Below are 144,179 nucleotides of genomic sequence, written 5' to 3' on the forward strand. Positions count from 1 at the left end.
TTTGAACTTTTGCTAAAATACATGGGGCTTGATTTATCACAATGTAAATGCTTTATTGGTAAGTTCCCCCCCTAGAATGTAAGCTTCTTGTGGGTAGGGATTGTTTCATTCTTTATATACTATAACTCAATGCACAGGGCCTGGAATATGAGGAATATAATAAATGCTTGTAGATTGATTAACTTTTAAATATCAGGTATACTCCACTACCTATCTACTCTACTCCACTCCCAAATCCTGAATGTGTAAAACCTGAGTGGGAACTCTAAGCAGCGTTACTTTTCAGGATATACTTATAGTCCCAGACCTTTACAAGTGTCTGGGGATTTAGATGGAGTTTCACAACAGAATCAGGCCAGTAATGCATAGGTTTCTACTCACACAAAAAGAAGCTCAAAGCCCCAGATAGAATACCCAGGAGCAAGACAAAGCAGAAAGAATACAACCTGAGTGGTCTGAAGAACTCCCAGGCAGCTTGATTTTGGGGAGAGTTACTCTTTCAGAGAAACAGTCCCTCAGACTCATCATATCTATCTCCACCAATCTCCAACTGACTCCTAGCCAGTTCAGGATGTCAGAATGTCAGTCATCACTGAAGTCAGAGTCAGAAAGACTGGTCTTCAAATCCTAGCTTAAATATTTACTGGGTGACTGAGTAAACTATGGAGTTTTTTTGAGCCTTGGTTTCCTGAGCTACATAGTGGAGATTATACTAGCATCTGCCTTACTGGGTTGTTGTAACAGCTGTTGGACCAATTTTTTTTTTTATTTTTTTTATTTTTTATTTTTTATTTTTTTTAATGTTTAACAATCACTGCCATACAATTGCGATTTTATCCCTCCCCACCCACCCCCCACTACCTCCCTCCCTCCCCACGACTGCATACAATTCTGTATAGATTCTACATATACTTTCCTATTGAGTATATTTTCACTATAGTCATGCTATGTAGTCAGACTAAGATAAATGAAAGAATCCGTATAACAAATCAGAACATGATACACAAACAGATACACATACACAAACATGATCTGCTACATTAAGTGAGTGACTTCCATATTTCTCTCTCTGAGTGTGGAAGGTATTTTGCCTTGAGGTCCACCATTGGGATTTTTTTTTTTTTCAGAAGTTCTTGTGTTATTACAAAAATCTAAGTCTACCAGAAAAAACTCTCACACACTGTGGCTGTTGCTGTGCATAAAGTTCTCCTGGTTCTGCTCCTTTCACTCAGCATCAGGTCATATAAGTCCTTCCAGGCCTCTCTGAAGTCTTCTTGTTCATCATTTCTTATGGCACAATAGTACTCCATTACATTCATATACCATAATTTATTCAGCCATTCCCCAATTGATGGACATCCCCCTGACTTCCAGTTTTTGGCAACTACATAGAGTGCTGCTATAAATATTTTTGTACATGTGGGACCCTTTCCCATTTTTATGATCTCTTGGGGATATAGTCCTAGTAGCGATATTGCTGGGTCAAAGGGTATGCACATTTTTGTAGCCCTTTGGGCATAGTTCCAAATTGCTCTCCAGAATGGTTGGATGCGCTCACAGCTCCACCAACAATGAATTAGTGTTCCAACTCTCCCACATCCTCTCCAGCATTTATCATTTTCTTGTTCTGTCATGTTTGCCAATCTTATAGGTTTGATGTGGTACCTCAGAGTTGTTTTGATTTGCATCTCTCTAACCAATAGTGATTTAGAGCATTTTTTCATATGATTATAGATAGCTTTAATTTCTTCCTCTGAAAATTGCCTGTTCATATCCTTTGACCATTTATCAATTGGGGAATGACTTGTATGATTATACATTTGGGTCAGTTCTCTATATATTCTAGAAATGAGGCCTTTATCCCCGAGCTTAGCTGTAAAAATTTTTTCCCAATTTACTACATCCCTCCGGATTTTGGTTGCATTAGGTTTGGTTGTGCAAAAACTTCTCAGTTTAATGTAATCAAAGTTATCCATTTTGCATTTCATAATGCATTCTATCTCTCCTTTAGTAAAGAATTCTTCCCTTCTCCATAGATCTGATAAATACACTATTCCTTGCTTCTCCAGTTTATTCATGGTATCAATCTTTATACCTAAATCATGTACCCATTTGGACTTTATTCTTGTGTACGGTGTCAGGTATGGGTCTATGCCTAATTTCCGCCACACTGTTATCCAGTTTTCCCAGCAATTTTTATCAAACAATGAGTTCTTATCCCAGAAGCTGGGGTCCTTGGGTTTATCAAACAGAAGGTTGCTATATTCCTTGCCTACTGCATCTTGAGTGCCAAGTCTATTCCACTTGTCTACCTCTCTGTTTCTTAGCCAATACCAAGTGGTTTTGATAATTGCTGCTTTATAGTACAGTTTAAGGTCTGGTAGCGCTAGGCCACCTTCCCAGGCATTTCTTTTCATTAGTCCCTTTGATATTCTGGACCTTTTGTTTTTCCAAATGAATTTTGATATTATTTTATCCAGCTCTAGAAAGTAATTGTCTGATAGTTTAATTGGTATGGCACTAAATAAGTATATTAATTTGGGTAGAATTGTCATTTTTATTATATTAGCCCGGCCTACCCATGAGCAACTAATGTTTTTCCACTTACTTAAATCTGACTTTATTTGTGCAAAAAGTGTCTTGTAATTGTGTTCATATAGTCCCTGGGTTTGTTTTGGCAGGTAGACTCCTAAGTATTTTATACTGTCTACCCTAACTTTAAATGGGATTTCTCTTTCTATCTCTTGCTGTTGAACTTTGTTGCTAATATATAGGAATGCAGAAGATTTGTGTGGGTTTATTTTGTACCCTGCAACTTTGCCAAAGTTGTTTATTAATTCAAGTAATTTTTTACTTGAATCTCTGGGATTCTCTAGGTAAATCATCATATCATCTGCAAAGAGTGATAACTTAGTTTCTTCTTTGGCTATTCTAATTCCTTGAATATCTTTATCTTGTCTAATTGCTACAGCTAACATTTCTAGTACCATATTGAATAATAGTGGTGATAATGGACAACCTTGTTTCACCCCTGATCTTATTGGGAATGCATCTAGCTTATCCCCATTGCATATAATGCTTGCTGAAGGTTTTAGATAGATACTGCTTATTATTTTATGGAAAGTTCCCTTTATTCCTACGTTCTCCAATGTTTTTAGTAGGAATGGATGTTGTATTTTGTCAAAAGCTTTTTCTGCATCTATTGAGATAATCATGTGGTTTTTGTTAGCTTTGTTGTTGATGTGATCGATAATGCTAATAGTTTTCCTAATATTGAACCAGCCCTGTAGTCCTGGTATGAATCCTACCTGATCATAATGTATTAATCTCGTGATAAGATGCTGTATTCGTTTTGCTAAAATCTTATTTAAAATTTTTGCATCTATATTCATTAGGGAAATTGGTCTATAATTTTCTTTCTCTGTTTTGTCTCTTCCTGGTTTGGGTATCAAAACCATATTTGTATCATAGAAAGAATTTGGGAGGACTCCTTCTTCCCCAATTTTCAAGAATAGTGTATGTAGTATTGGAATTAACTGTTCTTTAAATGTTTGATAGAATTCACTTGTGAATCCATCTGGCCCTGGAGATTTTTTCCTAGGGAGTTCATTGATAGCTTGTTCAATTTCTTTTTCTGAGATGGGGTTGTTTAAGTATTCAACTTCCTCTTCTGTTAATCTGGGCAATTTGTATTTTTTAAAATATTTATCCATCTCATTTAGATTGTCGAATTTGTGGGCATAAAGTTGGGCAAAGTAGTTTCTAATTATTGTTTTAATTTCCTCCTCATTGGAGGTGAGTTCACCCCTTTCATTTTTAATGTTAGTAATTTGGTTTTCTTCTTTCTTTTTTTTAATCAGATTAACCAAAGGTTTATCAATTTTATTAGTTTTTTCATAAAACCAACTATTGGTTTTATTTATTAATTCAATAGTTTTCTTTATTTCAATTTTATTAATCTCTCCTTTGGTTTTCAGTATTTCTAATTTGGTATTTACTTGGGGATTTTCAATTTGTTCTTTTTCTAGCTTTTTCAACTGCAAGCCTAAGTCATTGATCTCCTCTTTCTCTATTTTATTTATGTAAGCATTCAGAGATATAAAACTTCCCCTAAAACTGCTTTTGCAGTGTCCCATAAGTTTTGGTATGTTGTCTCACTATTGTCATTCTCTTGAATGAAGTTGTTGATTGTTTCTATGATTTCTTCTTTAACCCAATCCTTCTTTAGAATTAGATTATTTAGTTTCCAATTGATTTTTGGTTTCTCTTTCCATGGCCTTTTATTACATGTAATTTTTAATGCATTATGATCTGAAAAGGATGCATTGATTATCTCTACCTTTCTGCACTGGATTGTGAGATTTTTATGTCCTAGTACATGGTCAATTTTTGTAAATGTTCCATGTACCGCTGAGAAAAAGGTATATTCCTTTCTATTCCCATTTAATTTTCTCCAAAGATCTATCATATCTACCTTATCCAGAGTTTTATTTACCTCCTTAACCTCTTTCTTGTTTATTTTGAGGTTGGATTTATCTAGTTCAGAGAAGGGGAGGTTGAGGTCCCCCACTAGTATAGTTTTGCTATCAATTTCTTCCTTCAACTCCCCCAACCTCTCCTCTAAGAATCTGGATGCTATACCACTTGGAGCATACATGTTTAGTAATGATATTGCTTCATTGTCTATGGTGCCTTTTAGTAGGATATAGTTTCCATCCTTATCCCTTTTGATTAGATCTATTTCTGCTTTTGCTTTGTCTGAGATTAGGATTTCTACTCCTGCCTTTCTTACATGAGCTGAGGCACAATATATTCTGCTCCATCCTTTGACCTTTATCCTATGTGTATCCCCCCGTTTCAAATGTGTTTCTTGTAAGCAGCATATTGTTGGATTATGTCTTTTAATCCATTCTGCTATCCGTCTCCGTTTTATGGGAGAGTTCATCCCATTCACATTCACAGTTATGATTACAATCTGTGTATTTCCCTCCACCCTCTTTCCCACCATTTGTGCTTTTAACTCTCCCGTCTCCCTTCCCCTCCTCAATAGTATTCACTTTTCTCCCCCTCCTCCTGCAGCCTTCCCCTCCTTCTTTTAGCCCCCCTCCCTTTTAGTCCCCTTTACTCTTATTGCTTCTTTCCTCCCTTTTAGCCACCCTCCCCTTTCTTCCCCCTTCCCCTCCTACTACCTATAGAGCTAGTTAGGATTATCTGCTTAAGGTTATTGTTCCCTCCTTTGAACAAATCAGATGAGAGTACCTCTCAAACAATGCTCATCTCCCTCCCCTCCTTCCCTCTACTATAGTTTTGTACTTCTTCCTGTGATATAATTTGCCATTTTCTGCTTCCCCCTTTCCACACCTCTTATTACATTCCCTTCTCATACTTAAATCATATTTTTGACATGACATCATTTACTTTATGCCCATTCCCTCTACATATATCCCTTTTATCATAATAGCTGCACAGTTCTCAAGATTAACAGGTATCATCTTCCCTTATAGGGAGGTAAACAGATTGCCCTAATTGAGTTGCAAGTTTTTGTTTTTGTTTTTTCCCCTCTGTTTACCTTTTTATGATTCTCTGGAGACCTGCATTTGAAGATCAAATTGTCTATTGAGTTCTGGTGTTTTGGTCAGGAAGCTCTGGAAATCCCTTATTTTGTTGAATGACTTTCTCCTTGCCTGAAATGTTATGCTGAACTTTGCTGGGTAGTTGATCCTTGGTTGGAGTCCCAACTCCTTTGCCTTACGGAATATTGGGTTCCAATTCTTTCGATCTTTTAATGTAGAAGCTGCAAGGTCCTGTGTGATCCTGACTGTGTGACCTTGATATTTAAATTGTTTCTTTCTGGCTGCTTGTAGTATTTTCTCCTTCACTTGATAGCTCTGGAATTTGGCAACTATATTTCTTGGGGTTTTGAGTTTGGGATCCCTTTCCGGTGGGGAACGGTGGATTCTTTCGATGACTATTTTGCCCTCTGAGTCTAGTACTTCTGGGCAGTTTTCCTTGATGATTTCCTGGAAGATATTGTCCAGACTCTTTTCTTCATCATGGGTTTCTGGCAGGCCAATAATTCTTAGATTTTCTCTCCTGGATCTATTTTCCAGGTCAGTTGTTTTTCCAATTAAATATTTTAGATTTTCTTCTATCTTTTCATTCTTTAGATTTTGTTTGACTGATTCTTGTTGCCTCATTGAGTCATTAGTTTCTACTTGCCCAATTCTAATCTTGATCGTATTGTTTTCTTCAGTTAGCTTTCGCATCTCCTTTTCCATCTGGCCAATTTTTCCCTTTAAGGAGCTATTTTCTCCATTTAATTTTTGGACTTCTTTTTCCATTCGACCAATTTTCCCAGTTAGGTTTTGGGTTTCCTTTTCCATCTGATCAATTTTCCCTATTAGGTTTTGAGTTTCCTTTTCCGTTTGATTAACTCTTCCTTTTAGGGAATTATTCTCTCCAGTTAATTTTTGAACTTCCTTTTCCATTTCTTCAATTTTCTTTTTCAGATTGATGTTCTCATCAGTGAATTCTTTTTTTGTAGTTTTAAAATCATTGGCCAGTTTTTCTTTTATATCCTTCTTCAGACGTTCCAGGTAATCTAGTTGTGCTTGCGAGAAATTCATAGTCCCATCTGAGGTTTCAGATGGAAGTACAGTCTCAGCTCTGACCTCTTTGGTGTTTGTGTTTTGGTCCTTATCCCCATAGAAAGATTCTATGGTTTTTTCACTTTTCGTCTGCTTTTTCCTATTCATGATGTTGGCTGAGTGTTGTAGCTTTTGGTTCTTTCAGTCAGCTGGGGGCTGATTTTCATATAAGCTGGATGGGCAGGGCCGCCATTCAGTGTGAGACAAAGATCAGCTCAGCCAGAGCCTCCACACAGGGCTGAGGGTAGACTCAGCTCTTCAGTGCCCCCAGAAGTTTTTATGCTCCAACAATGGAGGGTCTGTAGGGCTGCTGTGCAGCTTCTGTGGCCACTGCCTGCTGCTGACTGCCTGCGTGACTGACAGAGATTGAGGAATCTGAGGACTCCCTGCTGTGACTGGAGATTCCATCCCGAAGGACTGCTCATGAGCTGTGCCCTGGGCCAAGGCTCGGCTGGGCTCCATGCTAGGCTCTGCGACCAGTGCAACCTACCTTTCCCTTGGGCATTTCAGGTCACCTTGGGCTGGAAATCTCCTCCACTCTGTTGTTCTCCACTTCTGCTGTTCAAGAATTTGTTGAGAGTCCCTCTCTACAGTTATTTTATGGGCTGTGTGGGGAGACCCTGCTTATGTGTGTCTTTCTTCTCTGCCATCTTGGCTCCGCCCCCTTATCATTTCTTATATCACAATAGTTTTCCATTCCATTCTTATACCACAACTGTTCAGCCATTCCCCAATTGATACACCTCTCCCCAGTTTCTGCTTCTTTGATACCACAAAGAGAGGTTCTATAAATATTTTTTATACCTTGGGTTGTGTTTTTCCTTTTTTTAATTCTTTTTTTTTTTTTTTTTTTGAAATACAGACCTACTAGTATTATTGAATCAAACAGTCTGCACAGTTTGACAGCACTTTGGGAGTTCCAAAACGGTTCCCCTGAATGTTTGGATAAGTTTACAACTCCACCAACAATGCATTAGTGTTCCAATTTTCCCACATCTTCTGTAACATTTAACATTTTCTTTTTCTGTCATATTAGCCAATGTGATAGGTATGAGATGGTACCTCAGCATTGCTTTAATTTGCATTTCTCTAATCAATAGTGATTTAGAGGATTCTTTTCATATGATTGTAGACAGCTTCAATTTCTTCATCTGAAAACTACCTGCTCATATCCTTTGACCATTTATCAATTGGAGATTAAAAAGATCTCTAAAACCAAAATCAGGTTTTCTTAATCCTAGATCCATGAAGTGGAAACAATAGGTAGATAATATCAAAATCATTGGTTTCCTCTGAAATTCCACATATTATTTTATGAATTTAAAACATGATTGTAAGGAGGTGTCCATAGTTTTCACCAAACTGTCAAAGGGGAACATCACAGGAAAAAAGTTTAGAACTGTTCTAGACTTTCTCTTTAAAAATGCAATCTGATTTTTCTGATAAATTCAAGATTTTCTTCACTTCTCTTTCCTCCCATGTCCTATCCCCAAACCTGTATTCCCTTCTTCTTTTCTTCTCTTTCCTCTCTTCCTTTTTCCTTACCCTTGTTTTTCCCCATCTCTTCTCATTTGTACCAATTCTCATAATTTCTTGGAGACAGTATAGCTTATCTCCCTCATCATTGCCCCCACTACATGTGATGGGAAGTATTTCAAAGAAATTTGAAGAACTAAACCTTAGAGAGACTTAATAAGCCTTTGAGGAACAACTATCAAGAGATATGAATGTTATATATTTTCTGCAGCGGATGTCACTGAGATGGATTCTACAAATCCAGGAGCCTGGGAGAAAAATATCATCAGTATTTTTCAAGTTAAATAAAATCAATAGATATTCATTACATGCTTACTATATGCCAGATCTCGAAAGAAAATACATAAAAGTTCAGTAAAAAACAAAGCAAATGAGAAAGTAAGGTCACTTGAGTCAAGAGTAGAGTTGGAAAAGGAATGTAGGATGACTAGTTTAGGCCATGATTCAACATGAAGGTTCTAGGAGGAACTTAATGGTAGAATGAGGGGACCATAAGGCTTAAGGGATCTTTGGGGGTGAAAAGACCCCAGACACATGGTGCCTAATGCCATCAAGTAAGCCCTGGAGCTAGGACAATTATTACATTTCAACTTGGTGGTAATGACAAAGATCTGCTTGGAGTTGAGAGGAGCAGGGCTTGTTCTTGCATGTTAAACATGTCTCTGTGATATATTGACCAGAATTAGCTCTTTGGAGATGGTACAGAGTGAAACTTCCCACATCTGATTCTAGTAGATCTATGGTTCATAGAGAAAGGAAACTCAGCTATTTCTTTCTGCTCCACTGAACTGTTGATCATGAGAGAGAGGTATTTTTCTTTGACAAAAGTCTAACAATATCTGAGGCACTACACTGTACAGAGGACAGCCAAAAGAATTGCAACAAGGAATGACAATGATGCTATTTGCTTGAAAATGGGAGACTTACAAGACAAATAACCCAATGAAGAGTATTGATAGGAAACTTTTTGGAACTTTGTCTTAGTTTACACATAAAAATTATTGATATTATGGGAGGTGATGAACAAGTCTCTGCCATGGTCAAGTGTTTTTATTTCCATGAACTCTATTTTGGAAATCTATCTCTTTTATTTGATCTATAAATAAAACTTGTGTTTCTTGAACTCTATGAACTATGTGCTTCTTAGGGGAGTGGGTAACACTAATTCCTGCATTCATACAGTGATTATCCTTAGTTTTCTGGGTGAGTGATTTTCTTGTCTTTCTAGGTCAAAGAGTTAAGAAATTCTACAAAGTATACCCACAACCTTTAGGTCCTAGTAGATAATGAAAATAATAACTATTATTATGTACATACGAGATGCCAGGCACTGTGATAAGCACTTTACAAATATAGTCTCATTTTATTTTCATAATAAGTCTGACAGGTGGATGTTAATGTTACCCTCCCATTTTACAAATGAGAAAACTGTGACAAAAGTTAAGTGTCTTTCCCAGGGTTACACAACTACTATGTATCTGAGGCCAAAGTTAAACCTATATCCTCCTGACTCTAGGCCCCATGTCCTAGTGACTTTTCCACCTAGCTCTCCCCAGCTATGTCAGGAATCTTCTGAAAAAAATGGTGCCATGCATTAATTCATGAATTGTATTTTTCACAGTTTTTATTTTTATTTTTTGAAAATCATGGTATTTCCTTATAAGGAGCTCTTACCCAACTAAAGATAATTTGTATATGATTTGTGCATATGACCTTTCCTATCCCACACTTGTACAACTAATTTTTTGAAAGTAAATCCAGGTCATTTCATCTATATTTGTTAATTTTTACATTGCCAATCTGCTTATTGTTCAAGTCTGTCCAAATTATTCTGAATCTCACTCTGTCAGTCACAGGACTTGATGTATCTCCCATTCTTGTGTTATTTAATAAAATGTAGTTTGTGTTTTCATTCTTATCTTTGAGTAATATGTTGAATAAGACTGGATTGAGGAGAGGGGTATGCAATCCTCTAATGAAGACATTTACCCTTGACTTACTGTCTCCTAGAATTTTGCCATAATGAAGTTATTAGAGTCTGTCAAATGACAGATATATTTTTGCTATTCCTTTCATATACCAGTCAAATAAATCTGTCAGTAAAGGAAATTATATCAGTCTATCATCACTTGTATTTAGAGAATCCATGCTAGTTCATAATGCCTTATTTCCTAAGTGCTTAAAAGCAACTATTTTAACAACGAATTTCCAAATCCGTGTGCAATAGAAATAAACCTCACAAGTATGTAGTTTTTAGAATATAATTTTTCTTCTTTTTGAAAACTGAAATAACTTTTGCTAATTCCTGGTTTTCTGGCATAAGTACTACTGACAATCATTCTGTGATTCTGTCTGATGGATCTCTAAATACATTAGAAATCCAATTAACTCAGTTAAAGAAACTAGATGATCCCTTACTCTCATTTGACCTACCATTAGCTTTCATTAATTTTCATCACTGGAGAAGATGGAAGCAAAATAAGAGTTGAGTAAGCTTACCATATCTCCAAAATCATTATTGGCTCCCAGACTCCAATAAAAAGTAATCACATTTTTTCTTTTTGTTTTCAATTCCATAAGCACAGTTATCTTCTTATCATCCTAAACATTTTACATAAACTTTATTATTTTCAAGACGTTGGACTTTCTAAGAATCATTTTACAGGTTCATTCCCTTTTGCATTTATCCTTAGTTTTATACCTTACTTTTTAATCTTTATAGATTATCTATTCATCCATTTATTCATTTGATAACTTATCTATTTATCATTTATAATATACCTTACTTAAGCCTTTTGCCTCCACATCATAATCATTTCTGTGATCATCTTCCCTCTCTAAATAGGATTCTCCTGGTTTGCGGGTTCAACTAATTTATTGTGAAAAGAAGAAAATTCATGTACAGAGAAGACATTGTGTTCCAGGGATTTGGGGGGACACACAAGCTTAGCAGTGGGAAACTGATAATGACCTAGCAAAAGAAACAAAAAAAAGTTAGATATGAAAGAGAATATCCTATATCATAGGAGTCAAGAGATAACAGAGTATAATGAAAGGACATAAATGGCTTCAGAAGATGCAGATAGATTTTAAATATAACAAGGACTGAGAAAAGACAGAGGATTTATTGTCAATATCACTAGAGTGATAGTTTCAGAAACCATATTGTAAAAGTTTGAAAAGTGAGTGGGTTTGGAGGAAAAAAGGTTAGACATTATAGATGATTCCTTCTAGAAACATGACTATGAAAGAAAGGAGAGCTCTATAATTATAGCTCTAAGGATCTACAAGATACTAGAAAACTTAATTTGTGGAATTTTTTAGTATTTCATGTACACAAATATGCCACTCCAGCTCTCAATCCATTATTCTTTACTTTTACTAAATTGCTAAGTTCACATTGTAAAGGTGATGACTAAAATCGCAAAAGGGTTTGCAATGAAAACAAAGATTATAGCTGGAAATAGGTTGTAGAATATGCTGGATAATGACTTATGTGTAAGGAGTTGCAAAAAATACAAAAAGCATATAATCAATAACATCATTGTGGACTAATCATATAGCAAGAGTAAGGAAAAATGAACAGAGAATTGGAGTACCTGTAATGTAAAGATCTTCACAGTCCATTAACAGGCCTCAGATTAGGTTAAGTTTGTTTTGTAGGAAGGTCCACATCTTTTGTTAATTGCTAATGAGGCACTGAGTCGCCGGTATTGTGTACTTTGTGTCTGAAAAGTGTGTGTGTGTGTGTGTGTGTGTGTGTGTGTGTGTATGTATATATATATATACACACACTCTGAGGTGAAGTATTTCTTTGGGGGCTACACTTTGGAAAAAGATTCATGTGCCAGATGAGAGTCTGGGTAGCCATTAAGGAGTCCCCTCCACCCCTGGCTTTGAAAATACATATGTTAGTTCTTTTATCTCTGGTAACTATTTGTGTATGTAATGGTCAGACAGACAGTTGAATCTATCTGTTAATCTGTGATGTATGTATTGCTTATGATCAGATCTATTTGTTGTTCTTTATTTCTCTGCTTGTATTTTCTCTGTTGGAATATGTGACTAAAGAAGATTGTTGACCCTTCAAAAGTTGCTTTCCTTTTAGAAAAGCATATGTCTAATAATCTAGGCTAGCAGGTCATCCTGGATGTGTCAGGGGGCTTACTGGTAGAGTGCCATACATGCGTACATGCAATACTAAAAGAGACAAAGAAAGCCTTCTAGTATCTTGGAGGTTCTCTATAAAGAACTTGGGAATATGAGTCACATAGAATTAGAATGTATGTATACTGATTTTGCAAAGGGGGATTCCACATTGATGAAAGAGCAGAATCACATAAGTGCTTATGAATAAATGAATAGAAAACATGTATGCATACACACACATACAACACTCTCTTTAGGGACTCCTCTGGTGAATCATTCTTTATAGAGCTAAAAAAAATCATACACAAAATTATTTTAAATATGGATCTTCAGGTATCAGGTAGCAGTGTCAATGCAAATATTCACAGTGCCTATGGCAGCCATGACTGTGACGATATAATTCTGAATCATGAAATACACCAGACTCTCCATGTGGAAGACAGAACCAAAACATTTATTAAAACAGCAGAAAGCTAAATCCCAGCATCAGAAAATCAAGTCCATCATAGTACCAAAGAAATTCATACACAATAACAATGCAAAGGGCACTACTGTCCCCAAGAGTTCCCTATGTTAGGCTTCCCACAAACCAGCTCCCTTAAACAAAATCACAAACAAGCTCTCCTCCTTTCACTTGTTGCTGCCTGTTTTTTTTCAGTGCTGACTGCTCTGACCAACCTCTCATCTCTGCTCTCAACCTTCCTGCTCCACACATTCGGAAAGCTCCTCTCACCAGAAGCTCCATGTGAGTCAGACTTCCACATGAGCCAAGCAGGTCACATAAGCCTATCAATGAATGGGAAAGATTGTCCCATTACATTCTTTAAATTACCATTACATTCGACCACAAGATCTTTTGAATTCACTACATAGCTCTGTGTGGCAACTGGTATTAACAGAAATTTTACAGGGATAACAGAAAATAAGCATATAAAACAATTTCTCTGGGTGGGACTTGAGAACAATCACTCCATCACTTCCTCCTCGAATGAATGGGGTCCAAAATCTTCTGGGGTAAAGGGTGAAGGTCTCTCCTCTTATAGTTACTTCTGGTTGAGATTGGATGTAGAGCTGTCTCTTCCCCAAGAGATCCCATTTGAGAGGTCAGTTCTTCAGCTGGAATGCAGAGGTTGGTTGATGCCAGCTCCAGCAATGACACATCACACAGTCATGGACAACAAGTGACATCTGGCTTAAGCAATCAGGCTTCTGCAGTTGGAGGATACTAAGCCTGCAGAACACAAATATAACAAACAAGTTTAACAGAAAAAAAGTGTTTAACAGACAAAAAGCCAAAAAGAAATAAGAAGACAATAACCAGAAGTCAGTCATGCTTCTGGAGTCCAAGAACCCACTAACATAGCTTCATTCACTGTTGTTTACTATTTTCTAATTTGCAATTTTAGGGTCGTCATTCTGGCTAGAGGTATATTTCTTTAATCTGAGCCAGGGCCTGGCCAATTTCCTAATCTCCCTTCAGTTATGATGAACTTGGAAACAATATTTCAGGAGGATCTGTAAGAGCAGTTCTTATTTCCCTGCTCAGTCTGATGTCAAGCCCCTTTTCTCAGTAAATTTTCTATAGTTCATTACTTGGAATGTCATCTATTCTTCCAAAATCTATGCTTGCTATCAATTGAACAATAAACATTTTTTTCCTTGTCAATATATTCTGACTTTGAATCCACTGGCTGTTTACTCATCTCTTGAGGAAATTTATATTTTTCATGGATTTTCACCATCCAAGATACCAACAATTCTCCCATCTTTTGGGGTAACTGACTCAAAATATTTGTGACTTCCTGATGAGTAAAATCCTCAATTGCCTCCGCAAACACTATGTGGCTCCCCTGTTTCTCCTTTTTGCACCTTAAAATTGGGCGTGCTTCTGCCTGAAGTCTCTCCTTCTAACGCTGCTTCATTTTCCAACTCTGACTTTGTTTCATTTTCCTCCCATGTACTCTCCTGGTGGTTGCTGCTGTGGCAACTAGGCTACGTCTGTACTAAGATTGTATGCACACTTCTTTTGCCAGTCCTTTGCTTCTCCTTAGCTAAATGAACAGCCTTTTCTTCCACCTGAGACCCTTCAGTTTGCTCTTTTAAAGGAGTGCCTGAAAGTTGAGAATTCTCATGCCAATTACCTAACACTTGAATTTTTTCCTTCAGCAGTTCATCTCTGCTTTTACAAATAATAAAATAAACTGTTAATTAAATCCAGCCTCTCCCATACAGCCCTGCCAGCTTTTTCCCCATTTTTATTGGTACTCTGTAAACATATTTCTAAATCTCTGGTTTCTCCCTTTTGTAAACTTGGCTCCCAGCTTTTACAGAGGTCTGTTCCTTTAGACCATTTTCTCGCCTGGGAGCAATAAGGTAAATCCTCCCATCCTGGGATTTAGATTTCTCTCTTAAGCCTTCCTGCTTCCAAACAGAAGTCTGATATTTCAAGATCTCATCCTTGTTGTCCTTTGTAGTACCAAGATGGGTATACACAGTGCCTACAGCAACCATGAATATGCCAGTGCAATTTTGAATCATGAAACACAACAGACTCTTCAAATGAAAGACAGAACCAAAACATTTAATCAAGCACCAAAAAGCTGAATGCCAAATCAGAAAGCCAAATCCATCACAACAACAAAGAAATCCAGACACAATAACAATGCAAAGAGCACTTCTATCCCCCAGTCTTCCCTCTTTTAGGTTTCCCACAAACCATTTCCCTTAAACAAATCACAAACAGGCTCCTTCAAACAAAATCACAAACATATTCTCCGACTTACTCTAATTGCTGCCTGCTCTTTCCGAACTCTCACCAATTTCCTCTGATTGCTGCTCTATCCTTCCTGTTCCACATGTTCAGAAAACTCCTCTCACCACAAACTCCATGTGACTCATACTTCCATGTGACCCAGGTAAGTTACATGGGTCTATTAATGAATGGGAAAGATCTTCCCATTTAAATTACCATTATAAAGATTGGTTTACTTTTATAGGTAGTATCAGTTGCATTAACATCCATTATGATTATCTCCAGTGTCATTAAAATAACTTCCTTTATCTGCACAAGTATTTCTGTCTCTCTGTTTTTCATTCTCATTCTCTGTTTAGCACTGTCTATCTGTCTCTCTTTGATCTGAAAGCACTTTATGGTTTCATGTCAAAGTAATCCCAAATCATCTCAGAAAAGGTAATTCTTTGAAATACTCATCACTGAAAATAATTGTGTGCCTTAAACTTTTAGGATTATTGTTATGATCATGTAGCATGTATTTTTGATGTATATTCATGTTTCTGCTGATCTAGGAATTTTTCTTGATAAGCAATGAACCGAATATTACTCTCTCTTTCTCTCTGTCTGTCTCTTCCTTTTTATCTCTTTTCCATTCTTCAAGAAGCTCTATTATCATGATTAAGAGATATCCATAGGTGGAAAGATTCCTTGCCCTCTATATATTTTTACAGTTGTTTTCTGTTTAATAATTTCTGAGGGAAGTACACTGTCATAGAATTGAATAAGTATGGAAATTTGTCTTTCTTGTCTAGTCTCAATAAGGGTCTTTGTGAAGGGTCATTCACCAGGTTTCCTGTAAGCAATATGTTCTCTAGTTTCCATATCGGATTAATTGGTAGAGAAAATTAAGAAGTCTCATTAACACTTTACCAATGAAGGTTTTTTTTTTTTTTTTATTTATGGTGGTACAATGAGGTGTTCTGTGTTTCACGTTTTTCTCACCCTTGATTGAATCTAAAGTCACTATAAAAAAGGCCAAACTAACTTGACCCAATTGTTCCTTTAAAAACATTCTCATTATTTTTCTCTTCTTAAATTTCTAGGTTTTGTACCTGACTAGTCAATTATTATATTTGAGTTGCCTTCTGAGAAATAGTTCAAAAAATTTTTCCCAGTTGCCATCAGTAAGTAAAATTCATTAATTTTTTCCTCTTATAACAAGAGGCCTTTTCTTAAATAACACCTCTGCTATTTTTCCTGTTTTGTTGGCAATGATCACTAGTTAATGTTCATTTTTAGTTCTGTTTTCTTGATAACTATACAGAAATAATATTAGTTATCAAAATATTTTTTCAAAATATGATCTTACAGAATTTTTATTGCTGAATGATACCTTAGAGGTCATCCCTTCCAATCCTTTCCTTTTATAGATGAAATTACTGAGGCATAGATGAGAAAGTAACTTGGTGAGTATTACTCAGATAGTAAACATCAGAACACTGATCTGAATCCTTGTCTTTTAACTTCAAATCCATTGCTTTCCTCTTTTTTTAAGCCAAGTTCTTTCTTCAGCTATCTCAAGAATAACCTGGGTTATGAAACTAAGCTACTGAGCACTGACAGCTTCCTTGGCATTTTTTTTTTTTTGAGATCTTAACTGTTAGGAGGGATAAAGCCTAAAAGCAGGATCCAAGGAGATTGGAACAAGTCATGCAGCAAAAACAGAAAATAGCTAAAGGCAAGAATAACGTGCTGCTATAAAATTCTAAATTACATATGATTTCCACAAAGCCTGTTTATAGGAAAAGCAGAAGTGACCAGCACAGATATCAGTGTGGGTATGGAGTATGGTAGGTTGGGACAGAATTATTTGAATTGCTTAGGTTTACTAGGACAGAGAGTTGTATTTTTAAAGCTATGCATAGAAACTCTTTCCCAGGGTTCGGATATTGAGCTTTAGCTATAGTTCTGATGAGGTGACAGATTTGTCAGGAAGCCAAGAGTAGCAGAAGATGCAGAAGGAGATTTTAAAGATCAGTCTATAAATGGCTGGCCAAATAACATAGATGGGAGTCTGGGAGTCTTTCCAAGTTATAATTTTTTAGAATAATAAAGAAAATTTTGGAGTATTTTTGAAATCTATTAAGTCTAAGGGTAGTATATATTAAGGAAGCATAATTTGGGAGGCAGTATGATACAGAAAAAAAAAGTGCTGAAAATAGGGAATAGAATTTCAAATTGCCTACCCTGGGTTCAAATCCTACAAGGGTGGCTTACTACTGTTGTGACCTTATGGACAGGTCAATCAATCTTTCTAGATCTCTTTATCTTCATCTTTATAAGGAGGAATTTGGAGTAGATTACTTGTTAGGTTGCTTTCAGCTCTAGATGTATGGCTCTTCAAATTATCTACCTAATTTCAGTTTCTTTTTCATAATATTTTCAAATATAACCTTTACTACATATAAATAAAAATATATGCACTTTGACATATAATGACTTATGTATATACATATATGCATTATATATATCATAAGATTAACTCATTTCTCCATTATAAACACTACAAGTAACATAAATGGATTTTAAGAATAATGCACCATGGGAAGCTCTATATTACTTAGAAGAAAACATTTTTCTCAACTTAATCAATTCTACCATATATGTATGTGTGTGAATATGTATACATATATATGTATGTATGTATGTATATATGTGTGTGTGTATCCAAAAATTAAACCCTTTACATAAATTTTTCCCTTTCAGATGAAAGTGAATCACAGACTTGCGACTTTACAGACCTCTAAAGAGGGGCCATCCAAAACCAGGGTGTCTCAAAAAGAAAAAACAAGTTAAATAACATACTATTTTGTATGTATGAAAGCAGAAAGATATATATACTTACTTACATTATTTATGTATTATTTATCACATCATATTTATTATATATAACATATTTATTATAAACTTATACTTATCATGCATATATACTTACATTTTTATGCATGCACATTTACATGTAGTTGCATATATATGTGAAAATATTGTTTTTTAATTCTGTAAATTGCTAGTGAGTTATATTTGTTTGACAATGCTCTTCTATCCTGGTTGGGTTTATGCCCACAGTTTGCTGGAAATTGGCAATAGTTAACTACCAATTAGAAGGCAATGGAAGGAAAAGTGAGAGAAAAAGTTTTTAGTCATATTGAAGTTTCCAGTTGTGAAGATAGCAGATTATAAGGTGAGGACAACAAATGTTTGAATTGGGAATGTCCAGATGTGGGGGAGTGGCTTGCAGCGACTTGTTGTATTCGTGGTTCTAAAGTCTATTACCAGAAACCTTTTGTACTTGGGAATTGACAGGAACCAGATTGTGGTCATCTTAGGAAAGTTGTAGAATTGTTAATGAGCCTTTAAAGGTGAGGACAATAAGCAATTGGAGGTAAGGAGTGACGTTACTTAACTCAGAGATATTGATTATTGCTTTGTTTGATGCACTTGAAAATATGCCTCCATTCAAGTGCAGAATAAGTTCACTCTTTTATTGGGACTCTAAAAAGGCAGGTGGCTGATCCCTTGCAAATATTTTTTGTTTGATTACTAGTAAATTTCACCTGTATATAACTAGTCTTGGCTACCTATAAAATACATTAAAATCTGATAGTAACAACAACAAAATTCTTGATACATGGTTGCAGAAATTCTAATAACTGGCTTACATGTGTGATATAAAATATAATCTTCAGAATAAGTTTTCTTATGCTCCATCAACAAAGCTTGTATCATTTGATTAAATTACCTAAAATACCTAAAATTTTGACTCGCCATTTATCAGATGAAAATATAGCCATAGATGAAAATATAGCCATAGAAGCCTGATAAAGGATCAATGTTCAATTTGCCAAAATGACAGATTGCATATTTTGGAGGCAGTCCAACTTTTGTGGCAGTGACGTAGTATCATACTGTGCTAAATATTTGTTCAAAGAATACAATTATCGGCAAATGACGATGATGTTCAAAGGTTAAATTGCTAAGGTCTGATGTTGTTCTTGTCCATTTTACTGAAGTAATTCTATTGACATAAATTTCAGGCAGTTGTAGATGAATTCATTAATGTCTGCTTGGATGCATCTCTTAACACGTAGGAATTTGATATTAGAAATGTCTTCAAGTATTGATGTTTGTACTTGTTAAATATAGTCTATGAACTGCCTGTCAAATATGTACATTTGTCTGTTGCAATCATAGTGTCAGGCATGCTTTTCAAATATATTGGCTCTCATGCTTCCTAGGAAACATGAAAGAACATTAAATTAAACATATTTATAATAGCATATATCATGTTTCCCATCTTTGATTTTCTCTACCCCCTCATGGTTTTATATGTTTCCTGTTTTTACCTTCAAATGACAACCATTATTTACATTGTCGGAGTCAATTTCTGAGGCAGCATATTTTGAAAGAATAGTGTACAGATGCTATCTGGGTGGTTGTCAAGATTGTTGGCAGCTGAAACATAATTTCCTCTTTCTGTCATGGATAAGGCAAAGCTGTGGGCATCTCCCCTTGCTGCTGGAAAAGCCACATTTCTAAATGCACATTTCTCCCAAGTCTCACTGCTTGTTATGGGAAGGGAAGCATTGGGTTAATTGGGAGCCAAGAAAATATTTTTGATGTATTCAGGAGCCAGATTTAATTTTCACTTAGTTTAATTCCAACAAATCAACACCATATTTTAATAATAGATTTTAATATCACAGTTTTAGTACGAACAAGATCTAAGAGGTCACTGAGTACAACACCTTCATTTTGTAGCTGAGAAAAAAAGAAAAAAGAGATGCTAAGTAGTTTGCCTAGGGCCACATAATAATTTCTGAAGAAGATTTGGAACCCAGGTCTTCCTGTCTATAAGTCTAATTCCCTAGTGTTTTTACCATAGGCATTACATCATTTTGATCACTTGGCCAGGGACCTTAAAGGCCCCTGCCAGGCCCTAAGAAAAGAAAATTAGAAATGTTGAGAAGTGATAGAATAAGTTTGTAGATATGGCTAATTCTAGCTGCATGGTTTTCCTTTTCAGAAACATAAAAAAGCCTTCTTAATAAGAAAATGATAATAATTTAAATGACATAACAATATCTGTCACATTGAATTGAAATGGGGTAAACTTTGCCTGAAGGAAATATATTCCATTCAAGTTTCAATGGAAATCATGTGGTCCAATGGATTGGAATTCCAAAGGTAAGTGTCTAAATTTTGGTACTACCACTATCTAGCTATATCACTTTTGGCCAGTAATTTTTCCTCTCTGAGTTTCAGTTTCTGCAGCTGTAATTTGAGGGATTTAAGAGATGGGCTCAGTGTTCTTTTCCAGCTACATGCATAAATAAATGCATACACACATCTATATATTTAGATACATATACACATACTTATATGTTTGTGGGTATATGTATATGTAATAGCAATTTAAATGGAAAGATCTTTCTCAATAGGCCCATGTGACCTGCTTAAATCACCTGGAAGCTTAAGTCACATGTAGTAGGAAGAGGTTATTAAAGGGGTGCAACAGGAAGGGTAGGGCAGAGCCTGGAGGGAGGGAGTGAACATGGTCAGGGCAGAAGAGAGAGGATGCAGGCAGGCAGCAACAACAATGCTCAGGCTTTTGAGTGCTTATGAGAAGGCCCTGGCAGCAGGGTGGGGGATGGAGAATTGGGAATGGCTTTGTCCCCTGCAGTGATAATGTTCATCGACTTCTTAGCCACTATGATGATTAGCTTTCTAGTTCTGGAATTTGGCTTTCTGATGTCTAAATAAATGTTTTTCTTCTGCATTCTATATGGAGAGTCTTTTTATACTTTTGTGATTGAGAACTACACTGGCATATTCATAGTTACCACCAGTGCTGTGAATATTGCCTTGGTGATACAGTATACACACACACACACACACACATACGCACACACACATATATATACACGTATGTGTTTTTATATACACACTATATATGTATATGTGTGTATGTATATGGATGTGTCTTTGTATATATATGCATATGTATACATATATACATACAAGCATATACATACATGCACACAGATACACACATGCACACATGCAAAATTAGAAAGAATACACCTTCATTTAGAAAGGACTTGTTAGAGGAATACAGCCAAAGCTCAAAATGTTTTAAAGCCAGTAAAGAATTCAGTTTAATTAAATTAATATCTATTGTCTCGTCACACAATACAGGCAAAGTTCTAACACATAGGACAAATCTCCTTAATTAGCAGACTGGGAGCATGATGGTTAGATTCAGAAATGCTTGAAAAATATTTTTTGAATTTGTCAGGTCAGTATCCTATACGTCATAACCAGTGATCAAAAACTTTTTTTAAAATTATAAATAAGGTTAAAATGATTAAAAGTGACCTAACCTTTTGCAGATCTTCCTGCCACTTTTAAAGAACAAAGTCACATAAAACAGCATGCAATATCACAGTGGAAAGAGCAATGATGGATCTGTGTACATTCGCTGCTCTGATACTGGAGAATTTCCTAAATGACCGTGGGCAAATCACTTCCCCGCACTCAGACTCAGCATCCTCTCCTGCAAAATGAGACAGACTTCACAGTTTCTGAGGTGCCCTCCAGCTCTAGATTTGTGATCCTATGAACCTTTTGCATTTCCACTTTAATTATAGCTGAAACCAAAACATTAATGAAATATTGAAGTCTAACGTACTTATTTATAAAATATATTTGCTCCTAAATTCTCTTTAATGACTGATATTTGCATAATGCTTTCAAAGTGTTTGCAAAGCACTTTACATATGTTACCTTATCAGACCTCACAACAACTCTGTATCATAATCCTCATCTTCATTCTCATCTTGTTCATTGTCATATGGTTGCTAGTGATAATATGAACAATATTGAAAATTAATATCATTAAATTTGTTTTGCAGTGTATTTATAATTAAGTAAACTAAATTCACTCCATAAAATGCCACAACAAACAACTTATTCACAAAATACGTTTCCATCAAAATTATTTCTCATTTTTCCTCTTGGATTGTCACAGTTATGATGCTTTTTGCCTTTACAAATATACTACATATACTTAACAGTTGCATATAATCAAATCAAATCAATATCAATATCACATATTTTCAATAGCCTCAAACATGTGCCTCAATGGTGATATGGGGTTCAGACTTTCATTTAAAAAACAATTCCACTGGCAATAGCTATTATAATTGCCTCAAGATTCTTTCCAAAATGGTAAGAAAGATGGATAAATTAAATCTCCATGAAATGAGGTATATAATAGTATTCAGTATTGTATGATCCTCAACGTTCCTTCTAGCTCTAAAATTCTGTCTTTTTCAGTATTGCTTCCAAGTATTTGCTTCCCTGTATTTGCTTCCCTGTTGGTCCTAGCTCCTCATTTTTTTGATCCATTGCATCCTATTATATATTTCTACATAGTTAATTCAGCATATTGAGATACTGTGTTCTATCCTGTTATGTTTTTTTTAACTTGAATGTGAAGAGAAAATAATGTTGATAATGTACCTTGCTGTTTTCCACAAGTCATTTCAATACTTTTGTTTTTTTCCCAGTAATGATTAATGCCACTTGATAGTAATTTGCATACACACGCATATAAAATGCCAATGTAATATTTTTTCCTTTGTCATGGTTAATAAACCAAATGATCCATTAAAAATAGTAAAAAGGATTTCAAAACTTTCACATGTTATTTATTTTTAAAACATTAGAGTTGTAAAGGGTCACTTAAGGTATATTTAGATGTATAATACCAAGACTCCAAAAGCAATCATATAAAGTAGAACCTTGATTTACGAATTTAATTTGTTTGGAGATTCTGTTTGTTGATATGATTTGTTCATATTGAAAAGAAAATTTTCCCATGGGAAACAATGTAAAGTTGGATGATCAGTACCACATTCCCCAAAAATATTCATATAAAATAATTATTTATAATTTATCTGACAAAAAGTATTTTTATTTTGACATCTGAATAAGTGTTGACTCCTCAGGACACGGCCTTTGGCATCTTTTCCAACTTATTCATCAGTGTGTTACACTGTGCCATTCTCAGAAACATAAATACCACCCAAAAATTTTCTGATATCTTTGTTTTTGACTGTAGTGGCCTGCTAGATTAGGGCAGCTGAGTTTTAAAGAAGTTCAATATCATTTACTTCAAGAGTTAACTCATCCTTTTGTATTTGATAAACAGCAAAAGCAACATCCAGTCTCATGCACACTCTTCGGATATATTTTTCACCCAAGAAATTTCTGATTTCAGCAAGTGAGTCATTTCCTTGACCAACAACATTGGTGGAGAAGTGAGCATACGCAGACCTCATCCTGTAATGAAAACCCAGGGTAATGCCTTTGACCATGTTTTGTACATGACTACAGATTGTGCACATGGTTTTAATTTGTTTTGATTTTCCCACCACTTGTCCACCTGGAGTCTTTTTTTCTTCTTTCCAAGCAGACTGAGCTCAACATTGATATGGTTGACTCTCTGGTCCTTCAGAGAGATGTCAACATTTTCGGGGATGTCAATTGTCTGGTTGCTCAGAATGGTCTTCATTCTGGTAGCAAATATGCCAAAAAGAGCAAGAATGTATAACTGCAAGTAAATTTTTTGTCCATAATGCACCTGAAATACAATAGCAATGATTAGTACAAAATATAAATTGAAAATAAAATAAATCAAACTTTCACTTTGCCTTTGAGAAGAGTCATGGGTGGTGTGAGGGAGATGAGAGGGAGTAGGGGTAAGGGTTATTGTTTGGAAGGAGAATCTCTTTTTATGAGAACACTGGGAATTTCAACATCAATGCTGGGAGTTTTCTTTCTTTCACTAAAAGTAAGACTAACAGTACTGCCTTCACTTATTTTTCATTTTTTAGAATCACTTTAATGTTTTGACTCACTAATGTTTTTTTTTCTTTACATTCACTTCTTACTAGGAATCTATCTAATGACATCTGTTTTTGACATTTGTTAATTACTATATTTGTTTTCAGTTGCAAACAATCAATTCCATAAATTTTAAATTTCCTTCCCCTCCCTTCCTGAGACAATATACAATTTTATATGAGTTCAAAAAAAATTGCCCTGGTTGAGCAACATCCCTTCGTGAGCCATTCACATCCAAACATGATGTTTCTACTGTGAAATTTTGTCCTAGAAGACAAATTTTGTGAAAAATTTTTCCTCATCCAGCAAAGCATATGTAAATCAGATTACTTGGAAACTGAGGTTCTACTGTACACATTGGTGTCAGTTTAAATTAATATTAATAATGGATTACCATAGGTAATTTTCTTCAACTCTCTATCATTTGACATTTTTTTAATGTCCTGGGACAGTGATGAGACTCCTGTTAGGGATTCATAACCACTCTGAAATGTTTGGTCTAAAGATCAATGCAGGATAAAAAAAAAATAAAACAACAAAGCCACAACAAAAACAAAAAAGTGGATGAAAAATGCCTGTTGTAAGGACAATGATATTCAGATTCTGTGTCCCTGAAGCAAATGTCCAATTTTCTGTTACAATTTTTTTCTAGTGTGTTTTTTTAATGTTCATGAGTTCTACAATAATCCCTAAGGGACTGAAAATGAATAATACCCAAGGGATAATAAAAAGACAATGGTTGCTCAGTTTGATACAGTAAAAAAATAAAGTTGAGAAGAATCAGAATAAAGCATGTCATGCAAAATGAATGATTTAAAAAAATAGTTATTGATAATGAGAAAAACATGAACATGTTCTTACACAAAGAAAAATTAAAACGTCGATTACATATGAAGCTACCAATCTCTGATACAACTTATTTTTGTTATAAGATGCATATTAAATATATCACTGTCTCTCATCAGTGTTTCCTTTTGCATTTCTTTCTGTTCTTTTCTGTGCATATTAAATAAATTTATTTGATGTTTCTTTTGCCATCACTATTATATAGCCATTTTCTCCCTCCTTCCCAATAAGCCCCTCCCAAATCCTTCCTTGTAACAAGTTATGATCAGTCAGAACAAATCAATATATCAGCTATACGTGAAATTGTATGTCTCATCTCATACTCCAGTCCATCAACTCTCTCTGTTAAGAAATGGCAGCATGGTCCATAATTGGTCCACTGGTATCCTGGTTAGTTATTTCATTGATCAGAGTTCTTAACAATACAAATATATATATATACATATATATACATATATATGTATATATATATGTATATATATATATAAATTTTATTTACATTGTTTCAGTGATCATCCAGTTTATTAATCATAACAGAAGAAAAAAGAAAATATGATTACATTGGCATAATACATATTTCCACAAATTACTTTCAGATGACAATAATCATTGCTAAAAACACAATAATCATTGGGATAACTTGTAGAAAAGTATATGTGTATGTGTGTGTGTGTGTGTGTGTGCGTGTGTGTGTGTGTGTGTGTGTGTGTGTGTAATTTTTAGTAATTTTATGAAGTATTCTGCTTCAACTGCCTTTGCCTTAGTTCATACAAGTAAATCCTGACAAGTTCATCTGAATCTGTCTCTTTTATCATTTGTTATGGTGTGTAGGGAACCATTGAGGACCACAACAGTTCCATGAGTTCATGATGGCCAGATAAGCCCACTCTATTGTGCTAAGGGAGGAAAAGTTGTTGGTTTGGCCCTCCAGGATCTTATACAATAGCCCCAAGGCTTTCTGATCTTAGGTAAACATCTTAGTATTTGACAAACATCCTGAGGCAGTCAGTGGGACATGCGTTTGTTCATGAAAGAGGATTGGTGAAAGTAATCATAGCATGAGCTTGACATGAGTATGGAACTTACGACTGCACAGCACATAAGGCTGTATTTGCTAGTAATAAATGGAGGTTGTAACACCTCTATCTCTGGCCTCATCACTGTGTGCCTAAGATCAAGATGTCCCACAGGTTGGGGGTCTCTGCACTGAGCCGGCCTTATCAGATTGATGCCCAACATGGGGCCTCTTTGAATAGAGAAGAAGGGAAGACAAGAACTCAGGATCAGAGTTCGGGCTCAGCAGGAGCCTCACCCACAGTTCTGGATGGAGATGCAGAGTGGTCACTGTAAACAGCTTCCCAGAAGAGGGAAGTCTCCAGGTAGCATTCCCGGAGGAGCAAGAAGACTTCAGAGAGGTAAGTATAAATTTTGTTATCATGGGGCAAAAACTGGGAACAGAGGAAAAGGAATCTTATTCAAGACTTATCTATGAAATGTTAAAGAATCAGGGTTGCTCAGTAGGCCCTTCTCAAATTAAAACATTCCTAGAGACATCATACAAGGTATCTCCTTGACTTGCTGAAAATCCTTCTTGTGATATTGATTCTTGGAAAGTGGTTGGAGAACAGCTTACTGAATTTCATAGACAGAACCCTGAGAAAATCCCCATAGATAGTTTTGTTACATATAATCTTATAAAGACAGGGTTGTCTGACCCACTCTGTTTAGCAGAGAGGAGGTGCTTTGAGGCACAAACACAGACGTCCTTTAGAAATTCCTCGGGTACACAAATCCCAAAGAACAATGCTGAGGAAGAGGGGATACGAGAAGAGAAGGTCAGGGTATATAATTCGATTTATCCTGATTTGTCTGTACTCCAGGAAGGTAGAAAAATTGAGATAGAGAAATGTAATAAAATTCAGGAATTAGAGACTCAAATTAGACAGCTTGAAAAGAAACTTGATAAACTGAAATTTTCCTGTAATAAAGAGGAAATATCAAGACTTGACACCGGAGAATTGCCATCCCACAGAAAAAAGGAGACGTACATTGGGTTCCAAAAATTGAACATGCAGTATTACCTGGGGGTGAAATAAGTTATAATAGCCAAACAGGAAAGGCTTGTACAAGAGGGACATCTTGGGGCTTGTCACCATTACAACAGATGACTACAAATGCAAAAGCCCAAGTGATCTCAGTGAGTTGGGGTTGCATATGACTATGCCTGTATTAGAGGATTATGAGGACAATCCTCAGAATCCTGGGCAGAGACATGCTGTAAGAAGACATGGGGCGTTAGAAGTAAATCTAATAAAAGAATTGAAAAAGTCCATAGTAGCGTATGGGCCAAAATCACCATATGTATTATTGCAATTGAAGTCTGTGGCTGCTTATGTACTCACTCCAAATGATTGGAAGGCAGTGGCTAGGGCAGTGCTAGAACCAAGGCAAGCCATTTCCTGGGTTACTGCCTACATGGAAAAATGCAGACAAATGACTCTTCAACATAATCCTGGAAATCCCTTTAATGCCACATTATATTTCAAACAACTTTCTGGTACAGGGAGGCACGCTACAGATAATACACAAATTGAATTCCCTGTAGAGACATATGACAGAATTGCTAGTTGTGTTCAAATGGCTTGAGGAACCATCCAACATTCTTCTCTGCATTGGCTTTTTGGACCTCTTTTGCCATTTGGATGGATCTATTTATAAGGTGTTATTTTCTTCAGCTTTTTTGGGGGGTTCCCTGTAGCAAGCTATTGACTTGTTTTTCATGATGTTCTTGAATCACTCTCATTTCTCTGCCCAATTTCTCCTCTGTTTCTCTTACTTGATTTTCAAAATCCTTTCTCAGCTGTCTCATGGCCTGAAACAACTTCATATTTTTCTTGAAATCTTTGGATGGAAGAGAGTTGACCTTGTTATCTTCTTCTCATTGTTTCCTTTGATCTTCCTCTGGTTGTATTCTTTGATCTTCCCCATCATAAGAAAATACCTTTTCAACAAGAAAGTATCCTTCTATAGTCTTATTTTTCCCCCTATGGTCATCTTCCGAGGCAATTATTTGACCTCTGAGCTATTTTTTTTAAGTGGAGGGTTTACTGCCCCAAGTATCAGCAGCTTTGTGCATCTGTTTTCAGAGATATGTCCAGGAGCCTACGAATTCTTAGCTCCTCCAAACTAGTATGATCAAAGGAGAGGTGTTTACTCCTCTCCTGACCTGCACTCTGCTCTGTGAACAACCACAAGCAGTCTTTTGTACCATGGAAATGTGAGTAGGATTCCATATCCACAACCACCACCGGTTCCATCATGCCAGCACTCCTCCTTTCCCCAGAACCAATACCAAGTACTGCAACCTAGATCAGCCATTTGAATTGCCCTGTGTCGGTAGGCAGAGAGCTCCAGATACAGCTTCTGCTGCAGCAGTGGCTACCACTGCCCTGGGGTTGGAGCTGGGGCTGGGGCTAAACCAAGTTCCTCTCTCACACAGGTGAGAGAGCTTTCTAACTGACCTTTTATAATAGTAGTTTAAATGGAAAGGTCTTTCTCATTAATTAATAGGCCCATATGATCTACTTAAATCACCTGGACATATAAGTCACATGTGGAAGGAGAAACTTGCTGAAGAAGCAGAACAGGAAGGGTGGAGTGGAACTGGAAGAAAGTGAGTGAGAAGGGTCAAGTGAGAGGGGATAGAATGCAGGCAAACTCCCACAGACCAAATGACAAAGCATGACAGTTGATAGTAAGAAGGCCCTGGCTGAGGGAGGGGAGATTTGAAAATGGCTTTACCCCTACTGTGGTCAAGTCTATTAACTTCTTGGTCACCATGATGGATTTTGATTTCTAGTTCTGATATTTGGCTTTCTGGGGTTTGAATAGAAGAACAGACTCTTAGCCTATAAGGTTAGGAAGATCACTAAGGAGGGTCCCTCTTGCTGTGGCTGAAAGGGACCAGCGCAGGATCAGAGATGACCTTGACAGCCCTAACTCAACAAACCAGGAGAAGATCCTGAGACCCACGGGAAGGGAAGCCAGAAACTGCAAACACCAGGACCCCAGGTGTGCCTCAACACTCCAGAGGAATCAGGAAGACAATAGCACAGATGGGATCATCAACTGCTGAACTTTCCTATGCTCTAGTTCAGCAGAGGAGAGGTCCTGTGGCCAAACCACCCCTAGCCCACACTTAACAGGCTAGCTCCAGAGTAACTGCAGGGAATCTCAAAAAGACGTCAACTGTCCTGTGTTTACCAACACCAGCCAGCTCAGCACCAGGTAAAACTGCAGCATTTCAGTTTCTAACTGAAAGAATCACAGGTTACAACACACAAAGCCTCAAGTTTCATGTCCACTGTGCCTCAGACACAGAGAGCTTCTTAAAAAGCCAGGAAAAGGGTGATTATAATGAGTAAGAAGCTAAGCAGAAAAGACCATACAATCTTTCTATGGGACCAAGGAGTAAAACACAAATAACAAAAAAGTCAGCATTGAGATTATACTACCATCTGAAACTTCAGAAGAGAATATGAACTGGTTTGAAGCACAAAAAGCCTTCTTGAAAGAGCTCACAAACAATTTTAAAAGCCAAATTAGAGAAATAGAAGAAAAACTGGCCAATGACTTTAAAAATATGAAAAAAAGACATCACAGAATAATTTAAAAGGGCAATTGGACAAGTGGAAAAGGAAGTACAAAACCTAACTGAAGAAAATAACTCCTTAAAAGGAACAAATGGACAGATGGAAAAGAAGATGGAAAAGTTAAATGAAGAAAACAATTTCATAAAAATCAGAATCAGGCAAGTGGAAGCTAATGAATCTATGAGACATCAAGAATCAATCAAATAGAATCTAAAGAATGAAAAGGCTGAAGTAAATGTAAAATATATAATTGTAAAAGCAAGTGACCTGGAAAATAGATCCAGGGGAGAAAATTTAAGTATTATTGATCTACCAGAAAGCCATGATGAAAACAAGACCTTGGACAACATCATCCAAGAAATCATCAAGGGAAATTGACTAAAATTCCCAGACCCAGAGGGCAAAATAGTCATCAAAAGAATCCATCATTCACCTACTGAAAGGGATGCCAAAGTAAAGACACCAAGGAATATCGTTGACTGTGCATAATTATGAAGTGAAGATCAAAATACTGCAGGCAGCCAGAAAGAAATCATTCAAATATTGAGGAGCTACAGACAGGATCACACAGGACCTTGCAGCTTCTACATTCAAAGATGGAAGAAACTGTAGTATGATATTCCATAAGACAAAGGAGCTGGGACTACAACCAAGGATTAATTACCAGCAAAGTTGAGCATAATATTTCAGGCAAGGAGATGAAAATTCAGTGAAATAAGGGATTTCCAGACCTTCTTGATTAAAATTTTCATTAGAAAATTTGGTCTTCAAACGCAGGTCTCAAGAGAGTCAGAAAAAGGTAAACAAAGGGAAAAGAGAAATAACTTGTTATTCAATATCAGGAAACTGTTTACATCCCTATAATGGAAGATAATACTTGTTAATCTTCAAAATTGTATATTTATTATGAAATACAAAAGAGGTATACTGAGATAGAGGGAGTGAATATAAATTAAATGATGTGATGATAACAAATTCAATTTAAGGGCACTAATGCTATTGTAATGGGCAGAAAAATGCAAATTCCATCACAGGAAGAGGCACACACACACACACACACACATATGTAAGTAGAGGGAAAGAGGGGAGGGAGATGAGCATTGTTTGAGAGGTACTCTCATATGATTGGATTCAAATATGGTACAACAAACTCTGTTAAGTATAGAAACACAATTAGCTCTTATAAGCATTAAGAGGGGAAGGGGGAAAGAAATGGGTGGGGAGGTTAAAAGGGAGGGAAGAAGCAGTAAGAAAAAGGGAATTATAAGGAGGTCAGCTGAAAGAAGGGAGGCAGTGGTCAAAAAGTGAAACTTTACTGTGGAGGGGATGGGAAACGGCGGGGGGGGAGAACTAAAATCACAAAAGGTGGAAAAGAAGATGGAGAGAAAGACACAGTAATCATAACTTTGAATGTGAATAGGATGAACTCCTCCATAAAACAGAGATGGATAGTCAAATAGATTAAAAACCATAATCCAACAAGGTGTTATTTATAAGAAACACATTTGAAATGGGGGCATACACAAAGGATAAAGGTAAAAGTTTGGAGTAGAATACGTTGTGCTTCAGCTGATGTAAAAATGCAGGGGTAGCAATCCTAATCTCAAACAAAGCAAAAGCAGAAATAGATCTAATCAAAAGAGATAAAGAAGTAAACTACATCCTGCTAAAAGACACCAGGGACAGCAAAACAATTTCATTACTAAACTTATATGCTCCAAGTGGCGTAGCGTCCAAATTCTTAGAGAAGTTAAGAGAATTACAGGAAGAAATAGACAGCAAAATTATATTATTGGGGAATTTCAACCTCCCCCTCTCTGAACTTGATAAATCTGACCTCAAAATAAAAAAGAAAGAATTTAAGGATTTGAATAAAACTCTGGGTAAGGTAGATATGATAGATGTCTGGAAAAAATTCAACTGGGATAGAAAGGAATATACCTTTTTCTCAGTGGTACATGGCACATATACAAAAGTTGACTATATATTAGGCCATAAAAATCTCACAATCCAGTACAGAAAGGCAGAAACAGTCAATGCATCCTTCTCAGATCATAATGCAATAAAAATTACATGGAATCAAAGGCCATGGAAATATAAGCAAATAACTAATTGAAAACTAGACTATCTAATCTTAAAGAAAGAGTGAGTTAAACAACAAATTATAGAAACAATCAACAACTTCATGCAAGAGAAAGACAATAATGAGACAACCAACCAAATCGTATGGGATACTGCAAAAGCAGTCATTAGGGGAAATCTTATATCTTTGAAGGCCTACATGAGTAAAATAGAGAAAGAGGAGAACAAGGAATTAGGCATGCAGCTGAAAAACCTAGAAAAAGAACAAATGGAAAATCTCCAAGTAAATAAAAATTAGAAATACTGAAAAGCAAAGAAGACATTTATAAAACTGATATTATGAAAACTATTGAACTAATAAATAAACCTGAGTTGATTTTATGAAAAAAAAACCAACAAAATTGATATACCTTGGGTCAATTTGAATAAAAAAAAGAAAAAAGAAAACTAAATTATAAGTAAACTTATTATAACTAAAACTAAATATAACAAATGAAAAGAGTAAACTAACGTATAATGAGGAGGAAATTAAAGCAATTAGAAATTAATTTGCACAACTGTATGCCCATAAACTAAACAACCTAAATGAGATGAATGATAATTTTAAAAAATATATAAATTGCCCAGAATAATGGGAAAGGAAGTTCAGTACTTAAATGACCCCATCTCATGAAAGGAAATTAAATAAGTCATCAATGAATTCCCTAGGAAAAATTCTCCAGGTTCAGATGAATTTACAAGTGAATTCTATCGAATATTTAAAGAACCATTAAAACCAATACTATATAGACTATTTTGGAAAATTGGGGAAGAAAGGGGAGTCTTACCAAATTTTTTTATATTTTTTGTTTTTTTTTCATTAATTTATTTAACATTTAACATTAATTTTCACAAAATTTTGGGTTCCAAATTTTCTCCCCATTTGTCCCCTCCTCCTTCCCCAAAACACCAAGCATTCTAATTGTTCCTATCACCAATCTGCCCTCTCTTTTATCATTCCTCCCTTCCCTTGTCCCCGTCTTCTCTTTTGTCCTGTAGGGCCAGATAACTTTCTATACCCCTTTACCTGTATTTCTTATTTCCTAGTAGCAAGAACAGTACTCGACAGTTGATCCTAAAATTTTGAGTTCCAACTTCTCTTCATCCCTCCCTCCCCACCCATTCCCTTTGGAAGGCAAGCAATTCAATATAGGCCATATCTGTGTAGTTTTGCAAATGACTTCCATAATAGTTGTGTTGTGTAAGACGAACTATATTTCCCTCCATCCTATCCTGCCCCCCATTGCTTCTATTCTCTCTTTTGATCCTGTCCCTCCCTATGAGTGTCGACCTCAAATTGCACCCTCCTCCCCATGCCCTCCCTTCTATCATCCCCCCCCACTCTGCTTATCCCTTTCTCCCCCACTTTCCTGTATTGTAAGATAGGTTTTCATACCAAAATGAGTGTGCATTTTATTCCTTCCTGTGAAGAGAATAAACTTCATGTTTTTCTCTCACCTCCCTTCTTTTTCCCTCCACTAAAAAGTCTTTTGCTTGCCTCTTTTATGAGAGATAATTTGCCCCATTCCATTTCTCCCTTTCTCCTCCAAATATATTTCTCTCTCAGTGCTTAATTTCATTATTTTAAGATATGATCCCATCCTATTCAATTCACTCTGTGCTCTGTGTGTGTGTGTGTGTGTGTGTGTGTGTGTGTGTGTGTGTGTGTAATCCCACCCAGTACCCAGATACTGAAAAGTTTCAAGAATTACCAATATTGTCTTTCCATGTAGGAATGTAAACAGTTAAACTTTAGTAAGTCCCTTGTGACTTCTCTTTGGTGTTTACCTTTTCATACTTCTCTTCATTCTTGTGTTTGAAAGTCAAATTTTCTTTTCAGCTCTGGTCTTTTCATTAAGAATGCTTGAAAGTCCCCAATTTCATTGAAAGACTATTTTTTCCCCTGAAATTTTACACTCAATTTTGCTGGGTAGGTGATTCTTGGTTTTAGTCCTAGTTCCTTTGACTTCTGGAATATCCTATTCCACACCCTTCAATCCCTTAATGTAGAAGCTGCTAGATCTTGTGTTATCCTGATTGTATTTCCACAATACTTGAGTTGTTTCTTTCTAGCTGCTTGAAATATTTTCTCCTTAACCAGGGAACTCTGGAATTTGGCCACGATGTTCCTAGGAGGTTCTCTTTTTGGATCTCTTTCAGGCAGTGATTGGTGAATTCCTTGAATACTTATTTTGCCCTCTGGTTCTAGAATCTCAGGGCAGTTTTCCTTGATAATTTCATGAAAGATGATGTCTAGGCTCTTCTTTTGATCATAGCTTTCAGGTAGTCCCATAATTTTTAAATTATCTCTCCTGGATCTATTTTCCAGGTCAGTTGTTTTTCCAATGAGATATTTCACATTATCTTCTGTTTTGTGATTCTTTTGGTTTTGTTTTGTGATTTCTTGGTTTCTCACAATGTCATTAGCCTCCATCTGTTCCATTCTAATTTTGAGAGAACTGTTTTCTTCAGTGAGCTTTTGAACCTCCTTTTCCATTTGGCTAATTCTGCTTTTGAAAACATACTTCTCCTCATTGGCTTTTTGAACCTCTTTTGCCAATTGAGTTAGCCTATTTTTCAAAGTGTTACTTTCTTCAGCATTTTTTTGGGTCTCCTTTAGCAAGGTGTTGACCTGCTCCTTCTACTTTTCTTTCATCTCTCTCATTTCTCTTCCTAGTTTTTCCTCCACCTCTGTTATTTGATTTTCAAAATCCTTTTTGAGCTCTTCCATGGCCTGAGCCCATGGTATATTTAATTTGGTTGTGTGGGATACAGAAGCCTTGACTTCTGTGTCTTTCCCTGATGGTAAGCATTGTTCTTCCTCTTCAGAAAGGAAGGGAGGAATTATCTGTTCACCAAGAAAGTAACCTTCTATAGTCTTATTTTTTTTTCCCTTTTCTGGGCATTTTCCCAGCCAGTAGCTTGTCTTCTGAGTTTTCTTTCCACACCCACCATGCCTCCAGATCTGCCCAGCCATTGCTTGGGGTCTGAGATTCAAATGCTGCTTCCCAGCCTCAGGGCTTTGGGTGGGGGCAGGGCTGCTCTTCAGTGTGAGATTAAGTTCAAGTGCTCAGGTGGGGGCAGGGCCACCACAGGGAACTCAGTTCCCTCAGGGGGTTTATGCAGAGACCTGAAAAATGGATCCGAGCTCCTCCCTGCTTTGGGAACTCCTGTATGCCCCCACCCCCGCTGCTGACTCCAGAGGGGGCCTGAGTCATGGGGACTCCCCACTCCCCTCTCGGCCACCTAAAAAGACTCACTCGCCCCCAGCCCCTGTGGGTGGAGGGACCTGCGCAGCCGCTGGAGATTCTGTCCCTGAAGCCTGCTCGGATCTGGTCCTCTGGGTGCCGCGTGGCCAAGGCAGAGCTTGGCTCCGCTCCGGGTCAGGTGAGCAATGGACTTTTCGCGTCAGGTTTTCAGGGCTCTCTGGAACAGAAATCTCCTCATCTCTGTTGTTCTGTGGCTTCTGTTGCTCCACAATTTTTTGGAGTTCTTCTTTACAGATATTTTATGGGCTGTGGGTTTGGAGCTAGCATATGTGTGTCTTTCTACTCTGCCGTCTTGGCTCCTCCCCCACCCAACTCTTAAAAAATGCAATTGTGTTATACTTTTAAGTTAAATCTGCATTAGTAATTTTTTTCTTTTCATTTTCTTAAATCTAGACAATCAACAAAATAATAAATCATGTACTAATTGGTAGGGTGTATTGATTTCTGAGATTACACTGAAAATTTAACAATTCACTCTCCAGCTCAGAGCTAGCTTCAACACATGCATCACTTACCTGTATCTATACACAAATGAATCACCAAATTTTTTAATGATATAAATACAGTTCTGATACCTAAACCAGGGAGAACCAAAAAAGAGAAAGAAACTTATAGATCAATTTCTCTAATGACTATAGATGTAAGAATTTTAAATAAGATATTAGAAAAACAATATGACAACTTACCATGAGAATAATATATTATCATCAGGTAGGATTCAAACCAGAAATGCACAGCTGGTTCAATATTAGGAAAACTATTAGCATTATTGATCATATATGATCTGAACAAACAGAAATCACATGCTTATCTCAATATATGTAGAAAAAAAAACTTTTGACAAAATACAACATGCATTCCTATTGCAAACACGGGAAAGCATAGGAATTAAATAATAAGCAGTATCTACCTAAAACCATCAGCAAGTATTATATGCAATGCAGACAAGCTAGATTCATTTGCAATAAAATCAGGGGTGACACCAGGATGCGCATTGTCACCACTTATTAAATATGGTGTTAGAAATGCTAGCTGTAGCAATAAGAGAAGAAAAAGAAATTGAAGGAATTAGAACAGGAAAAGAAAAAACTAAAGTTATCACTCTTTACAGATGATATGATATATATTTATGTGTGTGTGTGTGTGTGTGTGTGTGTGTGTGTGTGTGTGGAGAGAGAGAGAGAGAGAGAGAGAGAGAGAGAGAGAGAGAGAGAGAGAGAGAATCCCAGACAACCAAGTAAAAAAACTACTTGAAATAATAAACAATTTTGGCAAAGCTGCAGGCTACAAAATAAACCCACATACATCATCTGCATTTCTATATATTTCTAACATAGGCCAACACCAAGGCATAGAAAGAGAAACTCCATTTAAAGTTATGGTAGACACTATAAAATATCTGAGAATCTGCCTGTCAAAACAAACCCAAGGACTATATTGGCACAATTACAAAACACTTTTCACACAAATAAAGCCAGATCTAAGTAAGTGGAAAAATATCAGTTGATCATGGATAGTCTGAGCTAATATAATAGAAATGACAATTCTACCTAAATTAATCCACTTATTCAGTGCCATCCCACTCAAACTACCAGATAATTATTTTTTAGAGCTAGAAAAAATAATAATAAAATTCATCTGGAAGAAAAGAAGGTCCAGAACATCAAGGGAAGTAATGAAAAGAAATACTAAGACAGGTGGCCTACCCCTTCCAGATAAAATTCTATTACAAAGCAGCAATCATCAAAACTACTTGATACTGGCTAAGAAACATAGAGGAATATGTTAGGTGCTCAAGACACAGTAGTTATTGAATATACAAATATACAATTATTGAATATACAAATCTACTATTTGATAAGTACAAGGATCCCAGATTCTGGGATAAAAACTCACTGTTTGACAAAAATTACTGAGAAAACTGGATAACAGTGTGGTAGAACCTGGGCATAGACCAATTCTTGTAATGGTACAGAAAAATAAAGTCCAAATGGATACATGATCTAGGTATAAAGACTGATGCTATAAACAAATTAGGGGAGCAAGGAATAATGAATTTGTCACATTTCTGGTGAATGGAGAAATTTATGACCCAGCAAGAGATAGAGAACATTATGAAGGGCAAAATGGGTAATTTTGATTACATTAAATTGAAAAGTTTTTGCACAAACAAACCCAAAACCAAGTTTAGGAGGGAAGCAGAAGACTGAGAAAAAATTTTTGCAACTAGTATCTGTGATAAAGGCCTCATTTCTAAAATTTATAGAGAACTGAGTCAAATGCACAAAATAATAGAAATCATTCACCAATTGATAAATGGCTAAAGGAACAGGAAATTTTCAGAGGGAAAAATTAAAGCTTTCTATAATCATATGAAAAAATTCTCTAAATCATTATTGATTAGAGAGATGCAAATCAAAACAACTCTGAGTTACCATATCACACCTATCAGAATGGCTAACATGACAAAACAGGAAGATGATAAATGCTGGAGAAGATGTGGGAGAGTTGGAACACTAATAAATTATTGGTTGAGCTGTGAGCTGATGCAACCATTCTAGAGAGCAATTTGGAACTATGCCCAAAGGGCTACAAAAATGTGCATATCCTTTGACCCAGCAATATTGCTTCTGGGACTCTATCCTAAAGACATCGTAGAAATGGGAAAGTGTCCCACATGTACAAAAATATTTATATCAGCTCTTTTTGTGGTGGCCAAAAACTGGAAATCAAGGGAATGCCCACCAATTGGAGAATGGCTGAACAAGTTGTGGTATATGAATGTAATAAAATACTATTGTACTGTGTGAAACATTGAACAGAAAGGCTTCAGAGAAGCCTGGAAAGACTTATATGAACTGATGCTGAGTGAAAGGAGCAGAACCAGGAGAAATTTGTACACAGCAACAACCATAGTGTGTGAGGAATTTTCCGGGTGGACTTAGTAATTCATTGAAATTCATGGATTTAAAAATTTTTCAATGGACTCTTGAGGCAAAATGCCTTCCACATCCAGAGAAAGATCTATGGATTACAGATAGCAACAGACCATTTTCTTTTGTACTTTGTTTTGTTTTATTTTATGGTTTCTGCCATTCGTTTTAATTCTTCTGTGCAACATGCATTTAATAGGAATGTATGTTTAGAATGCATATAATATTGTATGCCCTCTCGAGGAGGAGGTATGGATGGAGAGGGAAATGAGGGGTAGGAAGTGGAATAAAAATCTAAGATAAATGGAATATACATAATATATTTCAATTAAAAACAAAAGAAAACTGGGAAGTGAGGTTACAGGAGGGGGAACCTGGAGATTTGAAACAGTTTTTACAAGTAATAACAATAAGACTAAGGAAAAGGTTGGCAGGGGTAAGTAGGAGAGGCTATATTTTACTAACAGCTTATCATATAATATGTAGAAACAGATGAGCTGCTTAAGGAAAAATTTCAAATGGAAAAATAGTTAGTTTGCATGGAGATTTTGTTCCTTCTGGCTCTCCATCAAAAGAGCAGTCTAGCAGTTCATTTAGCTCAGAAGAAGCTGAAGGTTAACAAAAGAAATGCACATCTGACATTGGTGCAGACCCAGCCTAGTTGCCACAATGTTAAAGGAAGTGAAATAATTTTAGAAGAACAAGTTTCTTGGTCAGAAGCATGCCCAGTAGTGAGGCAGAAGCAGGAGAACCAAGGAGGTAACTTAGTGTTTAAGGAAATAATTGAGGATTTTATTCAGTAGGAGGTCACAGAAATTTTGAATCACTTCAGCCAAAGGATGGAAAAAACATTAATATCTTGTATAGTGAGAAACAGTGATGACAGAATTGAAGGAATAGCTATAGATCCCATTGACTGTCTGGAATTTATAGGTATTAGAATGCTTTTGTACAGCAAACTTGTAGAGATTACAATACTCAAGGAGGTAACAATATAACTAATCTGTTAACTCTGGCTGCAGAAGGCGGCAGTAGGTAGCATCCTAATGACTCTATGTGGCCTAGTGGAGACACAGCCTGGTGTTCACTTAGGGACTGTATAAGAAAGTCATAGGAGGAGATAATGAAGACTACCGTACTGATTGGAAATTCAGATGCATACTATGATACTCCATTTGCAGTTTGCCATAGGAATATAATAGTGAAGATAGCTCTTTCTACTTACAAGCACATATTTTTCACTCTAATAATTGGGGAAAATAGGACACTCTCTTTCAGAGGTGCTGGACAAAATTTCACAGTTAGATAAATGAAGAGACTGGGGAAAAGACTACATGGCTAGAGAGACAAGAGTAAATAGCCAGTGGATTCAAAATCAGAAAAATAAATTGATAAGGAGAGAACTGTTTAATGCTTTATTGAGATCCGGGTAGATTTTAGAAGCATAGATGGTATTCCAACTAATGAACTATACAGAATGGACTGAGAAAGAGGGCTTTATATTAGATTAAACAGAGAAGTAAGAACTGATCCTACAGATCCTGTTGAACCCTTGTTACACCTTCAGGAAGAATAGGAAGTTGGCTGAGCCCCAGCTCAGATTAAAGAAATACACAGATGAGATTTCAGACCCTCTGTCCATTTGACCATGTATTAGAAAAATGCATCAAATACTGTAACCAGGGCATTAATAGATACTGGGGCAGAGGTCTCCTTTACATATGGAAACCCTGATAAGTTTAAACATGGAACTCCTATCACCATCACAGGATGAGGGACTGAATCACCCAGACAAGTTAATCTAGCAATTAAGATTGGACATTTGCCTAAAAAAGAATATGTCATGGTAATTGTACCCATTCCTGAATACATCATTGGAATAAATATATTGAGAGGTGTGACTTTAAATTTACCTGAGGGGAGATACCAGTTTGCAGTAAGGAAGACAGGAATTAATATAGTTTTAGTGGGTTGAATAAAAATGGACCCAATCACTTTATCTGAACCTTCTGAAGTGATTACATTAAAGCAGTATTGTGAGTCAGGTGGACAAGATGAGATTACAAAAAGTATAAAGGAGTACACTGAGGCATGAGTGTTAGTCCCTATAGCTACATGATGGAATAATTCTGTCTGGCCAGTACAAAAGTCAAATGGGACAAGGAGGATGACAGTGAACTATAGACAACTGAATAAAGTCACTCCTCCCTTGTATGCCACTGTTCCAGATACCATTACCTTAAAAGAAAAGGTACAGAAATATGATGAGACTCGGTACACAGTCATTGATTTAGTCAATGCTTTCTTTACTATCCCAATAGATTTTAAAAAATGAATCAAATTTGCTTTCACTTGGCAGGACCAACAGTATACTTTTACATGCTTGTCACAAGGATATCTGCATAGCCCCACTATTTGTCACAGGATTGTGGCTGAATATTTGGATGAATTAGAGCTACCTGGTATACAGTTTACCCACTACATAGATGATATTATGATATAGGGAAAAACTGCAGAAGTGGAGAAAAGTTTGACACTTTTAATTGAGCATATGAAAAGCAAAGGGTGGGAGATTAACCCTGCAAAAAATTCAAGGGCCATGTCAAACCATAAAGGTTTTTTAGTATACAATGGAATCACAGGATATGAGAGAGTCCTCTGTAAGCCTGAAAAAAGATTCGGGATTTTCCTATCCCTACCAATAAGAAAGAGAACCAAAAGTTTATAGGATTGTTTCAGTATTGGCGTTATTACATACCACATCTAGGACAAATTTTGAAACGTTTATATAAAATTACTAGGAAAAAAATATGAGTTTGACTGGGGACTTGAGCAGACCAAAGTTTTTGATGAAATTAAGGTGACTATTCAATTGGCCCTAGATTTATGACCTATGCAAAGTGGCCCAATGGAATTACAAATGACTGTACAGAGTGAATTTGCAAACTGGAGTTTATGGCGAAAACAACAAAGCCAATTTGTACCCTTAGGAATTTGGTCTAGGAAAGTCCCTTCATCTGGAGCTCAATATACCCTTTTTGAAAAGAAGTTTTCAGCTGTATATTGGACTTTGGTAGAAACTGAACAGCTGACTTTAGGCCATGAGGTAATACTAAGGCCTGAAATCCCAGTTATGATCTGGGTAATGAGTACCCCAACTTCCATTAGAATTGAACATGCACAGGAAGCTAGCATAATTAAATTGAAATGGTGTATTCAAAAGAGATCTAAAATAGCCAAAAATGGAGTTTCTGTTTTACATGAATCAATAGCAACATAGAGACTGAGGGAATTGGTACAGCCTCTGAACCAAAGCAACAGTTGTTGCAGTCCTTGGTAAAATGGAATGAGGAATATGATGCATTAACTGAAGAACAAAAGAAACATGTGTGGTTTACTGACTGAACAGCAAAATATTTGAGTCACAAAAGACATTGAAAAGTGGTAGTCTATAACCCATGTACTAGGTGGACTTTGGATAGCACTGGAATAGGTGAAAGTAGTCAATACTACTACTATCAAAGTAGTAGTACACCAAGCTATCAAAACAGAACAAGGAGGACAGAGACATATATTCACTGATTCATGAGCGATAGCTAATGTGTTAACTACTTGGATGCCCATGTGAAAAATCAAAATTGGGAAATTCACAGCAAACAAGTCTGGGACAAAGAATTAAGGGCAGATATATGGGACATTTCTTTGGTTACTAATTTGTCAGTTTTTCATGTAGATACTCACATGACCCTCACCATACCAGAACATGAGTACAATGCACATGCTGATTGACTAGCAAGGATTTCTACTCAACATATTGTCCCTACTCTGACACCAACTGATGATCCAGTACTAGCAAAATGGGTCCATCAAATGGTTGACCATTTAGGGGTCCAGGCCATACACCAGTGGGCACAAGACTGAGGTATTAGTATCTCTCATTCATTGTTAAAACAAGTAGTTGAAGAATGTTATATATGTCAGTTGGAAAAAGAATGAACTGTTCCTTGGGTAGTAACTGGATAGATGGCAAGGGGAAAAGTACCAGTCCAAATCTGGCAAATAGATTAAATTGGACCCTCTACCCCAAGATAAAGAATGCAAATTTATATGTACTTTTGTTGTTCAGGTATACTAGTAACTTGTCCCTATGGAATGTAACCCAGAAAAACACCTGTAAAACTTTAGATATAATAAGCCTATATTATGGAACCCCAATGCAGATTCAAAGCAACAATTGGTCACATTTCAAAGGTAATGAAATTAAGAGATATTGTGTATTAAACAATATAGAATGGATACATCATATTCCATATTGTGCACAAACATCTGGGTTAACTGAAAGAATGAATGGATTATTGAAAGAACAGTTAAGGAAGTTAAGTTCTAATAATTCTTGTCAGTATTGGAAAGATACTTTGCTCATTGCTTTATGTAATTTGAATAATAGACTGTTGCAATGTAGTACACTTCTAACCAGAATGATGACCCCGAATCTGCAAATTAGAAAACGACAAACACGTAAGATCCCAAATATTGAGTATTCAATTGTGAGGTCACATGTTCCAGCACCATATCCAGGGACACCTGGTTTGGCAGGATATGATTCACATTGTTTAAAGTACTTTTGGTTGGATAGGAAAGAAATAAGAACGGTATCTACTGGAATATGTAGAAGAATCTCAAAGAATGAATTTGGACAGATATTACCTAAATCAGGATTAGCAGCGTGAGGAATACATGTATTGTCTGAAGTGATAAATTCTAATTATCAAGGAGAAATTATTGTAACATTCCAAAATTTAGATGATGATTTTGTAAAAATGATAGAATAGTTCAAGTGATTATTATTCCTCATGAAACAAGAACACTTATGAAAACTTAACCTCTTTCTGAAATAACTAACAGAGGAACTGTTAGATAGAATAAAATCGGAAGTTAAAATGCAGGTAAAATTGAAACCAGATGATGTTCCAAAAGTTGCAGAAGTTATAGCACATAGGAAATATAATACCATAACTGCTGTTTATTCAGGAAAGGATGATTACCAAATTGTAACCTTCACTCATATATTCTATTGTGAATGAGGCTGTGATAGTGGATTTATGGACTTCAGACCTACAGTTGATCCTATACATACACCCTGCTTCTGGTTATTGTTTTCCTTGTTTTTTGTTTGTTTGGCTAGTTTTTAGCTTTTCATCTGTTGAACTTGTTTGCTATATTTGTTTTCTGTAGGCTTAGTACCTTTCACCTGCAAATGCCTGATGGCTTAAGTCAGATGTCACCTCCTATCCATGACAGTGATGTGTCACCTGTGGACCTGAAATTGACCAAACTCCAAATACCAGATAAAGAACTAACCTCTCAAATGGGATGTCTTGGGTCAGGAACTGCTCTACATCCAATCTTAGTAAGAAGTAGTTGTGGAAGAAGAGACCTTCACCCATTACCCAAAGATGTTGGGCCCCATTTGTTGAGGGGACATGGCAGGGTGCTTGTAATACCAGTTGCCCCACCAACCTATGTAATGAATATGAAAGATCTTAGGGTCTAATGTAATAGTAATTTAAATGGAAAGATCTTTCTCATTAATTAATAGGCCCTTATGATCTGCTTAAATCACCTGGAAGCCAAAGTCACATGTGTTAGGAGGAGCTCACTGAAGAGGCAGAACAGGAAGGGTGGAGAGGAACCAGGAGGAAGTGAGTAAGTGGGGTCAAGTTGGAGGGGAGAGAACGCAGGCCAACTGGCACAGCATGACAGTTCATAATGAGAGTGCCTTAGCTAAGGGAGGGGAGGTTAGAGAATGGCTTTGCCCCCTTCTGTGACCATGTTTATTAACTTCTTGGTCACCATGATAGATTTTGCTTTCTGGTTCTGAAATTTGACTTTCTGGTGTCTAAATAAATGTTTTTCTTCTGTCTTTTAAACGGAGAGTCTTTTATACTTGGAGACTGAGAACTATGCTGGCATATTCATAGTCACCAACAGTGCTGTGAATATTACCTTGGTGATGCACCTTTGACGCTGTTTTTGGTGTTTGTGGGTTGAGAAGTCAGGAAACTGTGGAGCAGTGATTCAGAGTCATGAGGCCTGCTGTAGTCCTGTCTGTACTGCCTGTGCTCAGCTCTGAGATGGGTGCAATAGACCCCTCCTGTTGACCTTCCAAATTGTCTTTGGCTGGAAATCTGTTTCACTCTGTCATTTTGTAGCTTCTGCTGCTCTAGAATTTGTTCAGTCATTTTTTACCGTTATTTTGAAGGGTTTGGGTGGAGATCTCAGGCAGGTCCCTGATTCTACTACACCATCTTGCAGCCATCCCTCTTCCCACTTACGGGTTTGTATATTTTAAACAAATCATTCACAGTTTTACGAATTTATAAACATTTGTAAAAAGAAAACCCACATTATATTGAAGGATTAGCAAAATGCATATGACACGAAAATACCTCAGAGGTTCAAAGAGTATAGGATTATTGATTCCATAAATTATTTGATGACTGTTAATCCCTTGGATGAACATTTATTTATCTTGTAGTCCTAACTCATTTTCTTCATTTTCTAAAATTAGTTTTTAAAAAATTATTCTTTTCTCAGAAAACATTTTTTACAATTTCAAAAATATTTTTTAATTTCCAAATTTCCTCCCTTCCTTTCTACCCCTTCTCCTTAGAAGGCAAGCATTTTGATAAAGATTATACATGTTCAGTCTTGCAAAACACATTTCCATATTTGCCGTTCTATAAAGCTGCAACAAATAAATCAGACCAAACCAAAAGGAAGAAAATGAAGAAAGCTAAAAAGAAGTTTCAATCTGCATTCACATTCCATCAATTCTTTTGCCTTGTGCAGTTGGCTTGCTAAGAATAATTATCATTCACATTGGATCATCACACAATATTACTGTTACTAAACACTGTATATTTAATCTAATCCACAGGTCAACTATTCTATTTCTCAGCCAGTACCAGATTGTTTTGGTAATTATAGCTTTGTAATAAGTTTGAAAGGTGCCACTGCTCCCCACCTTCTTTCACATTTGTGTGAATGGTGTCATGTTTTTCTTGCTTTACAAAAAATTTTCCACAGTTTCATTAGCATTTCACTAATTGAGAGAATTGGAAATAGATAGAATGCTCATCAGTTGGGGAATGACTGAACAAATTGTGGTATATGAGTGTAATGGAATACTATTATTCCATAAGAAATGATGAGTAGGCAGATTTCAGAAATAAAACCCGGAAAGACTTAAATGAATTGATGCTGAGTGAAGTGAGCAGAACCAGGAGAACACTGTGAACAGTAACAGCAACACTGTGTGATGACCAACTTTGATAGACTTAGCTCTTCTCAGTATTACAATGATCTAAGAAAATCTCAAAAGACACAGGATGCAAAAGGCAATCCTCATTACAAGAAAAAACGATAAAGTCTGAATGAAGATTGAAGCATACTATCTTCGCATTTTTCTTTCTTGTGGATTTGACTTTTTGTTCTGATTCTTTTTTTCACGATGTGACTAATGTGGAAATGTGCATAATAGGATTTTTGTACACATATAGCCTCTGTCAGATTGCATGCCATGTTGTAGAGGGAGGAGGCAAGGGAGGGAGAAAAAAAATTGGAACTCAAAATCTTATAAAAAGTGAATATTGAAGATTAACAAATAAGTAAATAAATAAATTTAATAAAAGAGCAAAAAAAACAACTATTTTTTAAATGTTTGGTAGAAACATATTTAGCTCTGGAAATTTTTTTTCTTAGGGACCTCATTAATGGTTTCTTCACTTTCTTTGTTTAAGATGTGGCTATTTAAGTATTCTATTTCTTCTTCTGTTAATCTGGGCAATTTGTGTTTTTGTAAATATTCATCAATTTTGCTTAGATTCTTGGATCTATGTGCATATAATTGTGCAAAATACCTTATAATAATCACTTGTGTTTCATCTAAATTAATGATGAATTCTGCCTCTTCATTTATGATCCTGGTAATTTGATATTCTTTTAAATGAAATTAATCATGTATTTATTTTATTTGTTTTTTCCTATAAAAACAGCTTCTGCTTTTGTTGATTAGTACAATGGTTTTCTTACATTTGATTTTATTAATTTTTCTTTAACTTTAAGAATTTCCAATTTGCTAATTAATTGGAAATTTTTAATTAGTTGTTTTTATGTTTCTTTGTTTCACTCTCAATTCATTTATCTGTTTTTTTCTATTGTAAACATTTAGAAATATATATTTTCCTGGAAGTATCACTTTGGCTGCATCCAATGCATTTTGATATGTTGGGTCATTGATATTGTTGTCTCTGTAGCTTTTTATTGAATATATTTTTATTGCATTGTGATCAGAAAAAAGGATAGATTTAATATTTCTGTTTTTCTTCATTTGGTTGTGAGTTTGTTATGCCCTAATACATGGTCAATTTTTTTGAAGGTGCCATGTACATAAAAGTGTACTCTTTCTGTTCCAATTCAATTTTTTTTCAGAAATCTATCATATCTTACTTTTTAAAAATTCTATCATCTCCTTAATTTCTTTCTTGTTTATTTTTTGATTTGATTTATTGCATCAATAAGCATCCTGACTTACACAGAGGGGCCTGCTATCACGGTTCTTGGATCTGCATTTGTCAAAGGAAAGGCAACCTCTGAGAGGTTAAGAAGCACTTTAATGAAGCACATGTATCCTTCACTTTGTTCAGGGGGAAATTTCAGCACCCTGAACCTCAGAGAAAATACAGAGAAATCTAAATCAACAAACTTCCAAACTGCCTGGCAGTAAGCAATACATGCATCATAATTCAACAGATAGATGCAAATGTCTGACCATACATACATAGTTACCAGAAAGGGAAGCACCAACATCTGGATTTTCCTAGCTGGGGGGCTACTTAGCGGCTTTCCAGAGTCTCATGTGGAGTACAAACTTTCTTTCAAAAACTAAGCCACAAAGTAAAACTACCCTTCAGAGTCTTTATATACTTTTTAGAGCCAGAGGGCATCACAGCCCTTGAAAACCAGTCTCTCATTAGACAATTAACAAAAGATGTGGGTCTTCTTACAGGTCTGCCCAGGTCCATTAATAGGTGGGCTAGATCTTTCCATTAAGAAGCAAAATTATATTCACAATAAGCAAAAGTAAATGGATCATCAATACATTTATCTACTTCTGAGAGGCAAAAGTTAAAGTCCTCTACTAGTATAGTTTTTCATTCTACTTCTTCTTGTAACTTGTTTAACTATATTTTTAACAATTTGGATGCCATACCATTTGGTACACATATACTTAATACAGATGTAATTTCCCTGCTTATCTCTTTTAATTAATTCTGTTTTGGTTTTTGCTTTGCCAGAGATCATTTTTACTACCTTTGTCTTTTTTTCTTTAGTTGAAGCATAATAGATTCTTTTAAAGCCCCTCATTTTTGTTCTCTGTTTCATGTTTCTTATAAACAACATATTGTAGAATTCTGCTTTTTAAACCATTCTGCTATTTATTTCTTTTATGGGTATGTTCATTTCATTCATAGTCCCAGATACTTACTGTGTATTTCTATCCATTTTGTTTTCCCTCTTTTATCCTTTTCTCTCTCTTTTTACTCTGTCTCTCCTCAAAAGTCTGTTCTACTTCTGAGTAGTGCCTTGCTTCTATCATTCCTGTCCCTTTTCTCATCTTCTACCCCTCCTACTTTCCTATCAGGGAAGATAGATTTCTACATCCAACTGAGTGTATATGTCACTCTTTCTTATTGCTCAAGTGTTGCCCACAACCCTCCATCTTCCCCTCCACTGTAAATGTTTTTTATTTTCATGCCTCTTTTACAGCAAATAATATTCCCCATTCTCTCACCCCTTTCCCCCTTCTACCATTTCATCCCTCTTTCTCACCCTTCCATTTTAATTTAAAAATAATCATTCCATCATAGGTCAACTCATTCCCTCACTCTCTGTCAATGAAGACTCCTAACCACTCTAATAATGATAAAGTTCTTGGGACATACACGTATCGTCTTCACATGTAGGAATTTAAACAGGTCTACCATATTGAATTCCTTATGATTTCTGGAACTGCTACCAGGGCCCCTCTTCCCCTGCGGCAAGGAGTTCTCTTGCTTCTGTTCCCTCATGGCCCTGTAAATGCACCTTTCATAAGTAATAGTGTTTCTCTGGGTCTTGGATCTGAATCAAAGCCTCCACTCTGGAACTGTGACCAGGGTTCCGCAGGGCACTGGAATTCATGTACTAGAGTTCCTTTTAGCTCTAAGAACATGACCTGGAATTATGTATGAGCAATGCAACAGGGTGTTGCACCTAGTACCAGCAAAGGGTCTCCTGTAATCTTCTTTTGACTATTTTCCACCTCCCCTCACCCTCACTATTTGTGCACTAAGACATCTAGAAGCAGTTACTCAGCAAATGCATCCAGTTCCACGGTCTAGCTTGTGTTGCCTGTGTTGCACTTTCAGTGCCTATCATCACCTTTGTGAGACAAATCATTCTGCCAAACTCCTAGGTAGTCTTGGGTTGTAAAATTGAGTCACCCCAACCTTTTTTTACTTCTGCTACTCTAGAATTCAATTTGAAGTGTTATTTCAAAGTCTCTTGGAGGGGAATTTGGAAGAATTCAAGTGAGTTTCTGTTATTCTATGATCTTGGATCCACTCTAACCATCTGATGCTTCAGTGAATTTTAAATAAGTCTTCTCAAAGTATCAGAGTATTTGAGCTGTCAGAAGTGACTATTATAACTCTTTTGATTCAAGTTTGCACTCAAGGCTGATTATAGAACAGAGATTTGGTTCCTTATTCCAAACTCCATATTTGCTGTAATCAAAGAATTCAGGGAACACATAGAAGTAATGAATAATGAATTTTGATTTTTACTAAATATGATGGAATTCAAGGAAGCAATCTAACAGGAGGAGAAGCAAGTTTTTAATATAATTTGGCACTATAAATAGCTAATCCGTGGTCAAATTGTCATATATCTGTTGAATATACCCTCATCTTTGCATTGCTTCTGACTCAAAATGTTGGGTTATTCTCAACTTCTCACTCTCTATTTGCACATATAATCACTTATAAGTATTGCCATTTCTACATTTTCAACATTTCCAGCATCCTGCTCCTGTCTATTTACAGAGTTATCATGTTAGTTCAGGTCTCATCACTTTTCATCTAATTTATTACAGAAGTCTCCCAACTCATTCCCAATATATTCTCTACACTGTTGACAAAGTAATTTTCTTTAATCATCTAAATGCACAACTCCCCTAATCAACCAACTCTAGTACCTTCCTTTTGCCTCTAGAATAAAATATGATCTCCTGAGTTTAAAACTTCATATGACTTGGTCCTGTGTTGTTTTCCAAGTCTTTCTTACAATACTCTTAGATTCATTAAATGGGCATTCTCTCAGTTTCTCACTCATAATAATCCCTTTCTTGCCTCTGTGACTTTGGCTATTCCACATACCTGGGATGTGTTTGCTCCTTAAGTCCATCTATCATAATCCTTCCCATTCTTTAAGATGCAACTTAGGTAATGTATTCTAAAACCTTAATTGATTCTGCAAACTGCTAGTACTGTCCTTTCTAAAATACTTTATATTTAACTGCTTTCTGTGGACTTGTATTTATTAATGTTTTATTAATGGGGCACATTTTCTTATCCATTTCCATAACTGTATCATCTCTATTTCTCTTTCCCTTCTCTTTTTTGATATTACATAATGAAAAATCAACAAAATGCAGAACTTAAAAGGATAAAGCAAAATCATTTGGGAAACAAAATTATACATCATCCACAATATCCTATGTGCTATTGGAATATTACAGAAGAGATTTCATCTACTCTATAGCAAATGGGTTCCCATGCTACTACTTTCATTTACTTACAGAAATAGGTAATTTTTCCCCACTTGTATAGTCCATCAAAATTTAAACATAAAGAAATAGTAGTAACTTCTCCCAGGACTATTTCTATCTGCACTTCATTAAACAAAATGATAAGGAGAACAAAAGAAATCATAACTGACCTTTTCACAGTGCTTCAAGATTTGAAAATACTTTGCATAGTGTGACAAAACTATTGACTTTTCTAATATGTACTGTTCATCTGCGTAGAGATGCCTAATCATTTAGTCATGTGGAGGATAAATCTCTGGTCTTACACCTACTTACAGAAAAATTTCTGATTTTCTGCCCATTGTTAAAAACTGTGAAATAGCTTATCAATACTGTATTTCTAATTCTTATCAATTAGTTTATATCATCTATATGGTCTCTTGCCTACTGACCACAACTCACTTTGAATGCATAAAGTAATAAATAACACTTTTGTATCAATTGCCACAAAATAATAGAATAATAATAGCAAAAATGGGATAAAGAAGCATATAAGAGGAAAATAAAAGACAGAAATGAAATAATGTTGCATAGTGGAGAGAACACTGAACTTGAAATCAGGACATCTAAGATATAGCTCTGACCATGTCACTAACTTTAGAGGAGTTACTTTTTCTTCTTATAGTTAATTTTTTTCATCTGTTAAATGAACTTACTGTCCTAAATAGTTTCTAAGTTCCTTTCTAGCTCTAACATTCTTTACTATAAATGAAGCACTAAAATGATGAAAGCCCAAATGAAAGGAAAAAAGAATAATTGGGGACAGAGCCAATATGGGTGGGTGAAAGCAGGGACTCACCTGAGCTCTTCCACAAATTCCTTCAGATACCTCTAAAACGTAAATCTATAAAAATTTTAGAGTGGCAGAATCCACTAGGAGACAGAGTGTGGCAGATTTCCAGCTCAGGGAAGCCCAGAGGATCAACAGTAAGCATCTGTTCCCCTGGGGTGGAGACCACACAGCATGTGTGCTGCACCAGCTCAGACTCAGTCATAGCAGAGTTGGAGTGGCCCTGGGGCAAATTGAATCCCCAGCAGCAGTGTCTGTTCCCAAATCCTTCAGCACAGGATGGGGGTCTGGTTGAGCCACTGAGAGAGAAGCATAGGGCCCCTGCAGCAGCAGCTACTCCTGAGGCAGATGCCAATGTACTAAATATTGAAAGTCACCTACTTGAACTTCTGGTGGAGTAAAGTGTAAGTGCTCTAATCACCTCTTCTTGACCATGAAAATCTCAGAGAATATTGCCAAAGAAAAGATCCTGCAACAGTAAGGACAACAGAAGGGGTACAGCAATCTTCTGGCTTGGGAAGCTAGGGATATTGATGGAAAATTTTCTTCTTGCTGTGGCTAAAAGGGACCAATGTAGGACTAGAGATATTCTAACAAGCCCCTTCCTCAGCAGACCAGCAGGAGATCATGATCTCCAAGGAGTAGAGGAGGTAAGAGCCAACACCAGCAACCCAGACATGCCTTAGCCCAGCCAGGGCAATTGGTCAGACACCAGCTCAGATGGGGTCCTCCAGTCATTGAGCCTATCTGTGATCTAGTGCAGTCCTAGGGGAAGAGGAGACCTCCAACAGCCAAACCACACCTCCCCTCCCCACTTCACATTATGAACATCGGTGGAACCCTAGGAAAACTCAGAAAGACTTTGCCTGGCCTCAACCTGGGCACACATCAGCCAGCTCAGCACCAGATAAGCTGCAGGATTATAGAGCTTCTAGCTGAAGGAACCAGAGACCACAGGATACAAAGCCAGTAACCAGACTCCTGACTCCCAGCACAAGAAACCTGAGACAGAGTCCTTTATTACCCAGAAGCAGAGATCTACTTTAAAAGTCAGGAAAAAAGCAATCACCATGAGCAAGAAGCACATTAAAAGCAAAGATCATAGAATCTTATTACAGAGTCAGGGAAGATCAAAATATAACTTCAGAAGACAACATCATTGACACTATATCTATATCTGAAACTTCAAAAGGGAGTGTGAGCAGGTCTCAAGAACAAAATGCTTTCTTGGAAGAGCTCAAGATAAATTTTAAAGGCCAAGTTAAAGAGGTAGAAGAAAAAATGACCAATGATTTTAAAAATGCAATTGGAAAAAAAAAAGACTTCACAAAATAAAATAGGAGGGATTATTGAGAGCTGTGGTGAAAAGTAAAATTCTTTTGAGGAGCAGAAGAGAGAAATAAAAGCATAAATGGGAAGGAGGATAGGAAGGAGAGAAAGACATAGATAGTAACAATAACTATGAATGTGAATGGGATAAGTTCTTGCATAAAATGCAAGCAGATACCAGAATGGATTAAAAACCACAGTCCTACAATATAGTGTTTACAAGAATCACATTTGAAACAGGGGGATACACACAAAATAAAGGCAAAAGGCTGGAGGAGAATATATTATACTTCAACTAAAATTAAAAAAATAAACAGTGGTAGCAATTCTAATCTCAGATAAAGCAAAAGCAAAAAACAGATATAATTAAAAGAAATAATGAAGTGCACCGTATTCTGCTAAAAGGAGCCATGGACAATGAAGTAATGTCATTATCAAACATATATGTATCCAGATTCTTAGAGAAGTAAAAGTAGTTATTGAAAGAAAAAAAGACAGTAAAACTATACTTGTGGGGGTCCTCAACCTCTCCATCTCTGAAGTTGATAAATTTAACCTCAAAATAAACAAGAAAGAAGTTAAGGAGGAGGATAGAATTTTGAATGAGGTAGACATGATAGATCTCTGGAGAAAAATGAATGAGGATAGAAAGTAACATACTCTTTTCTGAGTGGTACATGGCACATACTCAAAAACTGACCATGTACAAAGACAAAAAAATCTCACAATGAAGTACAGAAAGGTAAAAATAGTCAATATATCCTTTTCAGATCATGATGCAATAAAAGATTATATGTAATAAAGGGTCATGGAAAGGTAGACCAAAAATTAATTGGAAACTAACTAATCTAATCCTAATGAATGAGTGGGTCAAATAACAAATCACCAAAACAATCAATAACTTCATTCAAGAGAATGGCAGTAATGAGATAACATATCAAAACTGATGGGATGTAGGGAAAGCCGTTCTTGGGGAAAGTCTTATGTGAATAAAATAAAAAAAGAGGAGATCAATGAATTGGGCATGAAACTGGAAAAAAAGCTAAAAAAGGGACAAGTTGAAAATCCTCAATTAAGTACCAAATTAGAAGTACTGAAAACCAAAGAGAGGTTAATAAAATTGAAATTAATAATAATATTGAACTAATAAATAAAACTAAGGGCTGGTTTTGTGAAAAAACATTTGAAATGTCAAATGTTTGGTTAATTTGATTAAAAAAAAAGAAAGAAGAAAACTACATAACCAGTTGCTGTTTTCGTCTTTCACTGCCAAAGAAGATCATTCCATCAGAGAAATGATGACATGATTTGCACTTAACTTTGACTTTGTTTTGAGTGAGGGAGGGCTGTGCAAGGTCACCAGCCTTACTCCTCCTCCAGAGCTGTCTGAATTCAGTGACTAGAAATATCAGTGACCAGAGATGACCCAGGATACACTAGGAGATCTTGGCTCCTTTAGGCCAAGGTCTATGAAGGTACTCAGGGTGATGTAACGCACATTCATTGAATAGACCTATTTTAGAAGTAACCAGGGCACAGCTGCTTTAATGAGGCAAAGAAAAAGAAAGACATCAAACTGGGAGGAAAACAGCAACAGGTACAATTGACGATCACTCTTAAACGAGGAGAGTCCCAAAGAGTCGTTACACAGGGTCCCAGTGATGTCCTAGCTTCAGTATCAAAAAGGAAAAGGATGAACTCACTTCCAATGAAAAGGAAATAAAAACAATAATTAGAAGTTATTTTGCTGAATTGTATGCCTATAAGTTTGACAATCTTAGTCAAATGGATTTATATTTGCAAAAATATAAATTGTCCAGATTTACAGAACAAGAATAAAAATACTTAATTAAACATTTCTCAAAAAAAAGAAGTTGAACAAGCCATCAATGAACTCCCTAGGAAAAAATGTTCAGGGACAGATGGATTTACAAGTGAAGTCTATCAAACATTTAAAGAATAGTTGATTCCAATACTATATAGACTGTTTTGGCAAATTGATGAAAAAGGACTCCTACCAAATTCTTTTTTATGATACAAATATCGTGCTAATATCTAAACTTAGAAATGCCAAAACAGAGAAAGAAAAATATAAACCAATTATCTATATTCCTAATGAAAAGAAATGCAAAAATTTTAAATAAGATAATAGTAAAAAGTTAACAGCAACTTATCACGAGAACAATACACTTTGATCAGGTAGGATTTATACCAGGAATGCAGGACTGGTTCAATATTAGGAAAAATATCAGCATAATTGATCATATCAACAAGAAAAGAAACAGAAATCATATGATTATCTCAACAGACTCAGAAAAAAAGCTTTTGATAAAATACCACACCTAATCCTATTGAAAAATATAGGAATAAATTGAGCATTCCTTAAAATGGTAAGTAGCACATAACTAAAAGCATCAGCAAGCATTATATGTAATGGAGATAACTTAGATGCATTTCCAATAAGATTGGAGGTGAAATAAGGATGTCCATTATCACCACTGTTTTTCGATATGATACTAGGTAAGAAAAAGAAATTGAAGGATTTAACGTAGGAAAGAAGAAATGGTTATCATTATTTTCAGACAATATGCTCATACAATTAACTTGGAGAATCCTAAGGAATCAAGTAAAAATCTACTTGAAATAATAAACAACTTTAGGAGAGTTATAGGATATAAAATAAACCTACGTGAGTCATCTGCTTTTCTATATATTGCTAAGAAAGTCCAACAGGAAAAGATGGAAAAAGAAATTCCATTTAAAGTTGTTGTAGACAGTAGAAAATATTTGGATTCTCTTCACATATGGCTTAAGGAGGGAATAACACGCTCACTAAATTTCGTATGAAAATTTATCTTATACTACAGAAAATTAGGGGAGAAGGGAACAAGTAGGATAAGGGGGATGATAGAAGGAGAGCAAATGGGAGAAGGGAGTAACTAGAAGTAAACACTTTGGGGAAGGAACAAGGTCAAATGAGGGAACAGAAAAAAGCGAGGGACAGGATAGGATGGAGGGCAATATAGTTAGTCTTACACAACATGACTATGATGGATGTCTTTTGCAAAACGACACATATATAGCCTGTATCGACTTGCTTGACTTGTCAGTGGGGATGGTGGGGATGGAGGGAGGGAGAGAAGTTGGAATTCAAAGTATTAGAAATGAATGTTGAGCATTATTATTGCATATAACTGGGAAATAAGAAATGCAGGTAATGGGGTATAGAAATTTATCTTGCCCTACAGGAAAAGAGAGAAGATGGGGATAAGGGAAGGGTAGGGTATGATAGAAGGGAGGGCACACTGAGAGAATGGATAATCAGAATGCAAAGCATTAAGGGGTGGGGGAGGGAAGAGATGGGGAGAAAAATTGGAACTCAAAATTTTGTGGAAATGAATGTGGAAATCTAAAAATAAATAAAAAACTAAAAAGATAAAAATAAAAACACAAGTGAAAAAAATATTTAGGATTCTACCTGACAAAACAGAATCAAGGAATATATGAGCACAATTATAATATACCTTTCACACAATTAAAGTCAGATATAAGTAATTGGGAAAACATCAGTTGTGTGTGTGTAGGCTCCAGCTAATAGAAAAAAAAATGACAATTCTGTCTAAATTAATTTACTTATTCAGTGCCATACCAATGAAATTGCCAAAAAAACACCCTATTTTTTAGAGCTGGAAAAAAATGCTTTTCCAATTCATTTGGAAGAACAAAAGGTCCAGAACATCAAGGGAATTAATGAAAAAAAAGCTAGGAAAGGTAGATAAGCCATACCAGATCTTAAATTGTATTACAGAGTTGCTATCATCAAAACTACTTTATTCTGGCTAAAAAAATATGGGATTAGATCAGAGAAATAGATTAGGTACACAGGACACAGTAATCAATGATTATAGCAGTCTACTGTTTGATAAACTGAAGGACCTCCAGTTTCTGGGATAAGAACTCACTGTTTGACAAAAACTGCTGGGAAAATTAGAAAAAAGCACGGTAGAAACAGAGTGTAGATCAAAGTCTGACACCACATACTAGAATAAGTCCAAGTAGGTGCACAATCTAGGTATAAAGGCTGATACTACAAATAAATTAGTAGAGCAAGGACTAGTTTATTTGTCAGATTTATGGAGAATGGAGGAACTTCTGGCCAAACAAGAGACAGAGAACATTATGAAGTGCAAAACAGATAATTCTGTTTACATTAAATGGAAAAGTTGTTCTACACACAAAGCCAGGGCAACCAGGATTAGGCAGGAAGCAGAAAAATGGAAAAGAATTTTTACTCTGTCATAAAGACCTGATTTCTAAAATATATCGAGAATTGAGTCAAATTTACAAGCATATAAGTCATTATCCAATTATAGTCAAAGGATATGATAAATATCATATAGTCAAATAAATAGTCAAAGGATATGAGTAGGCAGTTTTCAGAGGAAGAAATTAAAGCTGTTTATAGTCATATGAAAAAATGCACCAAATCAGTATTGATTGGAGAGATGCAAATCAATACAAATCTGAGGTACCACATCACACCTATCAGATTGTCTAACATAACAAAACAGGAAGATGAGAAAAGTTGGAGAAGATGTGGGAGAGTTGGAAAACTAGTTCATTGTTGGTGGAGCTGTGAGCTGATCAAATCATTCTTTAGAGTAGTTTGGAACTACGCTCAAAGGGCATACCTGATGGCCCAACAATGCCTTTTTTAGGGCTATATCCCGAAGAGATTATAAAAATGAGAAAAGGACCCACATGTACAAAACTATTTATAGCAGTTATTTTTTTGTGATGGCCTAGATCTGGAAATCACGGGGTTGCCTATTAATCGGGGAACAAGTTATACTATATGAATGTAATGGAATACTATTTTGCTATAAGAAATGATAGACAGAATTCAGAAAAACGTGTAAAGACTTATATGAACCGATGCTGAAGAAAGAAGAACCAAGGAAACATTATATAGTGAAGCCACAGTTTATGAAGACTAGTTTTGATGGACTTATCCCTTCTCAGAAATGCAAGGACCTAAAACATTTCCAAAGGACTTGTGATGCAAAATGCTATCCAATTCTAGAGAAAGAACAATGCATTTGGAATGCAGAACGAAGCAGACTATTTTCTCTTTTCTAATGTTTTTGTTTTGTTTCCTCATGGTTTCTCTCATTTGCTATAATTCTTCTATGCAACATGACAGATGTGAAAATGTGTTTAGTGGGAATGCATGTTTAGAGCCCATATATGTCTGCATGCTGTCTTGGGGAAGGAAGTGGAGGAAGGGGGAGAATATTTGAAACTTCTGGAAGTGAATGTTGAAAACTGAAAACAAATAAATTAATACTGTTTTTTTTTTTTAAAGCATAAATATAACTGGCAATGTTAACAGAGGAAAAAATCCTTTCATCACCTCTTTTTATCCTCTTATGAATCATTGTCATAGAGAGTAATACCAAACTCCTACTGTTCACCTGCATCAATGGAAATATTCTTTTAAATGTCTTTCAACTTATATATCTGAGAGAGTAACTTCATTCATTTATATACTCCCTCATGAACAATTTATTAAGTGTATGCTACTCTATACTCTATTATTAGGTCCTTCTTTTCTAGGTATTGTCTCATTAACCAGCAGCACTTAGCCTATTCAGCAATCTCATATAGGTCTATCTACAGTAATATTCTACTCTAGATTACTCTTAAATATTCTTAATAAAGAAAGAGCTGTTCAAAATGAGTCACTATAAATTGAGTATAAAAGACCTATGAGCACTTCAGATGTAGTAATTTTTCCTGTGCTAATGATAAAATAATACAGTAATAATTTTCAGTGACATAACTAGAGAGACGTCATGGTGAAGTGAAAAGTGTTGGATCTATTCAAAGGTAAGTTCTTTTGCAAAAAGGTTTATTTCTTATTTGTATCATCTAGGACTTGAGTAGTATTAGATAGATGCTTAATAAATATTTGATGGTTTGATCGATAAAGCATTAGAAGACCCCATTTAAAATTCTGTAAATACCCAATACCTATTGTGTGGTCCAGGACAAATCATTTCATCCTTTTAATCCTCAATTTCCTTACCAGTTCAGTAAAGGAATTTGACCTAAGTGATCTTTTAACTTTCTCTGAGGTATATATGTAATATTTAAAGCTTTATCTTTATCTAATTCTCACTATTGTTCAGTATTATATATGTGTTTTGCAAAACATATTTCTTAAAACAGAAAATAATATACCCCATTTATCTTCCCAATTATTTATTATTTTCTTTAAGTTAAATATACTTGTCATTCCTAATTTAAGTTCAAACAATAATAAATATAAGAAAAGATAGACAATATTTAAGTTAAATAAATAGCAAGATTTTGGGCAAATTATGATATCACCTGGTTACATCCAGCCTTTGAACCTATTTTTATAATCTTTTTTTCCCTCACTTTTTAAAATTCTGAATTTAAATACAAAGGGTGGCATTTCCACATACACTGTAAAGCATAAGATTGTATGTTAAACTTTCTATTATGCAGATTTCCATTATGTACAGCTTGCTTTTTATGTACATGATAAATTCAATATGTAATTTTCAAAACTATCCATTTTCCATGATTCCTTCAGGCTGGTGTGATGTTCTCCACTACTAATACTATATATTTTGAAAGGGAGAACCTTATCCCTCACTTTCTTTGCCTTCTAATTCCCCCTCATTAAGTAGCAACAATGGAATCAACAACAAAAGTTGAGAGAGAGAAAGAGAGAGAGAGAGAGAGAGAGAGAGAGAGAGAGAGAGAGAGAGAGAGAGAGAGAGAGAGAGAGAGAGAGAGAATAAATCTTTTGTGACAAATGTGCACAGTCAAGCATTTCAACATTGGTTCTGTTTGAAAAGGCACATACATCAATCAACCACTTAACGTCATCATTGCTTTATCAGGAAGTATCAAGTTTCCTAATCATTATTTCAATGGAATTGTAGGTTATCAGTTCATTGATAAGAATTCTAAAGTACAGCCAATCTTCAACATTCATAAATTGGAATTTTTAACTTGAAGCATTGATATGATTTTATTAGCAACTTCATTTTCACTTTTGGGTTGGCAACTGCACACATTCACGTCTGTATACTGTGGAGAGAAAAGAGTGATGCATGGAAGCTTGTGGACAGGTATCCTACTACATGTTTTACTAATGTTGTGTACCCTATTAGTGTAAAAAGCTTCCTGTGAATTGGTTCACTTTTTCATTTTTTGCCTTTAAAACTAAAGTTTTGTTTTGTAATCACCCTCCCAAATCATAGTGCAAGTCTTTTGAATTCTAAGATGATGGTGAAACCTCACCAATCTTATTCTGATAATAGCAACAAAATCTCAGCAACCTCTCCCTTGGTTTTCAGGGGATGGTCAAGTTGGAGAGGTTTAAAGCAATGTGATATGTGTTACACAATGCCTTCACATTGCCATCTGACAGAATGATTAAGTTTTAAAAATGTTTTAGCCTTAAGAATTTATTGTATAGTATTTATGTTATTAAAGACTTCATGTATTATGAAAAATGAGTATTATCTGAAATTGATGTTTGTTTGTTTATTGAGATGTTACTATAGGTCTCAGTATTCTAGAAAATTACTAGTGAGAAAAATGCTTTGCATGTTAACCAGTTTTATTTTATTGCATTTTATGGGTTATTTCATGGTTATTATGTTAGGAAAAGTTCATATCAGAATCAATATTTTTGATATAAGGAATTGTATGGAGAAAAGTGAATTTTCACCAATGTATCAACTTTTGGGTTTTTTGACATTTTTCTAGAAAATTTACTCCCTTAACAGTTGAAGAGTGAGTCAATTTCAAAGATGCTGATGTTGTTGTTGTTTATCCTGTTTTTTTTATTATCGTAAAAATTGTTTTCTTAGTTTTTGAACTTTACTTTGTGAATAATTACATAAGTTTTCAAAAGATGGAATCATCGTATTAAACCTCTCTCCACACCACTCCTTCCTATTTTTATAAGTTTTATAAGATTATTTAAAGATATACTAACTGAAAAGAAGGGGTATATTTCCTAATAATAAAATTATTAGTAAACATTGCATGACAGAAATCTTTGCTGCATAATCTAAATAAAATTTTTCTATAATTTTGTAACAGATACCATCAAAACTGAGTAATTTTATGTATATGTGCTGTCATCTATTTAACTGTTATATCAATAATTCAACTTTAATGAAATTAGACAAAACTATATAAAATTATGGAACAACTAACACACAGCCTTTTGAAATATTAGAAATAGATTTTCAGGTAAGATATTCTATGTAAATATACAAATTGAAATATTTCACTATGACTAAACGTTTTCATACGTATTTGTATACTGTCATGAATTATACTCCTACTATTTACATAAGTTGCTACTCTTGTCTTTTAAACAAATAACAGAAACTTTTCAAAGCAAAATTTGTTTTTTTCAGATCTCTCTCTCTCTCTCTCTCTCTCTCTCTCTCTCTCTCTCTCTCTCTCTCTCTCTCTCATTTCCCAATGGCTCTATGGTGACAAACACATGGACAAGCAAGATCCCAGATGGCTGCTTGGATAGCTTTGTCTTAACCACTGATATATTTTACACATTAAGAAATTCTTGTCCAGCCACTTACCTCACAGTGCTGACCTTGTTGTCAGTAGAGCTTCTCACTAATAGCATCTCAGAATCTTTGAGTTTTCTTTCAGTATCCCAGCTGGATGCCCCATCTACCCTGTTCAAACTCAAGTCCCTATGGTGTTGATCAGTACTGTCTGTAGAACTTTGGGGATTCTGTTTGATGAAAGGTCCTTCTGGAGAATAAATGTGAATTTTTTCATCATATTTTTTAAAACAGAAATACACTCACACATACAGACACACACAAACATACATATATATATGTATTATATGCCTTGAAAGTATGAATAAAGTATGTTTATGTATATGTGCTTATACACATATGTAATCTTTCCTTTATGCTTCATATATATATAACTTCCCTGATTTATATTTTATATGTATAAATCCAAGCACATACATGTATGTATGTGTGTATGTATATATGTATATGATTATATATGTATATATGTGTATGTATATGATTATATTTGTATATACATGCATATAAGGGTATATATGTGTATACATACATACATACATACATACATATATATATATGAACATGCAGGTGGGAGGTGTAGGCAAAATAATCAGTCACATTCCCTTAAAAAGGCTCTAACTAAAAAAGTTTCAACAATCTGACCCTTACTGAGAAATATAAATGGGGCCAAATATAACAAAAGGAAAAGAATAGGATGTACACCAGGACACATGGGTTCAGATCAGGACTTTGGCATTGCAAAGGGAGTTAAAAATCTTTCCCTGCCCATTGATAGGCCTCGGGTGGGAGGTTTGATTGAGAGAGACTTGTTTCCTATGAAGGCCCACACCTTTTGCTGATTGCTGATGAGGCACTGTGTCTTGAGGGGTTGTGCCTTGGCCTCTGAAAAGAGTAATACACTCTGAGTGAGGTTTTGCTTTGAAGCTTAGTTTTTGGAAGAAGGTTCATGTGCCATATGAGACTTTAGACAGCTGCTTTAAGAAGCCCCTTGGCTTTGAAAACCCAGATGTTGGTGCTTTTCTCTCTGGTAATGATATATGTATTCCCCATGGTCAGACAGTTGGAAGCCCTGTCTGTTGGTCCTGCTACTATTCTCTCTGTTGGTATATGTGCTTAATTAAAGTCATTGTTGACTCTGAAAAAGTTGCTTTCCTTTTAGAAAAACAGATAAGAACACTGAAAAGCTTATTTAATTATTCACAAAGTGAAGTGCAAAAACTAGGAAAACAATTATTACAATAATAACAAAAACAGGATAAACAACAACATCAGCATCTTTGAAACTGACTCACTCTTCAACTGTTAAGGGGGTAAATTTTCTAGAAAAACGTCAAAAACACAAAAGTTGATACATTTGGTGAAAATTCACTTTTCTCCATACAATTCCTTATAGCAAAAATATTGATTCTGATAATCTAAACTTTTCCTAACACAATAACCATGAAACAACCCATAAAATTCAATACACAAAATAAAACTGGTTAACATAGAAAGCATTTTTCTCACTAGTAATTTTCTTGAATACTGAGACTGTTGGGATTGGAAGTTCAAATCCGTGTGGACGGTCTCTGGTGGGTAAAAGTGGGACTTCTAAATCTTAGAGTCTTACGAGGCCCTCCATGAACAGCGGGGATTCGAGAAGGTCAGACTGAGCTAGCTCGGCTAGCTCGGGTATTTCCGCCTCTCCCCGGGAGATACATGATGGGTGGAGTCTCCCTGCCCTCGAGGTCGTCCCGGATCTGGGCACACTATTGTTATCTAACAGCACGGTATTCAGATGCAAACTGTGTGGCTGAAGGTTAAGTAGGATTGAGGAAGCCTGAAAGCTCTCTTAGCACGTGAGGAGCCAAGAGGACAGTAGGCTCCGCTTCTCTTCTTTCCTCTCTCCCCTCCCCCTCTCTCCCCGCTTGTACTTCTACTTCCAATCCCTTAAGATCCTAGCCTCCTTAGGAAATCTCCCCCTCTTCCTCCTAAGGAAGACCCCCCTGCACTTGTAACTAGACCCTGAAATAAAGCTCAACCCTTGTTCGACTCTGGAACGTCCTTTCTCTCATATGAGCATCCGGTTTTGGCCAACCGAAGACCTCGGAGGTGAGGTAAGAAGACTCGGGTAGCCCACACAGGCCTCTAGGCCTGGCATGAGACCTATAGTAACATCTCAATAAACAAACCAACATCAATTTCAGATAATACTCATTTTTCATAACACAATCATTTAATAGCTATATGACAGGAAGCAAGTCTTTTTATGTTCTTTAGTTCATGGCCCCAAAGATAAGTGAGAACTACAAGTGGTTCATCCATTTAAATTAAGAAAAAAATCTATTCTATGAGATAGAGTGACACAACCTTTCAGATTAAGACATGGTGCCTATAGAGAAAAGTGGTGAGACTTCCTAGATCCACACTACCCGAATAGAAGAGAGGGATATTCCCAAGGAATACTGTCTTAGAATTGGGATTTCAGTTGAGAAGAAAAATTTTCCTGAGGTCATGAGCCTAGTTTGCTATTTTTTCTTCCCTATCATTGCCCTATAACTCATCAAACACAAGAGAAATTATTAAAAAACCTCATTGATATATACAAAATAGAATTTTTACTGCATAAAAGGAAGCTGAGAAAACACTTTTGATTTTATCATCCTCAAGCTGATCTGACAGCATAGTGAGTTGGATAATATTTATTACCTGTGTTCCTAGATATACACTTTGGGACATATAAACTCTGTATTAGACTAAGATGACAAAAGAGGGAGAAAAGGAATCAGGGAAAGAGTTAGAATATCCCAGTGGTTGATTGTAAATTGATTGGGTCTGTTCATATAGAATGGGAGTTCTTAAATTACTTATTTGATGTGGAGCCATTTTGCAGAATGGTGAGACCTGTAAGCCTACTCTTTTGGTCATGGCTAGATTATATAAATCATTTAAATATGAATTTTCCAGCATCTTGCCTCATCTCTCCACTAAGGCAGTCATTAGCTCACAAGGAGTTTCTTAACAAAGGAAAGAACAAATGTGCCTAAAAGTTCTGTGATGGGACAAATTTCTAACAATTCTCATGACCTAAAGTCTGCTCCCAATTCAGAAAAGATTTTAATATTCAGTCTTAGCTTTTTTAAAACTTTCATATGTTGTATATTTCATTGTCTTATAATTATGAACTGTTTCAGCACGCATTCATTATTAGAGGCTAGAATGGGCCTCACACAAGTATGTTGTTTTCATTTAAACATCTTAACTCTTATTACAGTGAGACATCTCCCTTTGTAACTCTGTCTCACATTTGACTTAGAATCTAATTTCTAAATTCTAATTAAAAGTTTTTGTTTTGCTTAATACTACACAGGGGCTACAGGAAACTACAGATCCCCACAGCCAATTATAATTTAGAGTTGAAGAGTTTTCAGGCTCACCAACAGTGCATTTTTATAGTGGGTCATCTTTCATTCTGGAAAATGAATCCAGCTGTGCTACTTTGAAGGACTGACGGTATTCAGTCTGTTAAATAGCCTGCAATTTAGCTGTAATTGTATTATGATGTTCAGATTAATGGGATCACCACAACAACATTAACCATGGCAAATTTCTGGATAAATTTATTTGAAAACATACTATATGCACTTACAAGAACATTTTTCCATATTTTTAGGTTATGATTTTCCAGATGGAAATTTAATTAAAGGAAACAATAGCAAGGGTTTCTAGGGGAGTCATTTCCTTGCTAGAAAAACTAACTGGAATTGAGAGGCACAGGTATTCTATGTGAGTTCCCTCCATCAGATTATAAAGTAGCAACCTTATAAATAGATGTCTGTGTCAAATATCACAAATGTAATTTTAAGCCTGGTCAAAGTGCAAAATAAAAATGAAATACAATACCATTAAGTATTATATACTTCTTAAAACTAAAGGTTTATTTTCTTCATTCAATAAACATTTACCAAGTATTTATTATATATAAGACACTGTGCTAAGCCCTAGATATATAAAAAGAAGCAAAACAAACTTCCCACACTCAAGGAGTTTAGAGTTTAATGAGGGAGACAATATGCAAATATACATACACATATACATATACATACATAGATATAGACATAGACACAGACACACATACACACATACAATAAATAGTAAGTAATTACAGAGAGAAGGCATTAGAATTAAGAGGGGTTGTGGAAGGTTTCCTGTGGAAGATGAATTACAGTTGAGACTTATAGGAAGCTGGAGAAGTCAGCAGGTAGACTTGAGGAACAAGAGCATTCTAGGCAAGGGGTGAGCTAGAGAATACTTGTAACCAAGAGATGGAGTGTTTTGTTTGAGAATAGCCAGAGAGTCAGTGTCATTGAATATAAGAGTACACATCAAGGATTAAGGTGTAAGAAGACTAGAAAAGGTGGGAGAGGGTTGGGTTAACTGGATTTGCATGCCAAATAGAACATTTTGTGTTTGATTCTGGAAATAATGGGATGGTATGGGAAATTAATGAGTATTGGGGTCATATGGTCAGAAATACTTCAGGAAAATCACTTCAGTGATTGAAGGGGGGATAGATTTCTTGATGCTTCTTGAGGGCAGCAGAACAACCATCAAGTTATTGTAATAATCAATGCATGAGGTAATGAGAACCTGCATTTAAAGTAGTTACAGTGTTAGAGGAGAAAAGGGATCATATTTGCCAGATGTCATAAAAGTGAAATTGACAAGACTTAGCAACATGAAGATTATAGGTGATGATATATAGTGAAGAATCCAGAAGGATTCCTAGGTTGGGAGTGTGAGGAATGGGGAGGATGTTGTTACCCTTATGAGTTGTAAGGAAGATAAGTGTGTGTGTGTGTGTGTGTGTGTGTGTGTGTGTGTGTGTGTGTGAGTATGGGGGGGTGTTTAGGGAAAAATATAATGAGTTCTGTTTTGAACATATTTAGTTTAAGGCATCTACCATACATCCAGTTTGAGACATCTGAAAGGCAGATGAAGATATGAGGTTCAAGGACAGTAGGGTAATGGAAAGTAAATTTGAGAATCATCAGTATGGAAACTAAATTCATGGAAGTTGATAAGATCATGAAGCTAAGAAGTTTAGAGGGAGATGAATTGGGCATCTACTTGATAAAATAGCAAACCTTGGAAGATAAGAAAATTAATCAACTTATTATTGCCTATGTGCAATAGTAGATTGCCAGTTTCCATATTTTCTTTTCTGCCTCATGGAAATAATTGCAGCTGTACATATTTATAGAAACTTTCAGTACAGGAGTGAGGAGGTAGCAAATATGATGGGATACGTAAGAGTGTGAACAGTATTTCAGGAATATTGTGACTATAAGTCTCAGCATCTAGGGGAAGAAGAATCTTCTCTGTAACATATCCAACAAATAAATAGTCATTCAATCATTTTTTCCTTGAAGCCCTTCAGTGAGCAGGAGCCTACTGACATGCAAATTCACAGCAAGATGTAACAATGCCCAGAGTCCTCTGACTAATGCAACAGTATCTCAACTAATAAGGTAGTCTTTGTATTTATTGTAGTTTGCTTTCTGAAGAAAATTAATTTTTAGTCAAAATGATATAAAATGCACTTCTATATATTTATTTCAATCTCTCTATAACCTCATATGGATAGATAGATATGATATAGACATCAATATAGGTCTCCACATGATTATAACTACAGATAGAGATTTATATAGTATGACATCTATGGCTTTTTTAACAATTAAACTAAGAAATTATCAAACTCTTTGAAAAGATCAGAAGAGGGGGAAAATGGAGCCAAGATGGCTGAGTCATAGCACGGAGTTTCTAGAGTGCTCAGGCCAAGTCCAGCCAAATACCTGCAAAAAATGGCTCTAAACAAATTCTGGAACTGTAGAACCCACAGAATGACAGAGTAAAGCAAATCTCCAGCCCAAGATAGCCTGAAAGGTCGTCAGAATGTGTCTATCTCATCAAGTTGGGAGCAGAGCACAGTTCAGTGTGGGTTTTGCTGGCACAGGGGGCATCTGGGCAGGCCTTGGGGAGACTGAATCTCTCACACCTGTCATGGTTTCCAGACATCAGGATCCCAAAATGCTGAAGATAAATTGGAAGGTTAGTGAGAAAAGCCTGTGGGACCAGTGTAAGAGAGTGCATTATTTTGGCTCCAGCCCCTGGGTGTCAGAGCAGGGAGAGGGAAGAGGAACCCTCTTAAGTCACAGCAGCAACAGGGACAGTTGCAGTCACTGTTTCTGGAGATCTACTCCCACAGACTGTGGGGACATCAAGCAGCTGACAGTATGCCCCTTACCCCTACTGGAAGCAGAGAACTACCTTGACAAAGATTTCAAAAGTCAAGTAAATGATTGGGGAAATGAGCAAAAATGGAAAAAAAGAATCAGATAACAGAATCTTACTCTGGTGGCAAGGAAGACCAAAACATGTAAATAGAGGAAAACAAAGTCAAAGCTCCTCCATCCAAAGTCTCCAAGAAAAATATGAATTGGTCACAGAACATGGAAGAACTCAAAAATAATTTTGAAAATCAAGTAAGAGAAGGAGAGCAAAAACTGGGAAGAGAAAAGAGTGATGTGTGAAAATCATGAAAAACAAGTCAAATACTTGTTAAAAGAGACCCCCCCCCCAAGATGCTGATAAAATAACGCTATAAAAAATAGACTAGGGGGCGGAGCCAAGATGGCGGAGTGAAAGCAACGACTCACCTAAGCTCCTGGAAAAACTCCTTTGGATATTTCTGGGGGGAGAGTCTGACCAGACTTTGGAGGTGTAGAATCCAGTGGGAGACGGACTTTGACAGATTCGGAGCCCAGGCTGGACTGGAAGGTCCACGGGAGGGATCTGTTCCGCGGGGGTAAGACCCCGGCGCACAGCGCAGCGCAGTCGGCGCGGCAGGGCGGAGGCGACCCGAGGGGCCCGAGAGTGGCGGGCGAGACCAGCGGAGCAGGAGATAAGCCAGGCCGAGCCAACGATATCAGCGCAACAGCCTTTGAAATCTTCAGCCTAAAGATGGGACTTCAGTGGGTCACTACTTGAACATCCAGGAGCTGGGATGCCGGAGTGATCAGTAAGTGCTCTCCCCTCCCCCCCGATGACCGTGAGGGAACCATAAAATTCTTCCCCAGATTGATCCTGGATCAGTGGGAGCAGCAGAAGGGGGCGGGTGGTCTCATAACACCAGAGGCTGGAGAGGTGGCAAAGGGGGATTCTTCCTACCGTGGTGGAGGCTATCTGGAGGGACAGACGACCCAGGGCAGAGAAAAATTCACACTGAGACCCAAGCAAGCCGCATCCCGGGAGACGAGCCCCAGGAGGGGCGGGAACACGCATTAGTCTCTAGGCGTGCCCCAGCCCTCCAGGGGAAAAGGGAAGACAATAGGGAAGCTGGGATCACCATCCCCCGGACCTTGCCTTTGCCTCAGGCCAGCTGAGGAGATATCCTGAGACCAGACCACACCTCCCACACACCTATCAAGCTAAACCCAGGGTTGATCTGGGAAACAACAACAACAACAACAAAAAAAAAAGCCTGCTTTTAGCCTAGACAAACATCAACTCAACTTAAAAGATCTGTATCTTCTGACTGAAAGAACCAAAAGCTACAACACTCAGCCAACATCATGAATCGGAAAAAGCAGACGAAAAGTGAAAAAACCATAGAATCTTTCTATGGGGATAAGGACCAAAACACAAACACCAAAGAGGTCAGAGCTGAGACTGTACTTCCATCTGAAACCTCAGATGGGACTATGAATTTCTCGCAAGCACAACTAGATTACCTGGAACGTCTGAAGAAGGATATAAAAGAAAAACTGGCCAATGATTTTAAAACCATAAAAAAAGAATTCACTGATGAGAACATCAATCTGAAAAAGAAAATTGAAGAAATGGAAAAGGAAGTTCAAAAATTAACTGGAGAGAATAATTCCCTAAAAGGAAGAGTTAATCAAACGGAAAAGGAAACTCAAAACCTAATTGGGAAAATTGATCAGATGGAAAAGGAAACCCAAAACCTAACTGGGAAAATTGGTCGAATGGAAAAAGAAGTACAAAAATTAAATGGAGAAAATAGCCCCTTAAAGGGAAAAATTGGCCAGATGGAAAAGGAGATGCGAAAGCTAACTGAAGAAAACAATACGATCAAGATTAGAATTGGGCAAGTAGAAACTAATGACTCAATGAGGCAACAAGAATCAGTCAAACAAAATCTAAAGAATGAAAAGATAGAAGAAAATCTAAAATATTTAATTGGAAAAACAACTGACCTGGAAAATAGATCCAGGAGAGAAAATCTAAGAATTATTGGCCTGCCAGAAACCCATGATGAAGAAAAGAGTCTGGACAATATCTTCCAGGAAATCATCAAGGAAAACTGCCCAGAAGTACTAGACTCAGAGGGCAAAATAGTCATCGAAAGAATCCACCGTTCCCCACCGGAAAGGGATCCCAAACTCAAAACCCCAAGAAATATAGTTGCCAAATTCCAGAGCTATCAAGTGAAGGAGAAAATACTACAAGCAGCCAGAAAGAAACAATTTAAATATCAAGGTCACACAGTCAGGATCACACAGGACCTTGCAGCTTCTACATTAAAAGATCGAAAGAATTGGAACCCAATATTCCGTAAGGCAAAGGAGTTGGGACTCCAACCGAGGATCAACTACCCAGCAAAGTTCAGCATAACATTTCAGGCAAGGAGAAAGTCATTCAACGAAATAAGGGATTTCCAGAGCTTCCTGACCAAAACACCAGAACTCAATAGACAATTTGATCTTCAAATGCAGGTCTCCAGAGAATCATAAAAAGGTAAACAGAGGGGAAAAAACAAAAACAAAAACTTGCAACTCAATTAGGGCAATCTGTTTACCTCCCTGTAAGGGAAGATGATACCTGTTAATCTTGAGAACTGTGCAGCTATTATGATAAAAGGGATATATGTAGAGGGAACGGGCATAAAGTAAATGATGTCATGGCAAAAATATGATTTAAGTATGAGAAGGGAATGTAATAGGAGGTGTGGAAAGGGGGAAGCAGAAAATGGCAAATTATATCACAGGAAGAAGTACAAAACCATAGTAGAGGGAAGGAGGGGAGGGAGATGAGCATTGTTTGAGAGGTACTCTCATCTGATTTGTTCAAAGGAGGGAACAATAACCTTAAGCAGATAATCCTAACTAGCTCTATAGGTAGTAGGAGGGGAAGGGGGAAGAAAGGGGAGGGTGGCTAAAAGGGAGGAAAGAAGCAATAAGAGTAAAGGGGACTAAAAGGGAGGGGGGCTAAAAGAAGGAGGGGAAGGCTGCAGGAGGAGGGGGAGAAAAGTGAATACTATTGAGGAGGGGAAGGGAGACGGGAGAGTTAAAAGCACAAATGGTGGGAAAGAGGGTGGAGGGAAATACACAGATTGTAATCATAACTGTGAATGTGAATGGGATGAACTCTCCCATAAAACGGAGACGGATAGCAGAATGGATTAAAAGACATAATCCAACAATATGCTGCTTACAAGAAACACATTTGAAACGGGGGGACACACATAGGATAAAGGTCAAAGGATGGAGCAGAATATATTGTGCTTCAGCTCATGTAAGAAAGGCAGGAGTAGCAATCCTAATCTCAGACAAAGCAAAAGCAGAAATAGATCTAATCAAAAGGGATAAGGATGGAAACTATATCCTACTAAAAGGCACCATAGACAATGAAGCAATATCATTACTAAACATGTATGCTCCAAGTGGTATAGCATCCAGATTCTTAGAGGAGAGTTTGGGGGAGTTGAAGGAAGAAATTGATAGCAAAACTATACTAGTGGGGGACCTCAACCTCCCCCTCTCTGAACTCGATAAATCCAACCTTAAAATAAACAAGAAAGAGGTTAAGGAGGTAAATAAAACTCTGGATAAGGTAGATATGATAGATCTTTGGAGAAAATTAAATGGGAATAGAAAGGAATATACCTTTTTCTCAGCGGTACATGGAACATTTACAAAAATTGACCATGTACTAGGACATAAAAATCTCACAATCCAGTGCAGAAAGGTAGAGATAATCAATGCATCCTTTTCAGATCATAATGCATTAAAAATTACATGTAATAAAAGGCCATGGAAAGAGAAACCAAAAATCAATTGGAAACTAAATAATCTAATTCTAAAGAAGGGTTGGGTTAAAGAAGAAATCATAGAAACAATCAACAACTTCATTCAAGAGAATGACAATAGTGAGACAACGTAGCAAAACTTATGGGACACTGCAAAAGCAGTTATTAGGGGAAGTTTTATATCTCTGAATGCTTACATAAATAAAATACAGAAAGAGGAGATCAATGACTTAGGCTTGCAGTTGAAAAAGCTAGAAAAAGAACAAATTGAAAATCCCCAAGTAAATACCAAATTAGAAATACTGAAAACCAAAGGAGAGATTAATAAAATTGAAATAAAGAAAACTATTGAATTAATAAATAAAACCAATAGTTGGTTTTATGAAAAAACTAATAAAATTGATAAACCTTTGGTTAATCTGATCAAAAAAAAGAAAGAAGAAAACCAAATTACTAACATTAAAAATGAAAGGGGTGAACTCACCTCCAATGAGGAGGAAATTAAAACAATAATTAGAAACTACTTTGCCCAACTTTATGCCCACAAATTCGACAATCTAAACGAGATGGATGAATATTTTAAAAAATACAAATTGCCCAGATTAACAGAAGAGGAAGTTGAATACTTAAACAACCCCATCTCAGAAAAAGAAATTGAACAAGCCATCAATGAACTCCCTAGGAAAAAATCTCCAGGGCCAGATGGATTCACAAGTGAATTCTATCAAACATTTAAAGAACAGTTAATTCCAATACTACAAACACTATTCTTGAAAATTGGGGAAGAAGGAGTCCTCCCAAATTCTTTCTATGATACAAATATGGTTTTGGTACCCAAACCAGGAAGAGACAAAACAGAGAAAGAAAATTATAGACCAATTTCCCTAATGAATATAGATGCAAAAATTTTAAATAAGATTTTAGCAAAACGAATACAGCATCTTATCATGAGACTAATACATTATGATCAGGTAGGATTCATACCAGGACTACAGGGCTGGTTCAATATTAGGAAAACTATTAGCATTATCGACCACATCAACAACAAAGCTAACAAAAACCACATGATTATCTCAATAGATGCAGAAAAAGCTTTTGACAAAATACAACATCCATTCCTACTAAAAACATTGGAGAACGTAGGAATAAAGGGAACTTTCCATAAAATAATAAGCAGTATCTATCTAAAACCTTCAGCAAGCATTATATGCAATGGGGATAAGCTAGATGCATTCCCAATAAGATCAGGGGTGAAACAAGGTTGTCCATTATCACCACTATTATTCAATATGGTACTAGAAATGTTAGCTGTAGCAATTAGACAAGATAAAGATATTCAAGGAATTAGAATAGCCAAAGAAGAAACTAAGTTATCACTCTTTGCAGATGATACGATGATTTGCCTAGAGAATCCCAGAGATTCAAGTAAAAAATTACTTGAATTAATAAACAACTTTGGCAAAGTTGCAGGGTACAAAATAAACCCACACAAATCCTCTGCATTCCTATATATTAGCAACAAAGTTCAACAGCAAGAGATAGAAAGAGAAATCCCATTTAAAGTTAGGGTAGACAGTATAAAATACTTAGGAGTCTACCTGCCAAAACAAACCCAGGGACTATATGAACACAATTACAAGACACTTTTTGCACAAATAAAGTCAGATTTAAGTAAGTGGAAAAACATTAGTTGCTCATGGGTAGGCCGTGCTAATATAATAAAAATGACAATTCTACCCAAATTAATATACTTATTTAGTGCCATACCAATTAAACTATCAGACAATTACTTTCTAGAGCTGGATAAAATAATATCAAAATTCATTTGGAAAAACAAAAGGTCCAGAATATCAAAGGGACTAATGAAAAGAAATGCTTGGGAAGGTGGCCTAGCGCTACCAGACCTTAAACTGTACTATAAAGCAGCAATTATCAAAACCACTTGGTATTGGCTAAGAAACAGAGAGGTAGACAAGTGGAATAGACTCGGCACTCAAGATGCAGTAGGCAAGGAATATAGCAACCTTCTGTTTGATAAACCCAAGGACCCCAGCTTCTGGGATAAGAACTCATTGTTTGACAAAAATTGCTGGGAAAACTGGATAACAGTGTGGCGGAAATTAGGCATAGACCCATACCTGACACCGTACACAAGAATAAAGTCCAAATGGGTACATGATTTAGGTATAAAGATTGATACCATGAACAAACTGGAGAAGCAAGGAATAGTGTATTTATCAGATCTATGGAGAAGGGAAGAATTCTTTACTAAAGGAGAGATAGAATGCATTATGAAATGCAAAATGGATAACTTTGAGTACATTAAACTGAGAAGTTTTTGCACAACCAAACCCAATGCAACCAAAATCCGGAGGGATGTAGTAAATTGGGAAAAAATTTTTACAGCTAAGCTCGGGGATAAAGGCCTCATTTCTAGAATATATAGAGAACTGACCCAAATGTATAATCATACAAGTCATTCCCCAATTGATAAATGGTCAAAGGATATGAACAGGCAATTTTCAGAGGAAGAAATTAAAGCTATCTATAATCATATGAAAAAATGCTCTAAATCACTATTGGTTAGAGAGATGCAAATCAAAACAACTCTGAGGTACCACATCACACCTATAAGATTGGCAAACATGACAGAACAAGAAAATGATAAATGCTGGAGAGGATGTGGGAAAGTTGGAACACTAATTCATTGTTGGTGGAGCTGCGAGCGCATCCAACCATTCTGGAGAGCAATTTGGAACTATGCCCAAAGGGCTACAAAAATGTGCATACCCTTTGACCCAGCAATATCGCTACTAGGACTATATCCCCAAGAGATCGTAAAAATGGGAAAGGGTCCCACATGTACAAAAATATTTATAGCAGCACTCTATGTAGTTGCCAAAAACTGGAAGTCAAGGGGATGTCCATCAATTGGGGAATGGCTGAATAAATTATGGTATATGAATGTAATGGAGTACTATTGTGCCATAAGAAATGATGAACAAGAAGACTTCAGAGAGGCCTGGAAGGACTTATATGACCTGATGCTGAGTGAAAGGAGCAGAACCAGGAGAACTTTATGCACAGCAACAACCACAGTGTGTGAGAGTTTTTTCTGGTAGACTTAGATTTTTGTAATAACACAAGAACTTCTGAAAAAAAAAAAAATCCCAATGGTGGACCTCAAGGCAAAATGCCTTCCACACTCAGAGAGAGAAATATGGAAGTCACTCACATAATGTAGCAGATCATGTTTGTGTATGTGTATCTGTTTGTGTATCATGTTCTGATTTGTTATACGGATTCTTTCATTTATCTTAGTCTGACTACATAGCATGACTATAGTGAAAATATACTCAATAGGAAAGTATATGTAGAATCTATACAGAACTGTATGCAGTCGTGGGGAGGGAGGGAGGTAGTGGGGGGTGGGTGGGGAGGGATAAAATCGCAATTGTATGGCAGTGATTGTTAAACATTAAAAAAATCAAAAAAATTAATAAAAAAATAAATAAAAAATAAATAAAAAATAAAAAAAAATAGACTAATACAAATGGCAAAAGAGATCCAAAAAGTCAGTGAGGAGAAGAGTACCCTAAAAAAAGCAGAATTGGCCAGATGGAAAAGGAGATCCAAATCTCACTGAAGAAAGTAAGTCTTTAAAGATTAGAATGGAGCAAATAGAAGTTAATGACTTGATGAAGAATCAAGAAATTATAAAACAAAATTAAAGGAATGAAAAAATAAAGACAATGTGAAATATCTCATTGGAAAAACAACTGACCTGGAAAAAAGATTAAGGAGAAATATTTAAAAATTATGTGCTTACCTAGAAGTCATGATGAAAAAAAAACAAGTCTAAACGTCATCTTCCACAAAATTATGAAGGAATATTGCCTTGATATCTTAGAACCAGAGGGTAAAATAAATATTGAAAGAATTCACCGATCACCTCCTGAAAGAGATCTGAAAAGAGAAACTCCTAGGAATATTGTAGCCAAATTCCAGAGGTCCCAGGTCAAGAAAATAAATATTGCATGCAGCCAGAAAGAAACAATTTGAGTATTGTGGAAATACAACCAAGATAACACAAGATCTAGCAACTTCCACATTAAGGGATCAAAGGGCTTAGAACATGATATTGCAGAAGTCAAAGGAGCTAGGATTAAAACGAAGAATCAAACAACCAGTAAAACTGAGTATTATACAGAGAAAAAATTGTCATTCGATGAAGTAGAGGACTTTCAAGCACTCTTGATGAAAAGACCAGAACTGAATAGAAAATTTGACTTTCAATCACAAGAATCAAGACAAGCATGAAAAGATACATAGGAAAGAGGAATCATAAGGCACTTATTAAAGTTAAAGTGTTTACATTTCTACATGGAAAGACAATATTTATAATTCAGATCAGCTGCTCAATTCCCCCAGGGGCTTTAGGCCAAGTGCTTCAAAGAAGAAATGCTGCAGCTGCTACCACCATTGCTGTTGCTGTTGCCTGGGGCCAGAACTGGGGGGGACCTTGCTTCCCTCTTGCCCAGTTGGGAAAGCCCTCTCACTGACCTTTGAAGCTTTCTTTGACACTTATGGGTTGAGGGATCTGAGACCCTCCCTGATGGGAATTCTGCCCTGGAGGCCTCTTCTGGTTCTGTTCCTCCCAGTGCCATGTGGCCAGGGCTGGGCTCTGCTCCTCTCAGCATTCCATGGGATAGACCTTTCCTATTGGCCTACCAGGTTATCTTTGTCTGGAAATCTCTTTCACTCTATCATTCTGTGGCTTCTGATGCTCTAGAATTTGTTGAGAGCCATTTTTTACAGGTATTTTATGGGCTGTGGTGAAGACCTAGAGTATGTGCATCTTTCTTCTCTGCCATCTTGGATCCACCCTCCAAAGAAACTTTTTCAATATAGCAGAAAAGAGGGGAGGTGAGAGGGAAAAAAAATGAAGTTTACTCTCATATTTGGCTTAAGGGGGAAATAACATGTACATTCAATTTGTTATAACAATCTATCTTACACTACAGGAAAGTAGGAGAGAGAGGAAGAAGTGGTTTGTGTGGAGGGAATGACAGAAGGGAGGAGGGAGTAAGTAGACCTAAATCCTTTTGAGGAGGTACAAGTTCAAAAGAGAGAACAGAATAAATGTGGGGCAGGATAGGATGGAGGGAAATAGAGTTAATCTTTCACAATATGGCTTTTATGGAAGTCTTTTGCATAATTACACATGTATAATCTATATTGAATTGATTGCCTTCTCAGTGGAGATGGGGGGAGAGGGACAAAGGGAGAGAGTTGGAACTCAAAGTTTTCAAAATGAATGTTAAAATTGTTTTTACATGCAACTAAGAGATAAGATATACAGTCAATGGGGTATAGAAATCCATCTGCCCTACAAGAGAATGGAAGAGATGAGGATAAGAGAAGGGAGGGATATGATAGAAGGGAGGGAAGATTGGGGTAATGGGTAGTCAGAATGCCTGATGTCTTGGGGTGGAGGCAGGGGAGAGATGGGGAGGAAATTTGGAACTCAAAGTCTTGTGAAAATGAATGTTGAAAAACAAATAACTAATCAAAAATGAAAACAAAGAAAAGATCAGAAGAGGTTTAATATGTTTATCATTTGAGAGTTTCCAAAGTCTTCTTTGGGGTAATTATGTATCTATCCATTTGGCATAGAATGGAAACAAAGGAGCCTCAGGAGAGGCAGCTACACATTGTGACTGTTAACATGAGAAATATAAGCTGGCACCTCAGGTTTTTAGTGATGGAGACAGAGGTTCATCTGAATACTCTGTATGATATTGCTGTCACAGTCAACAGAGTTGAGTTAGAGTTGCAGGTTGCTTTTAAATCAGGTTGCTCTGGTTCTTCAATTTTAGAATTGTAGCAAAATGTGACAATTATAAAATATCTAGCAATTAAGCAAGGGAGGTTTGTTTAGTCATAGTATGGGGGAAAATATTCACCTATGATATAACATTAATTCCATTGCAGCTTCCTTACTTCTCTGTTGGGCCATGCTGATGCACTAATCAGTCCTAAGGGAGAGCCTCTACTACTTTCTCATAAAGGAAAGGAAGAAGGAAATAAGCCTTTATTAAGCCCTTAATGTGGGACAAGAATTTTACTAAAAGCTGGAGACAAAAATAAAAGCAAAAACTAAAACAAAAACAAAGATAGTCCTTGCCTTCAAGGAGATTACATTCTAATGAAGGATGAGGACACACAAAATAGAGCTGAAAAGAAGGGGAGGCTTTTTGTTGTTGTTGTTTTGTTTTGTTTTATCCCAAGAAGTGTGAGGGTGGTGATGAAGAGGCCATGATGTTTATGAGCAGAAAATCAAGAATGGGATAAAGAAGGGAAAAAAAATAAGCTAACCTAAGCCCCTTAACAAAATTAAGACTCCAGGATTAACTAACAAATGAGATGAGGATGGGATGATGGTGTAGCCCTTGAGGAACTCTGTTCCAGAATAAGTATTCTATAGAGAGAGTTGGATGCTCCAGAGTCATGAGGACCCAGGTACTAAAGAAATTCTAGGCTGATACCGCATTAGAGGCATAATTTTGAAATCCAAAAAATTAGGAACATGGCATACAAAAGAATTGTGCAATGACTTTTGTGCTTGGACCACCAGCAATTTATGTCAGTAGATTGAGTTGTAGTTGCTTGAGCAAATTAAATCTTAAGGACATTTTAATAACATTTTTGAGGGCTAAGCAATCAAGATTAAGTGATTTGCCCAGCATAACAGGACTGGTGTCTGAGGCTGGATTTTGAATTCTGGTCTTCCTAATTCCAGGGCCCATGCTCTATCTACTGTGACACCTCACCACCCCCACTTTTAAGGAAAAACTAGCCCAGCCAATGTGTCAGATATTGTTCTTAATACAGATCAAAACCATGAGCCTAACCCATGTTATGAGGAGTCATTTACAAAATCACTCATTTTGAGGTCATATCTCTCAACTACTCTAGGGCTGATTTCTTGCTGTGTGTATATTACTCTGTAAGACTAATCATTAAGAGTCATAAGCTTCCTGGATCTTTAAGAGTTTTAAATAAATTGATTAGGATAAAAAGTTAGTCTGAATGGGAGAGATTGATTCGCTAGGATTGAAAATTCCCATTTGTCATAGTGACCTATTCCATATTGTCTCCAGCCTCTGAACTCTCACTCTCCCTACATCCAGAAGAACTACATGTGCAATACAAGTGATATAAATGGAATGAAGGAATTGTGGATTGGTGTACTAGTACAGGTGTTGTTGCTTTTTTATAGGAAAAAAGGCATTTTTCATAATATTACTATAATACCACTTTTTGAAGGATAATATTAGATTTTATGTGAATTTAATTGGTTTCAGAGAGATGATTACATCAGCTTTTTGTTATAGTCGCAATATTATTGGACTTGGAGTGATAAAACATGACTTTATATGCTTCCTCTATTACTTTTTGTGTGATTGTTGGGTTTCATTAAAGATAGTGAGGCTTTTTTTATGTGTATTGTGGTTTTTGACATAAGAGTTTTTTAAAAGACAAGAAAATGACTGACTAAGGAACTTTTTCCACTTCAGCAAAGAATGAAATCATTTATTATTTACAGGTGAATGGTCACATTCATATGTAAAATAAGCAAGACATTTACTGGCATTGCATCTTAAAGATGATATCAATTTTGAACAGAGAGATCTATTATTGCATATGTTTATGGAGTACTGCCAGCGAAGGATTCCCTCTATTAATACAAGTCAACACATTTGCAATTTTTAGCCTTAGAAAGTTGTCTAGGACATTGAGAAGTTAAGTAATTTGTCTCAGGTCACACAGTCAATAATTGTACAATGTAGGACTTGAACGTGAATCTTACTGACCCATAGGATAACTGTTTTATCTGCCAGGCTACACTGATTCTCATGGGGAAATCATTTTCATTTGCTGAAACTGTATCCTGATCTTTAAAATAAGAATAATATAATTTATAAGGCTTATGTAGTAGAATTGTTGTAAGGAAAATTCACTGTGATTCTTAAAGCAATAGATAAATTTGAGTCTTTAAAACTAATATGCACAGATTGATATATTTATTTTATTTTTTAAGTCATTCTAAATGAAAGTAGTATGGTGTAAGAGATATCCTTAGAGTCAGGAAGACAAAAGTTCAAGTACTAGCTGTAAACATATATGGGCCATGTGATTTTGAACAAGTCACTTAGCTTTACTTTACCAATTAATTGTCTGTAATCTGAGGTACAGCAAAGGTGCCAACTTGTATTGGCAGAGAGAGAATGGTCAGCATAATTATCTTATACTAATCAAATCACAGATATGGTACAAAAGAAAATAATAAAAGGACCAACGAATAATCATTTTTTATCCATAGCATCCTTATTTTAATGCATTTAGATAAGTTAAGAACTGGAGGAAAGACCCTGCATAGTCTTTGTAGAGTTTGTCCATTAGCACATATGATGATTTACTCAGATTAGGATTATAATTTGGATTTGGAAAAGGCCACAAAGGCCAAAATCCAATTTATTTTACAAAAGAGGAAACTGAGACATAAAGACCTTGTTACTTGTCCAGTATCACACAGCTTCTAAATGTAAATATCTCCTTGAGAGGTCAGTTCCGAGGAAATGGTGAGTTAATGGACATAGAAAGGCATTGGTCTTGTGATTTTTTTAGTGTAAGCAAAATCCAGGTGAGGAAACCTCCCTCCCTCCTTATCAATTGAAGCCAACAACCTATAGTCTTATGATGTTGCCTAAAGTAATGGTGACCCCTGGTCCAAGGTCCCAAATTTCCAAATAGATCCCAACCAAATTAAAATGTAATTGGGTAATGTTTAAGAAACTAAATAAATATGCAGTGCATCAAAAATCATATTAAGTTGCTTTCTAAATAAACATCTCCTGCTTTTTCTATTTGAATTTGACACCACTAACCTAAAGCACTGAAAAGTTATGTCCCTCTCAAGATCTCTTACCTACACTTAGGTCTTTTGGCTTCTGTTTTAGCTTTCTAACCACTATATCATGCTTCTTTGAGACATGGAGTAGTGAAAATAAGAGATATGAGTCACTAGTAATGAAGGACTATAGTTTATGAATAGATTCAATAATTAAGAAGAAAAAATCTCATTTATAGCATCCATAGATTAGAGTTGAGAGAGAGGAATGAGAGCTCAATGCTTAAGGATTATTTCCTTTAAAGGCTAGCAATTCTTGGTCCTCGAGTGTAAGACACTTGAGAAGTGTGGTAGAATGGAAGACTTAGTTTTGGAGTCAGAGGACTTAAGTTTCAATTATGACTGTGACTTAGATGCTCTTAGACTATTTACATATCACCTCATATGACCACAAACCACTGTTTGATCATCCATAAAATTGAAGAATACTCAAAATTGATAAAGAATCCTATTTGTACTGCTTATCTTACAGTGTTGTTGTCAATAAAGCACATTCCTATTCATAAAGTTCTTTATAAGTGTGATTTATTATTATCATCATTGTAAATTGTAATTTTAATTAGATCTTCCTTGCCCATTAATAGGCCTCAACTTCCTTTTGTTAATTTCTATTGAGGCACTGGGTCAGAGGGTCCTGCCCCCCAGCTCTGAAAAGTGTATAAATATTCTGAGGTGAGGTTTTACTTTGGGTCTTACTCATTAGAAATTTATGTTTGGCCAGAGGAGACTCTGAGCAGCCAATAAGGAGCCCCCTATCCCCATCTCAAGCTTTGAAAACCCAGATATTGGTGTTTTTCTCTCTAGTAAATATATTTGTATGATGAGACAGTTGTATGTGTCTGTTGATCTGTGATGTATGTATTACTTATGTTCAGACAGTTGGAAGCCCTGTCTGTTGGTTGAACTTAGTTTGTTTGTTTGTATTTTCTCTGTTGATCAAGGTGCTGCCTTATTCCCCTGTATTAAGTGAATGATATATGTGCTTGATTAAAATTATTGTTGACCCATCAAAATGTGTTTTAATTTTAGAAAAGCACATCTAAGAGCCTACACAACAGGGGTGTATGTCTAGGTCCTTGCTGATACATAAATAGGTAGAAAATGGTTTATTTTTTTCAGTTAACATGTATTTGCATTGTATCTCTTCTATTCCATCTATTTCTAGAAAAAAAAATAAGAAAAAAACTGAAAGTGACATGTATAGATATCAGAAATACATTCCCAGACTTTCCATGCCTAAAAATGGGTATCTCATTTGGTATTCTCCATCAAATTTCAATAGGCAGGAGGATAGCATCCTTCATCATCAGGCTTTAGGAATTATGTCTATTTGACTAAAGAAAAGACAAAAGTCTATAAATAACAAACTTTTCTACAGAATTTTCATTTTAATTTATCATATTCAAATAGCATTTCATTTTCTTATGTTTTTCAAATGCACATAATTATATAAATCTTCTCTCTTAAATATCAATTACAAAACTGTGCAACAAAGTCTCTTTGGCTATAGGTTGTATGTATATGCATATGTGTGTACATATATATATATATATATATATATATATATATATATATATATATATATATATATATATATATGTGTGTGTGTGTGTGTGTGTGTGTGTGTGTGTGTGTGTGTGTGTCTGTGTTTATTTTTCTTTGATAGTAGAGTTAATATGGTTCAAAAATTCTTCTGGCCACCTTAGTGAAATATATGAATATTTATATGGTTATAAATTGCCTAGATTACCAGAAGAGGAAGGGAAATACTTAAATTACCCCATCTCAGAAAAGGAAATTGAACAAGCCATCAATGAACTCCCTAGGAAAAAGTCTCCAGGGCCAGATGAATTTGCAAGCATACTGTACCACACATTTAAAGAATAGTTATTTCCAATGCTATATAAACTGGGAAAATTGGCAAAGGAGTCGTACCAAATCCTTTTTATGATACAAATACTGTACTGACATCTAAACCAAGAAGAGCCAAAACAGAGAAAGAAAATTGTAGTACAATTTGACTGATGAGTATAAATGCAATTTTATTATTGTTTTTAATATTTTATTTGTTTTCAGTGTTCAACAATCACCTCCATATATCTTACATTTTCCCCCTCCCTTCACTCCTCCCAGCTACCTCCTCAGTCCCTCCCTGATATGATATACAGTTTTATATAGGTTCTACACAGACATACCTATTAAATTCATTTTTACCTTACTCATGTTGATTTAGGTAGATACTTATTATTTTGTGAATGTTCCATTTATTCCTATGTTTTCCAATGTTTTCAATGGGAATGGATGTTTTATTTTGCCAAAAGCTTTTTCTGCATCCTTTGAGATAATTATGTGGTTCCTGCTAGTTTTGTTGTTGATATGATCAATAATGCTAATAATTTTCCTAATATTGAACCAGTCTTGCATTCCTGGTATAAAACCTACCTGATCATAATGTATTATTTGGGTGATAATTTCCTGCACTCTTTTTGCTAAAATCTTATTTAAAATTTTTACATCTATTCATTAACGTAATTGATGCATGATTTTCTTTCTCTGTTTTGTCTCTTCCTGCTTTAGGTATCAAAACCATACTTGTATCACAAAAGGGATTTGGGAGGACTCCTTCCCCAATTTTTCCAAGTAGTCTATGTAGTATTGGAATGAACTGTTCTTTAAATGTTTTCTAGAATTCACTTGTGAATTTATCCAGGCCTGGAAATTTTTCCTACGGAGTTCATTGATGGCTTGTTCAATTTCTTTTTCTGAGATGGGGTTATTTAAGTATTTAACTTCCTTTTGTGCTAATCTCGGCAATTTATATTTTTTAAAATAATCACCAACCTCATTTAGATTGTTTAATTTATGAGCATAAATTTGGGAAAAGAAATTTTTAATTATTATTTTAATTTTCTCTTCATTGGAGGGTGAGTTCACCCTATCCATTCTTGATATTGGTAATTTGGTTTTGTTCTTTCTATTTTTTAATCAATTGACCGAAGGTTTATCAGTGTAAAACCAAGTTTTAGTTCTATTTATTAGTTTAGTAGTTTTCTCAATTTCAGTTTTATTAATCTCTCCTTTGATTTTCAGTGTTTCTAATTTGGTATTTTCTTACGGATTTTCAACTTGTTGTTTTTCTACCTTTTTAAGCTGCATGCCCAATTTCATTGATCTCCTCTTTCTCTATTTTAGTCACGTAGGCATTCAAATATATAAAGGTTCTGCTAAGAACTGCTTTTACAGCATCCCATAAGTTTTGATAGGTTGTCTCATTATTGCTATTCTCTTGTATAAAGTTGATGATTGTTTCTATCATTTGTTGTTTAACTCACTCATTCTTTAGGATTAGATTATTTAGTTTGCAATTAATTTTTGATCTATATTTCCAAGGCCTTTTATTATTATAATTTTTATTGCCTTATGATCTGGGAAGGATGCATTGACTATCTCTGCCTTTGTGCACTGGATTATGAGGTTTTTATGGCCTAGTACCTGGTCAATTATTGTATATATGCCATGTAGTGCTAAGAAAAATGTATATTTCTTTCTATACCCATTCAATTTTCTTCAGAGATCGATCATATCTACTTTTTTCAGAGTTTTACTCACCTCCTTAAATTCTTTCAAGTTTATTTTCAGGTTAGATTTATCAAATTTGGAGAAGAGGAGGTTGAGTTCCCCCAGCAGTGTAGTTTTGCTGTCTATTTCTTTCTGTAACTCCCTTAACTTCTCCTCTAAGAATTTGGATGCTATACCACTTGGGGCATATATGTTTAGTAATGATATTGCTTTATTGTCTGTGGTGCTTTTTAGCAGGATATAGTTTCCTTCCTTATCTCTTTAGATAAAATTTGTTTCTGCTTTTGCTTTGTCTGAAATTAGGATTGCTACTGCTGCTTTTTTATGTTTGATGTAGCACAATATATTCTACTCCAACCTTTTAACTTTACCCTGTGTGTATCTTCCTGTTCCAAATGTGTTTCTTATAATCAACATATTGTTGGATTATGGTTTTCAATCCATTATGCTATTGGTCTCCATTTTAAGGGAGAGTTTATCCCATTCACATTCACGGTTATGATTACTGTCTGTTTCTTTCTTTCCATCCTCTTTACCACCATTTGTCCTTTAAGTTCTCCCTTCTCCCTTCCCCTCTACATTAGTTTTAATTTTCAACTACCACCTCCCACAGTCCTCCATTCCTTCTTTCTGTCCCCCTACATTTTACTCTTGTTTACCCTTACTACTTCTTCCCTTCCTTTTAGTCTCCCCTCCCCTTTCTTTACCCCTTACAACTGTACTGCCTATAGAGTTAGTTAGATTTATATACTTCATTAAGTTTGTTGTTCCCTACTTGAACCAAATCAGATGAGAGTACCTCTCAAAAAAAATGCTTATCTCCCTCCTCTTTTTCCTTCTACTGTAATATAATTTTGTGCATCTTCCTGTGATATAATTTCCCATTGTCTGTCTCTGGCTTGTCACATCTCCTGTTAAAATCCCTTCTACATTTTTATCATCACATCATTTACTTTATACCTGTTCCCTATATGTATGTATATCTCTTTTACATTTCATAATAGATGTACAACTCTCAAGAATAACAAGTATCATCTTCCCTTGTAGGGAGGTAAACAGTTTGCTCAAATTGAGTAACAAGTGTTCTTTCCCCTCTTTACCTTTTTGTGCCTCTCTTGAGACCTGCATTTGAAGATTGAATTTTCTATTGAGATCTGGCCTTTTATCCAGGAAGATCTGGGAATCTCTTATTTATTTGAATGTCCATCTCTTTGCCTGAAATGTTATGCTGAAATTTGCTGGGTTGTAGTCCTTGGTGGTAGTCCAAGCTCCTTTGCCTTACAGAATATCATATTTCAATTCCTTCGATCTTTTACTGTAGAAGCTGCAAGGTCCTGTGTGATCCTGACTGTAGCTCCTCTATATTTGAATGGTTTCTTTCTGCCTGCCTGTAGCATTTTCTCCTTCACTTGGTAGTCCCGGAATATGACAACAATATTCCTTGGTGTTTTTAGTTTGGAATCCCTTTCAGCAAGTGAATGGTGGATTCATTTGATGATTATTTTGCCCTCTGGATCTAGGACTTCTGGGCAGTTTTCTCTGATGATTTCTTAGAAGATAATGGCCAGACTCTTTTTTTCCTCATAACTTTATTGTAGGCCAATAATTCTTAGATTTCTTCTCCTGAATCTATTTCCCAGGTCAATTGTTTTTTCAATTAGATATTTCACATTTTCTTCTATCTTTTCATTCTTTAGATTTTGTTTGACTGATTATTGATGTCTCATAGAGTTGTTAGCTTCTACTTACCCAATTCTAAATTTTATCAAACAGTTTTCTTCAGTTAACTTTTGCATCTCCTTTTCCATCTGTCCTTTTAAGGAATTATTTTCTCCAGTTAGTTTTTGTACTTCCTTTATCATTTGTCCAATTTTCCAAGTTAGGTTTTGTGCTTACTTTTCCATTTTTTCCAATTTTCTCATTTAGCTTTTGTGACTCTTTTACTATTTTTTCAATTTTCCTTTTTAAGGAGGTGTTCTCTTCAGTGAATTCTTTTTTTATACTTTTAGAATCATTGGTCAGTTTTCCTTCTCTTTTTCTAATTTGGCTTTTAAATTCCTTCTTCAGCTCTTCCTGGAGTGCTCTTTGTGCTTGCGACCAGTTCATCACTTCTGAAGTTTCAAATAAGATTAAAAATGTCAATGCTGACCTCTTTGGCATTTTTGTTTTTGTCCTTGAGCCCATAGAAAGATTGTATGGTCTTTTGTTTCCTGCTTTGTTTCTTACTCATGATGATGATGTTTTGCATATTGTAACTTCTGGTTCTTTCAGATAGAAGCTAAAGAATCTGGTACTGAGTTGGCTGGTGTGAGAAAGAAGAGGTCAGGTGAATTCTTTTTTTATGTGTTTCCTGTATTAGTCCTGGAGATAGCTTGTTAAGTGTGGGGGAGGGTTGGTCTGGTCACTGGCGATCTCCTCAGCTGAGCTAGAGCCAAAACAAGCTCAGTGGTTGGTGATTCCAGCTGCCCATGTGTCTTCCTATTTGTCCTCTAGTGCTGAGGGACACTGGGGGTCCTGGTCTTGGTGGTTGTGAGGCTCTGTCTCCCTTGGGCTCCAGATCGCTTCCCAGTTTGCTGAGATGAGACTATCTGAGACACCTTGGGTCCTATGCCACAGCAAGAAGAATCCTCTTTAGTGATTTTTCCAGCCTCACGTGTTACGAGACTGTTTGCCCCTTCTGCTGATTGCATTGATCCAGGATTTTTCTGGGGAAATATTTTATGGTTCTTTCAAGGTTAACAAGGGGAGGGATAGACAGCATTTATTGATCACTGTCATTTTGTCTCCTAGAAGTTCAAGTAGGTGACTTACAGAAATTTAATTTGCAGGCTGCAGATACCTGGGGCTCCACAGCTCTCACTCACTTGGTCTGCTGGACTCCCATCCTGGGCTGTTATGCCTGAGATTCTGCGGTGCTGCCACTGCCTCAGACCCCCTTGGGGCTTTCCTGCTCAGCCCTTCCATGGCAAGGATGCACTGCACTGTGCACTGTGTCCTCCTTCACCTCCATGGAACAGATCCTTCCTGTTGAGCTTCCAGTCCATCCTGGGCTGCGAGTCTGTCATAAACTGTCTCGTATTGGATTCTACCCTCCAAAATTTGGTCATATACTCTTTTTAGATGTATCAGAAGGAGTTTGTCTAAGAGCTTAGGTGAATATTACTTTCACTCCACCATCTTGTCTCTGCCCCCAGATGAAAAAATTTTAAATAAAATATTAATGAAAAGACTACAACAATTTATCATGAGAATAATACACTTTGATCATATGGGATTTATACCAGGAACAAAGTGCTGGTTCAGTATTAGAAAGACTATCAGCATAATTGATCATATCAACAACAAAACTAAGAGAAACCAAATGATTATGTCAACAGATGCAGAAAAAACTTTTGACAAAATACAACACCCATTTCTAATGACAATACTGAAGAATACAGGAATAAATAGGACCTTCCTTAAAATGATAAGTAGCATCTACCTAAAACCATCAGCAAATATTATATGTAATGGGCATAGCTAGACGCATTTCCAATAAGATCTGAGGTGAAATAAGAATGCTCATTATCACCATTGTTATTTGATATATTCCTAGGAATTTTAGCTTTAGCAACAAATGAAGAAAAAGAAATTGAAGAACTAGAATAAGTAAGGAAAAAACTAAGTTACCAGTCTTTGGATATGATATGATGGTACACTTACAGAATCAAGTAAAAAAAAAAAGCTGTTTGAAACAATAAACAACTTTAGCAAAGTTATATGATATAAAATAAACCCACACTCATCATCTACATTTCTATATATTATGTCTAACAGCAAAAGATAGAAAGAGAAACCCCCTTTAAAGTTACAGTAGACACTATAAAATATTTGAGAGTCTACCTGCCAAAACAAACCCAGGGACTATGTGAACACAATTACAAAATACTTTTCCCACAAAGAAGGCCAGTTCTAAATAATTGGATAAAGATCAATTCTTCATGGGTAGACTGAGCTATTATAACAAAAATGACAATTATACCTAAATTAATTTACTTATTCAGAGCCATACCAAACAAACCACCAAAAAAAAAAAACCAAACCCTATTTTATAGAGCTATTTATCTGGAATAACAAAAGGTACAGAATATCAAGGGATTTAATGAAAAGAAATATTAATGAATGTGGCCTAGTCACACTTATCCTAAAATATATTATAAAGCAGTTATCATCAAATCTAGTTGGTACTGGCTTAGAGATAGAGGGATAGATCACTGGGATAGGTTAGGTTCACAAGACACAGTGATCAATGACTGTAACAGTCTGCCATTTGATAAACCCAAGGACCCCAGTTTCTGGGATAAAAACTCCCACTTTGACAAAAAAAAAAAGAGCTGCTTGGAAAACTGAAAACAGTATGGCAGAAACTGAACATTGACCAACAAGTGACAGTATATATATATATATATATATATGAACAAAATCCAAATGAGTAAACACTCTAGGTAGAAAGGCTGATACTATAAACAATTTAGGAGAGGAAAAGATAGTGTAAATGTCAGATTTATGGTGAATGGAGGAATTGATAACCCAACAAGAGATAGAAAACATTATGAAATGTGAAATGGACAATTTTAATTACATTACATTGAAAAGGTATTGCACAAACAAAACCAATGCAATGAAAATTAGAAGGGAAACAGAAAACTTGGAAAGAATTTTTTACAATTAGTGTCTGTGATATATGCCTCATTTCTAAAATATATAGAGAAATTTACAAGAGTAAAAGTAACTGGGGAGGCGGAGCCAAGATGGTGGTGTACAAAGACTCACATACTCTAGCTCTTCCCCCACAGCCCATGAAATGCCTGTAAAGAAAGACTCTCAAAAAATTCTAGAGCAGCAGAAGCCACAGAACCATGCAGTGGAGGAGATTTGCAGCCCAGAGTGACCTGGAAGGCCAACTAGAAATGTCTGTCTCACAATATTTGGAGCAGAGCAGAGCCAGGCCTTGGCTGCACAGCACTGGGAGGAGCAGGACCAGAGCAGACCTCAGGGGTGGAATCCCCAGCAACAGCAGCGGAGGTTCACAGATTCCTCAACCCACAGGTGCCAAAGGTAGGTTCAAAGGTCAGTGAGATGCCTTTTTCACATCTGTGACAAGACAGAAGGGTCCTACCCTAATCCCTGCCCCAGGCAGTGGCTGCAGTAGCAATGGGCCAAAGTGGCTGCTGTGCTGATGGCCACAGCAGGCATTGTTGGAGCCTCAGCTTAAAGCCCATGGGGGAATTGAGCAGCTGATCTAAGTCTCAACACTGAGTGGAAGCCCGGCCCCCTGCCTAAAGCCCCTGGAGGAATTGAGCAGCTGATGTGAACCTCAACCCTGAGTTGCCGCCCTTCCCCCCAGCTAAAGCCCTTGGGAGAATTGAGCAACAGATCTGAATATCAGCTGTGAGCCAGATCAGGGTGTAAACTCCTCTACATTGATTGTGCCACCTTGGAGAAACTGAGATCTTACAGGTCCCCTACTCTTCACAAAAGACCCAAAAGTCAAGTAATTGGTAGGGCAAAGGCCCAAGAAAGGGGAAAAAATAAGACTATATAAGATTACTTTCTTGGTGAACAGGTATTCACTCCCATTCTTTTGGGTGAGGAAGAACTATGTTTACCATCAGAGGAAGACATAAAAGTCAAGGGTTCTGCTTTCAAAACCTTAAAAATAAATATGCAGTTGTCCCAGGCCATGGAATAGCTCAAAAAGGGTTTTGAAAATCAAATAAGAGAGGTGGAGGAAAAATTGGGAAGAGAAATGAGAGCAATGTAAAAAAAAAACAAAACAAAAAAACAAAAACTACATGAAAAGTGAATCAAGAGCTTGCTAAAAGAGACCCAAAAAATGCTGAAGAAAACAACAGCTTTAAAAATAGGCTAACTCAATTTGCAAAAGAGGTCCAAAAATAGAAGAGGAGAAGAATAATTTAAAAAGCAGAATTAGCCAAATGGAAAAGGAGGTTCAAAATCTCACTGAAGAAAATAGTTCTTTAAAAATTAGAATGGAACAGATGAAAGCTAATGACTTTATGATAAACCAAGAAATTACAAAACAACACCAAAAAAATAGAATATAATGTGAAATATCTCATTGGAAAAAAAAAAAAAACTGACTTGGAAAATAGGTCCAGGAGAGAGAATTTAAAAATTATGGGCCTACCAGAAAGCCATGATCAAAAAAAGAGCCTAGACATCATCTTTCATGAGATTATCAAAGAAAACAGCCCTGATATTCTATGAGCAGAGGGCAAAATAAATATTGAAAAAATCCACAGATCACCTCCTGAAAGAGATACAAAAAGAGAAACTCCTAGGAATATTGTAGCCAAATTCCAGAGTTCCTGGGTAAAGGATAAAATATTTTAAGCAGCTAGAAAGAAACAATTAGAGAATTGGGGAAATACAATGAGACTAATACAGGATCTAGCCGCTTCTACACTGAGGGATCAAATGACTTGGAATATATTTTAGAAGTCAAAGGAACTAGGATTAAAACCAAGAATCACCTACCCAGAAAAACTGAGTATAATACTTCAGGGTAAAAAAAATAATTCGATGAAGTAGAGGACTTTCAAGCATTCTTGATGAAAAGAAAGTTTGACTTTCAAACACAAGAATCAAGAGAAACATGAAAAGGTAAACAGGAAAGAGAAATCACAAGGGACTTACTAAAGTTTAACTGTTTACATTTCTATGTGGAAAGATAATATTTGTAACTCTTGAAACTTTTCTCAGTATCTGGATAGTTGGAGGGACACAAACACACACATGTATAGAGAGCAAGAGAGACAGAGACAGAGAGAGAGAAAGAGAGTGACAGTGACTGAGACATAGAGAGCAACAGAGAGACAGAGAGCACAGGGTGAGTTGAAATGAAAGAGATCAAATTTAAAAATTAAAATTAAGGGGTGAGAGAGGAATATATTTGGAGCAGAAAGGGAGAAATGGAATAGAACAAATTATCTCTCATAGAAGAGGCAAGAAAATGCTTTTCTAATGGAGGGGAAAAGGGGGGACGTGAGAGAAAAAAGTGAAACTTACTCTCATCACATTTGGCTCAAGGAAGAAATAACATGCATGCTCAATTTGCTATGAAAATCTTTCTTACACTACAGGAAAGCAGGGAGGATGGAGATAAGCAGGGTGTGGGGCAAATGGGAGCAGGGAGCAATTAGAAATAAACTCTCTTGGGAAGGAACAAGGTCAAAAGAGAGAATAGAAGAAATGGGGGACAGGATTGGATGGAGGGAAATATAGTTAGTCTTACACAACATGAGTATTATGGAAGTCATTTGTAAAATTCTACATATATAAGCTATATTGATTTAGTTGACTTCTCAGAGGGGATGGGTGGGGAGGGAGGAAGGAAGAGAAATTGGAACTCAAATTTCTAGGAACAATTGTTGAGAATTGTTTTTGCATACAACTGGGAAATAAGAAATACAGCTAATGGGGTATAGAAATTTATCTTGCCCTACAGGACCAGAGAAAAGTTGGGATAAGGGAAGGGAAGGGTGTTAGCAGGTAGGACACATTGGTGGGAGGAGCAATCAGAATGTATGACATTTTCGGTGGGGTAGTGGAGTGATGGAGAGAAAATCTGGAACTCAAATTTATGTGGAAATGAATGTTGAAAACTTAAAATAAATAAATGAATAAATTTAAAAAAAAACAACAAGAGTACAAATCATTCCCTAAGTAATAAATGGCCAAATGACCTGGCTCTTTTCAGAGGAAGAAATTAAAGCTATCTGTAGACATAAGAAAAAAATCCTCTAAATCACTATTGACTAGAGAGATACAAATCTAAGCAACTCTGTGGTACCACATCACACCTATCAGACTGGTTAACATGATAAATCAAGAAAATGATAAACGTTATTGAAGATGTGGGAAAGCTGAAACACTAATTCATTGTGGGTGGAACTGTGAGCTGATTCAACCATTCTGGAGAGTAATTTGGAACTATGCCAAAGGTCTATAAAAATGTATAACCAAAATACCTTTTGATCCAACAATATCTCTTCTACAGATACATTCCAAAGGGATCATAAAATGGGAAAGGGATCAACATGTATAAAAATATTTACAGTGGCTCTTTTGTGGTAGACAAGAGCTGAAAATCAAGGGAATGCTTATCATTTGCATAATGGCTAAAGGAATCGTGGTACATGAATGGAATGGAATACTATTTTGCTATAAGAAATGATTAGCAGGGGTAGAGTCAGGATGATGAAGTAAAAAGATGGACCTGATCTTTCTCCCATAGCCCATAAAATACCCGTAAAACATGACTCTAAACAAATTCTCGAGCAGCAGAAATCACAAAACAACAGAGTGAAAGAGATTTCCAGTCCCAGACAACCTGGAAGGCTGACAGGAAAGGTCTACAGCATCGGGCTCAAAGCTGAGTGAGGCCCAGCCTTGGCTACCAGGCATGGCACACAGACTGGAACAGATTTCAGGGCACAGAATCAAGGGGAACAGCTGTAGTTCCCATATTTCTCAACCCACTAATGTCAAAGATAGCTTCAAAGGTCAGTGAGAAAATTCTTACACCTGGGTGAGAGGGGTGTGCAGCCTGGCTCCAGTCCCAGTGCCAGGGTGGCAGCAGCCAGTTTTGATGTGCTCAGCCTAAAATCTCTGGTAGAATTGAGCAGCTGATCTGGGTCATAGTTCTCAGTGGTGGTCCAGGGGTGAGCAGGAGCGCTGGCTTGGTGGAGCTGATGGCAGCTGTGGAGAGGAATTTCTACTCACAGATACTAGGCAGCAAAAAGTCCTTGTGGATGCTCATATGCTACAGTGCAGGCCAGGATTGTGCCACTTTGGGGGAACTGAGAACTTACAGGTCCCTAGAACATACCCTCCACTTGACAAAGGTCTCAAAAGTCAAGTAACTGGCTGGGAAAATGCACAAAAAAGGGGAAACATGTAAGTCTGTAAAGGTTACTTTCTTGGTGAAAAAGTATTTTCTTCCATCCTTTCAGATGAGGAAGAAGAAAGTGTATTATTGGAGGAAGACATCAAAATCAAGGTTTCTACATCCAAAACCTCCAAAAATATATACAATGGCCTCAGGCCATGGAAGAGTTCAAAAAAGATTTTGAAAATCAAGTAAGAAAGGAAGAAGAAAAATAGGGAAGACAAATGAAAATGATGCAAGAAAATCATGAAAACCGAGTCAACAACCTGATGAAGGAGACCTCTCCCCAAAATGTTGAAGGTAATAACACCCTAAAAATAGACAAATCCAAGTGGCACAAAGCTCCAAAAAGCCAATGAGGAGAAAAGTGCTTTCAAAAACAGAATTGACCAAATGGAAAAGGAAGTTTAAAGCCTCACTGAAGAAAATAGTTCCTTAAAAATTAGAATGGAGAAGATGGAAGCTAGTGACTTCATGAGAAACCAAGGAATTACAAAACAAAACAAAAAAATAGAAGATAATGTGAAATATCTCATTGGAAAAAAGCAACTGACCTGGAATATAGGTCCAGAAGAGATAATTTAAAAATTATTGGTATATCTGAAAATGATGATCAAAAAAAATAAAACACCTAGACATCATCTTCTAAGAAATTATCAAGGAAAACTCCCCTGATATTCTAGAACCAGAGGGTAAACTAGAAGTGGAAAGAATTCACTGATCACCTCCTGAAAGAGATCCCAAATGCAAAACTCTTAGGAATATGTAGCCAAATTCCAGAGTTCCCAGGTTCCCAGGCAGATCAGAAGGAAACAATTTAAGCGTTGTGGAAATACAATCATGACAACACAGGATTTATCAGCTTTTACACTAAGGGATTGAAGGACTTGAAATATGATATTCCAGAGGTCAAAGGAGATAGGATTAAAACCAAGAATCACCTGCCCAGAAAAACTGAGCATCATACTTCAGTGCAGAAAATGGAATTTTAATGAAATAGAGGTCTTCCAAGCATTCTTTTTTGAAAAGACCAGGGCTGAATCGAAAATTTGACTTTCAAATACAAGAATCAAGAAAACATGAAAAGGTAAACAAGAAAGAGAAGCCTTAGGCAACTCATTAAAATTGAACTGTTTACATTGCTACATGTAAAGACGCTATTTGTAAGTCATTAGACCTTTTCAGCATTAGTGTAGTTAGAGGGAATATGCATGTAGGTGTGTATGGGCATGTAAGTATATGTATGTTATGTATGTATAGGTATGTATATGTACATGTATGTATGTGTGTATGTATGTGTATAAATATATACATATATATATGAGAGAGAGAGCAGCTGAATATGAAGGAAGAATACCTAAAAAAAAGATAAAATTTACTGTTGAATGGGATATTCTAGGAGTAAGAGAAGGGGAGAGGTAGAATTTAGCAAATCATCTCATATAAAAGAGGGAAGAAAGAGCTTTTACAATGGAGGGGAAGGGTGTACATGAAAGAAAATAATTGAGCCTTACTCTCATGGACTTTGGCTTAAGGAGGGAATAATACACACTCAATTGGATATGGAAATCTATTTCATCATGCAGGAATTCAAGGTGGAAGGAGATAGGAGAGGGAAATAGAAGAAACAGCAAATTGGGGAAAGGGATAATCAGAAGCAAATGCTATTGTGGGAGGACAGGTCAAGGGAGACAATGGAATAAATGAAGGGCAGGATAGCACAGAGGGAAATGTGTTTAGTCTTTTACAACATAAATCTTATGGAAGAGCTTTTCATTGTTACGCATGTATGATCTATACTGAATTGTTTGTTTTCCCAATGAGGGTGGGTGGGGAAAGAGGGAAAGAATATGGAACTCAAAGCTCTAATAATGCATGCTATAAATTGTTTTAGCATGCAACTGAAAATTAAGGTACAGGCAATGGAGTGTAGAAATCTATTTTGCCCTACAGAAAAACAGAGGAGAAGAGGCATGGAAGAATGGTGAGTAATAGAAAGGAGGGCAGATTGGAGGAAGGGGTGGATGAGGTGCATACTGTCCTGAGGTGGGAGGTGGGGAGAGATGGAGATAAAATTTTGAATTCAAATTCTTGTGGAAGTGAATGTTAGGAACTAAAAAATAAATAAATTATGTATCAAAAAATTGATAAAATTAAAAAAAAAAAGTAAGTGAGTAGCAGGTAGACTTCAGAAAAACCTGCAAAGATCTTATGTGAATTGATTCTGAATGAAGTGAGCAGAACAAGGAGTGCCTTGCACATAGTAATAGCCACAGTGTGTGAGGACTAATTTTTACACACTTAGCCCTTCTCAGCTATGCAAGGATATAAAACTTTTTCAAAGGACCCATGGTGCAGAATGCCATCTACCACCAGAAAAAAGAATTATGGCGTTGAATTGCAGAAGTAAGCAGACTCTTTTCTCTTTTATTTTCTTTTGTTTTCTTTTTCATGATTTCTCACATTCACTCTAATTCTTCTATGCAAGATGACTAATATGAAAATGTCATTAATAAGAATCCATTTTAGCACCCTTCTTGGATCACATGCCATTTTGGGGAGGGAGACAGAGGAAGGGGAAGAAAATTTAAAACTTATGGAAGGGAGTGTTGAAAACTGACAATAAATAAATTAAATATTTTAAAAACACAAAACTCCTCTGCCCACTCCTTTCCAACTTTAACCCAGGAATATGTCATCCTTGGCAATCTCTTCAAATTTTTAAATTATTTTAAAAATATTTCAAACTAGCTTGGTAATGTGTAGAATGAAACAGAGATCTTATAAGCAACCACTTAAACACTCAATCTTTATAATATTAAACCACTCTGAAAACTATAAAAGTATGCATGGTTTACCTTAATTAACCAAATTGCTCCATTCCGTGTGCTTTTTATATCAGAATATCTCACATTTATGTAGTCTTTTATTTGAAAAAGCAAGTTCACAAAGGCTGGATTCTTCTAACATCCTTTTTGATTGGCAGAAGTGTGCCTTCACAAATTTTTAAATGAGCACATGTAGGCCCAGAAAAATTAAGTGATATCTTGAAGACTGTCACTCTTTTTCTTCATTCTTTTTCCTACTAGAGTAAGGAAGAACAGAGAAGTTAAATGAGACCACTATGAAGTTTTTTAGTTTTTTTTTTTATTTCATTACATTTCTTCCTCCTACTACTTTATTCTTCCCCTTCCCTTTCTTCAGTCCTTCTTCTTTTCCTTTCCCTCCTTCTCTGCCTTGTTCTTCATTTCCCCCTTCTTTTTCCAGTTGAGGTAACTGAGGCTCAGAGATATGAGAAAATTCATACAGCTAGAATGTGTCTGTATGTGTGTATGTGTGTGCATGCGTGTGTGTAAAGGGGCGTGGAGGTCATCTGCAGCCATGAATCATTATTTCAGTTCCAGAATCTAATTCCTAGCACTTTATTTTGGATTTCCCTTATTTCTGGTTCAAACTAACAATAGCCTTTTTGGAGAGCTGGCTTATGATTAAAAACTATTTCAAAATTGCTTTAATTCTCTGAGAAGAGAAAATAAAAAATATATAAATGAATTAGCATGTAAATGTATCTTTTCTACTTAATTTAGATCTGATTTATAATTATCATTACATTTTGTGACTATACAAATTGAAATGGAGAGGAGAATTCCTGCTTTTATATAAGCATATATGAAATATATTAAAATTGAATAAATTGAAATTTGGGAGGAGAGGGCATTAGTTCCTGAAGTAAGTAAGAAAAAAGTTCATTTAGAAGACAAACTTGAGCTAAATTTTGAAGAAAATGACAGATTTCTAAAGGTGGGGGGTAAGGAGAGAACTATTCTACCCATAGTAGTACAGCCTGTATAAAAGACATGAAGATAGGAGATGGAGTATTATGCATGAGGAACAGAAAGTAAAACTGGACTCTAAACTACTGGATTCTAGTACTACTGGAGTGTGGAGTGTACATATGGTAGTACTGTGAAAGAATACAAGAGAGAGGGGAAGGGACCAGACTGTAGAAATTATTTAATGCCAAGCAGAAGAATTGATATTTAGTATGGCAGGTAATGAAAAGTCCCTGAAATTTTTAAGTAGATGGCTCAGTCCTATGCTTTAGGAAAATTCCTTTTGCAGATGAATGGAGGGTGGATTGGAGTGGGGAGAGATTTGAAACAGCAAGACCAATGAGATGGCTATTGTAATAGACCAGAAAAAAATGAGAATGTAGATTACAGTAGTGCCTATGTGAGTGGAGAGCAGGAACCATGAGTGATAGATGTTGTGGAGAAAAAAGAATCAATTGAAAAAGAAAGTGTTTCTTAGCAATATTGTAGCAATTCATTCACAATTTCTCTTAATTTGACTTGTTAAGTACATGAGTTCAAAATGGGAAAAGAACCAAAGTTATTCTAACTATCCCAAAAGATCCCCTGAACATACCTTAATATAAATAATATTAATTAATTAATGTTTTAATATTTTGTGAAATTTCATTAAAGTTCAATAACTATGTAGAACTGACCAAGAAAATAGAGCGAGGGTATGTGTGTGTGTGTGTGTGTGTGTGTGTGTGTGCGTGTGTGTGCGCGTGTGTGTGCGCGTGTGTGTGTGTGTGCATGTGTGTGTGTGTGACAGAGAGAGAGAGAGAGAGAGAGAGAGAGAGAGAGAGAGAGAGAGAGTGCTTATATACTTCTTTAGGAAGTTAGAATATAATGTTCATCTGTCTGAAATCATCTAAATGGATGGCCTAGGCAGAGTTGAAGAATAAAGTGATACTTTCCATTGTTCATCTGCTTTATTGGAGTTCTTCCTTTATATCTTTACCTTCTAGCTTGTCTTCTGTGCCACCCAATAGAGACTCACAGCTGATTCTTCTAGCAATTCTTTATAAATCTTTCTGGAAATAGATTTTTTCCCCAAAATTCTAATTCCAGATTCTACTATTAAGCAGAATTTAATAATGTTCAACTACATGCAATGTGTTGATTCTATTCATAAGTCTTCTAAATGGGACTTTTTGTTATTTTTATCCTTTTTAAAATAAAACAAGATGCAATGCTTCCCTTGAGAAACAAGTCAGAACTTTCTACTTCTTCATCCCAGGATTATATTATATACCAGGTATCTTTCCTCTCTATATTCCCAATTTGTTCTTTTTCCTCAACTTAAATTGTAAGAATATTAAATTGACCAACTATACTTAACTGCTTGCATATTCCAACTCTCCCTTTGCGGATGGACATAAATAACAAAAATACTTTGGCTAACTCAGAACAATATTGAGTAATACATTAATTCTTCAATAGTTATATGTTTAAGAATGAAACTACACTATAAAAATGAATTGTCCAGAAATCATTTTTTACTCTCCAGCTCAGCTCTTCCTTTACCTGTTATGCCATGGTAGAAATGAACTTTGGTCTGGTAGGATAGAAAGCACTTAGTTTATTGTTCTTACATTGCTGTTAACTAGCTAAGTTGCTATGAACAAATGCTTTGACATATAAAGGCATTAATTTTCCCTCACTTGTTGAAATCTAGCCTTAGACAAATTGTGTAACTTGTTTCACTTTTGTACATTTCTAGCTTGTGGAAGATTTTTATCTCTAAATCAAGTTAAAATTTACTTTTCTACCACTTCTACCCCCTTTCTTGTTCTACCATCTAGATCTAATGAAAATAAGTTTAATTCTTTCATACCATAGTCCTTCAATCATTTATAGACAAGTAGCATTCCCATGAAGTCTTCACTTTTCTAGGCAAAACACCTCTATTTTCTTCAACTGATCCCCATATATTAAGTGTCATTGCATGGAATGTTTAAGTTTTTCATGCATTTTATATTCATTATTGAATTTGGAATTCACAACAATCCTGTGAGATGAGTTTTTCAGGTATTATTGTCATCATTGTACAGATGAGGCAACTCAAAGGTTAAACAACTTGACAAAACTCCCATAGTTAATAAGGAGTCATGAAAGCCTAAATCATTATAATTTCAAGGCCAGCACTCTATTCACTATGTCTTGCACTATTTGGCATCAAAATACAAAGATAATTCCTGAAATTTATGCAGATGCCGACAGGTATAATTTACTTTAAATCTGAGAATGGACTGAGGAATTACTCCCTATTCCCTTCAATATAATTAGTGAATTACCATATCAAAACTCAGGTTTTGTAAACTGTTCAATTTTCTGATGCTGTGTAACCAAGTTAATATCTAAAAAATCTTTTTCCATGATACTTTGTTGTTCAGGGAAATTGTGTGGCATTACTAATGCAAACTTTAAATACTTCACAATAAAACTTTGGTTTAAAAATATATTCATTCACTTGTTTCTTGAGGTCATGCTGTATAACATTCTCTAAAGTTAACTTTCTTGCACAATAGTCACTGTCTCTAAATTCAACTACACAAGCACATTTGCACACAGATGAATACTACTCAGAGCCCTGATGTCTCAGAGAAATTGAATTTAAACATTACCCAAAAGAATGGAAAAGTAAATGGTGGATATAAGCAGATTTCTTGCAAAATAGATACAGATAGAAAGATAGGTAGATGGATAGGTAGATAGATGATCTGAGAGCAAAGACAAAAGATAGCAATAAACAAATGTGTGATTAAAAAGAAAAAATATAAGCTACTCATAAAGAAAGCAAGGAATTACCAAGCAGAGAAGAAATGGAAACAGTGTCTAATTTTATACTCCTGGGCTCAAGGATCACTACAGATAGACAAGAGCTATGCAATTAAAAGACTCTTGTTCCTTGGAAGGAAAGTTATTCCAAATCTGGGCAGCATACTAAAGAGCATCATGCTGGCAACAAAAGTCCATATAGTCAAAGGTATGTTGTTGTTGTTGTTTTTTTTTTTTCCAGTAGCAATATGTAGTGCAAGGGTGGGACTATAAAGAAACCTAACGTGTCAGTGACAGACTTTAACCAATATATTCAGAGCTCTGATTTGGATATTCCTATTCCCTTTCCAAATTATACATGTAATAGTATGGTAAAGTAGTTTGCAAAACCTTTATTGTACTAAAACAACTCCATGTAGCAACATGGGTCTTAACTAATGGGTCAACCACCTCCATTACAAAATAGCAGCAGTCATTTAATTTTAATGACTAAACTTCCAATCTGCTTTTAAAATTGGACTAGTATATGTTCATTTCAAAGTTCTTTTCAAGAGACAACTCCATAAGAACACTATCCTGATTTCTCCATTTAGAAGTAATCTTGTTCCAAAATTATTTGTACCAAAATTATATGCACATTTGTTTTTCACCCCTAATTTTCATGGCTACTAGTAATGTAAGCTCCCTGAGGGTTGACACATAGGAGATGATTAATAAATTATTTTAGATGAATAAATGAATGGAATGAGGAAAAGCAAGCTGTTTTTGCTAGTCCTTGGCATACATTTATCTGATCACAATGTGAATGGCTATGTGCAAGTCATAAAGGGTTTTCAGAAAAATACTAGAATATGGCTGAAAAACAAGCCATACTTGTCACATGGTTTTCTCTCCCTCCTTTATCCCAACAGAGGAATCCTGAATTGGAGTCTGGCCCAGACCATTTTGGACTTTGATGGTAACACAGCCTGGGGAGAAGTGAAGATAATGTGACAGGATAGATAACTCCATTACCTTGTTTTCCCACTCTAGAATAATATACACTCATTTTTAAATGACTAAAATAATGTTGAGTTTCCAGATTCTTAGGTTTGGCTCCTGTATGTACTGTAGTCCACTACATCCCAATTACCATTAATCGTAGTTCACCTTGCCTCTGGCAATGTGAAGCTTGAGGTTTACATGAGCAAAACTATCAACTGATCATCTGGGAAGAGTGGAGCAAAGAATACTGGGTACACATTTTTTTTTTTCACTCAGATAAAACACAGCCAAAAATATCCTTTATATCAGAATGCTAGATTTTACATTAAATAATTGAATTTCCTGAGAGTAATATCTAGATTTCAAACATGTTGAAGTAAAATCCTTTTCTAGTAAAGGAAATGACATTAGATGTATTGATTGCTGAAGTTATGTGATATCTAATGTTTTAAATAACAGTGAGTAATTTTGATCAAGAATACCATTAATAGGTATATTAGATTGTTAAAATGTAATTTTAATAAAAATTCTGGCTTAGACATTTTAACAGACTATTGTGAGCATGAATGTGCAATATAATCATAGAATATTTCCCCCTTATCTTTATGTTCCTCAGCAATTCAAATGTTTTTGCATGCCCACAGGAAGATAGCACCAGATAAATTTGAAGACAGGTACTCTATCAATAATGGCAAACCACTCCAATATCTTTGCCAAGAAAACCCCACAAAAGAAAGGACCATTAAGAGTCAGACATGACTGAATAATAACAATTCTATTAAAATAATTTATATTATAACGACTTTTACTCCAAAATGTAATCCAAAAATAGGGAAAACAGTTCTAATCTCTGATACCCCATGAAAAGAGAAATATTTTAAGTGAAAAAAAATATTTTCAGAAGGATTCATCATCTCCTCTAGTTAGGGATATGAGGCAGGCTTGTGATTTTATTTGTGTGGGAAATTTAGGGGAGAGGAAATTCACACTAATATATGAAGATGGCCATATTTTCAGCGAATTATAATCTTACACAGTTGCCTAGAGTATTGAGAGCTTAAGTGACTAGCTCATGGTCACACATTCAGTATGTATCAGAGACCTATCTTTAACTCCTTAATGCCTTTCGTCACCTCAAGATATTATTAAAACATTATTCAATGAACATCTGTTCCAACTCTATTTTTGTTCTTTTTTATAAAAGATAATTTCACCTTTAGATGTAGTTTGAAACAGTGGGTAAAGTGAGGAAGAAGAAAATTTCATTTCCTTTGTCTAGTTATATAAACAAATAAATACACATATTATTGGTCAGCCTACAACTCTCATTAATAAATCATTAAACTGCTCAGTTACTACAGATAATTCTCTAATGATATACTGCTATGGAACTTTAAAGGTGTTCAAATTCACTTTATGGATGTATTTTCCATACTAAGAGTTCTCTAGTAGTGTTACACTCAATTGGAAATATATTGTCATTGACTGCATAGTGATATAGAAAATTACAGCTTAACATACTGTATTTTATTTATTTTTTAAACATTTCCCAAATTACATTTCAATCTATTTCCTGTCGTACTGGAGAGTTTTTTAGACATACAGGCAGAGTTTGGTCATTTTCTAGAGAAATAAATTTACAGATCTGAATACCTTCCTTCTCTAATTTAGTCTGTGGTTGCTTTTGGGCCAAATGTGTACCTTTAGTTATTTACCTAGATCATTCTTGTCTTTGTCATTTTCCTACTGGGAGAGAAGTAATGTGTGCTCCAAAAGTAATAAATGCCAGTGTAACAAGAGTTACAGTTTCTAAATAAGCTATTTGGTATTTGTTGCTTTTTAATTTCTCACAAATTATGCATTCCTGAATGTAGTTGTAGGAAAGTTTAATGAAGAAAAAGAAATGTTTCATAGAAATATACCTTAAGTCAGCTTAATGTAGCTGAGATAGATGATCCATTTGACAAGCACTTTTAGGAATAAGTAAATATATATGTATATATACATATAAATAAATTTTTTTCATTTTGAGAGACTATAAACACACTAAAGTTAGTTTTCTGACTAGGATCATTTTTGGTAATATTGTCTTATGACGTTCATATAAGTCAAAAAAATGAGCCAAAATGAACTGGCCATTACATGACCATTTTAAAGGTCTAAACTTTTACCATTTCTTTTCAAAAGAAATGTGCATATTCCATTTCAAAATAAGCACAATGTTATGGAGTTCATGTTATGTAAATGTGTATTGTGGATGTGATAATTATATCTGAAGCTCATAATAACAATTATTTATATAAAATGAAGTTTGTTTTTGCTTTACAGGAATTTTGCATATAAATTCTTATTTGGGCCTCTGGACAACCTTTGAGGCTAATTTCTACACCTATTGCCTCTTTATATAAGGAAACTGAGTCTCATTGAAGTTAAATGATTTACCTAGTATCTGGCTTATAAGGCCAGAGGTAAGATTTGAAGTCAGCACTGTCTCCATCACACATCCTCATTGTAGGACAGCAAGGTCAAAATATTTCCAAGTAATCACCTCAACAATTTCCAGGTAATTACCTAAACCATGTCAGATGACTTTGATTTAAGGAGACTAATTAAGGGGTGCAGAGAATGAAAAGAGGGGTGGATAAAGACTCTTTGAATGGTTGAAGAGGCCTTTATTTAATCTTGTGTTTTGACTATGTATTGGGAGATTTGCTTAAGTCTAAACTATCTAAGATTGTATGACTAAGATCAAAAATTTTAGGAGAAACTGCCTCTTTGAGGCAGCACAATTGATAGAGACATGCATATTCTTTGTTGGCCTTCCATGTGGATGAGAGCATCTTCTAACCACTGACTACCTAGTCAATCGGCATAAGGGTATCTAGGTGGCTTGGAGGATAGATTACTGTGTCCTGGAGTCAAGAGAATCTGAATTTAAATATGTTCTCAGATAGTCACTGGGCAAGTCACTGAATTCTATTTGTCTCTGCCTCCTAATCTGTAAAATGAGCTGAAGAAGGAAATGGCAAACTATTCTAGTATCTTTGCCTATGAAAACAAGGTAACAAAGAATTAGGTATGACTGAAGCAACTGAACAACAATACACAGAACCATCTACACTTTCAAAACTCCTGACTGAATATGGCATAGACCTTTTGCTGCATTTGTGTCTGAAGATGAAAATAGTGAAAACAGTGAAACAATTGGAATTGTTAGATTCAAGGAGTGGAGTCTCTGACCAGAGACTGGAGAGCTATGGATCTGTGAGTCTAGAAGTCCAAGCTGGATGTTATAAGTCACCCAGCAGTACTATGCTATGAACCAAGGATCCAAAGACCATCCTTGTACTTGAATCTGTTGGATTAATGAAATCCAGGAATTCTAGATTGTTAGTGTAAACTGTGCTGTAATGGGAGGGTGGGAATTTATTCCCTGGAGTGATAGGAGGAAATGATTGCCATTGACATATCTTCAAAGTAAGTCTTCCATTTTGAAAGTTAATCTAATACTACGTAGAACTTGGGTGCTAGTCATTGGGCCCCATAAATTTGTAGGACCATAGTTGGTGAAGTCTTAAACTGATGGCAGAGAAAAAAGAATTCAGACTCCTTCAGAGTACCAGTGTTCCCAGAAGGGAAGTAAAAATGTAATAGATCTCTTCTTGGAAAAGGATACAAAGTCAAACCGTTATAAATGGAAAACAACTTACCTGTTTCCATGGTAAGGCAAGCAGGTAGAACACTTTTTTTCTGAATTAATGAATTGATTCAGTTACACAAGTTTTGACACTTTAATCTGACAGACAACTGACTGAGATTGTTTCCCCTTTAAATGGGGAAACTTATTTGACTTAAAAGAAGAAATTCATTGTTTTATTAAGTTGAATTCTGTTACAATTTGTTGAAATATCTGTGGTGTACAAGGCATCAGGGTTATGGGACTGCTGAGGGTGGAAGGAATACAAAGTGTAGCCATGAATTTTACTCTCTTGAAACTTATATCTGGTTATTTGGCAACAGGAGACATAAGATAAGTATTTCCATATCACCATTTAAAGAGTGGATAGAGACAGAAGGAATATATTACACACATACATGCATATATGTGTATATGTATGTGCATATACATACACATATACATATATACACACATATATACATATATAGAGAGAAGGCATAGGGTGAGTTGAGTAATGATGAGAGGCATATATTGCAAGAAGGAGAATGGGATAAACTATGTCACTTCAAAGACTAAGATAAAGGTTTCACAATGGAAGGGAAGAAGTGGGGTGAGAGGGAATGAGTGAACCTCACTCTCATCACGTTTGACTTGAGGGAGTAACATGCACACTCAATTGGGTGTCTTACCCTACAGGAAAGTAAGGGGGAAGAGGATAATAGAGGGGGCATTGACAGAAGGGAGGTCAGATTGGGGGAGTGAGTAGTCAGAAGCAAACACTTTTGTAAAAGAACAGAATCAAAGGAGAAAACAGAAAAGTTAGGGGCAGGATGAACACATCCTTTGTTGCAGAAGAAGACCATGCCATCAGAGAAATGGTGATATGATTTGCACTTGACTTTGTTTATGAGTGAGGGAGTACTGTGCAGGTCACCAGCCTCACTTCTCCTCCAGAACCATCTGAATCTAGTGACCAGATGTTCATCAAGATGACTGGAGATGACCCAGGATGAGGCAATTGGGGTTAAGTGACTTGCCCAAGGTCACACAGCTAGTGAGTGTCAAGTGTCTGAGGTGAGATATGAACTCAGGTCCTCCTGACTCCTTAACTGGTGTTCTATCCTCTGCACCACCTAGCTGCCCAAGGGGGCAGGATAGGATGGAGGGAGATATAGCTAGTTCTTCACAACATGACTATTATGAGAGTGTTTTATATAACTACACATGTATAACCCATGTTGCTTGCCTTCTCAATGAGGGTGGATGGGGAGGGAAGAAGGGAGAGAATTTGGAAAACAAAGTTTTAAAAACAAATGTTAAAATATTGGTTTTTGCATGCAAATTGGACACAGTAACAGCAATACTGTTTTAAGAACAACTTTGAATGAATAGATCATTTTGACTATTAAAACTACTCAAATTAACTAAAAAGGACATATGAAGGAAGGTTCTACCTGAATGCAGAGAAAGAACTGAGAAATAGAAGTATATATGGAACCATTTTACATATGTACACATATTTGTTTCTAATAGTACCCATCTCCAGAGTGGGGAGGGGGGAGAAAACAAAAGGAAAGCAAATTTGCAAGATAAGGGAACAGCAAAATTGTACATAATAGATTTGCAGTTTCGTGTGAGGAGATAAAAAGTCATTTGGTATCAGAGAAAGCAATTATTTGACCCTTACAACCAGGAAAGGACACATTTCCCTCAGTTTGTGTGTGTTGTTGGATGAATAGATTACTATGCACTATAATATAACCTGGAGTGAGAGCTTAATTTGGGAGGGGGGCGGTAACGATAAGAGTTAAACCAGATAGAAGCTGAAAGTCTCTCTCTCTCTCTCTCTCTCTCTCTCTCTCTCTCTCTCTCTCTCTCTCTCTCTCTCTCTCTCTCTCTCTCTCTCTCTCTGTCTCACTCACACACACACACACACACACACACAGAGTTCTGATATTGATATTTATCACAGTCTACTGTTGTTGCTATTCTGTATCCCTGCCATTACATTTTTGTCAGTGAATGGCTATGAAAACTACTTAGAAAATATTATTCCCCAGCAGACTTTCAGGATATCAAAATAGATGATTCTTCCCAGCCCCCTTCCCAAATGAAAGCATATATTTGACTAGAGAATCATGAAAGGTCCCTACTATAGCACCTTAGAGGACAATATTGCACCTTTTGCAGCTGGGGAGGGGATCAGCCATTTTATCACCCCTGTTTTTGTTATTTAATATAGTAAAACAGAAACAAGAGAGTCAAGAGTCATCTTGGCATTATGATTCTGATTATCTTTTACTTACATAAAATGTGTGTTGGGATAGAAAATTCTGATAAAATGTTCCTGAAGAGCCATTATGTAACACTTTGAGACTTTGGCTTCTGGTGTTTAAAATGGAAATGTTATATGTCGTATAAACAGCACAATGATTTTCTCCTAGTGAAAGATGATAAAAATGAAAGTTATTTTGTTTAGGAAAAATAAATTCCATTTAGTGCCTCCCTTATTTTAGAATTCTATGTGTTTCAGGTCAACTCATGTGTTATTATTAAGCTACTGTGCATTTCCTCAGGTGTGGAAATATTCCTGTTTGAACACAGAGGAAACTACAGTCATTAAGTGTATTGTACATCCCTCCTGAAAGTTGTTATAGGGTAAATTAACTGTTGTGTTCTCTGCTGGAAAGTCTTTTTGCTCCATCATTGTGACATAAAATGAACAAAGAGCACTTCCATATGTAGCATATTATGCTTACACAGAATGTTGAAACTAAAATCTCTATAAACACATCCTACATTACTGTGGGGGACCTGAGATGGAGTCAATCTTCCAAAATTACAGCATTGATGCTATGGAAAACATTTTTACTTTATGGTGTTATCTTTGGGCATATTTCATGTACTTGTTTCTACAAATCTGTTTCATTATATACTGTTTTAATGACAATTTATAAATTATATATGCATATCCCTATGTGGAATAACAGATTGCTAAATGAAGATATTTATTAGGATTACTTATGTTTCATCTTCATTTCTAAACTTCTAAAATAATTTTTCATGTACGTTTGATGATATTCACTTTTATTTTTTTCTAAAACATAGGAAAAGAGTTATTGGCAAGGTATATGCCGATTATAAGAAAGCTGCAAAGCATCACAAGCAAGGAATTAAACAAGAGAAATGTAAAATATGCCATCATAATATTCATGCAAAATATTTGTACCAGACCTGTAGCAGAACCTTCCACTTGAATTGGTCTGATCAACCATAGTTGCACACACTGTACATTAACCTCAACATAGTAATGTCATTCTTCTCCCTTCATGTAGAAATGACAAGACAATGACGTGACAAGTAAAAAAAAAAGATGAACTAGCCCATGTGCTTCACTGGTATCCATGCAATGTCAATAAAAATGAAGGAAGTTTACATTCTTATAGGATAGACTCCATGTGCTGCAATTTGGTGGATGTGGATGAAAGTTTTAGGAGACAGTGGAGATCTGGAATTTCCATCTATAGTGACTTGTAGATAGGAGAAACATAAGGAATGATTGCTGATTGAAATTCAGGCAATATACTGATAAGATGGCATATTTCATAGAGAATTTGAACATTAAAAGTTAATGGAGGTGAATAAAAGTCATACACACAAACTTTTCCTCTTGGAATAGAAGGGGGGGTCGAAAGAAAAGCATGCACAATATTTTAAACAATGGTTAGCTGGTTAAACAATGGTAAACAAGAATAAATAAAAAGAAGATAAATTATTAAATTTGGTGTCAGAAGACCTGGGTTTGAGTACAGGATTTTAACACTAAGTAGCTATGCAATTATTAGGGCAATCGCTTGCGTTTTCCAAAATCTTAGTTGCCTCATCTGGAAAATGGGGCTAATAATGTGTACATTACTTACATCACAAGGCCCTTCTATATAAAAGAGGCAATTTGTAAATTATAAAGTATCAAACTGGATGTAAGGTAACACACACATATACATATATGTATGTACTTATATATACATGTACATACACACATCTTTTGAATTGGTGAATTGATTTTTTTCTGAGAGATGGCATCTCTGATATTTTATTACCTAGGATAACACCTACTAAACAAAATCATATAGCTGGAGTTGGAGGGAAGATCTGGGAATCTGGTATATGACTTTTGAAATGCCAAACTACATTGATCTGGCTTGTCAATCCAATGTTGAGGGGAGTTTTAACTTATTCATCTTCAAGGGGTGTGTGTGTGTGTGTGTGTGTGTGTGTGTGTGTGAGAGAGAGAGAGAGAGAGAGAGAGACAGAGAGAGAGACAGAGAGACAGAGAGAGAGACAGAGAGAGAGAGAGACAGAGAGAGACAGAGAGAGAGACAAAGACAGAGAGACAGAGACAGAGAGAGACAGAGAGGAGAGAATGAGCGAGAGAGATTTTGCCTTTCTCTAAGTACCTATATTACAAAAAGACGTAAGGAAAATATTTGCCATGGACAGACTGATGTTTAAAAGATTATGGGAAGAAACAAGGATTTTTAAAAATCTTTTTGTTGAATTGAGAAGCAAATAAGTAATCAAGTCAAAGAAACAAACAATTTATGAGTTGGAAGGAATGTCAAAGGTCATCTAAATCCAAATAATATTTGAACAAAACTCTTCTACAATACACCTGACAAGCATTTATCCAGTTTTTGTTGGACTAACTCAAAAGAGGAAAACCCCACAATATCCCAAGGCATCCCATACTACCTTCAAATAGTTATAATTTTTAGCATTTGTTTCCTTTGAGTTTGAGCTCAAACTATGAGCTTTGGGAATTTTACTTAATGATATATTTTCATCTTCAGGGTAGAAGCCTAACAATTCTACTTCTCATTACCATCCAACTAAGAATTCAAGCTAGTTTTAGATACTTCTGCCAGGCTTCCACAACAACTTTCTCTACTCCTAGAAAGCAGACAGACCAAAATGTGAATATGTATTTTTCAAAGAATCTGGAGTTTTCCCTGCTACCCTGTCTTACTTTGAGAGCTTCCTGCTTTACTAATTCACCACTTCCACATGCTTCCAGGCTAATTTATGTTGCACATTCCACATACTCAATCCCCTTCAAAACTTATGTAACTGACATACTCAGGGCCTCATTTCTATTTTCCAGGTGAAAAATTAGGTAAGTAGTTAAATCCTGTTAATGCATATTGGCCCATGATATCTGCCAACTCATAGGTAAAAAATCTGTGTTCTAATACTCATAATCTAAAGAGGATCATAGGATTAGAACTCAAAGTGGAAGGGATCTCAGAGGCCAATTAATATAGCCAATTAATTTTACTTAGGAGAAAACTGGGAATTAAATTGGTTTAGTGACTTACCCAAAGTCATATAGGTGGTAAGCAATGTATATTTTCGTGTATTGAGTGATTACACTAAATAAGAGACTATGCAGTAAAAGGAAAAAACAGCCCATAAACAAAATTTACATATCCTAATGAGCTTTATTGGAGAAAATTATTTATAGCCAGGAAAGACTTCAGGATAACTAGAGAATAAGAGCTGTTACAAGTCTTCAAGTAAAGTCATAATTTGTGTCTCCATTTCTAGCAAAGTGTTTCAGGACCAAGTGAAATAATCCTTTGCAAATAGAATTTTATTTTATTAGATAATTAATTTTATGGTCCAGGAGATGAAGAAAGAAAGAAAGAAAGAAAGAAAGAGAGAGAGAGAGAGAGAGAGAGAGAGAGAGAGAGAGAGAGAGAGAGAGAGAGAGAGACAGAGACAGAGAGAGAGAGAGAGAGAGAGAGAGAGAGAGAGAGAGAGAGAGAGAGAGAGAGAGAGAGAGAGAGAGACAGGAAGGAAGGAAGGAAGGAAGGAAGGAAGGAAGGAAGGAAGGAAGGAAGGAAGGAAGGTAGATGATATTACTTTTTTTCATGACTTGAATTTCTGACATTTAATTCTCTTGAGCAAGTTGACAGAATCTAAGTCATTCTTTATGGTACAGTAAACAATATACAATTGATAAAGGATTTTTCTTTTCTCCCTCAACAAATATTGGTTCAGAGGTGGAGCCAAGATGGCAGAATAAAAGCAGGGATTTCCCTGAGCTCTCCCCTAATGTCCTCAAATACATGTAAAAGTTACTCTAAACAAATTCTAGAGCTACAGAAACCACAAAATGACAGAGTGAAAAAAAATTTCCAGTCTAATACAACCAGGAAAGTTGACAGGAAAGTTCATTCACACAAGGCAGGGAGCTGAGTTCAGTCTGGTTTGGGCCACAGTGACACTTACTGGCCAGAGCAGGCTTCAGGAGACTGAATCATTGGTAGCTGAGGCAGCTTCCAGATTTTTCAACCCACAAACAGCAAAAAGGTCAATGGGAAAACTCTGTAGGACCTGTGTGAAAAAGGAGAACACTGTCAGGCTGGGAAAGGTTCCAGTCTTCTCAGTGGAGGTGGTGCTAGTGTGTCAGCAGCAGCAGTAGCAACAACAACAGCAACATCAGAGGCTGCTTCCAGAGCTCTGGCCCACATGCAATGGGAGATCAACAGCTGATACAAAATCCCTGAACCCCAGAACCCACCACTCAACCTGACCTTCAAGGAAGTAGAGCTCTACCTTGACAAAGTTATAAATGCATTTTTTTGGATGGGAAGAGGAGTAAACATAGTAAAAGAACTCAGACAATAGAATCTTACTTTGGTGAATAGGAAGATCAGAGCATACAACCACAGAAGGAGAGCAGAGTCAAAACTCCTACATCAAAAGCTTCCAAGAGGAATATGCAATGGTCTCAGGCCATGGAGGAGCTCAAAAAGGATTTTGAAAATCAAGTAAGAGAAGTAGAGGAAAAATTGGGAAGAGAAATGTAAGTGATGCAAGAAAATCATGAAAAATGAGTCAACAGGTTAAGGAGACCCCCCAAAATACTGAAGAAAATAACACCTTAAAAATACAGTAATCCAAATGGCAAAAGAAGTCTAAAAACAATGAGGACAAAAATGCCTTAAAAAGCAGAATTGGCCAAATGGAAAAGGATGCCCCAAAGTCTGCTGAAAAAGTAATTCATTAAAATTAGAATGGAACAAATGGAAGCTAATGATGTCTTTATGAGAAATCAAGAAATTATAAAACAGAACCCAAATAATGAGGAAAAAACAGGACACAATGTGAAATATCTCATTGGAAAAACCACTGACCTGGAAAACAGATGCAGGAGACATAATTTAAAAATTATTGGACTACCTGAAAGCCATCATCAAAAAAAGAACCTATACATCACCTTTCAAGAAATTATTAAGGAAATCTACCCTGATGGTCTAGAATCAGAGGCCAAAACAGAAATTAAAAGAATCCACTGAACACCTCTGGAAAAAGATTCTAAAAGGAAAACTCCTAGGAATATTCTAGCCAAATTCCAGAGTTCCCAGATCAAGGAGAAAATACTGCAGGCAGCTAGAAAGAAGCAATTCAGGTTTTGTGGAAATAAAATTAGGATAACTCAAGATCTAGTAGTTTGTACATTGTCATTGAAAGACTTAGAATAGGATATTTCAGAGCTCAGATGAAGTAGGATTAAGAACAAGGATTACATACCCAGAAAAAACAGCATAATTCTTCAGGGGAAATAAAGGAATTTCAATGAAATAGAAGACTCTCAAGCATTGTTAAAGAAAAGACCAGAGCTGAATAGAAAATTTGATTTTCAAATACAAGAATCAAAAGAAGCATGAAAAAGTAAGTAGGAAAGAGAAATCATCAGAGACTTATTAAATTTAACTGTTTAATATTCTTACATGGAAAGATGATATTTATAACTCATGAGACCTTTCTCAGTATTAGGGTAGTTGGAGGAGACAGACAGACAGACGGACAGAGAGACAGATAGACAGATAGATGACAGATAGATAGATAGACAGGCAGACAGACAGACAGACAGCTAGCTAGCTAGCTAGCTAGATAGAAGGATGGCACAAGGTGAGCTGAATGTGAAGGGATGATATCTAAAAAATTAAATCAAGATGTGAGAAAGGAATATATTGGGAGGAGAAAGGGTGAGATAGAGTGTTGCAAACTGTCTCATATAAAACAGGCAAGAAAAAGGTTTTATAATGGAGGGGAAGAGGGTGGAGGTGAGAAGGAATGTGTGAACTAACTCTCATCAGATTTGACTTAAGGACAGAATAATATATACACTCAGTTGTGTACCTTACCCAACAGGAAATAGAGAAGAAGGGAATAAAAAGAGGGGTATTATGAAAGGGAGTGTAGATTGGGGTAGGGGTAGTCAGAAGCAAACACTTTTAAAAAGGGATAGGCTCAAAGGAGGAAATGAAATGATTGGGCAGTGGGATAGGATGGAGGGAAATATAGTCATTCCCAACATGACTATTATGGAGGTGTTTTACATAACATCATATGTATAACCTATATTGAATTGCTTACATTCTCAGTGGGGGTGGGTGGGGAGTAAAGAAGGGAGAAAATTTTGAACTCAAAGTTTTAAAAACAAATGTTAAAAATGTTTTTTACATGCAAGTAGGAAATAAGATACATAGGCAATGAGGTATAGAAATCTATCTTGCCCCTTCAAGGGCAATCTTCAAGAAAGTAAAGGGAAAAGAAATAAGGACAGGAGATGATAAAAGGGAGGACAGAGTAGGCCAAGGGGTAATCAGAATGCATGTAATCTCAGGGGGTGGGGGAAGGAAAATACAGGAAGAAAATTTGGAACTCAGAATCTTGTGGAAGTGAGGTTGAATACCAAAAAGGAACAAACAAGCAAACAAACAAACAAACAAATAAATAAACAAATTTAAATCTTAAAAACATACCAAAAACACCCTTTTTCAGAATTTGTTACTTTTTCCTCCAACTCATCTGTCTTCAAAAGTTTCCTGTTTTTGTAGTCCTTCTAGTCACTCAGATTTGAAACCTTATTATCATTCTCTCCTTCTTGATTTTTCAATTTCTCTCTTGCCTGTTTTCTTTTGGTCCTTTATGACTTTATACCAGATATCTTCCCTTCCATTTTTTTCAGCTTCCTTTTGTGTGTTGTCTTTTCTCATTAGAGTATAAGTTCTTTGAGGATAGGGACTATATTTCATTTTGACATTTGTATCTATAATGCTTAGCACAGCTCCTTACACATAGCAGAAACTTAATAAATATCAAGATTGATTAGCGTTGCTTGATTTATTTATCAATTGACAAATTTTGCCATCACTATCTCCATAACATTATTCACATCTATACTTTTCTGCCTACGTAATTGGCTACTCTCTAGTTCACTTGTCACCTGGATTGTTGGTCTCTGTGCCTCCAGTGTGTTTCCAACTAACTCACATTTGCTAATGTTATTTTTTCTTTTTTACAAAAAGACATATCTGACCATTTCTCCCCCTTACTGCATCAAGGACTACCTAGATATTACCTAGATATATTTTCAGTTGTGAATTTAAAGGTTTTCTTAACCAGACTTTAACCTAACTTCTTAAATTTCATTATGTATTACTGTCCTTTACTTACTCTAAAATCTATCCAAACTAACTATGTTTTTCCCAAATAACATTCAGTTTCCCCTTTCTGAGAATTTTCTTCGACCATTCTTCAGCATGCCCTACCTCCTCACTTTCACAATTTAAAAATCCTTATTTTCTTCAAAGCTCAGCTTAAAGTCACATTCTGTATGATACCTTTCCTCTAACCCTCTTCTTCTAGTCTCTTTCCCTCTACAATAATCATATAGTTATCTGTTATTTAGTCTGAAAATAATTAATATATGTACAAGTTGTCTCTCCTGATGTAATTGTTGGTGGTTGGCTGTTGTCCTTCATGCTTGAAGAAGACCAGAATGACACCACTATGTTGGATTCAAGGTGCATTGTGTGCAACTATGACTGATCAGACAAATATGAGCTTAGAATCCTTTACCATAGGTTGGGCAAAAATAGTCCATATGAACATTTAGCGTGAACATGTCTCTACATTTTTTAAAATTTCTTTTCTCATGCTGCAATTATGATTTTTTCATAGAAGACAGTCCCTCCTTTGAAGCTGGCATACCATGCTGGGTGTACTCTGCAGGTGACTCCTATGTCTCACATTTTATTCCAAAGTTTTTCAGAGAGCCCTTGAATATCATTGTATTGTTTTCTCTGACCTCTGTGTGAGTGCTTGCTTGTATGAGTTCTCTGTAAAAGTCTTTTCAACCAATAGACACTTGGTATTCAAATAATGTGGCTCATCCATTAGAGCTACAGTCTCTTCAATAGGGTTTGAATATTTGGTACTTCAATTAGAGAAAGGACCTCAGTTTCTGATACTTTATTTTGCTAGATGGTCTTCATAATCTTCCTCAGACAATTAAATGGAAGTGGTTCATTTTCCTGGCATGGCAATGATAAATATTTTAGGTTTCACAGGTATAGAATAATGAAGTGGGTTCAATGGGTCTGTAGACTTTTCATTTAGTAGGCAGCCTAATACCTTTTTCTTTCTCACACTTTTCATCAGAGCCTCCCAAGCTCTGAGATAGCTCTGTCAATGCATATATCAATCTCATCATCTATGTATACTTCCCTGGAAAGTACAAGGTAAGTGATCTTTACCACAGCATTCAAAAGTTCTTGATTTCCTCTAACTGGTGGTTCCATGTATAGATGGTGTGGTGTGGGATAGTGGATACTCTTCGTTTTCTTGGTGTTAATTGTCAGGCAAAAATTAGCACAAAGCAGATGAGGCTATGATGATGGAGTAGAAAAAGGGACCTGCCTAAACCTTTCCCCACAAATGCTCAAAATACCTATAAAATATCTCAAAACAAGTTCTAGAGCATCAGAAATCATAAAATGATAGATGGAAACAGATTTCCAGTACAAGACAATCTGGAAGGTTGACAGAAAGGGTCTAATGCCCCGGGTTCATAGTGGAGTGCAGTCCAGTGTGGGCTGCACCATCACAGATGGCACTTTAGTAGGCCTCATAGCACTGAATCGCTGGCACCTATAGTTGTTTCCAGACTTCTCAACCCACAAGCACCAACGACAGCATCAAAGGTCAGTGGGAAACCTCTCTCACATTGGTGAGAAAGGAAAGTAGTCCAGACTCAGACCCAGACCTAACTCCAGGCTGGAGGCAGCCCCCACTGCAGCTGTGGTTGCTTCTGGAGCTCTCCACTTATGGACAGTGGGGGAACAGATTGATTGATCTGGGTTACAGTCCTGGGTGGCAATCCTGGGGTGAAGAGGAGTTGTGTGTAGCAGAGCTTGTGGTGGCTATAGAGAGCCAATGCTACTCACAGCTCCAGGGCAGAAAAGAGAGCTTGTGGTTGTTCACAGAATAGAATGCAGGCTAGGAAGGGGGTAAACACCTCTCCTTCCATCATATTACTTTGGAGGAATGAAGAATTTATAGTTTCCCAGAACTACCTCTGAAAACAGATGCACAAAACCCCTGAACTTGGAGCAGTAAAACCTTCACTTAAAAAAAAGAAATAAAGAGCAAAGTAATTATCTGGGAAAATGATGAAAAAGAGGAAAACTAATACTATAGAAGGTCACTTTCTTAGTGAAAAGATATTCTCTCATACTGATGAAGATGAAAGCATACGACTGTGGGAAGACAAAAGCATACAAGCAGAGGAAAACAGCAATGTCAAGGCACCTACATCCAAAGCCTTTAAGAAAAGTATGAAAAGGTCTCAGGCCACGGAAAAGCTCAAAATGAATTTTGAAAATCAGGTAACAGAAGTAGAGGAAAAATTGGGAAAAAGAAAAGAGAGTGATGAAAGAACATCATGAAAAACGAATGAACAGCTTGCTAAAGGAGAACCCCAAAATACTGAAGAAAATAACACCTTTAAAAATAGATTAAATGAAATGGGTAAAGAGGTTCAAAAAGTCAAAGAGCAGAATTGGCCAGTTGAAAAAGGAGGTCCAAAAGTTCACTGAACAAAATAATTCCTTCAAAATTAGAATGTAGCAAATGGAAGCTAATGACTTTATGTGCAATCAGGAAATTTTAAAACCAAAACCAAAGAATAAAAAAAAAATAAGAGATAAATTGAAGTATCTTATTTGAAAAATCACTGACCTGGAAAATAGATCCAGGAGAGATCATTTGTAAAAGTATTGGTGTACCTGAAAATCATGATCAAAAAAAGAGCCTTGATATCATCTTTCAAGGAAAATTGCCCTGATATTCTAAAACCAGAAGGTAAAATAGATATTGAAAAAATTCACCAATCATCCCCTGAATGAGATCCCCAAAGGAAAACTCCTAGGAATGTTGTAGCCAAATTCCAGAGTTCCCAGGTTAAGGAGAAAATATAAGGTGTCAAAAAGTAACAATTCAAATACTGTAGAAACCCAATTAGGGTAACACAGGATTTAGCAGCTTCTACACTAAGGTATCATAGGGCTTGGAATATAATATTCCAGAGGTCAAAGCAGCTGGGATTAAAACCAAGAACTCTACCCAGCAGAACTGAGTATAATATTTCAGGGGAAAAAAAAAACAACAGATTTTCAATGAAATAGAAGACTTCAAAGAATTCTTTGAATGTATATTTTCTTAAATATATCTACACATATGTCTATATATGTATATATGTGTATGTGTATATATGGGTATGTGTGTATATACATAGACATATGTATGTGTGTATGTATATGTGTAAGTGTACATGTATATCTGTGTACATATGTATGTATAGATGTATATGAGTGTATATACACACTCTTCATATGAATTTCTGTACACATGCACATGCATGCATATATGTATATATAGGTATATATGAGTACATGAATACACACACATATTCGTATATGTATGCATGTATATATGCACATATATGAATGTATATGTGTGCACATGCATACACATACGCATAAATAATGAATACATGTATGAGTGTAAACATGTATGTATATATTGTGTCTACATATGTGTGTATTGCGTATATATAGTATGTGTGCATACATATATAATGTGTGTGTGTATATGTGTGTGATGGCAATCAAAGTAGGATCTTTTGCTTTTTTTGTTTTGCTAAAAATGCCTCTGATTGAATAATGTGGTTAAAGAATATGCTTCCCATCCATTGATGGGCCTGCCTATTATGGGAAACTTGTTTAGGGGAGTTGTTTTGTGAGAGGATCCCAACTACTGTTTATTTTTTTTTCTATTGGGGCATTGGGTTAGAAGGCTATACCCTGTGGCCCTAAAACTGGTATAAATACTCTGAGGGTGAGGTTTTCTTTTGGTGCTTAGTTTTTGTAAGAAGGTCTGAGTGGCAGAAACAGACTCTGGGAGGACACTTAAAGGAATTCCCTGGCTTTGAAGACCTAGATGTCAGTGCTTTCCTCTATGGTAACTGATCAGATAGTTAGAACTGTCCTTGAATTATAAGTAGGCAGAGCAAGCCATGTCTGTTGATTACTTTGTGACTTACTGACTGGAAGTGTTGTTTGGTCAGACAAGGACTCTAGGAAGCCTCTTTAAGGAGTCCTCTGGGTTTGAAAACCCAGATGTCACTGCTTACCTCTCTGGTAACTCTGGTAAGACAGTTGGCACCCAACTGTCTGTTGAATTCAGGCAGAAGAAGCCAGGTCTATTGAACTTTTGATTTCTCTGTATTTTCTTTGAAGTTCAGGGTGCTAACTCCCCTGAATTAGGTGAATGATATATGTACTTGGTTAAAGGCATGATACATGTGCTTGATTAAAGTGATTGTTTACCCCTTAGAAGTTACCTTTCCTTTCATAAATGCCAATCTAAGAACCTGTGACAGCAGGCTGCCCTGTGCATTTTGGGGTACTTACTGATACAGTGTGCATGTTTGTGTGTGTGTGTGTGTTAAGAGAAATGTACTGGGAAGAAAAGAAAGGGAGAGGTAGAATGTAGTAGAGCATTTCATATAAAACAGGCAGGAAAGAGCTTTTACAGCTTAAGGACAGAATAACACATTTTCAGTTGGCTATGGAAATGTATCTTACCTTGCAGGAAGGGGGGAAGGTGACAGGAGAGGGAAGATAATAAAAGGGATGCCTGACTGCGGGAAGGGGTAATCAGAAGCAAACACTCTTGTGGGAGGACAGGTCAAGGGAGGGAATGGAATAAGTGTAGGGCAGGACGGGATAGAAGGAAATGTGGTTAGCCTTTCACCACAGGAATGTTATAGAAGTGTTTTGCATGGCTACACATGTATGGCCTATATCAAATTACTTGCTTTCTCAATGGGGGTGAGTCTGTAGGAAGGGAGGGAGAGAATGTGAAACTAAAAGATTTAAAATGAATGCCAAAATTTTTTTTTTGCATGCAGCTGGGAAGAAAGGTGTGCAGGCAATGGGGTATAGAAATCTGTCTTGCCCTACAGAAAATAGAGGGGAGGGGGATGAAAGAAGGGGGGGTGATGGAAGTGAGTGCAGATTGGGGAAAGGAGTTTTGGGGTGCACATTTCCCTGGCATGGGAGGAAGGGAGAAAAATTGAAATTCAAAATCTTGTGGAGGTGAGTGTTGAAAACTGAAAATAAATAAACTATATTAATTAAAAAAATAAAAAAAAAATAGTTCAAGAAGCAGGGCATCAACTGCATTGACTGCATAATGATCTGGGAACAAAAAGTAGCTCTCTTAATTCTCCTTCCCCTTTAGGCTTGGCTTTTAACTTTTTCAAGTTACGTGTTTCACAGTCAGCTTTGTAGCTAGTCTTGATGCTGTTTATCCTTGTTGAATATGTCTGACAGCATTGCTGAAAATATCATGCTAAAAATTACAGGAGCAAGCACACAGTCCTCCTTCACTCCACTGGTGACTGGGAATGTATGAGAGTAACATCAATGATGCAGAAATCATGCAAGCATGCCACCATGAAACTGTCATGTAATTTTGATTAATTTCTCTGCACAACCACATTTTGCTATGATCTCCTACAAGCCTTCATGACTGATAGTATCAAAAACCTTGGTCAGATCAATAAACATTATGTGCAGAACCCTGTTCTGCTCCTGGCATTTCACCTAGAGTTGTTGGATAACATACACCATATTGACTACTCTTCACCTCTTTCTGAAGTCATATTGGCCCTTAATTAGATGACTATCTTCTTGGTAAAGGATCAACTGATTAAGGAGTACTCTGGCAAGAATCTTGCTGGCAATTTTAAGATTGTCATAGGATAATCTATTTACTTTTCCTTTATAGAGATGGACAATGGACGTATCCTCAAACTCTTGGAGGATAGCCTTCTTTTACCATATAACCCAGAAGATGTCATTTAGCATTTATAGGTAGTGGACCACGTGCCTTGTAAAATTCAGCAAAAAACATATTGCCACATGAGAAGACCATGAAGACATTCAAAACTTCATCGGCTGGAAGTTCAGCTAGAGAGAGATTGACTTCAACCTGAAGTATACACTTAATGACTTGAGTAATGGTTAATGATGTTATGTTGAGAACACTATGAAATTGTTCAGCCCATCTGCCACAGTATGTAGACCAGGGTTAGTTTAGATGAAATAGCAATTTTAAGGCATCTTTACTAGCTCCTTCCTCACACCAGGAGGTAAGCAGTGCAATACTTAAAAAAGGATGCTCATATCGTTATATGGCTGCCAAATTCCAATCCTACTTCATTGCAGTGAAAAGAAATCTTGTTTCTTTTAATAGCCTGCACCTGCTGTTTTATCACTTGCCCTTCATTACCACAGGACTTTGAGATAGGTAAAAACAGTAAAATGGTACAGGTAATGTCTTTTGACTTGAGCATAAACTGGATTTAAGTGAGGCAGAGTTGCTCAACGTTGTTGGCCTCATTTTCTATTCCAGGATCATTGGAGTCCTGTGACTAAAAAAAAATAAATCAAAATACCTGCTATTTGGTTCAGGATGCAGTGGATGACTTTGTTATCTTTGATGTCAAATCAAGCTCTAAGGACTGCACAGTGCCTGCTTCCACCATCTCCATGTCCCTTTGGAACAAATTGTTCAGATTCACCTTTTCCACTGCAGAAGCTTTTCTGTACTTGTCGTAGACACCCTTCGCCCCTTACTCACCAACAAATTTCAGGCATGTTGGTTATGCACAACCTAGACAGTATACTTGCATGTGGTCTCTGTGCATCTTATGTCTTCTTGGAGCCACAGGTGAAAGTAGATTTGAAAAAGAGCTTAGTAGCCCTCCTACCAGAGATACTAGTCTTTTCTATACATCACCTTCATAGAGCATAAGCTACTTGAAGGAAGGGTTGGTTTCATTTTGTCATTATATCACCAGAATCTAATAGAGTACATGTGTTATTTGTATGAGAAGAATCAGTAGTTAACTATCAGAGATTGGAATAGACCTAGTAACAGACAAATATAACTTATAGGAATGATTGAAAATAAGAAAGTATATTATAACTAAATATATTGTTTCTATATGTAATAGTCATTAATAGCTTACTTATTTGTGATATAGGTCCATTTCTGAGAAGATGAATTGCTGATTTCAGTTTGCTTAGTAGTAAGTTCATTCATTTGAGGCACAGGTCTGCTCAGAGTTATGAAAGCTACTCTGACTCAGAGACAGTTGTTTCACGTTATGAATTATAAAGGCTATAGTAGACCTGAACAATATGGACACTAAAACACTTCTATGATAACAGGTCAAAGGTAATTTATTTTTTAAATTAATTTACTTTTAGTTTTCAACATTTATTTCCACAAGATTTTGAAGTCCATTCCCATCTCTCCCCTCTGTCCACCCCAAGACAACATGCATTCTGATTAACGCTCTCCCCAATCTGCTTTCCCTTCTATCACACCCCTTCCTTCCCACATCCCCTTCTCCTCTATTTTCTTGTAGGGAAAGATATAATTCTATACCCAATTGCCTGTATATCTTTTTTCCCAGTTGCAGGTAAAAACATTGTTTAATATTTATTTTTACAACTTTGAATTCAAACTTCTCTCCCTTCCTCCATCCTCACCCAAATACTCTGAGAAGGCAAGCAACTTGATATATATTATACATGTGCAGTTATGCAAAACACTTCTATAAAAGTCATGATGTAAAAAACTAACTATATCTCCTTCTATCTTATCCTATTCCATTCTCTCTTTTGATCCTATTACTCCTCAAAAGTATTTACTTCTAATTATCCTCTCTTCCTATTTGCCATCCCTTTTACCACCCTTTCATACCCCTCACTTCTCCCTTTCTCCCCTACTTTCCAGTAGTGTAATATAGATTCTCATAGCAAATTGAATGTGGACGTTATTCCCACCTTCAGTGAAATATGATGAGAGTAAGGTTCACTCTTCCCCTCTCACCTCCTTCCTCTTCCCTTCCATTGAAAAAGCTTTTTCTTCCCTCCTTTATGTGAGATAATTGGCCCCATTCTATTTTTCCCTTTCTCCTCCCAATATATTCCTCTCTCATCCCTTAATTTCTTTTAGATACCATCCCTACTTGTTCAACTCATCCTGTGCCCTCTGTCTATATGTATACAATCCCTCCACCTACCCAAATACTGAGAAAAGTCTCAAGAATTACAGTATTATCTTTCCATGTAAAAATATAAAGAGTTAAACTTTAGTAAGTCCTTTATTATTTCTCTTTCCTGTTTACCTTCTCATGCTTCTTGTGTTTGAAAGTCAAATTTCCTATTCAAGTCTTGAATTTTCAACAAAAGTATTGAAAGTTCTCTATTTCATTGAATGATCATTTTTCCCCTGAAGTATTACACGCAGTTTTGCTGGGTAGTTGATTCTTGGTTTTAATCGTAGCTCCTTTGACTTCTGGAATATCATATTCCAAACACTGAAATCCCTTAACGTAGAAGTTGCTAGATCTTGTGTTATCTTGGTTGTATTTCCACAATACTCGAATTTTTTTTCTTTTTAGTTGATGGCAATATTTTCTCCTAGACTTGGGAACTCTGAAATTTGGTTGCAATATTCCTAGGAATTTTCTTTTGGGGAACTCTTTCAATAGACAATACGAGGATTCTTTCAAAATTTATCTTACTCTCTGGATCTAGAACATCAGGGCCGTTTTCCTTGATGATTACTTGAAAAATTATGTTTCAGCTCTTTTTTTGATCAAGGGTTTCAGATAGTCCAATAGTTTTTAAATTGTCTCTCCTAGATCTATTTTTCAGGTCAGTTGATTTTCCAATGAGACATTTCACATTGTCTGCTATTTTTTCATTCCTTTTAGTTTGTTTATTAATTTCTTTATTATTCATAATGCCATTAGCTTCCATTTGATCCATTCTAATATTTATGGAATTATTTTCTTCAATGAATTTTTGGACCTCCTTTTCAATCTGGCTAATTCTGCTTTTAAGGACAATCTTCTCCTCATTGGCTTTTTGGATCCTTTTTGTCATTTGGATCTTACCATTTTTTAAAGTGCTACTTTCTTCAGCATTTTTGGGTCTAGTTTTGCAAGCATTTTTCTCATTTTTCATGATTTTCTTGCTTCACTCTCATTTCCCTTTCCAATTTTTGCTGTACTTGTCTTCCTTGATTTTCAAAATCTTTTTGCAGCTCTTTCATGGTCTGAGACTAATTTATATTTTATTTAATTATTTTATTTGTTTTTAGTGTTCTACAGTCACTTTCATATAACTTAGATTTATTCATCTTCCTCTTCCTCCTTTCCCCCTCCCTCCACCATCCCACCCTGAGAGGGAATGCAACTTTATATAGGTTCTACAACACATTCCTATTAAATACATTTTCACTGTAGTCATGTTGCATAGAAGAATTAAAATGAAAGGGAGAAATCATAAAACAAACCAAGACCTAACACAAAAGAAAATGTTCACCTACTTTCTGTGATTGAATTCCACAGTTCTTTCTCTGGATGCGGAAGGCATTTTGCCTTAAGAAACCATTGGGAATTTTTTAAGTCCTTGCATTGCAATGAAGTACTAAGTCTACCAGAAAAACTCCTCCCACGCTGCGGTTATTGCTGTGTACAAAGTTCTCCTGGTTCTGCTCCTTTCCCCTCAGTATCAATTCATGTAAGTCTTTCCAGGCCTCTCTGAAGTATTCCTGTTCATTATTTCTTATAGCACAATAGTATTCCACTACATTCATGTGCTACAATTCGTTCAGCCATTCCCCAGCTGATGGGCATCCCTTGATTTCCAGTTTTTGGTCACCAAAAAGGGAGCTGCTGTAAATACTTTTGTAGATGTGGGACCCTTTCCCATTTTTATGATCCCTTGGGGATACAGTCCTAGAAGAGGGATTGCTGAGTCACAGGGTATGCACATTTTTGTAGCCTTTTGGGCATAGTTTCAAATTGCTCTCCAGAATGCTTTGATGAACTCACAACTCCACCAAAAATGAATTAATTCCAACTCTCCCACATCTTCTCCATCACTTATCATCTTTCTGTTCTGTCATGTTAGCCAATCTGATAGGTGTGATGTGGTGTCGCAGAGTTGTTTTGATTTGCATCTTTCTAATCAATAGCCATTTAGAGTATTTTTTTTTCATATGAGTACAGATAGCTTTAACATCTTCCTCTGAAAACTGCTTCTTCATATCTTTTGACCATTTATCATTTGGAGAATGACTTGTATTCTTGTACATTTGATGCAGATCTCTACATGTTTTAGAAATTAGGTCTTTATCACTGACATTACTTGTAAAAATTCTTTTTTTTTTGAAGGCAAAGGCATTTATTGAAAAGGCATAGCATGGACAGTAATAAAACAAAAACAAAAATTCATCCTATGTAGCCTTTCACAAACCCACAGCTGAACAGAAAAAAAAAAAAAAGGACACCCATAGACTATATTAATGAGAAAAGCCTGGATTCAGTCCTTGCTTCTGACACTTTGATTTTAGGACCCCAGGAAAGCAATTTAACCTCTCAGTGCCCTACACAGCTAAGAGTATAAAGTTGTATCAGTGGAGGGAATTTGCTCACTGGGTGCTCCCCGCCCTAATGAAATCACAGGTGTAGAACCTGCTCTAAACAAGAGGGGCTTACATATTCTTTCAAATGTAGACATTTCTCTATATGTGTATCTATAACTACCTTATAGATCTTATCATTATTTTTTATTAATTAATATATTTAATTTTTAACATTCATTTTAACAAAATTTTGGGTTCCAAATTTTCTCCCCTTTTGTCCCCTCCCCCCCAAACACCAAGCATTCTAATTCCCCCTATGACCAATCTGCTCTCTCTTCTATCATCCCTTTCTGCCCTTGTCTCCAACTTCTCTTTTGTCCTGTAGAGCCAGATAACTTTCTATACCCCTTTACCTGAATTTCTTATTTCCTAGTGGCAAGAACATTACTCGACAGTTGTTCATAAAACTATGAGTTCCAACTTCTTTGCCTCCCTCCCTCCCCACCATTCCCTGTGGAAGGCCAGCAATTCAATATAAGTCAAATCTGTGTAGTTTTGCAAATGACTTCCATAATAGTTGTGTTGTATAAGACTAACTATATTTCCCTCCATCCTATCCTGTCCCCCATTACTTCTATTCTCTTTTGATCCTGTCCCTCCCCATGAGTGTCGACCTCATATTGCTCCCTCCTCCCCATGCCCTCCCTTCCATCATCCCCCCCACCCTGCTTATCTCCTTATCCCCCACTTTCCTGTATTGTAAGATAGGTTTTCATACCAAAATGAGTGTGCGTTTTATTCCTTCCTTTAGTGGAATGTGATGAGAGTAAACTTCATGTTTTTCTCTCACCTCCCCTCTTTATCCCTCCACTAGTAAGTCTTTTGCTTGCCTCTTTCATGAGAGATAATTTGCCCCATTCCATTTCTCCCTTTCTCCTCCCAATATATGTCTCTCTCACTGCATAATTTCATTTTTTAAAGATATGATCCCATCCTCTTCAATTCACTCTGTGCATTCTGTCTCTATATGTGTGTGCGTGTGCGTGTGCATGTGTGTGTGTGTAATCCCACCCAGTACCCAGATACTGAAAAGTTTCAAGAGTTACAAATATTGTCTTTCCATGTAGGAATATAAACAGTTCAACTTTAGTAAGTCCCTTATGACTTCTCTTTGCTGTTCACCTTTTCATGCTTCTCTTCATTCTTGTGTTTGAAAGTCAAATTTTCTTTTCAGCTCTGGTCTGTTCATCAAGAATGCTTGAAAGTCCTCAATTTCATTGAAAGACCATTTTTTCCCCTGAAGTATTATGCTCAGTTTTGCTGGTTAGGTGATTCTTGGTTTTAGTCCTAGTTCCTTTGACTTGTGGAATATCCTATTCCATGCCCTTCGATCCCTCAATGTAGTAGCTGCTAGGTCTTGTGTTATCCTGATTGTATTTCCACAATACTTGAATTGTTTCTTTCTAGCTGCTTGCAATATTTTCTCCGTGACCTGGGAATTCTGGAATTTGGCCACATTGTTCCTAGGAGTTTCTGTTTTTGGATCTCTTTCAGGCGGTGTTCTGTGGATTCCTTGAATATTTATTTTGCCCTGTGGTTCCAGAATCTCAGGGCAGTTTTCCTTGATAATTTCATGAAAGATGATGTCTAGGCTCTTTTTTTGATCATGGCTTTCAGGTAGTCCCATAATTTTTACATTGTCTCTCCTGGACCTATTTTAGAGGTCAGTTGTTTTTCCAATGAGATATTTCACATTATCTTCCATTTTTTCATTCTTTTAGTTTTGTTTTGTGATTTCTTGGTTTCTCATAAAGTCATTAGCCTCCATCTGTTCCATTCTAATTTTGAAAGAACTATTTTGTTTAGTGAGCTTTTGAATCTCCTTTTCCATTTGGCTAATTCTGCTTTTGAAAGTATTCTTCTCCTCATTGGCTTCTTGAACCTCCTTTGCCAATTGACTTAGCCTATTTTTCAGGGTGTTATTTTCTTCAACATTTTTTTGGGTCTCCTTTAGTTGGGTGCTGATCTGCTGTTCATACTTTGCTTGCATGTCTTTGGTTACTCTTTCCAATTTTTCCTCCAATCCTCTAACATAATTTTCAAAATTTTCTGAGCTCTTTTTGAGCTTTTCCCTGGTCTGATCCCATTGAGTGGGCTGGGATACAGAAGATCTGACTTCCGTGTCTTTCCCTGATGGTGAGCACTGCTCTTCCTCATCAGAAAGGAGGGGAGGAGAAACCTGTTCACCAAGAAAGTAACCCTCTAGAGTCTTGGTTTTTTTCCCTTTTCTGGGCATTTTCCCAGCCAGTGACTTGACCTCTGAATATTCTCCTCACACCCACCTCGCCTCTGGATCCTCCCAGCCAGCACTTGGGGTCTGAGACTCAAATGCTGCTTCCCAGCCTCAGGGCTTTGGGCAGGGGCGGGGCTGCTATTCAGTGTGATATCAAGTTCAGCTGCCCAGGTGGGGGCAGGGCTGCCTCACGGGCTCAGTTCCCTCAGGGGGTTTATGCAGAGACCTTCAACAATGGATCTGGGCTCCTGCCTGTTTGGGGAGCCTCGGTCTGCTCCCACCTCCGCTGTTGCCTCATGAGGGGGCCTGAGTTATGGGGGCACCCCACTTCCCTCTCGACCCACCAAAGAGACCTTCTCACCGACCCCTGTTACCTGTGGGTGGTGGGACCCGTGCGGCTGCTAGAGATCCTGTCCCTGAGGCCTGCTTGGATCAGCTCCTCTTGGTGCAGCAGTCGCAGCAGGGCTGTGCTCGGCTCCGCATCTGCAGCATGACTGGCCTTTTGCGAGAGGTTTGCAGGTCCCTCTGGAACAGAAATCTCCTTCACTCCACTATTCTGTGGCCTCTGCTGCTCCGGAATTTGCCGTGAGTTACTTTATACAGATGTTCTATGGGTTGTGGGTTCGGAGCTATGTGTATGTGCGTCTTTCTACTCTGCCACCTTGGCTCCGCCCCCCTTGTAAAAATTCTTTATGTTTTCTGTTTCCCTCCTAATCTTGGTTTGCACTGGGTGAAAACTTTTGAATTTATTGTAATCAAAATCATACATTTTGCTCTTCATAATGTTTTCTACCTCTTTTTATGTCAAAAATTCTTACCTTCTTCATAAATCTGATAAATACACTATTTCATCCTCCACAATTTTTAAAATATTATCAATATGTATAACTAGATCATATACCCATTTGCACGTTATTCTTGTGTACAGTTTCAGGCCTTGGTCTATGCCGAGTTTCCTCCACACTGTTACCCAATTTTTCCAACAATTTTTGTGAAACAGTGAGTTCTTATCCCAGAAGCTGAAATTCTTGGATTTATCAAACAGTAGATTGCATATTCATTGATTACTGTGTCTTGAGCACCTAAACTATTCCACAGGTGTGCCCTTCTGTTTCTTAGCCAGTACCAAGTGGTTTTGGTAATTGCTTCTTTATAATACAATTTGAGATTTGGTGGAGCTAGGTCACCTTCCCAAGCATTTTTTTTCGTTAGTTCTCTTGATAATCTGGACCTTTTCTTCTACCAGACGAATTTTGATATTAATTTTTCTAACTCTACGAAGTAATTATCTGATAATTGGATTGGCATGGTACTAAATAAGTAAATTCATTTAGGTAGAATTGTCGTATTAATTATATTGGCTCAGCCCACCCACTAGCAACTGATGTTTTTCCACCTGCATAGATCTAACTTTATTTGTGTAAAAAGCGTTTTGTAATTGTGTTCATATAATCCCTCGTTCTGTTTTGGCGGGTAGATTCCCAAGTATTTTATAATATCTACATATCTTTAAATGAGATTTCCCTTTCTATGACTTACCTTTGGGGTTTGTTCCTTTATATAGAAATGCAGAAGATTTGTGTGGGTTTTTTATTTTGTAACCTGCCACTTTGCCAAAGTTGTTTATTATTTCAAGTAGTGTTTTAATTGATTCTCTTGAATTCTCTAACTGTATCATCATATCGTCTGTAAAGAGTGATAACTTAGTTTCTTCTTTGCCTATTCTAGTTCCTTCAATTTCTTTTTCTTCTCTTATTGCTATAGGTAATATTTCTAGTACCATATTGAATGATGGTGGTGATAATTGACATCCTTGTTTCATCCCTGAACTTATTGGAAATGCATCTAGCTTATCACCATTGCATATAGTGTTTGCTGAAGATTTTAGGCACATAGTGGATGTTAATTTATGGAAAGTTCAATTAATTTCTTTGTTCTCCAGTGTTTTTCATATGAATGGGAGTTGTATTTTATCAAAAGCTTTTTCTGCATCAATTGAGTTAATCATGTGATTTCTGTTAGTTTTGTTGTTGATTTGATCAATAATATTAATAGATTTCCTAATATTGAACTGATGCTGCATTCATGGTATAAATCCTACCTGATCATGACATATTACTCTCATGATAAGCTGCTGTTTTCTCTTTGCTAAAACCTTATTTAAAATTTTTGAACATATATTCATTAGACATATTAATCTATACATTCTTTCTCTGTTTTGACTCTTCCTGGTTTAGGTATCAAAACCATATTTGTATCATAAAAAGAATTTGGGATGACTCCTTCTTCCCCAATTTTTCCAAATAGTCTACATAGTATTGTAATTAATTGTTCTTTAAATGTTTAATAGAATTCACTTGTGAATTGATTCAACCCTGGAGATATTTTTCTAAGGAGTTCATTGATGGCTTGTTCAATTGCTTTTTCTGAGATGGCATTATTTAAGGATTTAGTTTCCTCTTCCGTTAATCTGGGCTATTTATACCTTTTAAAATAATCATACATTTCATTTAGATTGTGGAATTTATGGGCATAAAGTTGGGCAAAGTAATTTCTTAGTATTGTTTCAATTTCTTCCTCATTGGATTTGAATTCAGACTTTTCATTTTTGATATTTGTAATTTGGTTTTCTTCTCTTTTTTTTAATCAAATTAACCAAAGGTTTATCAACGTTATTGGGTTTCTCACAAAACCAACTCTTAATTTCATTTATTAGTTCAATAGTTTTCTTAATTTCAGTTTTATAAATCTCTCCTTTGCTTTTCAGTATGTCTAATTTGTATTTACTTGGGGATTTTCAATTTGTTGTTTTTCTAGCTTTTTCAGCTGCATGCCCAATTTATTGATCTCCTCTTTCTGTATTTCATTCATGTAGACATTCAAAGATTTATAACTTCCCCTAAGAACTGCTTTTGCAGTATCCCATAAAACTTAGTGGTTGTCTCATTATTGTCATTCTCTTGAATGAGGTTGTTGATTCTTTGAATAGTTTGTGTATAAGCCACTCAATGTTTAGGATTAGATTATTTAATTTCCAATTAGATTTTGGGTTACATTTCACTGACCTTTGATTACATATAAGTTTTATTGAATGATGATCTGTGAAAGATGCATTGACTATCGCTTCCTTTCTGCACTGGATTGCGAGGTTTCTATAGTCAGGTACATGGTCAATTTCTCAGCATGTACCACTGAGGAAAAGGTATATTGCTTCCTATGCCCATTCAATTTTCACCAGAGATTTCTCATATCTACCTTATTCAGAGTTCTATTCACCTCCTTAACTTCTTTCTTGTTTATTTTGAGGTAAGATTTATGAAGTTAAAACAGGGAGAGTTTGAGGTCCCACACTAGAATAGTTTTGTTGTCTATTTCTTCCTGTAACTCCTTTAACATCTCCTCTAAGTGTTTGGATGCTATACCACTTGAAGCTTATATGTTTAGCAAAGAAATTGCTTCGTTGTCTATGGTGCCTATTAGCAGGATATAGTTTCCTTCATTATCTCTTTTGATTAGATCTATTTCCCCTTTTGCTTTGTCTGAGATTAGCATTGCTATTCCTGCTTTTTTACATCGGCTGAAGCGCAATACATTCTACTCCATCCTTTTATATTTACCCTGTGTGTATGCCTCCATTTCAAATATGTTTTTGGTAAACAACATATTGTTGGATTATGGTTTTTAAACCATTCTGCTATCTGTCTCTGTTTTATGAGACAGTTCATCCCATTCACATTCACAGTTATGATTACTGTCTGTGTCTTTCCCTCCATCCCCTTTCCCCTTGTATATGCTTTTAATTCTCCCTTCTCCCTTCCCCTTCATAATAGAGTTTTAATTTTTGACCAGCACTTCCCTCAGTCTTTCCTCCCTTCTTTCAGTCCACCTCCCTTTTAATCTCCTTTTCCCTTACTACTTCTTCCTTCCCTTTTAGCCTTCCCTCCCTTTTCTTTTCCCCTTCCTCTCCTACTGCCTATAGAACTAATTGTATTTTTATACCTAACACAGTTTATTGTACCCTCCTTGCATCCAATAAGATGATTTCAAAAAATGCTCATCTCCCTCCCCTTTTTCCCTGTACTGCAATATATTTTTGTGCCTCTTCTGGTGATGGAATTTATTTTTTTCTTCCATCTCCTGTTCACATCTCCCATTGCAATCCCTTAGCACCCTTAAATCACATATGTTGGTATCACATTATTTAATTTGTACCCACTCCCTCTATCTATGTATATCCCTTTTACATTTTATAATAAGTATAGAATTCTCAAGATTCACAAATATCATCTTCCCTTGAAGGGATGTAAACAGTTTGTCCATATTGTGTGCCAAGTTTTTTTCCCTATTTGCCTTTTTATATCTCTCTTGAGACCTGAATTTGAAGATCAAGTTTTCTACTGAGTTATGATATTTTCATCAGGAAGGTCCAGAAATCCATTTTTCATTGAATGTCCATCTCCTTGCCTGAAATATTATGATCAACTTTGCTGGGTAATTAATCCTTGGTTGTAGACTCAGCTTCTTTGTCTTATGGAATATCATATTTTAATTCCTTTGATCTTTTAATATAGAGCCTGCAAGGTTCTGTGTGATCCTGACTGGCTCCTCAGTATTTGACTTGTTTCTTTCTGACTGCCTGAAGTATTTTCTTCTTCACTTGATTGTTCTGCAATTTGGCAATGATATTCCTCGGTGTTTGTCGTTTGGGATCCCTTTCAGGAGGTGAATGGTGGATTTTTTCAATGACTATTTTGTCCTCTAGTTCTTGGATTTCTGGGCAATTTTCCTTGATGCTTTCTTGGCTTATATTTTACAGGTTCTTTTTTCCATCATCTTTCTGATAGACCAATAATCCTTAGATTTTCTCTCCTTGATCTATTGTCCAGGTCAGTTATTTTTCCAATCAGCTATTTTACATTTTCTTCTGTCTTTTTATTCTTTAGATTCTCTTTGACTGATTCTTGATGAGTCATAGATTCATTAGTTTCTACTTGTCTGATTCTATTTCTATCACATTGTTTTCTTGAGTTAACTTTTGCATCTCCTTTTCTATCTTTCTAATTGTTCCTTTTAAGGAGTTATTTTCACCATTTAAGTTTTGTATGTCCTTTTCCATTTGTCCAATTGTCCTTTTAAATTCTTCTGTGATTTCTTTTTATGTATTTTTAAAATCATTGGTCGATTTTCTTCTATTTCTCTAATTTGGGTTTTTAAATCCTTCCTCAGCTTTTTCAAGAAGGCTCTTTTTGTTTCAGATCAGTTCATATTCCCTTCTGAAGTTTAAGATTGGAGTAAATTCTCAATGCTGACCTTTTTGGTACTTGTGTTTTGGTCCTTAATCCCATAGAAAGATTCTATACCCTTTTCTTTTCTGCTTTTCTTTTTGCTCATAATAATAATACTTTTCCAGGCTTTTGAAACAGATTTCTTCTTCTGTGGCACAGGGAGCTTTGTCCCACAGTTCTTGTGCCTAAAACTTAAGACTTTGTGTGTTGTGGCCTCTGGTTCCTTTAGCTGGAAGCTAAAATGCTGTAGCCTAGTTTATGCTTAGCTGACTAATATTTTAAAGCACAGGCCAAGGAAGATCTCTTTGTGTTTCCCGATAGTTACCCTGGAGCTAACTTGATAAATGTAGGGGAGGGGTGGTCTGCCTGCAAGATATCTCCTTTGCCAAGCTAGAGCATAGGCAAGCTCAGCTCTCTGTGCCAGTGTTTTTCAGATACCCCTGGGGTGCTGAGGCATGCTTGGGGTTCTGGTGCTAACAGTTGCTCACTTCATTCCTCTGGTGCTCAGGATCTTCTCCCCATTCTGATCCCACATTGGCTTCCTTTGGCCACAGCTATAGGAACCCTCCTTAGTGATCTTTCTAGGCTCATGGGCTAAGAGTCTCTTTACCCCTTCTGCTGCTCCCACAGTTCCAGGCTATTTCCTGGGGATATTCTCTGGGCTGGTCATGATCAACAAGGGGAGGAAGATGGCAATTACAGATCACTCCACCATCTTGGCTCCAAGAATCAGAAATCTGGCTAATTTATATTTTTCTTGGAGTCCTTAAGTGGAGGAGCCTTGACTTTGTTTCCTCCTGTTGGCATGTTTTGGTCTTCCTTGTTACCACAATAAGATACTATAGTCTGATTCTTTTTCCAGTTTTTGCTTATTTCCCCAGTCATTTACTTGACTTTTGAGATATTTGTCAAGATAGTTCTTGGCTTCCAATGGGGTTGGGGAGTGTACGGTCAGCCCCTTAGTCCCCCCTCAATCTGTGGGCCTAGAGCTCCAGAATCAGTGGCTGCAGTTGACCCCTGGTGCTGCTGTGGCTGCCTCAGGTTGCTCTGCCATGCCCCCCCTCCCCCTTTCCCCATGCTGCCCTAAGGCTGGACCACTTTACTCTCACACAGATCCTACAGTTTTTTTTCTACTGACCTTCCAATTTTTCTCAGCATTTGGGGTCATTAAGTCTGGAAACTGTCACAGCTGCCCAAAATTCAATCCCTCTGCAACCTGCTTGGGTCCCCCCTGTGCTAGCTAGTCCCCACTGGACTGCACTCTGCTCCCAGCTTGGTGGGTTATACACTTCCCTCTGACCTTCCAGGCTGTCTTGGACTGGAGATTTGCTTTATTCCATCTTTCTGTGTGTTTTGCAGCTCCAGAATGTGTTTAGATTCATTTTTTTTCTGTTATTTGGCTGGGCATATGGGAAGCACTCTAAAAAGTCCCTGCTGTTACTGTACCCCTGGTCAAAGATAATTTGCTTGAATCTTGATAGAAGATGAGAACACTGTTACTGCCCATAAGCTAAAGTGTGATCTTTTGCAGAGAGGATGCATGGTCTGACAGAGAGAAAGACAGAGACAGAGACAGAGACAGCCAGAGACAGAGAGAAAGAGGAGAAGGCAGAGGAAAAGAAGTGAGAAGAGAGGGGGATAAAGGAGAAAGAAGAGGAGAAGTTGAAAATATATTTAAAAACTCAATCAGCTAAATTTGAAGCAGGAAGTAATGGTTAGGGGTCGTCTTCTTTTTTCCTGAAAGAACACAACACTATTTCAATTGGCTGATACATTATGACAAACATCATGATTAACCGTGACTGTACAACATAACTAACATGTTAGGTAAGCACTAAACAGATAAACTGATTTAGTAATGCAAGTATATATCAATTAGAGAAACTACTTGCATCAATGAAGTTTTATGACAACTTCTTGGGGTGTAAGGACAACACAGAAGTTCATAAATCCAAAGTTATTCCTTACCCCAAGCACAAACATTCCTCAGCTGTTTTTTCTGTTAGATTTCTGTGTTTGTTCACTGTCCTACACAGAGAGAGTACTTCAGGAGGGCACTGTTACTCAGGTTTATATTTGGTTTTTGCATAGTTAACATTTATGAATTTGCTTTAATTTAGTTCCAGTGATTTTATTACTAGTGCCTTATAAATAAATAACTGGTTATTTTTAAGATTTAAAGCCATTTTCAAGAAATATGTAAATTGAGGCAAGGAAATGGGAGCTCAAAAGCTAATGAGGAAATATAGGTAATGGGGTATAGAACTTTATCTTACCCTACAGACAAGAGAGAAGATGGGAATAAGGGAAAGGATGGTGATTAGAAGAGAGAGCAGATTGGTGGAAGGGGTAATCAGAATGCTCAACGTTTTGGGTTGGGGGAGGGGAGAGATAGAGAGAAAATTTGGAAACCAAAATTTTGTGAAAATGAATGTTGAAAGCTTAAAATAAATAAATTAGCCAAAAAAAAAAAAAATGAAAGTTGAAAACTGGAAAAAAATAATTAATTAATGAAAGAAAAAATCATTGCTAAATTTTATAATGGGCTGTTAGTGACATTTTAGAATAGATATATAGGAACTGAAGAAAGATATATGGAAGAGGTAATAGATTCAACATTTGAAAAATTAGTGAATATTAGGAGTTTTGAGGGAAATATTTCATGGATTAATACAGTTGGTATATCTCAGTGACTTTTCATTTTGTACATCAATGAGAGCATTTGTTCTGTATTGGTGGTGTTCAGTCATGTCCCAGTCTTAAAGACCCCATTTAGGATTTTCTTGGCAAAGATACTGGAGTCATTGCTCACTTTCTTCTCCATCTCAGAAAAATTTGAGGCAAACAGGCTTAAAAGTAACTTGTCCAGGATCACACATCTTAGCTCTATCATCAACTTTACCGCAAAATCTATATCAGTATATCTACTTCATCTATCCTATTTCTCTACATTTGCTCATTGTAAAAATAAAAGTTTCAGTGAGCCACAAGCAATTTAAATTCAGAAATTGTCAGCTGATTTCCATAGTCCAATCTTTATGAGGAACTGGAATAAGTGTTCATTTGTTACCCTACAGCTGAATTGTTATACATATTCTGTAGGTTCACACATTGTAGACAAATTTCTTTTTATTATAATCTCCTCTAAGCCCCTATGCTTTATAGGGAGCCTCTTAACATTATTCTATTGACTTCTAATAATTATATTGTCTTCTATCCCAGAAGGAAGTATGCCATCACATTGTCTTGTATCACCAAAAAGGCCAAAAGAAAGGAGGCTCTGCATGGCAGACATGCAGTGAGATTTCTCTTCCTTGGTGGAAATAACCTTTCCAAGGCTGTGGAAAGAAGTCAATGAGAGATTTGAGGGGGTAATGGAAAGGCTATTGGCAAATGGCAAAATATGTGGCTTGAAAAGCATGCTTCTAAGCCCCTCAAAGCTCAGAGACAGAGTCCCATATTTAGTTTTAATGTAAGCAAAACTTTCCTAAAAATTATAGATATCTCGCTGCTACAAACTACATTATACAGTATTGAAGCCATTGCTAGATGTCTTCAAGTAGAAGATATTTAACCAATTACCTGCAATCTTTTAGAAGGGATTGCTGCCAAGGTGCTGTTTGGATCAGATAGTTTCTGGTATTTTTCTTCCAATCTTTAGTTTCTGGAATTCTACATGCAATGCTTTCCAGTATGACAAGTCATTTCTCATAAAAAATATTCAGCTAAAGCTAAAACGGTGGAAAGGAAAAGACAATGTAGGAGTGTAGTAAGAAATATTCTGGAAACAAAAGTGAAAATATTTGGCCATTGATATCATGTGGCAGAGTATGGGAGAGAGAGGTGTAAGAGATAATCATGAGTTCCCACCTTAGTTACTAAGACAATCATAGCAACATTTAAAGCAACATGAACAGAAAACAAAAGAGAGTTATAAGTCAAAGTCATCCAAAGAGAAGTATAACTGAATGATTTTGGATAGATGATTGTTAGGTGTCAGTGAAATGTTCAAGTAAAGATATTAGCAAAGAAATCCAAGTAAAAAGATTAGAGAAAAGTTTGAAACATAGGGATAAGTTGAAAGAGTTAAGAACAAATGGGGGTATGTTTTTTGATGTATTTATATGAAATTTATCTGCAAAAAAAATAGGGTACACGGAAAAAGAATGGTATTACCAGTACCAAGAAGAGAATATGGAGAAAAGAGGAAATAAAGGATACAGAACACATTTAGCAAAGATATTCAAAATATTGTAATCTATGAAGCTAAGGGAGTGGTCATGTTGGTTTCATTGGGGAGAATCAGACTATCCACTGGAAGAAATCTCCAGAAAGTGAGTTAATGATGTTAACAAAATTATAATTGTTACAGATATATTTAGGGACATGAAAATCTCAAATGCCATTGAAATTGGCATTGATGAGATCATTAGTCATATAATTGTTAGTGTTGATTTGAGAAAGACAAATATTTACTCTTATAGCCAATTTTACAAGTCACTTAAACTTGCCTCAGTTTACCGATCTGAAAAATGAACTGAAGAAGGGCATGGCAAACCCCTTCAGTATATTTGCTGAGAAAACTCCTATTGGGGTCATGAAGAGTCAAATGCAACTGAAGAATTACTGAACTGAGAATGAGCAACTTACCTAGTTACTCAAATATACATGCTATTTCCTCAGTATACACTTCCCTTTCAGCAAGATGGACCACAATCCATCTCTTGCCTCCTGGCCCTGTGGTGCCAAAATTTTTCTACAGAAAGACAAACCAATATACAATATGATACCTTTGCTTTCCCCCCAGTATTAGATAGATGTGTATCAATAGAATATATAGGTTACATATTAATTTTCTTTTGCTCTGCCATGTGACCGACCCGTCTGTATTTTCACTCACATATTTCTTTGATGTCATCTTTTATACTCTTTTTTCTTTACAATTTCTTCTTTAAATAGGTATGTGATTATTTATGGTAAAAAGGACAAATTAAAGATATTTTTCATTGTATTACAAAGTTAGCCTAGGGCAGCTAGGTGGTGCAGTGGATAGAGCACCAGTGCAGGAGTCAGGAGGACCTGAGTTCAAATCTCACCTCAGACACTGAATAATTACTAGCTTTGTGACCTTGGGCAAGTCACTTAACCTCAATGACCTCATCCTGGTTCATCTATAGTCATCCTGATGAATATTTGGATTCAGATGGCTTTGGGGGAGAAGTGAGGCTGGTGGCCTGTACAGCCTTCCCTAACCCAAAACAAAGTCAAAAGCAATTCATGTCATTATTTCTCTGATGACATGGTCTTCTTCGGCAATGAAGGATGAATACACACACAATTAGCCTAGTACCCTTGACCATGCTATGGCACATAAGAGTTCTAACTAGGAACTTGCCAATTTTGCTAGTACTACTGCTGAATTGACCCTACCAAAATAAAATAAAATATGATTTTCTCTTTTCCCCAATTTTTGTATTATTATCTATGGCACCACAATCTCCTCAGGAACAAAGACTTGCAATCTTGGGGTCATCTTTGACAACTCAGTTGAATTTATCTTGCATATCCAATGAGTTGCCAAATATTGTCATTTCTTCCTTCACAACATCTCTTTTCTTCATCCTCATTTTTCTGTTTACTCAATTCTACCTCATATCCTCAAAATTTCTTAACTGAACTATTGTAATAAACTTATATAGGCCTCCCTGCCTCATTTCCCTCCCACCTCAATCTCTCCCCTCAGGTAACAAAATGATTTTTATGAACTGCTGGTCAGATCATGTCACACACTCCTGATTGAATAAACATCATCGGTTCCCTTGTATGTGAATGGTTATTTGTATGTACTACCCCCCCTCCCCATTAGAATGTGAACTCTTGAGTAGCAAAGACCATGATTGTGTCTTCATTTTATCTCCAGGTTTAGCTTAGTCCATGATGTAGTAAATACATAAGTGAATATTGATGGACTGAATGAATACTCATCTTTGAAACACACTCTGTTTTACAACTGGGAAAAGTGAATTGACATACTTTACAAATACATCAAACTAGGGCAAACTGAAACTCCAGACATTGTGGTGGATTAGCCAGTCATTTATATCTCCCTCACTACCTATTCCCCTGTCCTGCCTTTCCAAAGTGGCCTAATTGGACAAGGAGCTTTGATGGCACAATTTGAAAAGTATTATGTGGCACACATTCTCTCTATTGCTTTCAAAGATCTATGAATCTCTCTCCTCATTAAAAATATTTTGCCAGGATATTGACTGAGAGAGAAAAGGAGCAATTTTTTTCTTTGAAAGGCATTTTTGGGAATCTGATGGAGATATAGGATGACAACAGAAAAATAATAGTTATCACAAAAATATCAGATATCAATATTAACAAATAAGCTTATTAAGTATCTAAATATGGTTTTGTTGATTACTTTCAACACATAAAGTTTTGCAACATTATTTCAATTATTTCTACTAAGTCCTCATTAGGATACTTCATTCATTTTCATTTATTTCTAATAACACTATCTAGTATAATAATGTGTATTTCATTCATCTAGTTGTGTTTTACTTCCCATTATTTCAGTAAGGGTCTCGCACATTTTTTTATGTTCCGCATACTTAATCTTAAATATGTTATAGCACTATATTACATTAAAATACTGCAATTTTTTTTAACATTTTACTATTGTTGAACATATCAATTGCTTCCTGTTTATTTTTTCCCTTCTAAAATATGTAAAATAAATGTACACTGAATACATCTTTGATTATCTTTGAAAGTATTATATTATCTAGAGTTGGGTTATATTATCAATGTGTATTGCATTTATTGAAAAGAACAATTAATAATAACAGAAGCACAATTAAAACTTCGTTATATTGATAGAGAATATATTTGTTAGTGGAATAACCTTCGTTCTATGGGGATTTTTTCCTAGAAATTTTCTGATACCCAAAACAGAGAAAGTCGTCACTAGGGATACTCAGTCTTAAAGATTAGCTTATGACCATATTAAAATATAAGAAGCAATACAAAGTGAAATAGAATGAAGCAAGCAAAATAAAGAAAACTACATGTATGATCATTGCAATAATGCAAAAAGGAAAAAATAATAACACAAAATAGAAATCAAACTTATATTGCTCAAGATTCATGCTCCAGTTAAGACAAAAAGTTACACCTCTCTCCATGAGGAACATGGCATATGCTGTCAAAACCAGTTAATGGATTGACTAAATTTGATGAACAGTTCCCTTACTACCCCTCATTTGTTTATCCTTTGAAAGAACAAGATATTTCTCTATGTGTCTTTTGCCACCTGTTTCTAATAGATTAAAAGTTATTTCCTTTCATGACAGCTACTACCTCTTTCACATACCCTTAATTTCCATGATTATATTTTCTTCATCAAAAGAAAGCATAGCAAAATGATATAATATGAGTACTCTTGCCTGGTGTTACATGCAAGAACTTGATTCCCCAATTCCTGTTAGCTTGTGAACTACTGATTATCTGCACATGACAGAAGTCACCAATTTCAGCTACTTTTCTTTCTCAGAGCAGTTTAGCACCCAATGGAAAGTGTTTTGAATATGTCTCCTAAGTCAGCACTGAATGTGATAAGAGAAACAGACTTGTTGGAGTAACTCCTCAATGTTGGATGTTACACCGTTTTTGCTGTTCTCATTTTGTTATTGTTGTCTTATCAGAACAGGGGGAATTCCTACAATTTATGGAGGCTTAAGTTTGACTTAAGGCTGACTGTAAACATACTTTGAGTTAGGGAGCAATTCTATTCTTTCTTATAGTCTTTCTATTAGTCTTGTTTCCCATTCCTATCTTCCATTTCCCCACATCTCAGAACAAAGAATAAGATAAAGGGAAAGGGAGATGACTAAGACTAAGACTAAGACCTTTCCAGAAAGATAAAAATTCTAAGACATGGCATTTTGTTAATATGTAAATAGGAGTGAATGTGGGGTAAGGAGTAACTAAGTATTAGTACCAGAGTTCTAGGAGGTTACCTTCAGCCACAGCAAAGCTTTAAGAAATGGAGGTCAATAATCGCTTTGTTGTTCTGAGAGATTAGGTAGGAAAAAGTCAAAGACACCTAGAAAAACTTCATAATTCAAAGAAGTAAATTTTATTGAATTAGGGAAGTTTTAAGAATATTATTTCATTTTTTTTCCAACTACATATAAAGTTTTCAACATTCACTTTTATAAGACTTTGAATTCCAACATTCTTGTTGTCACAGTCCTTCCCCTCCCCTTTCTCCTCTCCTTTTCCCAAGATGGCAAGCAATCTGAAATAGATTATACCTATACAACTATTTTAAATATCTTTTCATATTAGTCATGTTATGAGTGGGGAATCAGAGCAAAAGATAAAAAAAAAAAACTAAGGGAAAGAAAAAAAAGGAAAGTGAAAATAGTATGCTTCAATCTGCATTCAGACTCCATGGTTCTTTCTCTAATTATAGATAACATTATTCATCATGAGTCTTTTGGAAATGTCTGAGATTATTGTATTGCTGAGAAGAGCTAAATCTATCAAAGTTGATCATCTTACAATGTTGCTGTTACTGTGTAAAATGTTCTCCTCGTTCTGCTAACTTTACTCAGGATCAGTTCATGTAAGACTTTTCAGGTTTTTCTGAAATCTGCCCACTCATCATATCTTGTAGAACAATTCATATAGCACAACTTGGTCAATCATTCCCCAATTGATGAACCAACCCTTAATTTCCATTTTTTTACTACCACAGGAAAAAAAATGTGTATATGTATATGTGTGTGTATAAATATATATATATGTATATATAGACAGAGAGAGAGAGAGAGAGAGAGAGAGAGAGAGAGAGAGAGAGAGAGAGAGAGAGAGAGAGAGAGAGAGAGAGAGAGATTTTCCATAAGAAATGATGAGCAGGCTGACTTCAGAAAAACCTGGAAAGACTTACATGGACTCTTGCTAAATGAACGGAGCAGAACCATGAGAATGTTGTACACAGTAAAAGTCATAGCCTTTAGATGACTACATTTGATAGACTTAGCCCTTCTCAGCAATGAGAGGACCTAAAACAAGTCTAAAGGACCCATAATAGAAAGTACCATCTATATGAAGAGAAAGAGCTATGAAGTCTCAATACAGAGCAAAGCAGACTGTTTATTTTTTGTTGTTGTTATTTGTTTTGTTTTCTTTCTCATGGGTTTTTTTCCCCAATCATTATAATTCTTCTGTAGAACAAAAGTAAGTAATGTGAAAATATATTTAATAAGAATGTATATTTAAAGCCTATATCAGATTGCAGGCTATCTTGGGAAGGGGTGGGTAAGGGAGGAGGAAAAATAACTAAAATTTATGGAAGTAAATGTTGAAAGCTAAAAATAAGCTAACTTTAAAAAAAAGTATGAATAAAAAATAATGAGTAGGTTGACTTCAGAAAAACCAGGAAAAAATTACATTGATTCATGCTGAGTGAAGTGAGCAGAACCAGGTGAACATTGTACACAGTAACAGAAACATTGTGTGATGACTAACTTTGATAATCTTGCCTCTTTTTGGTAATGCAAAGATCTAAGTCAACTCCAAAAGACTCATTATGGAAAGTGTTATCCACATCCAGGAAAAGAACTGTATAGTATGAATGCAGATCAAAGAATACTATTTACTCTTTTTTTTTTTTTTTTCTTGTTTCTTCTTTCTTGTACTTACTCCCTTGGGTTCTAATTCTTCTTGCTAATGTGAAAATATGTTTAATATGAATTTCTATGTAGAGCCCATATTAGATAACATCCCATTATAGGGTTAGGGGAGGCAAGGGAGGTGGAGAAATTTAGAGCTCAAAATCTTATGGAAGTAAATGTTGAAAACTAAAAGTAAGTAAATTAATAAAATAGCTACTATAAGTATTTTTGTACACATGAGTCCTTTTCCCCTTTTTTTATGATCTTTTTGGAATACATTCCTAGTAGTGGTATTAGGGCATGGACAATTTTATAGCCCTTTGAAGATACTTACAAATTACTTTCCAGAGAGTTTGTATGATTTCACAACTCTTTCAACAATGAATTAACGTTCTTTCTGTCTCACATCTTCTCCAATATTTATCATTTTCCTTTCCTGTCATATTAACTAATCTGATAGGTAGGAAGTGGTACCTCAGAGTTGTTTTAATTTGAATTTCTCTAATCAGCAGTAATCTAAAGCCCTTTTTATATGACTATAGATAGCTTTAATTTCTTCATCTGAAAATTTCCTGTTTCTTTGACTATTTATCAATTGAGGAATGACTTGTATTCTTCTGAATTTCACTCAGCTTTCTATATATTTTAGAAATGAGGCCTTTATCATACACACAGTCAGTAAATATAGTTTTATAACTTTCTGCTTTCCTTCTAATCTTGGTTTCATTAGCTATATTTGTGCAAAAGTAAATAACCTAATGCAGTCAAAATTATGCATTTTGCATTTCATAATGTTCTCTATCTCTTATTTAGTCATAAATTCTTCTCTTCTCCATAGTTCTGACAGGTAAACTATTCCTTGTTCAATTAATTTGATTATGGTGTCACAGTTTTTGTCTAAATCATATACATATTTTGACCTTACCTTGGTATGTGGTGTAAGATTTTGGTCTATGCCTACATTCTGCTATGCGGCTTTCCAATTTTCCCAGCACATAATGCCTTGTGAAATGATGAGTTCTTACCCCAGCAGCTGTAATCTTTGGGTTTATCAAACAGTAGCCTACAAGAGTCATTGACTAGTGTGTCTTGTGTAACTAACTTATTCCACTGATCCACCACTCTATTTCTTAGCCAGTACCAAATGATTTTATTGATTGCCACTTCATAATTTAGTTTTAGATCTAGTACAGCTAGGCCAATTTGCTTTCTACTTTTTTCAATTAATTCCCTTGATATTCTTTGACCTTTTTTTTCATTCCAGAGGAATTTTGATACTATTTTTTCTGATAAATAAAATAAATTTTGGTAGTTTGTTTGGTATGGCAGTGAAAAAGGAAATTAATTTAGGAAGACTGGTCATTTTTGAAATTTTAGTTTAGCCTACCTACAAGCAATTAATATTTTTCCAGTTGATTAGATCTGATTTTATTTCTGTGAAAAGTGTTTTGTGTTCATATAGTTCCTAGATGTTATGCTGAAGCTCTTCTGTTAGCAAGTAGACTTCAAATATTTTATATTGTTATTTTATTTTAAATGAAATTAATTTTATTTTAATTTTTAATTATTTCAAATAGGATTCCTCCTTATATCTCTTCTTGGTGGATTTTGTTGGTAGTATATAGAAATTCAAATGATTTTTGTGGGTTTATTTTATATCATACAGCTTTAATTAAGTTGTTGTTTCCAATAGTACTTTAGTTTATCCTGTAGGTTTATATAAGAATTCCATCATATCATCTGCAAAGAGTTTTGTTTACTCTTTGCCTATTCTAATTCCTTCAATTTATTTTTCTTGTCTTATTGCTGAAATTAGCATTTATAGTACAATATTAAATAACAGTGGTGACAATGGGCATCCTTGCTTTATCACTTCTTGTGAATTCTTCTAGGTCATGCCAATTATGTGTAATGCTTGCTCATGGTTTTAGGTAGATACTGGTTGTCATTTTAAGGAAAACCCCATTAATTTCTATCCTTTCTGTTGTTTTTGATAAGTACAGGTGCTGTATTATCTCAAAAATTCTGTATCTTTTGAGATATCATATGATTTCTATTATTTTTGTTATTGACACGGTTATTTATGCTGATAGTTTTGTTTTCTAATTTTGAAGCCACCTTGTATTCCTTAGATAAATCCCACCTGTTTATAGTGTATTTTCTAGGTGATAAATTATTATAATTTCATTGCTAATATTTATTTAAAATTTTTCATCAGGGAAATGGGTCTATTATTTTCTTTCTCTGTTTTTGCTCTTCCTGGTTTAGGTATTGGTATCATATTTATTTCATTAAAGGGATTTGATAGGATTCCTTCTTAGCCTATTTATCCAAATAGTTTATATTTTATTGGAATTTATTGTTCTTTCAATGATTGCTAAAATTCACTTGTAAATCCAACTGACCATAGAAATTTTTCTTACATAGTTCATTGATGGCTTGTTCAATTTATCTTTCTGAAATTGGGTTATTTAAGAACTTTATTTCACTTACCTGGACAGTTTAAATTGTTTTAAATATCCATCCCTTTCTTTTAGATTGTTTGATTTATTAGCATACAATTTAACAAAATAGCTCCCAATTATTGTTCTAATTTCCTCTTCATTCATGATAAATTGACCCTTTTTTGATACTAGTGATTTGGTTTGTTTCCTTTTTTTCTAAATCAAAGTATCTGTTTTTATCAGTTTTCTCATAAAACCAGCTCTTGCTTTTATTTATTAATTCAATTATTTTCTTACTTTCAATTCTATTTATCTCACCTTTGACTTTTCAAGATATATAATTTGGTATTTAATTGAGGATCTTTAAGTGGTTCCATTTCTAACTTTTTCAGCTGCATGCCCAATTCATTGGTCTCTTTTTTTGTTTTAGTCATGTAAACATTTAAAGATCTAAAATTTCCCTCAAGAACTGCTTTGGCTGAATCTCATAATTTTGTTATATTATCTCGTTATTCTCATTCTCTTAGATGAAGTTATGGATTGTTTCTATGATGTCTTCTTTGAAACACTTATGCTTTAGGATTAGATTGTTTATTTTCTAATTAATTTTTAGCTTATTTTTCTGTGGCTTTTTGTTACCCTTAATTTTTATTGCATCATGATCACAAAAGCATGAATTTAATATTTCTGCTTTTCTGTATTGAATTGTGAAGTTTTTATTCCCTAGTATGTGGTCATATTTTGGGTGGAGGTGACTTGTACTACTGAGAAGAAGGTATATTCCTTTCTATCCCCATTAAATTTTCTCCAGAGGTCTACCACATCTATTCTAAAATTCAATTCACCTTCTCTCTTATTTATTTTGTGGTAGATTTATCTAGTTCTGAGAGGGTTGAAGGGTCACACTACTGCAGTACTGTTGTCTATTTCTTCCTTTAACTCATTTAACTTCTCTAATAATTTGAATGATTTACCACTTGATGCATGCATATTTAGTGTTGATTTTACTTCTTTGCTTATAGTCCCTTTAGATCTATTTTTGATTTTGCTGTGTCTGATAGCCAGATTGCTGCCTCTGCTTTTCTTTTTTTTTTTTTAATTTCAGCTGAAGCAAAATATGTATTGCTTCAACCTTTTGCCTTTTTTCTATGTGTATCCTTATGCTTTAAATGTGTTTCT

This window comes from Notamacropus eugenii, chromosome 2 (assembly GCF_028372415.1).
Source record: "Notamacropus eugenii isolate mMacEug1 chromosome 2, mMacEug1.pri_v2, whole genome shotgun sequence".
In the NCBI taxonomy this organism is placed as follows: domain Eukaryota; kingdom Metazoa; phylum Chordata; class Mammalia; order Diprotodontia; family Macropodidae; genus Notamacropus; species Notamacropus eugenii.